The 144,179-nt window shown below is 43.1% G+C and overlaps 3 protein-coding genes across 6 annotated transcripts; 2 read left to right on the top strand and 1 right to left on the bottom strand.

The window, feature by feature from the left end:
* Positions 1-27,676: 27,676 nt before the first annotated feature.
* On the top strand, positions 27,677-37,175 carry IER3IP1 (immediate early response 3 interacting protein 1). Its single transcript, XM_074952334.1, has 3 exons — positions 27,677-27,818; positions 34,039-34,140; positions 35,711-37,175. Exons 1-3 carry the CDS (start codon positions 27,728-27,730, stop codon positions 35,764-35,766), a joined length of 249 nt encoding a protein of 82 aa, XP_074808435.1. The 5' UTR covers positions 27,677-27,727; the 3' UTR covers positions 35,767-37,175.
* A 7,234-nt stretch (positions 37,176-44,409) lies between these two features.
* On the top strand, positions 44,410-71,047 carry HDHD2 (haloacid dehalogenase like hydrolase domain containing 2). Of its 3 annotated transcripts, none has more exons than XM_074952331.1 (7): positions 44,410-44,521; positions 48,123-48,224; positions 53,037-53,245; positions 58,231-58,315; positions 64,716-64,932; positions 67,826-67,889; positions 68,258-71,046. In XM_074952331.1, the coding sequence occupies exons 2-7, from the start codon at positions 48,124-48,126 to the stop codon at positions 68,359-68,361; spliced, it is 780 nt and encodes a 259-aa protein (XP_074808432.1). In that variant the 5' UTR covers positions 44,410-44,521; position 48,123; the 3' UTR covers positions 68,362-71,046. The 3 variants fall into 3 exon arrangements, with proteins under 3 accessions (XP_074808432.1, XP_074808433.1, XP_074808434.1); XM_074952332.1 differs by having other exon boundaries at positions 44,421-44,453; positions 68,258-71,047; XM_074952333.1 differs by lacking the exon at positions 44,410-44,521 and adding an exon at positions 44,542-44,658 and having other exon boundaries at positions 68,258-71,047.
* A 5,218-nt stretch (positions 71,048-76,265) lies between these two features.
* On the bottom strand, positions 76,266-136,368 carry KATNAL2 (katanin catalytic subunit A1 like 2). Of its 2 annotated transcripts, none has more exons than XM_074952324.1 (16): positions 136,194-136,368; positions 117,390-117,460; positions 115,477-115,643; positions 113,457-113,499; positions 112,884-113,013; positions 110,528-110,626; positions 109,863-109,961; positions 108,832-108,909; positions 107,560-107,658; positions 106,943-107,006; positions 105,653-105,771; positions 99,086-99,177; positions 97,181-97,291; positions 78,992-79,154; positions 77,109-77,211; positions 76,266-76,746 (listed from the first exon to the last, which is right to left on the bottom strand). In XM_074952324.1, the coding sequence occupies exons 1-16, from the start codon at positions 136,242-136,244 to the stop codon at positions 76,607-76,609; spliced, it is 1,629 nt and encodes a 542-aa protein (XP_074808425.1). In that variant the 5' UTR covers positions 136,245-136,368; the 3' UTR covers positions 76,266-76,606. The 2 variants fall into 2 exon arrangements, with proteins under 2 accessions (XP_074808425.1, XP_074808426.1); XM_074952325.1 differs by having other exon boundaries at positions 113,457-113,496.
* Positions 136,369-144,179: the final 7,811 nt, after the last annotated feature.

Here is a 144,179-nt window from a genome sequence, read left to right as displayed (position 1 = left end):
TTGACAAACTTATATTAGCTTGCAGCATCCAGTGGGCATAACTGGACACTACAAGATGGAAGTTCCTAGGATTGTTTCTGGGACCGGAGATATTGGCTAGTGTCATTCGCTTGCAAGTATCTGAGAATAGCTTACATGGCAGAGGCTGTGCGTGAACAGCCCAGGAATGGGGGTTCTCACAGTAGAGCAGGGTAAGGCTGGCTCCCAGAGTCAAGGATTGGATAGGCCTAGCAGATCACCAGTCCAGATAAGACCAGAGGGAAATGTCACACCACCCTTAAAGATCTTTTCAGGTTTTGTTGTCCTTGTTCGGAAATCCAGTGAGTCATGCACAGACACTTTCAAAGTAACTATGTACCTAAGTACCTGCTCACATGCAGCTGTGATTAATACTTCCATTATAAAAAGCACATTATCTTATCTCAGTACTAACAGGGTTCAATCAGCAAAGGATTTATAATCTGTGGGAGTTTTGCATGAACAAGGGCTGGGTAAGGACTGCAGGATATGACCCAATTAATGGTCCTTTCTTCACAGGCGGGAAGTTAAAAGGCTGCTGGGATTTTTGTACAAGTCAGTGATCAAAATCCACTGGAGCTTATCACTTTTCAAGAAATTACTGCTGGGTCTTTCCAATTTCCAGTTTCCTAATGATTGTCAATTTCTCAATTCAAAATAAGAGCAGGTATGCCAGGAATCCAGATAGCAAGATGCTGGGAAAGCCCAGAGAAGAGTGGGAGCTGCTGTTGAGATTGCACAACCTCTGTTTTACTAAACATTAACAATTGTACACAACCAAACAATACATCAAATTAATTTAGTATTTTTATTTATTTTTACATTTATTTAAAGCTAACAAACCATATATAAAGGACTCAGATTCCACATTTCTTTTAATATCTAGTTTGTTCTCACATTTTATTCATGTGCTTTGTTATACTGCCAAGTGGCCCCCTTTGCTGTTTTTATAATTTCTTTTGATGGCTCATACTTGAAACATGGCTCAGGATTTGCCAGCTTCACTTGGATACTAGAGGACAGTGTCCCATCTAGTCCAAGGTTTGTCTGAATGGTGTCTTATTCTTTTGAACAAGACTGAAACTCTTTCTTCTCTTGCATTTGAGTGGGGTAAAACTAAGACAAGTCTGACAACCCTGGACAGTAATAGAAACTTTGAGAAGACCACGAGGGCTTTTGACATCGCTAAGAGATGCCCACACAGTGTCCATCCTGTATTGCACAGAAGTTTTATCTGTATCCGTTTGTAGTGCTCCCTCATCCCATAAACACTGAGGGATAGCTGATTTCTGAATCAACTGGTAATCAACTCCTCTTGCAGATTCTCTATTTCAGGTGGAGAGAGAGATTGAACGTGTGCTGATATCTGCCAACAAAGTACTCAATCTGTTCAAAAGTGCAGTTTTCTCTAATATCAAAGATCACAAATCCTGCCCTCTTTAACATTTCATCATTCAAAGGTAACTTCTCACATACAGACTTGGCTACAGTGGTATAGAATGTTCTGGCTGCACAAAAGAGCTTCCATTTTGCAAGAGGACTAATATCCTCTTGCTCTTCCAACTTCTGTACAACCTGTTTCGTGACCAAACCTACAAATACTGTTTGCTGTCTCCTTCAGTGCCTGAGGTAAAAATATTTTAAATCTTTATATATTTACTCAAAATGAGTGAGGTAAGCTTTGGAAGGTGTGTGAGAGTGAGATAGCATGCTAACGAGTGAATCTCACACCCAACAAGTGAGACTTGGCATGTCTGAGAACCCAGTTATAAGAGCATTGCTTTCCGAAGTAGAATCAAACAGTTGGAGTTACTCCTTGACTGAATACCACTATATTACTATAATCTTCTGTAACTTTTACTTTACTGTGTTCATCCATGTAGTTTTGTTTTATTTATGTCTGTCATAAATATAAAGGGAAGGGTAACCACCTTTCTGTATGCAGTGCTATAAAATCCCTCCTGGCCAGAAGCAAAATCCTTTCACCTGTAAATGGGTTAAGAAGCTAAGATAACCTCGCTGGCACCTGACCCAAAATGACGAATGAGGGGACAAGATACTTTCAAATCTGGAGGGGAGGGAACAAAGGGTTTCTCGGTCTATGGGATGCTTTTGCCGGGAACAGATCAGGAATGCAGCCTTACAACTCCTGTTAAGTTAGTCAGTAATCTAGCTAGAAATGTGTTAATTTCCTTTTCTTTAATGGCTGGTAAAATAAGCTGTGCTGAATGGAATGTATATTCCTGTTTTTGTGTCTTTTTGTAACTTAAGGTTTTGCCTAGAGGGATTCTCTGTGTTTTGAATCTGATTGCCCTATAAGGTATTTACCACCTGATTTTACTGAGATGATTCTTTTACCTTTTCTTTAATTAAAATTCTTCTTTTAAGAACCTGATTGATTTTTCATTGTTCTTAAGATCCAAGGGTTTGGGTCTGTGTTCACCTGTACAAATTGGTGAGGATTTTTATCAAACCTTCCCCAGGAAAGGGGGTGTAGGACTTGGGGGGATATTTTGGGGGAAGACATCTCCAAGTGGGCTCTTTCCCTGTTCTTTAACACGCTTGTTGGTGGCAGCATACGGTTCAAGGACAAGGCAAAGTTTGTACCTTGGGGAAGTTTTTAACCTAAGCTGGTAAAAATAAGCTTAGGGGGTCTTTCATGCAGGTCCCCACATCTGTACCCTAGAGTTCAGAGTGGGTAAGGAACCTTGTCAATAGGTATCATAATTCCTATGGCTGGAGTGCAGCTGGGACTGGACAGCCTCCTCTCCCCAAATGCTGCTGAGGTCCAGCAGCCCGGCATTGCTCCACGCGGGGGATCGCCTGGAGCGTGAAACAGGCATAATTACCTGGAAAGATGTGCTGAGACCACTGCATGCATCACCAAGCAAACAGGAAGGGGACTTTCAAAATTCCCAAGGAATTTAAGGGGTGGGGCTCACGATTGGTCACCTGAGGGCAGGGCAGTAGAGTTCAAACCGATGACCAGAGAGGCTAGAACAGGCATTGTGGGACACCTCCCGGAGGCCAATTGCAACACTGTAATTGACCAGGGTGTCTACGCGGGCACCACAGTGCTGTAGCCCCAGCGCAGAAAGCTGTACACCTCTCGTCAGAGTGGTTTTTTAGAGCACTGCAATGCACAGTTCCTGTGCGCTTAGTGGCTTGGCAGCGTGTGCACCTCAGGAGTTACACCCCAGAAAGCTGCTTTACTGCGCAGAAACTTGCCAGTGTAGACAAAGCCAGAGTTTCACTGAGAAGCTTTAGTGAACAAGTCCTTAGAGTGCTTCCATCATTTAAACAGCAACATGAGATTTGCCCAGAGGCAACATGGTGGGGGGGGGCGATGCGGGGTCATGCGTTCCCCCAGATTTGCTGCTTGTCTTGTACTGAGCATGCTCACACGGACTGGGCATACTCAGTAACACGGCTGAAGCAGGCTGCCCTCACACTGCCCCCTCACTGTCGGCAGACACAGATCGTCTCTCGGTTTGCCCAACAAATCTTTCTTGAATTTAAATTATAGGAAGTGCGTTTGCTCAATGCCAGAATACTTGCTGTAAACCAAAGCTTAGTATTTACTAAGCTTTCTTTCTCCTGACTGCTCAGCCACAGAACTGAAGTTAAATCCTGTTAGTTAACACATGGGAAAATGTACCTTTTTTCCTAGTGTGGACATGACCTAGGAATCCAGTCCTGCATTCATTACAGACCCAAAAATCCCACCAAATTCAGCTAGCTGTGGGTGTGCATGAAATGCAATACCAGGCCTCTAGGTGGAGTCTAGTTATTACCACATCCTTTCATATAAAGGAATGTGAAGGAAATTGCCCAACAATGGCCTGGCAGGCACATGGTGGCACAGTTGGGCTTGGAGCCTGGTACCTGTATCGCAAGCCAGGCCCTTAGCCCCAGGGCCACCTGCTGTCCCTGTGCACCCTGTCAGGCCCTGGCTGAGGGCACTGGCTGGCCTGGTTCTTGTGGCCTTGCTGGTACGGCTGGCTGGATTAAATCCCTCTGCTGTGGGGGGGGAGAACAGAGAGAGAATTGTGAGTAAAGAAAGTGTGTGATCCACCTCCGTATTTTATTGCTCTTCTATACGAGGCAAAGAGTAATATACCTTATCATAAACACTGATTAGCAGAGGCCAACAAAATCAGCAATCAATCCAGTCACATCTCATAGGATATTCTCATCTCCTCTGTCTGACAAAGTGAAGCCAACCAAAGAGCCGTCTACAACAACAAGGTAATTCAGAAATTTACAGAATTTCCTCGTGTTCTTTTCTAGTTACTAGTTTCCATGGTAAACTGATTTTCCTTTGAAACAAAGGGCCACCAGCCTGATCCAGAGCGGAGCCTCTCCAATTAATGTCAATGTTATAGTATGAAAAGAAAAGCTTCTTCAGTATGTGACTAGCAGACATTGTTCATATTGTGAGTTCAGTCAGAGGGACAGGTGATCATCAGCTCTCAGGATCAAGCCTTTAGTTCTTCTCTTCTTACTCACATAGGTATTTCCCAAAGGAGTCCAGGGACTTTCTCGTGTGAGTAAGGCAAGCGAGTTCTGGTCCAATGTTTCTTCCTTTAGGTACACACAAACCCCCCCTCCCAGTGAAGCCAATGGGAATAAGTGGTATGTCTGAGGGAAGAATTAGAAGACCAATCTGGTTAACTGTGCAAATGTGCTTTATGCTTTTCCTGTTCAATCTTTTTTAAAAAAAGGGGGAGGGGCTTTTTTCACTATCTTTCCCATGTTTTGTGGAATCTGGCTCATATCATACACAATATTTCAGTATGAACTGGGTTCTTTATTCCAGGTTTCAAACCTGGTATTGCATTTTATATAAATCTGAGAGAGGGTTGTTGTTTGGAAGTTGTGGTGTTTTTCTCCTGTGGGGTTTTATTTTCCTCAGTCACTTGTTTCTTCATATGCAACCTGTGGCGAATGGATTTTTCACAATAAATCTATTTTAACTTAAGTTTATTGTTGCAGAGATAATATTATTTAAAGTGCTACTTACATAACATTAGGTATAAGCTCTTCTGATACCTGATGACATACTGCAGTCATGCATCCGATGAAGTGAGCTGTAGCTCACGAAAGCTCATGCTCAAATAAACTGGTTAGTCTCTAAGGTGCCACAAGTACTCCTTTTCTTTTTTCTTAAAACACATTCTGTAATTCCACATCTCATTTATATTCTGAATAAGGGGCTGCATATATACTGGATGGAAACCAGTATATTAATAACACAAGGAAAAAGATATGTGTAAGACAGAAGCCCTGGGATCAGCGAATGTGGGGAAAATGGGTCTTTACAGCCGGAGGATTTAATGGAGGATCATACCTCAGTCTGACTTGGGAATTATTTTCTATTAACTCTTAGCTGGTGTTTTGTCAAATGTATTTTCCCAGTAACAAAATGTTATATTTAACCATACTTTGAGAGAGGGAGGGATGGTCCTGCAGGTAAGGTGTGGAATTGGGAGCAGGGAGATCAGGATTTAGTTCCAGACTCTACCACAGACTCCCAGTATGACCTTGGGCAAATCACTAATAGCTCTGTGCCTCAGTTTCCCCATCTGGAAAACAGGGGTAATAATGGTTCCCTACGTCACAGGGGTACTGTGACAGTAACTTCAATAATGCGTTTGAGCTTGTCATATCTTGGTGAGGGTTATGATAGCAAACAGATTAATTGGAAGAAATGGTATTTTGTTATTTGGGTGCAAAGCAAGAAATTGCACCTCATTATCTCCAATGTCTAATCATTCCCACTTCGAATCTCTCCAATGATGGCTGAGGCCTTGTCTACACTACAGAGTTTTGTCGACAAATGTTATGTTGACACTTCAAAAGCGCTATAATAAAAATCGGTATGGCATGTTCACACTTTCCCCCTCTGTCAACAGAGTGTGTCCACACTTGGGGCACTAGCATTGACCACGTGAGCAGTGAACTATGGGTACTAGCCCACAGTTCAGCTCGACACCTTCTGCCGCTAGGTCTTGTGGGAAGGTGGAGCAGATTATGGCACATCTTGGGACCAAGCTCAATGTCCCCTAATGCATTGCTTTCTGTCCCAGCATTCCATGGGCTTCTGGTTTTCTTTCGCGGTATTTTTCTATGACCCTTGTTTGCTGTGCACACCAGCATCTTTGTGAGAAGAGAGAGATCCCACACTGCTCTCCTATGCTCTGGTAACTGTCATTAAGACATTATGGATGTTAATCTCCAAGTTCCCAACTGAAGAAGACTCCCAGTTCCCTGACATGCTGTGTGATATGGATAGGAGCAACTTTAGATTGCTTTTGGCATTCACAGAACAGCTGCAGAGGGTGGACCATCTCGGGAAACAAGCACTGAATGGTGGGATCATATTGTCATGCAGGCGTGCGATGACGAACAGTGGCTACAGAACTTTTGGATGTGGAAAGCTACCTTCCTGGAGCTGTGTGCGGAGCTCACCCCAGCATTGTGGCACAAGGACACCAGAATGAGAGGTGCCCTATCGGTAGAGAAGCATGTGGCAATTGCTGTGTAGAAGCGGTAACTCCAGACTGCTACCAGTCAGTTGCAAATCAATTTGGAGTCAGAAAGTCAACCATTGGGGCTGCGTTAATTCAACTGCAAGGCAGTTCATCACATCCTGCTACAAAGGACCATAACTCTGGAAAAGGTGCGTGAAATAGTGGATGGCTTTGCAGAAACAGGTTTCCCTAACTATGGAGGGGCAATAGATGGCACACACGTTCCAATTTTGGCACCAGACCACCTTGCAATGGAGTACATCAATAGGAAGGAGTACTTCTCCATGGTGTTGCAGGCGCTTGTGGATCACTGTGAGTGTTTCACTGATATCAACGTGGGGTGATCCAAGAAGGTGCATAGAATCATAGAATATCAGGGTTGGAAGGGACCTCAGGAGGTCATCTAGTTCAAGCCCCTGCTCAAAGCAGGACCAGTCCCCAATTTTTGCCCCAGATCCCTAAATGCCCCCCCAGGATTGAACTCACAACCCTGAGTTTCGCAGGCCAATGCTCAAACCACTGAGCTATCCCGCCCATCCCCCCAGTACTAGCCTTCTTTGTTCCCCACCCAGAAAAGCAGACCCCTTGGAGACACCCAGGATCCAGCACCATGGGGTGTGGGGGATCTTGCCCCAAATTACTGCTTGCCCAAGTGCCCCAATCCCAGTGCCCAATATCCAGCGTCCCATTCTGCACTCCCACGTTCCAACACAAGGGGGAGCCAGCGCTCCTGGGATTGGTAAGCAGGTCAGAGGAATGGGTGAGTGACCTGAGACCAAACCCACAGATGGGCCTGAACAACCCCCCCGCCCCAGAGCTAGCCACCCTCCCGCAAAGAGACGGGGTCCCTTGATGCAGCAGCTGCTACAGGGTGGGTGGAACATGCCAGGAAGCAGCTTTGGGTGTTGCAGAGTCGTTGAATGGCCGTGAACATCCCCCGCAATCTGCAGCAGCCTCCCAGCTGCCTTAACCCTGGGTGGAATTGCTCAAGGCATCTCTGCTGTGCTGGAGAAAAACCTTTGTTTTATAGTGGGGTGGAGCGAACAGCTGGATTCTGCAGCCGCACCATGGCCAGGTCTCACCCCTCTCATTAAACATTTTTTGTCCTGTGTTTGCACAGCGCCTAGCACCACGGGGCCTGCTTCTATGACTAGGGCTCCCAGGTGCTAAGACATGATCAGTTTAAGGTAGGCTCAAGATTTAGGCTTTTCTCCAAGAGTTGGGGGTAATTTTTACTTGATCTCTTATTATGGAAGAGCCTGGCATGAAGTTTGGGGTGGGGGGTGCAAGCAGCAGGAGAGAATTTAGGCTGCACTGGGAGCTCAGACACAATAGCACAGACCCCAGCACCATTCTTGAAAGGGGATGGGGGGGTGGAAGAAATTGAGGTTCCTCTGAATACCCCCTCTGGAACCGCTTTTGCCCCTGTGTTTCATGCCATTGCTTGGATGGATGGCTCTGATCTGCCCTGATCCCCCAGCCAGGACCCCCCATCCCCGGTACACAGCCACCCCCCACTGGTGGGGTTTGTTACAAGGCGATGGATTCCTCTCCTCCCCCACCCCATCGCGTTCCTCTTGGTGTGGGGGGTCTGCGAGACTCAACTCCCCAGCCACAGCAGTGTCCTAAACCCTGATGGAGGATTAGCTCTGGGTGGCTCCCTGCAGCCTGTCTGTTGCCATCTGACACCCCCATGCCAGATCCTTTCTCTACGGCCAAGCACAGGGGGCTCGCCCCCGGACCAGTGCCGGCTGCGAGAGCGGTGCTCTGAGCCAGACACCTTGGGGGAAGTTCAGTCCCAGTCTCCCATACAATGGTTCCCCCCCCCCCCCGCCTCAGTATGGCTTTTGCCCCTCAGAGACCAATCTCTGCTGGTAAATTTTAGCTACTGCCAGCTGGAACCTGTACTTGGGTCCCCGCTGCTTCGCCACGTTCCCAGGCTTGGCTCAAGTCAGCAGCCTCCCGTGGGCTGGCCTGCTGGTAGCTAGACTGGGAGCTCTTTCGGGGCAGGGGCTGGCTGGCTGTGTTTGTACAGCGCCTAGCGCCACGGGACCCTGGCCTGTCTCCCACCCTCACAGCCCAGGGGAGGGTCTGTCCCCCTTCCCAAGCAATATATCCACCCACGGGCCCCTTCTCCCATTCAAGAGGCTGAGCCCACTTCCTAGGCACCAAAATGTGTGTGTATGTGTTGGAGGGGGATCAGGCTGGATCAGGGCACCTGGTAGGGACACCTCCATTGGGGGAGGGGGGGCTAGAGGTGATCCTGCTGGACTCCTGCTGGGAGCACCCATGGGCCATTGGCAGCTACAGCTGCTGAGGCAGGGGTGAGCATGGCTGCATATTGCATCACGCATCTTGCATATTGCATTGCACCTTCAGGAACACTGGCCTATATAGAAAGCGACAAGCAGAGACCTTCTTTCCAGATCAGAAAATTACAGTGGAGGATGTTGAAATGCCCATAGTGATCCTGGAAGACCCGGCGTACCCCTTATAGCTGTGGCTCATGAAATCTTACATGGGAAACCTGGACAGCAGTAAGGAGCGGTTCAACAACAAGCTGTGTAGATGCCGGATGACAGTAGAATGTGCCTTTGGCAGATTAAAGGTGCGCTGCCGATGCCTTTATGGCAGGTTAGACCTGAATGAGGATAATATTCCCATGGTCATAGCTGTACGTTGTATGGTGCATAATCTTTGTGAAGCTAAGGGTGAAAGGTCTGCTCAGGGGTGGAGTATAGCGGCAGACCACTTGGCTGCTTATTTTAAGAAGCCAGATACAAGGGCTATCAGAGGAGCTGAGGGGGGGGAAATTCCAATCAGGGAGGCTTTGAGGCAGCACTTTGAAAATGAGAACCAGTAATGTATATCTCTGTGATTGGCGCTGCAATGTTACATTACGTGTAGTTTTCCTAGGAAGCAATGGTGACAACTGGGGCCTTACATTCCAGTGAGCATATGATTAAACTGCCTGGGTATGTATTGGTAGTGCCTGCTATCTCTATTTGTAGGAAACAAATAAACATGAGTTACCATTCAAAAACTTTGTTTTTATTGCACAAGAAACAACTCACACACACACACAAAGATGCTTGGTGGGAAAGGAGGCACCTGGGAAGGACAGACTTTCAGAGCTGTGTGTAGGTCCAGCTACCATTTTGAAAGTTGTCCAAGAGGGTGCAGTGAAGGGGAAACCGAGAAGTCCCAGAAAGTGGAAAGACTGTGCAGGCGGAGTTGACGGGGGCATGAAAAAGAGTTCTGAATGTGCTTCAGGGGAGGGTGGACACAGATCTGCTCAGTCTGCAGCGTTATTCAGAACTTCAGCATCTGCGTTTGCTCCTCCATGACCTTAATCATCCACTCAGCAGCGTCCTTAACAAACTCCTGCTTTTCTTTTCTGTCCTGCCTTTTGGCTTCCCTCCACTCCTTGTGTTCCCTTTTCTCTGCATTGGAGAAGTGCAGTACCTCCCAGAACATGTCTTCTTTGCTCCGTCTTGGGCACTTTCTTATCTGGCGGAGACGCTCGGCCGGTGTGTGTGGGGTGTTTCTGAAGGCCACATCTGCCGAAGCACAAGGAACAATGCACAGAAGCATGATTGTTAAATTCACGCACAGCATTGAAACATTTCAGTAAAATACACCTTTCGTAACATAACAATTACTTTCTCATTGACCCTTGGCAAGTGCACATCTCTGCGAACACCCAAAGCATGGTGAGTGTTGGCTGGAGGGAGGGGCGCTGTACATGGGAAAAGAGCACTCTGCAAGGGTTGTGGTGCAGCTGACTAGGGAAAAAAATCTAAAATTCTCCCACACTTTTCCATAGGCGGGGGTCATTCTAGCAGACATCTCACTGCTGAGGGTAAGCAGGGAAGCGAGGGTCTAGGCGGGAAAGCATTTATAACCTGCCATGGTCACCTGGGAAGATGCAATGAGACCTCTCCACCAAGCCAACAGCAAATGGAATTTCAAAAATTCCTGAGGCTTCTAAGGGGGAGGGGCAGATGGTTGTTTATCTGGCTGCTGGGCAGTGGAGTTCAAACTGCTGACCAGAGCAGTCCGGATGGGCATTATGGGACACCTCCTGGAGGCCAATTAAAGTAATAAAATCAAGCGTGGTGTCTACACTGGCACTTTGTCGACAAAAATTTTCCACAAAAAGCTTTATGTCTCTCGTCAGGGTGGTTTTATTTTGTTGCCAAAACAGGGCTTTTGCCACCAAAAGTCACATTGCAGTGTGTCTACAAAACTTGCCTTTTGTCGACAAAACTTTGTAGTGTAGACAAGCCCTGAGATTGTTAAAGGAGTTAGGCATCAACCACGGGGAAGTTGACGAAAGAGATGGCCCTGTGTTAGGGTGATAGCCTAGGCCTCAAGAGAACAGGGTTCAATTCCCTTCTCTACCACAGACTTCCTGTGTGACTGTGGGCAAATCACATAGCCTCTTTGTGCCTCAGTTCCCCATCTGTAAAATGGGGATAGCAATACTTCCCTGTCACACATGGGTGTTATGAAGGTAAATATAAGGCTGGTGGTGTGTTCAGGTGCTATATAATTACCTAGGACAGATGGACTGAATTTCAACAATAGCGCATGGTCTGAATCTCCTGTTTGATTTTGTTTTGCAGCATGGCCAGTGATGGTGACAAGACACTTCATGGCACAATGGTTCTCAAGCATGCAGGTGCCTTACTTCTCTAAGCTGTTCTCATAAGAACTTTCAATTATTATTATGCATTAGTATTGCTCAAAGGCCCCAGTCACTATTTGTATAATGGGACCACTCGGTGCAGCAAAAATAAGTCCACTCAGAGGACTGCAGGCTGGGAATTTGCTGCTTTATTTAACTGCACCACAAAAGAGTGTGTGGCGGGGACACTCCCACTGACTAAAATGGGAAGTAAAGAAGGGGTGAACCATGGCTCCGTCCCATAATACATTGGGTAACCCAGTTAACCCTCTCATGACCACTTTACTACAAGTATCAGGGCTCCATTGAGTTAGATGTTGAACAAACACATAGACAGGCATGGTCTCTGCCCCCAAAGGGCTTGAAACTTAAATAGACAAAAGGGATACAATGTGTGGGCAGAGTAATTGGGGAGACAGGTACTCGGCACCTTAACCCCAGGTCTTTGGGGATTTTTTATGGGATGGGAAGAAGGGATTGTTGGAACGGGAGGAGTGGGGAACAGGATAAGGAAGAAGATAAGGGGGCCTGATTCAAAGCCCATTGAAGTAAATGGAAAGACACTCGATTTCAGTGAGCTTTGGATCAGGCCCAAGGAGGTTGAAGAGCTATGGTCCGTAGTGGCAGAAGAGGAGCAGGATGAAAGGGGTCCAACATCCAATGGCAATACAGCAAATATGGAGGGAAAGGGGAATTCAAGAGGCCAGTTGTCAGAGCTGAGTGAGTGATGACATCAGGAAGCTGCAACAGCTCTTCCCTGTGGAGAGAAGGGGAGAGTAGGTAACCAGCCCTGTACCCCAGCTCCCAGGCCCAGGAGGAGAGGCTCATGGAGATGACATATGCTGTGAGACCTCAACCATAGCTGGTGCTGGGTGGCTGCTCCTGGGGAAGGAGCCCCTAGGAAGCATGCCACCATCTGCTCACTGCAATTTCCTCCTATTTGCTGCTGTTGTACAAGGAGAGGCTGCTTGGTCCAGTGGGTTTTTACTTCTCTCAGTGACTAACCATCCTCTAAACAGAAGCACGTTTGGGTCTCTATGGTACCTTTCATACTCACAAAGAAATGAGTTAACAGTGAAGGGGGCTGATATTTAGACTGATAATCCAAGGCTGAAATTACCCAGTAACGCACATGTGAAGAGGCTGCCGGTCTAATGGTTAGAATATAATGTGGGGAGCTGGGTTCTACTCCCAGCTCTGCAACTGACTTTCTGTCTGACCCTGGGCAGGTCACTTCACTGCTCTGTGACAACTGTAAAACAGGTATTGAATTACTTATTTCAGTAGTGAAGTGTTAATGCATTAAGCTGTAAAGCACATTGAGATTTCGAATGAAAGGTGGCACAAATTGGCAAAGTATGCTTTTAAATGTCCGCCTTACCCTCTGAAATTATCAGCCCTTCAATCCATGGACTGTAATGTTGTTAAAATCCCAGCTCCACAATAAACTAGAGAATTGGCCATTTAAAATAATAAGTAATAATAATAAATTAATAATTAGTAATAAACGTAATCATCCTGGGACCATGACACAAAGGGCTGCACATTTTAAGGCTTTTGTTTGACTGCAAAACTCATCCATGCTTTTTATACTCTGCAAGGTCCTTCCAATGCAATTTATGAGATCATCATGGTGTCTATCAGTGGAAGTATGTTACTGTTGGCTGTGATTATTATTGCAGTGAAAGTTCTCAGAAAGTAAGTATTACCACTTTAGATGTGTATCCAGTCAGTGTTACTAAGGAAGTTTAAGGAAGCCAGTTAAAGCCAGTTATATCCTGCAGATATAAAATGCAATGCTCCACTATGCGCTGGGCAGAGGCAGGATTTGGGGAGCCCATGCTCAGAGTTTGCCAACACCCTGTAGTCTGTAGAGCATAACTTCATAGAGGCTCCTGTGTCCCCATGCAACAGTGTTTGAACAAACGCTGGTTGAAAAACTTTGTGTGCAAATTTTTCATTAAAATGAATTTTTTAATTGTTTTTATTTGTTTTTGTTTTCTCATTTTTGTTGAATTTTGTTCTCGGAAATGTATTGGGTTTTTATTGTTGAATAACAGAAAATTCCAAAAACAATTTTGTTGTATATAGCTGAAAATTTTGGGTGTTTTCAGGGTTTTTTTTAATTTTCTACGGACATGTTCATATATATATTTTAAAAGCTGTTTTCTTTCTAGAAAACAAAACAAAAAATCAATCCTTTAAACCAAAAACTTTGACCATCTTTAGGTTGGACAGGAGAGGGGTGGAGCAGTGGGTCTGTTATTATGCTATGAGGTAGAAAAATATAAGAGAAACAGCATTATTAATGGTCATGTCCAGAATCATATACAAGCCAGAGATGTCTCAAGCTTTCTTCCTTTCCTAAAATGTGTAGTTCACAGTTGCATGTTCTTATTCACTGAAGTTAGAAAATATTATGAATTAGCTTGTGGAAGTGTCCAAGCCCATCAAACTCAGACTTATCTGGTAGCTAATGTTTGTTTTGTTCTATTTTTATTGTTCCAGTCAAGGTAAATTTTGCTGTTCTTCCAACGATCCTAGTACAACTGAGGTGGTTCTGGCAAATGTTACAATGAAGCACAATAGTTGTGACACGATTTCATCAGTGGATTTTACTGGTCCTGCGTGTATAAACTACTTCTCAGAACAGGAAACTCTACCCAAGGAGCTTTCCCAGCTCTAAAAATAAATTGTCCAGTTGAGTGTTACCTTACTCGTCATCCACATCCTCTAGTACACCCCCTGACACCTCGCCAAAGCAATGATGACACCAAGGTTTCTCCCAGCAGCAAAGTTTTCATTTGGAGAGAAAAATGCCAAGAAAGCTCTGGGATATACATGACCAAAGTGAAGTCTGTTCGTTGCTTAACACAGGCCATCTTCATTTCCTTTGTCGTAAGGGGAAAATGGTGGGACATTGGAAAGTGAACCTGCAACATTCCAAGATTGAAAAATTCAGATTCTTTCCAGTGGTGAAGAGTGGGTTCCAACTTTCTTTGTGATATATATGTATGTATGTATAGTATCTCTGTCAATAGCTGTATAAATAAAGTATAAAAATATTATTGAAGGAAACCCAGGGATGGATCATTCCCTCCCCAAATGGAAATGCAAGCTCTCCTTTGCTGAACTGTCCCCCACTCTCTAGAGGTGTCTACTAGGGTTCAACTTGTCAAAGTGCTGCAGAGCTTTGGGATTTGGGGGCCTGGCTCCACTTTGTAGTATCAATTCCTGTAGAATTTCTGCACAGAATTCTGGCTTGGAGTTAATACAGTATTCGCTCTAGCTAATTAGCCGCCAGAGCTGCACCTGAGTTGCCACAGAGGGACCCAGCCAATGGCAGCAGGTCTTCTTCAGGACACCAGTACTACTGGAGGACAGGAAGAGGGCAGGAACTATGCAGATGTCTCCTGCACCTTAGATCTTGAAGATCACTTCCCTCTGGTCCCAGTCTGAAGGCCTTAGCTCCAGGTGGCAAATTCTGCCGTAGGGTGACCAGATGTCCCAATTTTTGGGTCTTTTTCTTATATAGGCTCCTATTACCCCCTACCCTCTGTCCCGATTTTTCACTTTTGCTGTCTGGTCACCCTATTCTGCCAAGATCTATTCCCTTCCCCCTTCAGCAAGATATTTCACAGGAAAATATGCAAGGGGAACTTTTCAAAATTTTCCTGCCCTCCCCAAAGGTTTCTCCTTCCTTCTGACTCTCCTGCATTATTCCCACACTTCTGAGCCACATTCTAAATCTCCTATGTATGGTTTCTCATTGACCATAGCTGGGCCAATCTGTTGTTGTGCTCTCAGGCATCAGCACCTCCATGCATTGCCTTAGTGCAGTCAGGCATTGCCAGACCATCTATTTTTTAAATCTTCTATCTGTCTGTATTTATGATTCTAATGAGATATGCTCTATGAATCTTTAAACTGATCCCTGTGACCTCCAGTGCACAAATAAACTATGCTCCCAATTAATAAAGTTTTGTCTGAGACGGTATGGACACCAGCTTGTTAAGGATGAAATATCCATGAGGTTTTCTCTATCCGGGAGGTAGTTACAAGGAGCTAGATTAATTCCTGAGCTGACACAGAGACTTTTGTGGTCAAGTGGGGCCCTTGGCCCAGGCTAAGGTAGTCCCATCTTGTGTTCCTGCCTCACTGGCTTCTCCGTGTGTCACTGCAGGGGTGCAGAATGCCACAGGCACGCACATCCCTTCCCACTATGGCCTGCTCTGGACTGCCTGCAACATGTACCCTGGGCCTGGGAAAGTGGGATCTTGAGGAGGTGGCACAGAGAACCTCTGCAGAAGTATTCGCACGAAGGGTCTTATCATGCCCAGTGGCTCCGTTGCACGAACACTCCTCAGGACCTTGAAGGCCCACGCGTACTCATGGAGAAAAGTATTAATTACTAATTGACAGCAGCTCGCCCTTCGTGTGGCTGTAACCATCAGCGTCAGTGACCATGGCATGCTCCTTTGTCTTTGACCATTTCCTTGGCTCGAATTCAATGTGTAGAACTGGTGACGCAGGGTACATTGCTTTCTCCAAGCTGGAGGCTTCATCCCCAGCATGGTCACCTCATGGAAGAAACTAACAAGACATTTTCAAATTGTGCATTTCCACACATCCCAGCCCCTGTGGAGATCAAGGTGGATAGTAACAAAGCCTAGGATTGGGTTACCTTTCCATGCCTTCATCCCCATGTTGGGAAGCCCCCATTTGGGGGCGTTGCTGTGGGCAGCCATTAGCTGGGGAGGCCCTCACAACATGGCTCCAGTGGAACCATTCTACCAGGAGGGCACTGGAGACCCAGAACTTGCACACAGGTGTAGGGCTTCCATAGTGAAATCCCCACACATTGTGGGAGATTTACAGGTTTGAGTGCAGACACATTGCCTGCCCCAAAAGGGCTAAGTCAAACCCTACATTAGATCACTATTGTGTTCCCTTTCTTTTTATTCCTAAGAAACTATGACCCAGATCCTCAAAGGTATTTTGGTGCCTAACTCTTATTGATTTCACTCAAAAGGGAGGTGAACTATGTCTGACTTAGTTTCTAAAGAGACTGGGGACATTCCAGCCCAGCAGCATGGCACACAAGATGCGGGGGACTCAGACACAGCTTAGGCTGTTTAAAAACTCAGCCATATTGCCCCCACACACAAACATACACTTGAGCCCATTCAAAATACTGCTGCTGGGATCATTTTCCGGGGTCATTGCTCTGAGCACATCTCTCCCGTCTTTGCATCTCCACTGCACCACACACAAACTTCTCGTCTTTGCCTTTAAGATCTTTCACATGCACCCAGCTGTATCTCTCAGATCTTCTGACTTTACTGAGCTTTCCTTGCCTTTGCTCTGGCAGTGATGGCAGTTTCAATCACCCCACCACTACCATCTGCTTTTCTCCCAAGCGCCTCTGTTCTTTCTCCCAGGCTGCCCACTATGCATGGGAAAAGCTCCCTGCCAAAATATGTAAAGCCAATTAGGACAGAAATAACAAATGTGATACCTAATCACAAAAGGGACATGATAACGAATTGACGTATATGATAACTGATATACTAACCTACAGGAAAAAGACACTCCAATGTTAGTAAGGTTAGGAAATACAAATAAGGAAAACGGGGGAAATCCCCTACTGAATATGCATCAAACATAGCAGTGTCAGCATAACATATTATACAAGTGGCATCCCAGCCTAGGGGCGGTAGGAGAGAGAGATGTGGTCCTTGGGAGGTGCCAGAATGACGGCCACTGGTGATGATGGGGAAGGTGATGGTGTTGAAGAAATGTTGGCTAACATTTCAGATTGTTCTCCGGGAGATGGTGTGAGTATATGGACGTGCAGATGTACATTCTGTAGTATCTCTATCTATCTTACTAAGTTGGGGTGTTTGTGACTGTGCTAAATGTACTAATAAACTATATTTGTAAATATAAAAGAATTCCTATAGTGTGAGTGTTGCAGCTGTGCACATCGGGGTTTCCAACTATATAATAATTTGAATAATACTGGGCCTGATCTTGGGGCAAGAACCTGGCAACCCTCAAAGTGATAACTGGGGATTCTTAAGTAATCAATATAATTAACACATAATCTAAAGATCAGGCAACAGAAGGATATATGACTCAACTCTTTCATCCTTGAACCTCCATGTCTACGTGACTTAATTCTTCAGTCATCTTTGATATTTTTCTGTTACGTCTGACTGCACTTTGACCTCTTGTGGTCACCCAGCTATTCTTGTAGCTTTCCCTTGCCAGTTATGCTATTGTGACGCATGTATATTATATACTTGACTCATTACAGTATGGTGTAATGAGCAAGCTCTTTGTAATGTTACTCAGTGTGCTTTCATAGAATCATAGAATATTAGGATTGGAAGAGATCTCAGGAGGTCATCTCGTCCAATCCCCTGCTCAAAGCAGGACCAACCCCAACTAAATCATCCCAGACAGGGCTTTGTCAAGCCGGGCCTTAAAAACCTCTAAGGATGGAGATTCCACCACTTCCCTAGGTAACCCATTCCAGTGCTTCACCACCCTCCTAGAGAAATAGTTTCTCCTAATACCCAACCTAGACCTCCCACACTGCAACTTGAGACCATTGTTCCTTGTTCTGTCATCTGCCACCACTGAGAACAGCCAAGCTCCATCCTCTTTGAAACCCCCCTTCAGGTAGTTGAAGGCTGCTGTCAAATCCCCTCTCACTCTTCTCTTCTGCAGACTAAATAAGCCCAGTTCCCTCAGCCTCTCCTCGTAAGTCATGTGGCCCAGCCCCCTAATAATTTTCGTTGTCCTCCCCTGGACTCTCTCCAATTTGTTCACATCTCTTCTGTAGTGGAGGGATCAAAACTGGACGCAATACTCCAGGTGTGGCCTCACCTGTACCGAAAAGAGGGGAATAATCACTTCCCTCGATCTGCTGGCAATGTTTCTACTAATACAGCCCAATATGCTGCTAGCCTTCTTGGCAACAAGGGGATATTGCTGACTCATATCAAGCTTCTCGTCCACTGTAATCCCCAGGTCCTTTTCTGCAGAACTGCTGCTTAACCACTCGGTCTCCAGCCTGTAGCGTGCATGGGATTCTTCCTTCCTAAGTGCAGGACTCTGCACTTATCCTTGTTGAACCTCATCAGATTTCTTTTGGCCCAATCCTCCAATTTGTCTAGGTCATTCTGGACCCTATCCCTACCCTCCAGTGTATCTACCTCTCCCCCCAGTTTAGTGTCATCTGCGAACTTGCTGAGGGTGCAATTAATCCCATCATCCAGATCATTAATAAAGATGTTGAACAAAACCGGCCCCAGAAACAACCCCAGGGGCACTCCACTTGATACTGGCTGCCAGCTGGACATCGAGCCATTGATCACTACCCGTTGAACCCGACAATCTAGGCAGCTTTCTATCCACCTTATAGTCCATTCATCCAATCCATACTTCTTTAACTTGCTGGCAAGAATACTGTGGGAGACCGTATAAAAAGCTTTGCTAAAGTCAAGATATATCACATCCACCGAGCCAGTTATCTCATCATAGAAAGCAATCAGGTTGGTCAGGCATGACTTGACCTTGGTGAATCCATGTTCATAGAATCATAGAATATCAGGGTTGGAATGGACCTCAGGAGAACATCTAGTCCAACACCCTGCTCAAAGCAGGACCAATCCCCAAATTTTGCCCCAGATCCCTAAATGGCCCCCTCAAGGATTGAGCTCACAGCCATGGGTTTAGCAGGCCAATGCTCAAACCACTGAGCTATCCCTTCCCTTGACTGTTCCTGATCACCTTCCTCTCCTCCTTTAATAGCACTATTTTAAAGCACACTAGGGAAGCTTTAGTGTACACCAACAAGGGTCTCCATGGGCCTATGAATGTGCAATACATTAGCGTGCGTTAGAAATCACACTCCTGTAGTCCACATTACTGCTCTGTGTAGACAAGCCTACAGATACAAGTAACCATTTCCAGTTCTTTTCCGGTGTTTACTACATAAACAATTTTGTATTGGGGGTGTTTTAACAATGTTTATCAGTTAAAATGTGAAATCAGAAGCCCTAAATATAATGGAATAAATTCTGATCTCTATTACACTTGTTAACTCCCATTGATTTTAACATCTCACCAGGTGTACTGAACACAAATACATTAAATACGCTGATGGGCTCAAATACTACAGTAATGGTGAGGGATTTATAGATACCTACGACTACAGTAATCGAGAAAATAATAGGGCTGTCAATGTGTCTGACATACTCAGTATTAAAATAAAAATAAAGTTTTTTCTAAGTGAGGTTTTCCTCATACATACATTTGGCAAAATATTGAAAATTCTGCATATTCCAAAACCCCATTAACTTCAGTGGGGAAAAGGCTGTGAAACTTTCACAATATGTACTGTATTTTTAACTTTATTACTAATGCAGTCCAATAGGTGTGACTAGCTAAGTGACAATAACAGCTTTAGCTAGTGAAACACAGTTAAGATGTTATCTGCAGTACAAAATGGAACCTGGTTCTTCCCACACATATCCCAATTTAACTCCATTGACTTAAGTGCAGTTACTCCTGATTTATGTTGGTGTCAGTGAGAGGAGAATCAGGCCTCAGGTTTGTAACTGTGGCCCTGATCCTGCACCATACCCTGCATCAGGGCAAAGATCCACTTGCAAGGGTCCGACTGTAGGATCAGATCCCAGGTTAGAGAACAAGCATTTTGGACGAGGTTCCCTGACAGGACCATACACCTCAGACGGACACTTTGCAGGCTGACTAGCTCTGGACTATAGAGTCTCTAAGCTTCACTGGCAAAGCAGATGTGGAAGAATCATGTCCATTAACAAAGTGTAGGTTTAAAGAAACAAAAAAGTGTTGGTTTTTTTACAGTATCTTTCCATTGACTGAAATGGGCTTTGGATCAGGGCAGAAAAGTTACCACAAATGTATAATAAATTCAGAGAGTCATAGAAAAATAGAAATGTAGGGCTGGAAGGGATCTCAAAGGGTCATCTAGTTCATCCTCCTGTGCTGAGGAAGGACCAAGTAAATTTAGAACATCCCTGACCGGTGTTTGTCCAACCTGTTCTTAAAAGCCTCCAATAATGGGGATTCCACAACCTCCTTTGGCAGCCTATTGCAGTACTTAACTATCCATACAATTAGAAAAAAATTCCTAATATCTAACCTAGTAGTAGGAGCCTAATAGTAGGAGCATTGCCAGAAGATCGAGGGAAGTGATTATTCCCCTCTTTTCGGTACAGGTGAGGCCACACCTGGAGTATTGCGTCCAGTTTTGATCCCTCCACTACAGAAGAGATGTGAGCAAACTGGAGAGAGTCCAGGGGAGGACAACGAAAATTATTAGGGGGCTGGGCCACATGACTTACGAGGAGAGGCTGAGGGAACTGGGCTTATTTAGTCTGCAGAAGAGAAGTGTGAAAGGGGATTTGACAGCAGCCTTCAACTACCTGAAGGGGGGTTCCAAAGAGGATAGACCTCTCTTCCAACCCTAATCTTCTATGATTCTGTGAACATAACTCTCCCATGCTGCAGATTGTACTGATTATTTCTAGTTCCACCTTCACAGACATGGAGAACAATTGATCACCACCATCTTCTTTATAACATCCTTTAACATTTTTGCAGACTGTTATCAGGTCTTCTTTAGGTATTATATCACAAATTCCAAACCTTCCCGTATCTCTGAGACAACATTTTTACAAATATTTGCCTTCAAACTTGGTCACTATTTGTTATACATATATAATGTTCAGAGAAGGTGATTGTCATAAAAGTATTTGAGAAAGAAACAAACTCAAAAAGCTGAGAGCACAAATGGATTAAGAGGCCGATCTCACTTCCAATAAAGTCAACAAAAAGACTTCTTTTGCATTCAGTAGGCTTTGAATCAGGCCCTAGGAGAGGATTAGATAGCACAGGTGTGAGAAGATACTTCTTAAGGAGTAATTAATTCATAAAATGGATGCTATCAAAGGACCCAATCCTGAAAGGTGCTGAATGCCTCCTGAAAGGTGCTAACACCATCAACACCCTCACGCCCAATGCACTGTATTCTGTAAACTTATGACACTACAGAATAACAAATGAACGAGGGCAAAGCTAAAATTATGGGAAAATATCAGGACTTCAAAATACTTCTCCAGCCGGAGTGGTAAGCCTTTGACATTTTTAAAGTAGTCTCTAACTCTCCTTTATGATGATTGACTACACTCTTCAGATGGTACCACAGAAATCTACTGTGATGAAAGGTAACATTCCCATTGAGTCAAAAATACGTTTTCCTCTTTAATGCAAGCAACTCTGTCTGGTTTTCTTTTCAACCACAGTAATGTGATGATTCAAAGATAAGACTTGTGTGGTTGTTAAGTTGCCATAATGGATTTTAGAAAGATGAAAATCATGTCAAATTTATGCAAGCTTTACAGCAGCTGCTCTGTGGAAATACATCTTAGTTATGGGGTAAAAATATCAAGCCATAACTTGTATTCTTATTTTTAAAAAATCTATTTTTTTAGTACCATACTTCACTGAGGTTAGTATTTATTTATAAATTGGGTTTCACAGGGATATTGCACAGGAAATGGTTCTTGTTGACAGTGGTTATTAGAAAATACCTGCTTTTTATCTGTATTTCATATTTATCTGTATTTTTTATCTGTTGTTACCAGGACGCTATAAGTTATAGCTGAATACAGAAGGCACTCCCATTCTAGACCACTTTATTCCAGCACCTGTAATTATATGAAAAATATTAATGACCCTTTTGGCTGAAATTTTTTCTGCCTAAAGTTGATTTTTTTTTTTTAAACTGGGAAGGTTGGCAAAATTCAGATTGGCTATTTTTTATTTACAGAAGCATGAGAAATGGCTATTTTTCATGCTTAAGAATATTCAGAAACTGTTGTTTTGTCTTGGATAACTAAAATTGTTTTGTTTTAAAATTTTAAACTTGCTGTTTTGTTTTAAAATTTTAAACTTGCGGTTCTAAAAAATATAGATGAAAAATAAAGAAGTTATATTTAAGGCCTCAGTCCTACAAACTTGCTTATGCTTACTCAATTGAGTAGTCCCATTCACTTCAATGAGGTTGTTAATGCGTACAATTAAACACATCCAAAAGTGTTTGCAGGAGCAGGGCGGAAATTTGGAAAGATGTTAGGCCATGTGACTGGAAAAACCCATGCTTAAAATTAAGCATGGATTTAAATCCCATTGACTTCAACAGGAATGAAGCACATGCTTAATTGTTTTTCTGAATTGGGATTATTTATGATCCTGGGCTTTAACTGGCAAACATTTGTATTACTGGTTTCTTTCTGCAACCCGTGCCTCGTCCCCCCCATTCCTCCCCTACAAATGTGACAAATGTTCCATTGTTAACAAAAAGAATTTACAGAAAGGAAAAATTAATAATATATGATATTCTACACTTGTAGACAAATGGTGATCTCTTTGTTTTCAGTTCCATCTGGCAATCAATTAATATTAAATGAATATCATGATTATTTAAATCCACAAAACTATACCTTGGACTAAAGTGCTGTACCAAAGACTGAGGTGTTTTCAGGAAATAAAGCTGAGGGAACTGATAAATAGCCTTTGTGGCTGGCACACAGCTTGAAAATTCAGTAAGTATCTATTGACCATACCTGTACTGGCTCCATCACTGTAGTAACTGATCACTTCACAACCATTAATGGATGTATCCTCACAATGTATCTGTAAGACAGGGAGGTACTTGCCTGCATTATATAGAGATGCAAGTGACTTGCCCATGATCACATAGAGAATCTTTGATGGGGAAAAGATTAGAACCCGTGCTGCCTGAGTCCCAGTCAAATATGTTAAGCACAAAACCACTATAGCTATCAAAGCAAAATGACTATAGCAACTATCAAAATGCAGTGATTATGCAAATCATTGTGCTCTGATTGGGTAATAAAAGCTATCAACCACTCAGACTTAAGGGGTTTGCATACTGTATGATTATTGAGAAATAAAAGTACTGTGATTATGCAAATCAGAACTCCTCAGCCAATAAGACTGAAGGATGCAAGAGAGAAAAATTTGTACATTTACACATCAATAACTATACAGTATCCCTGAGCACCAGTTAATATTATTTTTGTTATTTGTATTACAGTCGTGCCTAGAGGCCCCAATCTGTATAATATAAAATATAATTGTTTTATTTTGGAATCTATTAGAAATCTTGACTCCTGAGGACATTATATTTTGGATAGACAACAATGGGGATCTGAGTTGACTTTTTTATTTCCTACTAGTGCAAACGTTTAAATAAACAAAAATTAAAATTAAATAAATAAACCCACAGATATTATGCATCAAATTAAATGTAAATAGCATAATTACAATATTTAGCATGTATATAGTGTTTAATATGTTCAAAGGACTTCACTAAAATTAATTGATTAATACATGAACACTAATTAAGGCATTCTTTCTCTAACCAATTTAAGTGCACTCTAAGGCCCATTCTTGCATTCCTTGCACACCCAGAATTGCCACTGGCTACAACAGGATGTAAAAGGAATGCAGAATTTGTCCCCTGCTACCTTTATCCAGGTCTCTAGAACACGAGGCCTCATCAGGATGGTGCTGTGTGTCCAGCTTGCCCATAAGAACATAAGAACAGCCATGCTGGGTCAGACCAAAGGTTATCTAGCCCAGTATCCTGTCTTCCAACAGTGGCCAATATAGAGTGACCAGGCGTCCAGTTTTTGACTGCTACACCTGGTTGAAAAGGGTTCCTGGTGGCTCCGGTCAGCACCCCTCACTGGGCTGTTGACTGTCTAGTTGGTGGCGCTGTGCAGCAGGGCTGGCAGGCTCCCTGCTAGCCTTTGCGTCGCGCGGTTCCCGGGAAGCAGACGGCATGTCCCCCCTCCAGCTCCTATGCATAGGGGCAGTCTGGGGGCGCCGCACGCTGCCGCCACCCGAAGCACTGTCCCCACAGATGCCATTGGCCGGGAACCTGTGGACAGGGCAGCGCGCAGACCCACCTGGCCGCGGCTCCGCGTAGGAGCTGGAGAGGGGACATGCCGCTGCTTCCGGGAGCTGCTTGAGGTAGCTTCCCTGACCCCCTCCTGGGCCCCAAATCCTGCCCTGATCCCCCTCCTGCCCTCCAAACCCCTCAATCCCAGCCTGGAGCACCCTCCTGCACCCCAAACCCCTCATTCCCAGCTCCACCCCAGAGCCCGCACCCCCAGTCAGAGCCTTCACTCCCCCCCGCCGTGCCCCAACCCCCCTCCCCAGCCCAGAGCCCCCTCCCACCCTCTGAATCCCACAGTCCCAGCCCGGAGCACCCTCCTGCACCCCAAATCCCTCATCCCCAGTCCCACCCCAGAGCCCACACCCCAGCCGGAGCCCTCATTACCCCCCCACACCCCAACCCCCTGCCCCACCCCTGTTTCCCCCTCCAGCCCTCTGAACCCCTCAGTCCCAGCCCAGAGCACCCTCCTGCACCCCAAATCCCTCAGCTCCAGCCCCACCCCAGAGTCTGCATCCCCAGCCAGAGCCCTCACACAGCCCTGTGCCCCAACCCCCTGCACCAGCCCTGATTCCCCTCCTGCACTCCAAACCCCTCAGCCCCAGCCTGGAGCCCCCTTCTGCACCCCAAATCCCTCATCCCTGCCCCCCCCGATGGAGCCCTCATCCCCTCCCGCAACCCAACCCCCTGAGCCAGCCCAGTGAAAATGAGTGAGTGAGTGAGGGTGGGGAGAGTGAGTGACAGAGGGAGGAGGGGATGGGGTGAGTGGGGCCTGGGCCACAGAGGAGGGATGGGGAGGGGCAGGGGGCAGGGCAAGGGTGTTCGGTTTTGTGCCAGTAGAAAGTTGGCAACCCTAAGCCAATGCCAGGTACTTCAGAGGGAATGAACAGAACAGATAATCACCAAGTGATCCACACCCTGTCGCCCATTCCCAGCATCTAGCAAACAGAGGCTAGGGACACTTCAGAGAAGTGGTTCTCAACCAGTGGCCCATGGGCTGCTTGCGGCCCAATCAGCACGCAACCATGGGCAGTGCATGAACCGCTGGCTGCGGGAAGCTAGCCCCCCAGCCCTGCCCCTGCCACCTGAGGCGCCGCCCCTTCAGCCCGAGGACCTGCCGGAGCCCAGCTTCCCCCTCCACACCAGAGCTGTCCCCCCCACCGTGGCCACAGGCCCAGTCCTGCAGCTAGCCCCGCAGACCCAAAGGAGCGCCGGGAAGGCGTGCGGCTTGCGATCCCAGCCTCCCCAGCCCAGCGGGCGGAGGGAGGCGGGAAGGCAGGCAGCATGCGACCCCAGCCTCTCCAGCTCCGGAGCACAGGTTGCAGCGCGGGAGGCTGCCGCTGGACTCGGAGCTGGGAGAACTACTGGGAGCTGCAGCCACAAGCAGGGAGTGTCATGGCAGGGGGCGGGGTCCCCTGGCTGTTTGGGGAGACAATGCCTCCCCCTGCTTATGCCACCCACCGCCTATGCACACAACTGTAGCCCATGTGACATCCTCAGGGCCAGACAGGTAGTATATATATTTTGTGGATGTGGTCCACAAAACACACACAGAGCTGCATATGAGGCACAGAATGGTAACTAGATTGAGAACCACTGCTTCAGAGTATGGTTTTGCATCCTCCCCCATCCCAGCTAATAGCCATTGACGGACCTATGCTCCATGAATTTACATAGTTTTTTTTTAAACCCTGTTATAGTCTTGGCCTTTACATCACCTGGCAAGGAGTTCCACAGGTTGACTGTGTGTTGTGTGTGGAAATAATTCCCTTTGTTTGTTTTAAATCTGCTGCTTATTAATTTCTTTTGGTGACCCCTAGTTCTTGTGTTATGAGAAGGAGTAAATAACACTTCCTTATTTACTTTCTCCACACCAGTCATGATTATATAGACCTCTATCATATCCCCCCTTAATCGTCTCTTTCCCAAGCTGGAAAGTCCCAGTCTTACTAATCTCTCCTCATATGGAAGCTGTTCCATACCCCTAATAATTTTTATTGCCCTTTTCTGATCCTTTTCCAGTTCCGATATACCGTTTTTGAGATGGGGCGACCAGACATGCACACAGTATTCAAGATGTGGGTGTACTATGGATTTATATAGAAGCAATATATTATTTTCTGTCTTATTATCTATCCCTTTCCTAATGATTCCCAACATTCTGTTAGCACATTCGAGATTTTTAAGAGCAGGTTAGACAAACACCTGTGAGGGATGGTCTAGATAATACTTAGTCCTGCCATGCGTGCAGTGGACTGAACTAGATGACCTCTCGAGGTCCTTCAAGTCCTATGATTCTATGTCACAATGTTGGTATGTTGGTTAAATATATCTACTTACAGTGTATGTGAATCCTATATATGTAGCATATGTTTTAATATGAAAATTATGAGAATTACTGACTCATGCATAACAGCTAAAAATGGCATATTTGTATGTAGTCTTTGCAGAATTTGATTTTTAAAGACTTTCAACAGATATTGATGTTTATTTTTAAGCTTTTTATTTTATCAATTTAAATGTTCACAGTTGTGCAAAATTATAGGTTTTAAGTTTTTTTAAAATGTTTATCCATTTAAATTTTCACAGTTATGGAGGGATGTCAGACAATGGCGGGGGGTGGGGGTGGTAGAAAATAATTATTTAATGATAGTGGATGTTGAGATTCAAAACGTTAAAGCTTTAAAACCTTAAAACACAAACTGTCAACATCGCACATCAAAGTATACAAAGTAAACAGCCTTAAAACACGCGCGAACACGTTCTCAGACAGCATTTTTCTTACTTTGCCAAGCTGTACATTTTGATTATTATGGGTGGAAACATTTTTTCATGGGTTCGTGTCTGCGGTGAAATTGACAGTCAGTGACCCTGATCGGAATTTCTATGGACACTTGGGGAGAAAAGTAGGGGGGGGCTGCACCTTTTCATCCCACTGAAACACTAGCCTAACAGAAGAGTTTTTAGCAGGGAAAGAATGGGATTTGCTGGGACACAGGGGTGGTCCCCCCTGAAAGGGGTCTGCGGGCAGGTACGGTGCCGGCGGGGTACCGGAGCATTCCCATTGCGGTGGGCTACACCAGGGCGGCCCACGGGCTTCGCTGGGGTCACAGCGCGGGGAGCCCGACCGACCCAAGCCGGGACCCCACCCTGTGTGAAGGCGAGGAAAAGCCGCCCTGACAGACAGGCTCGGCAAATCGCTGCCTCCCTGCCAGGAGGGCGCCAGGCTCGGTTCGTCCCTCCTCAAGCATAGCGGGGCCTCTCCCCCGGAGCAACCTGGGTTTCTCCTGCCCCTCAGGCGGCGGCTCCCGCCCCTCAGCCCGGGGCGGGCCGGCCGGCGGCTCCCGCCCCCCGCGCGCTCCCCGCCCAGCCCTGCCACGTCCCGGCCCCGCCCCGGCGGCGGGCTGAGCGCGCGGGGAGGCCGCGGCGGGGGCGGCGGCGGCGGCCATGGCCTTCACCCTGTACTCGCTGCTGCAGGCCGCGCTGCTTGTCGTCAACGCCATCGCCGTGCTGCACGAGGAGCGCTTCCTCCGCAACGGTGAGGGGCCCGCACCCCGGCTCGCGGAGAAACCCCCCCCTCACCCGCCCCTCGGGGCGTGGGGTCGCTGCCTGCCCCCGGTGCCGGCGGGCGCCTCCCTTGGGTTGCCCCTGGGGACCGCGCCCAGGCCTGGGCTGCACGGGGGGGCCGGGGATCATTCCCTCCCCCAGCGGGCGCTCGGGCATCTCCGGGCCCTTCCGCCCCTACCAGCAGCGCCGGGCCGGGCCTTCTCCGGCCGTTGTTTAAGCGGGGTGAGGTGGCCGGACAGGTCCCGCCGGAGCCGGCGGTTCCCTTTCCCCGGGTCTTGCTGCCGGCGTCGGCCCGCCCTGCCCGCTCGCCGGGCGGGCCCGTCGGAGAGCGGGAAGGCGTGGGCCCGCTTGGAGGGGAGGGCACCGCACGGCACTGGGGCTCACCTGCGGGCGTGTCCGGGCTGGGAAATGCTGGTGTGGGTTACAGCCTGCAGGGCAGGTGTCGCTCTGCCGGTGCCAGCCTCTGCATAGGAGAGAGACACGGGGGTGGGGGTGGTGGAGGTGATCTCTCCTATTGGGCCGCTCTTACTGGATTGCAGAATTATGGCTACGATCGTGGACTTCCAGAGACCTCCCTGGCACTGGGGCACCGCAGCAGCCCAGCCACCGCCGGCAGCGGGGGACCCTCCCTAACGGAAAGCCCGCATCTGACCCACCACTGCTGCCGGTGCGGCCCCCCAAGTTGCCATGGGTGGCAGGGCACCCTGGAACTCTCCGGCCGCCAGCGGTGGCGGTTGGATCCGGAGCTCTCCAGCCGCTGCGGATGGTTGGAGAGCCCTGCCCCTCGCCCCGGGTCCCCGGCGGCAGGGGGACCCAGGGATCTCCAGCCGCCATGGATGGCTGAGGGATGCTGGAGCTCCCCAGCTCCCACGGGTGGTGGGGCCCCTGCAGCTCCCACCCCTGTAGGTGGTGGGGGATCTCCACCCAGCTCCCACCAGTGGCGTCAGAGGGACCTGGAGCTTGCCAGCAGCGGTGGTGGGGGGACCCTGGCAGCTACTTAGGGGGATCTCCCCCCAGCTGCTCAGCCACTGGGCAGAGGTGGGGGCCACAGCTCCCCGCCACTGGGGCAGGGTGCTGGATCCTCCTCCCTCTCCATTTTGTCAGGGATGCTTTTAGTAAAAGTCACAGACAGGTCACGGCTTCCGTGAATTTTTATTTTATTGCCCGTGACCTGTCCGTGACTTTTATTAAAAATATCCATGACAAAATCGTAGCTTTATGTATAATGCATTATAATGTGTGTTAACTAGTGCTGTGTCAGACTGGATCTAGCTCCCGGCACGTGTCTAGACTAAGAAAATAGGTCATATTTAAAAGCATATTAGTTACCATGCTCTGAATCATTAGTGTAGACAGGGTTTAACACCTTTAAAAATGTTAACTGGTCATGGTCAACTTTAGGGAAGGAATAACAGGTTTTTAACAGGATCTGTTGCCCTACTCTAGATGGGGCCATGATGTAAACACGGCCTGCTGTGTTTAAAGTTGTCAGATGGTATACCTGTGACCAGCTAATACAATTTTAAACACAGCAGACCTTGTCTACACTGAATGCTAAATTACATATAAACCAGTGTTTTAAAAAAATAAGCCCTAGTTGTAATTCATGCTAAGGAAACCTCTAGTACAAATGGAAAACCAAGACTGTAGTCCTCCTGGTTAAGGGATTTTATGCCCCCACACTCCCCAGTACTCAGTCTCCCTTGTTGAACAAAATATTACTGATAAATATTTTGACATCCTGTAATGTGTCACAGATTGAAGTGTCATTAGAGGAGGTTTTGGAATTAATTGATAAACTTAAGAGTAACAAGTCAACGGGACCAGATGGCATTCACCCAAGAGTTCTGAAAGAACTCAAATGTGAAATAGCGGAACTATTAACTATGGTTTGTAACCTGTCCTTTAAATCAGCTACTGTACCCAATGACTGGAAGATAGCTAATGTAATGCCAATATTTAAAAAGGGCTCTAGAGGTGATCCCGGCAATTACAGACGGGTAAGTCTAACGTCAGTACCAGGCAAATTAGTTGAAACAATAGTAAATAATAAAATTGTCAGTCACATAGAAGAACATAAATTGTTGGGCAAAAGCCAACATGGTTTCTGTAAAGAGAAATCATGTCTTACTAATCTATTAGAGTTCTTTGAAGGGGTCAACAAACATGTGAACAAGGGGGATCCAGTGGACATAGTGTACTTAGATTTCCAGAAAGCCTTTGACAAAGTCCCTCACCAAAGGCGCTTACGTAAATTAAGTTGTCATGGGATAAGAGGGAAGATCCTTTCATGGATTGAGAACAGGTTAAAAGACAGGGAACAAATTGTAGGAATAAATAGTAAATTTTCAGAATGGAGAGGGGTAACTAGTGGTGTTCCCCAAGGGTCAGTCCTAGGACCAATCCTATTCAATTTATTCATAAATGATCTGGAGAAAGGGGTAAACAGCGAGGTGGCAAAGTTTGCAGATGATACTAAACTGCTTAAGATAGTTAAGACCAAAGCAAACTGTGAAGAACTTCAAAAAGATCTCACAAAACTAAGTGATTGGGCAACAAAATGGCAAATGAAATTTAATGTGGATAAATGTAAAGTAATGCACATTGGGGAAAAAATAACCCCAACTATACATACAATATGATGGGGGCTAATTTAGCTACAGCTAATCAGGAAAGAGATCTTGGAGTCATCGTGGATAGTTCTCTGAAGACATCCATGCAGTGTGCAGCGGCAGTCAGAAAAGCAAACAGGATGTTAGGAATCATTAAAAAAGGAATAGAGAATAAGATGAAGAATATCTTATTGCCCTTATATAAATCCATGGTACGCCCACATCTTGAGTACTGCGTACAGATGTGGTCTCCTCATCTCAAAAAAGATATACTGGCATTAGAAAAGGTTCAGAGAAGGGCAACTAAAATGATTAGGGGTTTTGAACAGGTCCCATATGAGGAGAGAGTAAAGAGGCTAGGACTTTTCAGCTTGGAAAAGAGGAGACTAAGGGGGTATATGATAGAGGGATATAAAATCATGAGTGGTGTGGAGAAAGTGAATAAGGAAAAGTTATTTACTTGTTCCCATAATATAAGAACTAGGGGCCACCAAATGAAATTAATGGGCCACAGGTTTAAAACAAGTAAAAGGAAGTTCTTCTTCACACAGCGCACAGTCAACCTGTGGAACTCCTTGCCTGAGGAGGTTGTGAAGGCTAGGACTATAACAGGGTTTAAAAGAGAGCTAGATAAATTCATGGAGGTTAAGTCCATTAATGGCTATTAGCCAGGATGGGTAAGGAATGGTGTCCCTAGCCTCTGTTTGTCAGAGGGTGGAGATGGATGGCAGGAGAGAGATCACTTGATCATTACCTGTTAGGTTCACTCCCTCTGGGGCATCTGGCATTGGCCACTGTCGGCAGACAGGAAACTGGGCTGGATGGACCTTTGGTCTGACCCAGTATGGCCATTCTTATGTTCTTAATGTGAAAGCTTCAAATTATTCAAATTAAGGCACACAAGCCATAAAACCATCATGATACCTTTTATAGATATTAAAGGGATTTAATATGAAAGGTCTGGGAGGCATCATGAATCTACGCAACTTCAGATATATTACTACTTTGCATTTGGTCGTGTGATTGCCTCACATCATGCTCTTGTCTGAGTGATGGAGAGTGGAATGTGTGCAGGAGTCTTTTAGCCATGTATGATTATGAGTTGGTTTCTTCTATTAAATGGTCGGTAATATTGAAGTATCCAGCAAGCTAGGTAGTTTTGTTCGACTCCAGGAATGATTTGAAATTAAATGGTATATTTCTCTTAGATAAATTCTGAGATTCCTGAGGTGCTGGAATGTTGTGTGCAATAAACTTAGTTTATTTGATCTTCCAATTTCTCACCCAATCCAAAGGCCAGAGCCTCCATTCCTGCTATAGGTGGAATTCCTATTGAAATCTGTGGGAGTTCTCTGTACAGGGGATTTGTAGGATTGACACAATCCCTTGTAAGTATCTGGCAGCATTACTGATTCTGTAAATAATATGAAATGTAGCCTTTGTACTTTCAAACTGTTCATGTATCCAAGCATGTGTTTCTTATCACGTATTTGGGATAATAAAAGTATGTAACCATTACGAAGAATCCATTGTAAGTAGTTCCCAACCTTGGTGTGTTGGAGATGCACCTGCTGCACACTGTGTGTTTGATAGCATTGTTGTTTTTGTCGATTCTTTCTCCATCCCTCTTCTTGTCTCTCTTCTTTTATATTTATTTTTGCAATTTTGTGTTCATTTTTATTTTTGTTCCTAGTATCTTGCTCCCAGATCTCTCCTCAGTTTCTCTGCCTCGTTCTCTCCTTTGCCTCTCTGTAAAACCCAAGTCTCTAAATTGCAACTTAGATTTGTACTGTACTAGACAAAAGAGCATCCATCCCAAGCTTTGAACACCCTTGACAAACTTTTACCATACATCTCATAAAATAAATAGACTCCAGGAATTTGTTGGGTATAGCATTTCCCTGTGATGGGCCAAACTGGGATTGTTGGTAAGTATGCTGGTGGCTTCCCTTCTCTGCTCTTCCCCAGTGGATTCATGCGGGGGACACCATCGGTTGGGGCCACTTTGTGCTGTGCTGGGATCAGGGAATAAGCATTCTGAATAGGTTCTTGCTCAAAGAGAAGAATCCAGGCATAGCAATTTCCAGACTGGATCAGACCAGTTGTCTGTCTAGTCCAGTATCCTGACTGTGACAGTGAACAGACCAGATTTGTGACCCTTCTTATAAAGGAAGCCTCTTGTGGATAATTATGTAATAACCAGCCCCTAAAGGGAAAGTTTCTTCCAAACCCCCATCAGTGTTTGGTTTAGATCCTGAAGCATAAGGGGATTCCTTAGTAAGAAAAAAATCCTGTCCTTTCTAATTTAACTGTGGATCTTCTCATCTATATAGCTGTTTAATCCTTAAAAATAAATGAATAACTCTTGCTAAAACCTTGACCTTAAAGTTTTCTTGTGGCAGTGGGTTCCACAGGCTGTGATGTGTATTTTTAAATCCTTTTATAAGTTTTAAATTTGTTGCCTGTTAATTTTATTCAGTCACCCCTTGTTTTTGTATTGCAACCAGTTTACTTTCTTTTTGCAGTTGATTGTTTTGTGTACTTCGGAGGTGCCTCCTTTTATTTGTCTCCTCTCCAAACTAAAGAGACGCATTCTTTTCAAACTTTGTTCATATGGAAGTATTTCATACCTCAGTCATATGTCATGTCTCTAAACCCTCTCTTGTTTCTGCTGTATCTTTTTTCTTTGTGAGTGACTGATTCCAGGTCAGGGTATACCATTTATTTATATAATAGTATTATTATAGTTTCACTATTTTTTTCTGTTGCATTCTTTATATGTTCTAACACCTTCTTTGTTTTTTAAATACTACTGCATGTTGAGCAGGGGTTTTTATGATGCTATCCCCAATGATACATAGAACTTTTTCCTGAGTGGCTAGTTCATTTAGAATCCAGCAATATATAAGAGCAGTTCAAATTATTCCTTCCAATGGGCGCTGCCTTGCATTTGTCAACACTTAATTTAATCTGTCATTGTGCTATGCATATGTCTAACTCTGAGTCCCTCATGGACATTTGTAGTCCTGACTAACTTAGCCTTGTCCTCTGAAAATTTGGCTGTCTCGCTCTTCACCCTTTTCTCCAGTTCATTAATAAATATATTAAAAAACACCTTGCGGTACAAATATTCCTCCTCTTTGTTTTCTGTCTCCTAGCCAGTTGAGTCCTTAATAGGACTTCATCACTCACCCCATGATTACTCCGTTTCCTCAATAGTCTCTTGTGAGGTTTGTCAAAGGGTTGTTTTTTTTTGAAGTCCAAATACATTGTCAATCAGTTCTCCTTTATCCACTTCTGACACGCTCTGTGAATTGACATAGGTTAAATAGGCACACTTTTCCTCTACTATTATGTTCATTTAGGTGTTTTATCATTCTCTTTTCACTCCTTATTTCAACTGATTTACCTGGTCCCAAAGTAAGGCTTACTGGTCTGAAATCTGATTTCATCATCATGTTAGGACTTTACTAGTGGCTGAAAGTAATCTTTTTGCAAGATAGATCAATTTCTAAATTTGCTAATAATATACGTGTGTGATTTTTTTCAATATGGTTTAACAATCTTTGTGTTATACAGTTGGCTGGGGAACAGAGCAAGGGATTGGCGGATTTGGAGAAGAACCAGGAATTAAAGCACAGCTAATGAACCTTATTCGATCTGTGCGAACAGTCATGAGGGGTAAGATGAAAAGAACAGTTTAGTTAGGTACTTACTGTGTGTTTTTAATGAACCAGGCCAAGGCACCTGAATGAGGACTTTTGCCTCCTTAATACAGGCTTCATTTGACCCTTTTTCCATATTTACCATCAGACCTCACCCCCTGGCTATCGTTTTTACTCGTTATTTTCAATCAGTTCTCTCCGATCCTCTCCCTAAGCTGCTTGGTGAAAAATGCATAGATTATCCTTCTGATTCCCTCTTAAGAGGGAAGGTGCAGGTCACATGATTAATGGCCATGTGCGGCACCAAAGGCTTGATACAGCAGAAAATACCCACTGCCTTCCACGCCACGCAGGCTTGTAATGTTGGCTCTGCAGCAGGCCATCCTATCCATACGTGTGCTCAGCCTATCATAAAAGCAATTTCCCCCCCTTTTCTGTACCCCAAAACACAAAAAATCCTACAGTTCTGTAATGGAAAGCTGTGCAACTGCCTCGGGGAAAGAAGAGTTTATGTAATTTTTTTACCTTCCATACTTCATAAACTGTGACCATCCAACCACCCTTCATTGTGATAGCTGGAATTATTGTATCTCCATCCCCTGTATAAAATTAAACCTTAAAAAAGGGGTGTGGTAGGAGGAGCCCCAATTACTCACTGACTGCAAGAGCTGATCCCACCATGAGTTGGACTCTTTATTTCCTCCTTCTCCTCCCCTCTCTCCAGTTCTCTTCTCACCTTCCTCAGATCTGCTTTGGAAATGGGGCTTTGGGAATCAGGGGACCAATAGGCAACAAAAAGGGCTGTGTGACTGATTTAAACTCTTTCAATGACTTTTCAGTCATCAGGAAAACAAGCTGCCTGGCTGTTAGTGTCATGAGTTTTGCCTAAACAACGTATTTGGCAACAAGATGACATCAGCTAGTTCCTAGAAAGAGGGCCTTTGTAGAATTCTGGGCTAGTAAGGAGATACTTACTTCTCCAGATAGAAAGTAATCTATATCACTAGACAACAAAAGCCCTGGAAACATTTTGTAGGCCAGCATCCACCGAGATTGTGTTCTGCATGATCACACAGGAATCTTGATATTCCAAAATAGTAGCAGTGAGAATTAGCAATTCATCACTGACCTGACTCTCAATTCTTACTTAAAGCATCATAATTCAGTTGATTACAAAGTGTGAGTGGTGAGTGAAATCACAATAATTCCTAGCAGTCTTAAATGTAAGTGGGGCCTGGATGGTTCAGGAGAATGTTCAATGAAAATACAGGGCTCCTTCACTTCTAGTTTACTGATACATGTCCAATCCATGTTGATAGTAGCTAGAGGCTATCATCTGATGGCTGTTAGACAGCATACGTTAAATACAGCTTGTACTTCTGCTTCCTGTTTTGTTCTTTGTATCTTGGCTTGTTGGCCCCAGAACATTTCACAAACTCTCAGTTTGCATAACCAAATTAAATTTGAAAAAAGCAGTAACTAACTCCCTGTTTAATGGGTATTTTCCAGGCTCTCTGATTATATGCCATTCTGTGCCTGTCCAATGTAAAAAGAGAATGTCCATAATTTTTTTTCTTTTTTCACAGTGCCATTAATAGCCGTGAACTCTATTACAATTGTGTTGCTCTTGCTATTTGGTTGAAGACCATGTGTTGAAAATGAGTTTTTGGACATCTGAAGTGGAGAGGCCGCCCACCACCACTATGAGTTTATTGGATCCAACATGGCTTAGCTGTCAAACTTGACATTCAATTTAAAATAATAAAGACACAATTTCTATTTATCTTATTTCTTAATGTTCACTTGCAGTTTCATTACACAAGATAACGTGATCAATGCAACAATGCTGTAAATACATTGGACTGCAAAAAGTTTTACTGCTGATGGTTAATAGCGCCAACTGTTACAGTGTTGTAACTTATTGTAATGATTACAAAACAAATGTCTTGTGACTCAGGGTGAATTTCCTTCCAGTACACTTAAGTTTATTTTTATTTAAAAAATAAGTTGTAGAGTTTTCAGTTTCGTAGTTAGTAACACAGTATTATTAGAAAGCCACTTAATTTGACTATTAAGATGTTACAATTTCGGGAACAGATATTTTTTATTTTTTGGTGGATGGAAGAGGGTGAAATCCTTGCTCTGTCGAAGACAAGAGTTTGTCATGGCCAGGATTTCACTCATGGTATATATTTTCTCAGACCAATGACATTTAAGCTAATGGCAAACAAAGTGTTTTGAAAATATGTGCAATAGCTATGCAAAATCTAAACTGTATGTACCTAAGGCAAGGAAATGGAGTAACTGAGTGTTAAAATTTAGATTAGCAAGTGAAGTGCTCACTAGTATTTGTCATTGTTTTGTCAAGGACCTCTTAAAGTATTTGCTAACCATCGTGTAGTAAGTAGTATGTCTGCAGTGGTGATCTGGAGCAGTGTTTGTATTCTAAACGATTTTGGACAATATTGGAGGAAAATACTGCACCCTTTTTTTCAAGTGCAGTTTAGTTTAAAAAAAAAAAAACAACAAAACCCACACAACAGCAACAAACTTCAGACTCAGTTATGTTACATCTGGGTTGGTTTTTTGTAAATACTGTCTTATTCAAAGTGAAACACTGTAGTCCTTACTCAGGCAAAATTCCTAATTCAGTATAGATCTTGCCTGGATTAAGACTGCAGGATCAGGCCCATTGTTATGTAGTAGGTTTGAATTCAAGAAGACTGATTCTTGTGTACCTTTTTAGAGAAGCCAAACTTCTGTTTAGCTTTTCCCATTTGCTAGCATGTGACCCAAACTCTTTTAGCTTATTTTTAAACTGGGGAAGAAAAGAAGACTGGAAAAACCTGGCAATTATATTATTGTTTTAGAACTGTGTATTTTTAGTTTACCACCTCTTCTTCTGTCATTGACTCAAGATAAAATAATGTTTTTATACAAGGATAAATCTGCAAAACAGCATGTGAATGAGTTTGGTGATCTTCAGTTGCAGGATCTTACAGAAGCGGAGTTTATTTAGGAGAAAAAGATTTTTTTTTTTTTCCGGTTTTTAGTGAACATTTGTAAATAAATTTGAATGTCTAAACTTAAGCACTCTCTCTTTCATAACTCACTCTCCATAAAGTGGAAGGATCTCAAACCAACCTGTAGCCTGTTTTGGGTACTGGAAAAATATATATATATGCACTTACTTCTACCACCATTGAAATACAGTTTCCTCTGTGTGAGGGCAGTAGTCAATCCAATGCCAGCCTGGTGCACAATGGTAGGGGAATATAATGTTTGGCCAGAGTGGGATCAGTTCTTCCTGGAGTACCTTGGAAATTGCAGAATAGGGAGAATATCATTTTAAAGAGATCACCTGAGACCTTAAAAAAAATTACACAAATGTTTCAAGGTTTTTTGATTATTACACTAATTTTATACAAATATCTTCCTTCACTAATGTAAACTGGATGACACAGGTGGATGACAACAATGCAAGTCCCCTTACACAGCACTACCGCTCTGTCAGTTGTGGCTACTGCTTTTGCTGACCATAACAGGGAGCTCACGCAGAGTTGGTCAACTGAAATGTATATTTGGATCTTAATGTAGAGGTAAGTCATATTTTGGCCCTAAACAGGTTCCAAGTGTCACCTGCATATCACCATATATATGCTCTTTATTGACTCAGATTGTTACAACATGCTAGTTTTAATTAAAAGCAAAAAAAAAAAAAAAAAAATACAAGCTGCAGCAGTATTTAAGGTGAGGAGAAAGGAACTGCTTCCCCCACCCCCCCTAAAAAGTCCTTAATGCCTCTCACTCAAGGCATAGTTTCCAGTATGAGAGTAAACATTAACCTCAAAGTAGGTGATTAGATATCCTACAAGGAAAAAAACACAAAAGCAAGTGTGGCTACTTAAGAATGAAGTAAACTTCCTGTTATGTGGTTGAACTTATGCCAACTGAAGTCAATCAAAAGACTCCCGTTGATTTCAGTGGAGCTGAATGAGGCTCTTTGATCTTGGATTTTTTTTAAAAAACAGAGCATTTCCTCCTCCCTCTTCAGTTTCCTGATAAGAAATTGATCTTCCTGAAGTTTCATATGCATAATCTTATCCCACAATAGAGCTTTTCTGAAAAGTTAGGGAGTTTTGAAAATTCTGTTTACAAAGAGCAATGTTTAACTTAAACGTACACATTTATAAACACAGACCTGCTGCTGAGTACAGCTGGATGTTACAGCAACTGTTGGACTGAGCCAGAAATGGGGGTTCATTTTGGGGCTATGAAAGAAGGAAATTATTTAAGACAGGAAGATATAGATTCATAGATACTAAGGGCAGAAGGGACCATTATGATCATCTAGTCCGACCTGCACAACGCAGGCCACAGAATCTCACTCACCCACCCACTCCTGCAATAAACCTCTCACTGATGTCTGAGCTATTGAAGACCTCAAATCGTGGTTTAAAGACTTCAAGGAGCAGAGATCCTCCAGCAAGTGACCCGTGCCCCATGCTACAGAGGAAGGTGAAAAACCTCCAGGGCCTCTTCCAATCTGCCCTGGAGGAAAATTCCTTCCTGACCCCAAATATGGGGATCAGCTAAACTCTGAGCATATGGGCAAGATTCACCAGCCAGTTACCCGGGAAAGAATTTTCTGTAGTAACTCAGATCCCACCCCATCTAACATCCCATCACAGGCCATTGGGCCTATTTACCATGAACAGTTAAAGATCAATTAATTACCAAAATCATGTTATCCCATCATACCATCTCCTCCATAAACTTATCAAGTTTAATCTTAAAGCCAGATAGATCTCTTGCCCCCACTGCTTCCCTTGGAAGGCTATTCCAAAACTTCACTCCTCTGATGGTTAGAAACCTTCATCTAATTTAAAGTCTAAACTTCCCAATGACCAGTTTATATCCATTTGCTCTTGTGTCCACATTGGTACTGAGCTTAAATAATTCCTTTCCCTCTCTGGTATTTATCCCTCTGATATATTTATAGAGAGCAATCATATCTCCCCTAAACCTTCTTTTGGTTAGGCTAAACAAGCCAAGCTCCTTGAGTCTCCTTTCATAAGACAGGTTTTCCATTCCTCGGATCATCCTAGTAGCCCTTCTCTGTACCTGGTCCAGTTTGAATTCATCCTTCTTAAACATGGGAGACCAGAACTGCACACAGTATTCCAGGTGAGGTCTCACCAGTGCCTTGTATAACGGTACTAAAACCTCCTTATCCCTACTGGAAATACCTCGCCTGATGTATCCCAAGACCGCATTAGCCTTTTTCACGGCCATATCACATTGGCGGCTCATAGTCATCCTATAATCAACCAATACTCCAAGGTCCTTCTCCTCCTCCGTTACTTCTAATGGATGCGTCCCCAGCTTATAACTAAAATTAATAATTATTAATCCCTAAATGCATAACCTTATACTTCTCACTATTAAATTTCATCCTATTCCTATTACTCCAGTTTACAAGGTCATCCAAATCTTCCTGTATGATTTCCTGGTCTTTCTCTAAATTGGAAATACCTCCCAGCTTTGTATCAACCACAAACTTTATTAGCACACTCCCGCTTTTTGTGCCAAGGTCAGTAATAAAAAGATTAAATAAGATTGGTCCCAAAATTGATCCCTGAGGAACTCCACTGGTAACCTCCCTCCAGCCTGACAGTTCACCTTTCAGTAGGACCCGCTGTAGTCTCCCTTTTAACCAATTCCTTATCCACCTTTCAGTTTTCATATTGATCCCCATCTTTTCCAATGTAACTAATAATTCCCTATGTGGCACGGTATCAAACGCCTTACTGAAATCTAGGTAAATTAGATCCACTGCGTTTCCTTTGTCTAAAAAATCTGTTACTTTCTCAAAGAAGGAGATCAGGTTGGTTTGGCACGATCTACCTTTTGTAAAACCATGTTGTATTTTGTCCCATTTACCATTGACCTCAATGTCCTTAACTACTTTCTTCTTCAAAATTTTTTCCAAGACCTTGCATACTACAGATGTCAAACTAACAGGCCTGTAGTTACCCGGATCACGTTTTTTTCCCTTTCTTAAAAATAGGAACTATGGTAGCAATTCTCCAATCATACGGTACAACCCCTGAGTCTACAGATTCATTAAAAATTCTTGCCAATGGACTTGCAATTTCATGTGCCAATTCCTTTAATATTCTTGGATGAAGATTATCTGGGCCCCCCGATTTAGTCCCATTAAGCTGTTCGAGTTTCGCTTCTACCTCAGATACGGTAATATCTACCGCCATATCCTCATTCCCATTTGTCATGCTTCCATTATCCCTAAGATCCTCTTTAGCCTTATTAAAGACTGAGGCAAAGTATTTGTTTAGATATTGGGCCATGCCTAGATTATCCTTGACCTCCACTCCATCCTCAGTGTTTAGCGGTCCCACTTCTTCTTTCTTTGTTTTCTTCTTATTTATATGGCTATAGAACCTTTTACTATGGGTTTTAATTCCCTTTGCAAGGTCCAACTCTACTTGACTTTTAGCCTGTCTCACTTTATCCCTACATGTTCTGACCTCAATAAGGTCGCTTTCCTTGCTGATCCCTCCCATCATCCACTCCCTCTATGCTTTCTGCTTTTTTTTAATCACCTCTCTGAGATGCTTGCTCATCCAGCTTGGTCTACAACTTCTGCCTATGAATTTTTTCCTCTTTCTTGGGATGCAGGCTTCCGATAGTTTCTGCAGCTTTGATTTAAAGTAATCCCAGGCCTCCTCTGCCTTTAGATCCATAAATTCTTCAGTCCAATCCTCTTCCCTAACTAATTTCCTTAATTTTTGAAAGTCAGCCCTTTTGAAATCAAAAACCCTAGTTGCAGATTTATTTTTGTTAATCCTTCCGTTCAGTTTGAACTGAATTAGCTCATGATCACTTGAACCAAGATTGTCCCCTACAACCATTTCTTCTATGAGGTCCTCACGACTCACCAAAACCAAATCTAAAATGGCATCCCCTCTAGCCGGTTCAGCAACTACTTGATGAAGGAATCCATCAGCTGTCGCATCTAGGAAAATCTGAGCCCTATTATTATTACTAGCACTCGTCCTCCAATCTATATCTGGGAAGTTAAAGTCTCCCATGATCACGCAGTTTCCATTAGTATTTACTTCATTAAAAACATTAAAGAGGGCTCTATCCATATCCAAATTAGATCCTGGCGGTCTATAGCACACCCCAAGCACTATCCCAGGGGAGGCTCTAATAGTTTTCTTCCCTAATGTAATTTTTGCCCAGACGGACTCTGTCTTATCCATTCCATCGCTTCTTATTTCTTTACATTCTACCTCATCATTGATATACAATGCTACTCCACCACCTTTACCTTTATTTTGGTCTTTCCTAAACAGCACATACCCTTCAATACCTGTAATCCAGTCATGACTACTATTCCACAATGTTTCTGTTATCCCTATAATATCTGGTTTCACTTCCTGCACCAGTAGCTCTAGTTCCTCCATTTTGTTACCTAGGCTCCTCGCATTGGTGTACAAACATCTTAATTTTTGCTGTTTGGCCTCAATCACATTCTGTACCCTATTAGGCATGGTCATTCAACAGCCAGTATCACCTATTAGACTGGTATCCACACTGCCCTTCCTCCTTATATACATTCTCCTACCCACGGCTGTATCCTTTCTTACTTCGTTTTCTTCCCTCACAATGCTAAAATCCGGCGTGGAGATTACCTGGACATCTCCCAACCATCTCCCCCAAATTCCTAGTTTAAAGCTCTCTTAATCAGTTGTGCCAGCCTCCATCCTAGAAGTCTATTTCCTTCCCTACTCAGATGAAGTCCATCCCGAGAGAACTGTCCTTTGTCCATGAATGCCTCCCAGTGGCCATACATCCCAAAGCCCTCCTTATAGCACCACTGCCTAAGCCATCTGTTGATAGTCATAATCTTGTCACACCTTTGTTGCCCTTCTCTAGGAACAGGCAGAATCCCACTAAAGATCACCTGAGCCTCGATTTCCTTAAGCGTCTTCCCCAGCCTAGCATAGTCTCCCTTAATACTTTCCAGGGAGAATCTAGCTGTATCATTTGTTCCCACATGAAGGATAATTAGGGGATTTCTTTCTTTAGGATCCTTTTCAACCTCATGTCTACATCCCATATCTTAGCACCTGGAAGACAGCATACCCTTCTATTCTCTGGATCAGCTCTGGTTACAGGCCTGTCTATTTTTCTCAGTAAAGAGTCCCCGATCACATAGACCTGCCTTTTCTTGGTGACGGTGCTATTCTCCAGTCTATCCCCTGTTCCCTCTGGCTGCAAGTTCTTTCCATTCCTATTCTCCCTTGTAATCCTCTTCACCCCATCATGTATCCTCCTAGGGCTCATATTTGGTGTAGTCTCCATTGACTCTTCCCCTTTTCCTACAGGACTAGCTGCTCTTCTCTTATAGATGAACGGGTGGTGGGTTGGGAGGGATATAGACTTGGGTGCACATGAGGCCCAGTCTGAACTGAGGGGCTTTGGGGGAGGAAGGAGAAGGGAGGTTGTGGTGCAGACAAACAAGGTGGTATTGGAGGAAGTTGTAGCGTACTAAGTATATAAAAGGGGGTGGCAGGGTACTGGGAGGCATAAGGAATTATGGAAATAAGACATGGAAGGGGGTTCAAAAGAGTGGGGGTGGTTTGGCTGGGGTGTGTTGGGAGCCAGGATGAGACATGATGGAGGTATACATTAGGTATAACTATACTATGCACAACCACAAGGCTGCGGTGGTTTTGGCCATGTCATCAGGCTACTCAGTGGCAGAGGCACAAGGTAAGGCTTGGATTGGGTTCCACCTGCAGGGAAGAGAAAGCACAGAGGACAAAGAATGACGAACGGCGGGATGATTGAAAAGGATGCTGCCATCATGGAAACAACTTACAACAGAATCAAAGAAGACAGCAATGGGAAAATGGGTTGTCACTCCTGTGTCACTAGGCACAGGATATTTTAAGTACAGTATACAGATTTGAGCAACTCTACAGGAGGCCCGCTTTGATAGGCCTCGTAAGATCTATTGATGCAAAGATCCCCACTTGCGGATTTTACACGCCAACCCAATTTAAACTTCTGATGCTTATTCAAAAACCAAACCAAAGCACCAGGAGAATTGCTAAACTAAATACTTTGTTGAAGAGAATGCTGAAACTGTGTTTTAGAGGAGTTCAGCTAGCCCTGAAAAATAACCGTATGTAATATGGAACAGATTGTTATAATGGGGACAGTGCTTAATTGTTCTCCATGTCCACTGAGGGTAGGACAAGAAGCAATCAGTTTAGTTTGCAGCAAGGAAGAATTAGGTTGGATATTAGGAAAATCTAACTATACAGGTAGTTAAGCACTGGAACAGGTTATATAGGGAAATTGTGGAAGCCTTTAGAGTAACAGCCATGTTAGTCTGTATTCGCAAAAAGAAAAGGAGTACTTGTGGCACCTTAGAGACTAACCAATTTATTTGAGCATAAGCTTTCGTGAGCTACAGCTCACTTCATCGGATGTACTCCTTTTCTTTTTGTGGAAGCCTTGTTACTGAAGGTTTTTAAGAACAGATTAGACAAACATGCACCAGGCATGGTCTAGGTATACTTACCCTGTCTCAGTGTGGGGGACCAGACTCAATGACCTCTTGAGGTCCCTTCCAGCCCTACATTTCTATGATTAAAGTGCCCATGAAAATGGAGACTGCTATTTCCTGGGCAGACCCACCGAACATGTGAAAGCACAACAATCAACAGACAGCCGGGCCTGATGGAACCTGCTGTTCATATGGGCTTCACCATCATATGAGAATGCTCCTGGGCTGGCACAGTAGCCCTCCAAGGTGGGGCCTGTTGTCTCTTCACAATGCTATAGGAGAGTGCTCTAAAGGGTACAGCATGACCAGCTGTGACCTGTCATATTTGCAGACTGCCCTTAGCAATGCAGCCTGGCCTGCTGTCCCCTCTGTGGATTGCACCGCCTCTGGTGATGCAGACCATGCAGGGACCCATACCCTCCATAGGTTGCCCCCCACCTGAGACTGGCATTGGCAGAGCAGCACGCCAGCCTCACAACCAGGCTGCCCTTGGCCAGGCTGCCCTTCTGTATTCTGGGACGTGAGGCTGTCTCTCAAAGTGCCTGTCTGTAATACCAAATTCCATCGGGGGAGGCTGCATTTTTTTAATGCAGAAATATCACTCACGGAGTCACAAAACTGCAAGTTGCGAAAATATCTCCCACAGCTTTGGTCTTTGAAAAAACACAGGCGTTTGGGAAAGGCAGCCGCTCAGAGCCCGCGAGGACCCCATAGCGCAGGGACAGGTAGGTCCCGGGTGCAGCACGGTTCGTTCTCCCCTCCCACTGCTGGGCGGGTATTTGGCTGGAGTCAGGTGAGTTGGGCAGTTGTGTGGGAAGGGGGCTAAAATGGGGATACCCTGAGAAACCTGCCCTCCCCCACTCCCGAGAATGGACCGGTCCAAATCCCGCTGTCTCTACGGAGAAGGCGGGACCAACTGCATGATAAAGGGTGAGGAAGAGAGAGTCCCAGTCGCACCTCACACTCTCTGTGTGTCACCCCTCGCGGGAGAATGGACCCTCTGCGGTGAGAGGACGGTACCATTTCCATGGCGAGGAGGGGAGTCCCCAGTCCTCGCTCTGCCACATTTCACTTGGTGCATATGGGAGAGGCTGAGTCTCCATTGCTCTCCTGCCTTTCCTAGTATCAGGGGTGTCAGGCCTGAGAGTGGGGCACTGAGGGGGATGGGGTTTGTCAGCGTCCACCCTCTCGGGGGCGGGGCGTAACCACAGGCCCCGCCCAGGCTTCCTAGGGGTGACCTTGTCTCCTCCCATATAGAGCTTCCTGGAAGGCTTGATTTCCCACAATGCATGGGTGAGCCCTGTTGGGGGCCCCTTGGTCACACACCCCATGAGAGCTGCCTCTCATGTGACAGGTCCCGTAGTGGACAGTTATGGACTAACCTGCCCATAGCAGCACTTCCTTCCTCACCCCAGGTGGAGAGTGGGTGGCTCGTGCCCTGGAGCATGAGGATTCAACAACTCACTTCCTCTTCTTGGGTTTTATCTTCTATAATGTAACCATTGTCCACATAAGTTGACGTATGTGATCAGTGGTGACCCCCTGCAATTCCAGGAGAGAAAGGACATGTGGTGGGTGAAATAAATGCAGCTTAGAGTTTATTGTGCCATATGGTGTTTTAATTGCAGTACAGGATCATAGCTAGCATAATATACACTGGTATCAGAGGGTATTGTACTTTGCATAATCATTGCTGAAATATATGGGATAAAGTAGCTCATGTATTGACGTGATGCAGAACACTAGGGATCAAGTAAGGGACATCTTTTCAAATAAGGGGTATGTATTCAAAGTAATGATATATTGTTTTAATCATCTGCTTTATTTATGGCACTATACCATACATGTGTATCACAATGTACACTCCCTTATATGGTTATTACAAAATGTGGGCAGGAGAGCCCAGCTTACAGTATATTGATACACAATGTGGGATGTTAGGTAGCAAATAATGGAGGGTGGTCAGCCCAAAATGATAGTTCTGAATCACCCTAGAACTGTAGCTGACACTGTACAATATATTGAGTTCCTCATTGACAATATGCTGCAGTGATTGGTTGCATGTTTCATCCCCCTACTCTCTGTAATAAGATTGTCTTTAGAGAGGCAGAACATGAATAAGGTTCACAGGGTGGATGCTGAAAAGGGAGAGGGAAGGATGTCTCTCTCTACCGTTCTCCAGTCTATTACATTAAGCCACTTGCTGTATAAGTAAGTGAGCATTGATGCCTGGATTTCAAAGTACCATAGGATTGACTGGATTTATTCTTAAATCGCTCCACTTTTCAGCTACATTGAAAGGAGTTCTGTATATGACCAAGTTTGTTAATTATGGGGAAAGCTTGCTCTCTGAGAACAGCCTGAGTAAATGGGCTGCATACAGAGGAGTCAATAGGTATAGCGGTGAGGGGGTAAGGTATTCCCTCCCACCCATCAGGCCTTGGAGCTGCAGCATAGTCACTGTCTCAGCTGCTGCAGCTGTTCATATGAACACTACGTGCTTGCTATGCCGGCATGAGGTTTGGCTGGTGAATTCATGTAAGCAGGACTGGCTGATCTGCTTTTCTGTCCCCCCTCATCCCTTAAAACAGGGGTTCTCAAACTGGGGGTTGGGACCCCTCAGGAGGTCATGACTTTATTACATGGGGGGTCATGAGCTGTCAGCCTTCACCCCAAACTCTGCTTTGCATCCAGCATTTATAATGGTGTTACATTAAAAACACTTTTTAATATATTTATGGGGGGGTGGAGTCACACTCAGAGGCTTGCTGCATGAAAGGGGTCACTAGTACAAAAGTCTGAGAACCACTGCCTTAAAACTCCTGTGCTAGGGTTGAAAGGCCTCATGGAAAACAGCTCTGTGGCATTTAGGTAGTGTGAAGCCATGCTGGTTCCATTGCATTCAGGTACATTGGTGGCCTTAATTTGGGCCAGAAGATTTGACTCTTGGAGAAGGTGTTGAATTACCACCAGATGCCCTCTTTATAATGAAATTGCCAAATATCCCTCACTAGCTCTGCCAATATAGTCATTTATCAGCTTTTTACCATAGAAGTTCAGCCTTGTCCTTCATAGTATCAGACTAATTTTTAAGATATGCTTAAACTTCCTTGATACCATCTACCAGTATGAGTTGTAGAATTTCCCTAGTACCTTAGATATCAGGTTCATGACTGATTTGATTTCAGTTAAACATAAATGGTCCTTCATATGAATTGATAACAATGTTCTGATAAAAGATTTAAAATCTACTAAGGCAGGTACTCGTCACCTGGTTCAATACTCTGCCAAATTTCTTATGTACTGTGATCAAAACAGATCAACAGAAAATACTGATTAAAATCTAGAGACAGCAGACTGCCATTAGGCAATTGGGACAACTGGCTGAGCAAAGTTGTTCAAGGAGCAGCAGACACAGTTCAAAAGGGTATCAGAACTAGGGATATTTTAATGACTAGTACTAGTTTCTGCAGATGATTCTTCTTCCACCACATGTGACTTGCCGACAGGCCTGAAAAACAGAATCCTTGTTCCTCCACCCTTCTATGTACCCCTGGAATGCTGCTTTCTATTTTAGGCCGAGCATTCTGCACTTGTTTGTATGGCACAGAAGTGTTCTGATCTAAGATTTTGACTGTTGCCTCACAAAATGAGGGTCCTGACCCTGCTGGGTGCTGCGTACCCTCAGCTCTCATTGACTTCCCGATTGGCACGCTGTTTTTTGCCAGCTATCTTGGGACCCAGTCCTGTCAGGCTTCACTTGCTTTGTGGCTTGGCATGCTAGACAGGGTTTGGGACTAGGAATTAGACAACCTGGATTCTATTGTTGGCTCAGTCACTGATACACTGTCTGACCTTAGGCAAATCCCTTAGCCTGTTTGTGCTTGTGTTTCCCCATCTGCAAAATGGGAATAATACCCCTTTTTGTAAAACAGTTTGAGCGCTATAGAGTTGAAAGTGTTACATAATTGCTGAGTACTGTGTATTTTCATGTGAGTAATGCACTAAAGTCGGTGGGACTACTTAAATGAGCAAAGATTTGCAAGATGAGGCCTCCATCCAGCAATATCATACCTAAATATCTCCTTCCCTATGGTCTTAGTTGCTTAGAAAATTTTTAGTCGCTCAGATAAAAGCCCTTAAAAAAAAAAAAAAGCACCTGATTTCCATATATAGCGTCTTTAAGAAAATACCAACCCATCAATTATGTATTTTTTTTAAACACTGCTGTTCATTTCTCTATCTAAAGGGGCCCATTTAATACTATGAGTAATGTTCTGAGGAATACCAGGCTTGGCACAAATGAGACGCTTAACAGAGTTCCTCATTTTTATCGTCCATTGTCTCCTAACCAGTTTTTTGTTTCATTTATTTCTTTTCCCTGGGGAATGAAGGATGGCAGCTCGGCGCGTGCTGAAAGCAGTCTTGGTGGATCTCAGTGGCACACTTCACATTGAGGACTCAGCTGTGCCGGGCTCACAGGAAGCTCTTAAAAGGCAAGTTATCCCTCCCATGTTCCTCTGAAAGACAAAAATGCATGTAAGTGCTGTTTTTATACAGATACCTCATTAGCTGAATGGCTTTCCTGGAGCTTGTGCCTCATTCTCCTGATGTACATAAGCAAATATACACGTCGCCCTATTCCACTCTCAGTTACATTGGACTGACTCCATAGTAACTTCACTGAAGCCACTGGAGTTACAGTGGTATAAATTTAGAGTAACTGGGGGAAGATTTTGGCTCATAGGGTATTCTTTGGGGAGCCTACATTTAATTTGGCCTTTCTGCTTAGTTTTTGCTTCATTTTATTAACTCTCTTTTTTTTAAAACTTGTTCCGCGAAGCAAAAAGCCCAACTTTAGAGCACATTAATTTACCATGCTATGGAAATGTTCGATAATATAGCCCCTCTTTTCTGAGAATGTCAGAATGTTAATTAATCCTCCCAGCACTCCTAGTAGGTTGTGTCATTATCCCCAAGCACTCAGATGAGTGAGATATAAATACCTGTCTGTAAAATTGCGCTGTTCTTATAGCCATGTTGGTCCTAGGATATTAAAGAGACAAGATGGGTGAAGTAATATCTTTTATTGAACCAACTTCTGTTGGTGAAAGAGACAAGCTTGTGAGCAACACAGAGCTCTTCTTCAGGTCTTCTATTCAGGTGTATGCTCTCTATTCCTACATCAATGACCGGGAGGTAGGAAAGGAACCTAGGGGTCTTGTTGCCATCTGCTAACTGCTAAAGAATGCTTCCTCCTGGAAAACAGATCCTTTTCTTAACTTTGGTGGATTCTCCCCATATTTTATAGGATCAAATTGATTAAGAGATGACACCTTAAATGATGCAGAAGTAGTGACCTGAGTAGGGGGAAGACGTAAGGCCCTGATTCTGCAAGGACTTACACATATGCTTAACTTTATGCATAACTTTGTGAATAGTCCCATTGTTTTCAGTAGGATTACTTTTAAAGTGTAAGGTTAAGCACGGGTCTTTGCAGGGTCAGGGCCTATATATGTAACTGGTTTCCAAATTAGACACTTGTAGGGCTAAACCACTAGTTGGAGGGAAAACTCACATAGGGATCAGGAAACTCCTGAGTTTCTTTCTACTAACACTGGTGGAGACAATTGCCTCCTAAACCTGTAGAATGAAAAAGGAGTGAGAACCACTAATCCCCTGGAAATCCTGTGGCAACATGGGTCCTGGTTGGCCACTGCTCCATGCTGCATCTGTGCTCAGGGAAAACCTGTGGAAGATGATATCAAGGGGGTCAGTATTATCTTCCATGGGGAAATCCCTATAGATTGGAAGGGGGTGGGGGGTGCCATAGAGATCATCTAGGCTCCTCCCAGGTTCAGTGTACACCTCCAGATCTTCAATCCCTGAGAGGGAGAGTGTTGAAAGGGCTCGTGTGGGATAAGGAGATGGGGAGCTATTTTACCACACAGCCACTGCTTCTCTCCTACTTTCTGTACCATCTCCACCTGGTTTCTACTGGGATTTGCTCAGCCAGGTACTCTACTGGCCTGGGTCAGTGTGAGAAAGGGGGAGGTGGGAGGGGAAGATGATGTATTGCACCTATAAATCATATTCTAGTGCATGCCCTGCCTGTACCTGGGATAGCAGCCCTGTAAAGAAGGCCAGTCATTTTCACTGCAAAGAACAGCCAGATTTTTTTACTTGAGACTTAAAGAAATATCCCCAGGTAATTGCTCTTCCCAAAAGAAGCTGTAGCAATTGGAACGTGGCTCATTCTGTGAACAAGTGAGTAGATTCTGCTTGCCAGGATTACATCTTAGCACTGCAGGTGACATAGCAAAAACTCAATTTCAGCTTCAGCAGTAACTGTTGGACAAAACGGTGACCTCTCTAGCAGCCTATCACTGAATAAAATGTCGGCACATCCTTTGAGAGAGCAGGGCAGGTGAAATGGATCAGCAGCAGGCACCAGCAAATCTCCAGCGTTGACAAACTTTGTTCTTGTTTTCGCTGTGCTATATTGATGCCAGTGTTTGTTTCTGTAGCAACAAATGCGTAAAAGGATGGTGGGGGAGTAATTAAAAGAAAAATAAAGGAAACCCCATTAAAGCTGTCTCTTGGAATTATGTGATCATTCAGGAGCATGCACAGCCCTAACTCTGTGGTGATTGGTGTTTTTCAGTTGGGAAAAAAGGCAGCAGAAGCTAACAAAACTGCCAAACAGATAACACAGCTTCACCTAGCATGTATGGTGATGCACAATGCTCCAGCTGCCATGAAATTTGCTAGACATGTTGAGTTCAATATAGTAATTTAGCCACAAGGTGGTAAATGTTTTTAGTTAGGAATGCTGTCGTGTAGCTGATCCAAAATAAAGACTTTAAGTTTAAATAAAAGGGTTTTGAAGAACCTAAATACAGCGTGATCAGATGCAACCTTATACAAGTTATTCTTTTGTAGCTGCAAGGAGACTGAGTCTGAAATCACTGAATTTTCTCCTCCATTTTTATAGGTAGCGGGGGGCAGGGAAGAGGTGACCCCCCCATTGAAGTGGCTACAGGTTCTCTGGCCAGCAGATCACCCCTTCAGGGGTATTTGACTCTTTTTTTGAGGTGGGGATGGGGACCACAGAAGCAAATGCTAACGCAGCAGTAACTTGCACCAGGATGGGTGGAGTAGTGTGAGAACTATGCCAAGGTTCCTTCCTCATGCATATGTTGCCCCCTCTTCCCCCCAATGCACAGACTCCCCGGTCCAGAGCTGCAGCTTTAGATTCTGTAAGTTTGGAGTGGGAAGGGGCACAAATTGTGGAACTGGCACTTTCCTCTTCTTCATCCCCTGACCCAATCTGCTGGGTTCTGCTCCCCTCTACTCTTGGTAACGTTGGCTCATAGAAACATTTTTTTTATTAAGTTAAATAAAACGTGAACTGAAAATATTTCTCTTATTTGGGTTTTTAATGTTTCCTTGTATTGTTTGCAACACAGATGCTGTCAAGCTTTCTGGAGTGTCTCACAACTGCGAGTGCCAACCTCAGGGCAGACTGTTAAAAAGCAGGGCACAAACCCCAAATTTTGTTGTGAGTTCTATGCTTAGATTTCACCAACCAAGTATCAAGTGTGAACTCCTGTAGCACTATAACACCTAACCATGGAGTCACAGACAATCCCTGTCGCCATTCTGAGCTACGTTGCCACCTAGGCAAGCCTGCCTTTGTGTTAGATGGTCCCTTACACCAAAAATATTTAGGTCACTTCCAGTCCCAAAGGAGTAGTCACTTATCCCAGGTCAGTTGTACCTCAGATCTCAAACCAAAGGCAGTGCTTGTAGCCAATCCTATAATAAACTAACTGAAGATGTATTAACTAAGAAAAAGAAATTAGTTATTTACAACGTTAAAGCAGGTAAACATGCACACACTACTCCTGGGGGAATTCTGTGCCAAAAAATTAAAAATTCTGCACAATATTTTAAAATTCTGCATATCTTATTTGTCAAAATAACGCACTATAATTATGCCAATTTCAGTTATTTTGATAATTTATTTCAAGTATGTCTGCAACAATACAGACCAAAAAAGAAGATTCAGGAAATGATTTTTTGATAAATAGATTCCTTACTAGGCATATTCATACAGAATTTTGAGTAATAATTCATTTAAACTACAATACAGAAATGTATTTCCTGCATCCCTCAAAAGACATGCAAAGGCTTGGGGGAATCAGGCATAACGGAAGAGCTGAGGGAGAGGGAAGTAATTGCTGGGAAGAAGACTGGGTGTGAACCTGGAGGGTTGTTGAGTGTGGGTGGGAGAAGCATGGCGCATGTTTTTTGGAAGGGAGAATGTTAGGCAGTTGGGGAGCCCCCCTCTCATGCAGACCCTGGCTGACTCCTAGCCTCTCTCATTCAGTCAGGCTCATCTGTCCCTGTTCCCCATGTGTCCCTGCAACCCTATGTGTCCTTGCACCGCCCACTCAGCCACCTTCCCTCTCCCTCCCCCTGTCCCCATGTATCCCTGGACCCCTATGTGCACCCCCACTCAGCTCCCTCCCCCTCCTTCTGAGCCCATGTGGCCCTGCCCCCTCTCTCAGCCACCCCATCACCCATACCTATGTGGCCGGGCACCCCTTCTCAGCCACCCTCTCCCTCCATCCCCATGTGTCCCTGCCCCCTCACTCAGCCACCCCTGCTCCCCTATCCCTATGTGTCTCTGCACCCCTCCCCTCGTCCCCATGTGTCCCTGCACCCCCACTCCCATTCAGTTTCTGTCCTAGTCTTCCCCCCGCACTAGCTCTTCTGAATCCCAGTCTATGATCCCCCAGCAGCCCCATGTGCCCCACGCTGTCCGTCGCGTGCATCTCCCCTCCCCCCCCCCTCCCCCCCCCCCCGGCCCCACTTGTCTGCCAGCATCACAGATGCAATACTCTGGCCATGTGTAATGTTCCACTTTAGTGGCTGCTCCACATAGAGAATACTGTTGCTACTGGCACATTACTCCTTTAGCTCCAGTGGAAGAGGTTCTCTTCCTACTGAGGACCCTGACTGCTTTTGTTGGACAATGGGCCTTAAGTCTGATTATTGACCCAACTGATTGAAAAACAAAAAATAAACAAGCTAAATGGTCAGGAGTTCATCAGCTGTTTACAGTTCTTTTTGGCATCTGTAATCTAAGGTGCAGCAAGAGAAGGGGATTGTCTTTTCAGAGGTTGCTTATATACCGAGTATCCCTTTAAAATAGAAAGAAAATGAGTGAAAGTCGCATTAAAAATGTATGTTGTATGTAGCAAAATTCTCTAGTCAACTCAGATTTGCTTTCCCTGGATTAGATTACGCAATGCTCCAGTTGCCATTAGATTTGTGACCAACACAACCAAAGAGAGCAAGAGAGACCTTCTGGAGAGGCTGAAGACACTGGAATTTGACATTGCAGAAGATGAGATCTTCACATCTCTGACTGCGGCCAGAAACCTCCTGGAGCAAAAGCGGGTCCGGCCCCTGCTCCTGGTGGATGACAATGCTTTGCAAGATTTCAGAGGTAAGGTGGTGATCAGCTGAACTTGGGAGCAGCATTGGTGAGCCTTATTGAAATAGTATTAGCTGATGGAACTTTTACAATCATCTGTCCCATGTAAATAGGTGAGATCCCATCCCTGTCTTTTAAAATGTGAAGCTGAGATTCTCAGTCATTAAAGAGCCCCTAGCACTTATCAGAGGAGTAATTATCTCCAGTGTTAATTTGACCACCTGTCTATTTGGGTAAGTGCATTCCGCCTACTTAAACTCATCTATAGATTATTGTATCCCATTGATTTGCTTCTTGTTCTGTAGTGTTGCTGAGCCCTTAAAACAGTTGTTGTGTCCCCTCCAGAGTGCCCATTCCTTCTCGATTCAGATACATGACCATCTTTGTGCAGTGCTGTAAATTGACTGAATGGTACTTTCATGTGTCATTTGTGTCTGTTCACCTTGAGATGTCATCAGCCTCCGCTACCAGAGGCAGACTAGTATGGGTTTTTGTTTCAGAGCTGTTAAGGATTGGGGACAGTGTAGGATATGTGGGGTGGTAGTGGGAGAGGTGGTATGATAAGTCCTACATAGGGTGAAGGGCTGCTGTGCAATGTTCCCTTGCACAAATTCAGGTCCAAGATTGGACCTTTGGCCCCTATTCCATCCCGCTGTCTTCTGCCAAAAGGACAGGTGTGACCATACAGGGCCTGTAAGTAGTGCAGAGATTAAAATGAAAATAAGGATCACAGGTACCGACTTTCAGTTTCCCCCAGGGGTGCTCCACCCCTTTCCCCACGGCCCCACCCTTGTTCCGCCTCTTCCAGCCCATGCTCCGCCCCTCCCCTGAGGCTCCGCCCATTCCCCACCTGTTCCCGCTCCCTCCCCCAAGCGTGTCCCACCCTCGCTCCGCCTCTTCTCACCTCCGCTACTCCCCCTCCCCCGCAGTGCCTCCCGCCTGCCACCGAAGAGCTGATTGGCAGCGGATGGGAGGGGCGGGGAGAGGAGCTGATTGGCGGGTGGCTTGTGGATGCTGAGCACCCACTATTATTTTTCCGTGGATGCTGCAGCCCTGGAACACTCACGGAGTCAGCGCCTGTGATAAGGATGCAGGATTGTTAGTGCTCCAAGAAGTGTTCAGAGGACCCCACCTCTGGGGAATAAACTGACTAGTTTTATGAATTACTATAGGTACCCAGCTACAGTGTTGTAATGTGATTTTTGCTGATTTTAATTAAACTTCAGCGCCATGAACGGTGCTATATTCTGCATGCTTAATGGCCTGTTCGTGTAGGTTAGCAAAATCATCACAATTCATAAGCTACAACAATGATGAATGCTTGAGACCTGGACTGCTGTAGTCATCGGTAGGTGTGTGTTTCTTTACTTTAAAGAAAGTTAATTTTCAGAAACCTCCTGAAGTCAGAGTCTTTTGTTCATTTACAGATAAACTCTGATTATCTGTGTGTCTTGGGGCGGGGGGGGATGGGACAGCCAAAACCTTTGGATAAGCTGATAAAATGCCATTCCTCTATGCATTTCAGATTTGGAGGACAGTTAAACTAATTGGATCTGAAATTTGGATCATTGGGGTGTACTCTAGCTGTAAATGCCAACATGTTTTATCAAATGTGTGTACCAAAGTGTAGGGAAACTGAAGTTTCCTTGTAAGATTTTATAGGGACCTTGTCTATTCTGAGAATACTGATAGCAATTCTCCCCGTTCTTGGTCTGACACTGGTACAGTGCATTTTTTTACCACTGTATCTGGCCCTGCTTTGAGCAAGGTTAGACAACAGAGTAGAATACATGTATGCTAATATTTAAACTGTATTCTTAAATGTATTCACCTACATTTGGGTTATTGCTGATTATGTACTCTATGTATCAGATGCCTTTTTAAAAACAAACTCTGGGTTTGTGGATAATCTAAGCACTGTACCCAGATGTACAGACACTTCTCTCAACCTGTGTATTACATAATTTTTTTAACATTAGCTTTAATAAAAAAATTTAAATCTGTTTCAAAAAATGTCCTGCATTCATTTCTAGACCAGTGGTGGGAAGAACTGTTGAAAATTTTCAATGTAGACTCAACCAGAAAGCTACTGCAATGGATTTGATATTATCACGTATCAGCTTTGTGATTATCAAATGTAAAAACCTAAGGCATTTTACTGTCATTTATCATGAATTAATAAACATTTATTGGGTTACCATTAAGTCTTTATATTGAGAAAAATGAAAATATCCAGATTCTAAATTTACCAGATTTGCAAACAATCAGAATGTTAATATCCCTTAATTTTAACTCACAGGGTGACAAAGTTGTGGATCATTTGGTATTGTTTCCTCTCCCGCCCCCCTCCAAACACACATGCCAAAAATTTAAGTCCTAACAGGTTTATGATTTCAGTAGGTTCTTATCCTTTCATGCTAGGAGCTGGGAATTTTCTATCTAAATTTCATCCAACATTCTATTCAGTATTCTTCAGAAAAGTCTCAGTGGGCTATGGGCAGTGAAACTATAATCTATTCTTTCTTTTTTTTTTTAAATCAGATCCCTGTTGCTGGGGACAGCGTCTGTATCCATGCTCTCAACAATCCTTATCTAGGCCAGTATCTGCCGTTTGTTTCTAAATCGGTTTAGTCAAATCAGTGCCATTTCTGCGCATTGATTAGACTTAACGTGGACTGCACTGGTTATCTTGGGGTCTTTTCCATATGCAGAGTCACTCATGTATACTCTCAGTAGCATTCCTGAAACAATTAAGTAAAATGGAGAATGTTTTAAATTCCTGTTAGTAACTGCTGTTGGATTGTTCTTGGATAATTTTCCCCACATAAGATTGGTCACAGATGGATGAGTGAAATCCATTCTTTAGTTAATGGACCCCGATGATTTCAGAGAGTGTCTTAAATCTACATGGTGTCTCTGAATGCTACATTTTGTATTTGGCTCTCTGGGTTTGCTGAAAGATGTGCAGTATGAGACACAGGACCATAATCTGTTTCACTCCAGACCTGTTGAGGCACAGAAGTGCTAGTTATTCCAGCAAGGGTAGCAGTGCAAAAACGCCAGCATGTGCATGATGCTGCTGCTTGCCTCACCCTTGTGCTCCTGTCCCTACACTGGCTCCAACTCTACTTCCACTGCTGGTTCTGTGACTTGATCCTGTTGTGCAAAGGTATTAGTGGGCCACGTCCTAGCTACGTTAGAGATGACATCACAATCTGAGAACTGCCAAAAAAGTTGTGCTCTAGAACAATGTAGGACAAAGCATGTGAGAACTGGAGATAAGGTATTCTCAAGGGCACCTGGCTGTGTAACGAACTTGCAGAAGAGACTAAACCAAAGTGTGATGGCTTGTAGGTGTGACGGCCTGCAGGTCCTGCTGCAAAGCCTTCCTCTCTGGATAGAGCTTTTCCATCATAACCAGAATGACATTTACAACAACAGCAATCATGCCTGCCAAAAAGAAATCTCACCCCAAGCAGAACTTCCAGTAAACCAGAGGACAGCAAAACACTCACTGAAATTTACTATCCCAGTCTAATTAACGTGCAAAGCACCTGAAAACTAACCGTGTAAATTAAGTATTCAGAGATTTCTATTTCAGATGATGGCGATAAAAGTGAAGAATGTGTATGCTCTGTCCCTACACTAGTTAAATCTTTTAATATGTGTGGTTGGGTGGATCTGTCATCACAATTACTTATCTGGAGTTACATGCCTTGTGGAGAACAGCAGATTCCTGACACATCAACTCCTTTATCTGTTGTCAGCGCTGAAAGACATACATTAATCCATTTTATGTGCATGTACTTATGGATCTGAGGACTGAACTAAAAGTGTCTGTCAGGAAATGCTGACTTCTGTTGTCCAATGGCTAACTGTACTCACAGTCTACTTTTAAAATGAAAGGGCGTCAGTGTGTTTAAACCAAAGACGATAACACTTCTTGTGAAAACCAAAAATTAATGCTTGCCTCCATGTTCAACAGGAAAGTGTTAACCCCGAGTGTATCAATTAATGAATCCAATCTTATCTGCCTCTGGGATCTTCCATCAGTTGCTACTGATCTGTTTGCCCACTTTCCTCCTTACAGTGGTCCTTGTGGATTGTAATCAGCAAGGATCATGGAAGTTAGAACTGCTCCATGTTTCAGAGGGTTATAATTTCCTGTTCAGATTTCCTAGTTTGTGCATTTGTGCCGGAAGAGAGAAGCCATTCATTTTTTCATGCCTCTTCTTCTACAGGGCACTGGGAACAGTGCAATCTTTTTACCTTTTATTCATAGTGGTCACCATTAAAATGCCGCATGTGTCCCTATAGGTTCTACAAAGGACTGCTTCCTGAGATGCTGTAGTTTTCCCTTTATTCTTAGAATGGGAACTGTCAGTGGTAATTGGTCAATGTTGACTCTTTATTTAATGGCTTCTGCCGTTTGTAGATTAAGTATGGGCCAGATGGCCAGTCCCCCCCTCAGCTTCTAGAAGTCCTGGCACAGTGGAACTACTGTTGTGCTGCTGGGTGAAGGGATAAGATGAGAAGTAGCTGCATGCTAGGACTGCATACTCCCTGCAGTCATGCTGTGGTAAGTCTCTCTGGAGCACCTTGGAGGGAAGGAGGTTGTGGTTGCACTGGAGACACAGTTAGCATATGGATCCAGAAGTTTCTGATTCCCCTATTTAGGGAGCCTCTGTGGATCTTGTCTGCTAATACAGCCCTGGGCTGTAGAAGTGGAGTGTCCAGGCAGCCTTTCCACAAGCTATAGGGGTTGTAGGCAATGATTCCATTTCCCCTGCCAGTTCTTCTTAGCTGCCCTGCACAAAGCCCTTCTATTCTGACTTTGTATAGGAGGTCCAGGGAGGCATTTAACCACATGGAAGGCTGAACTTTTTTTGTTAGTTATAAACTAATTCGCTCACTGGTCATAAGACAAAAATTGTTGTTTACAAATGTTTTTAGAGTAAGTAAATCTGAGGGGTTGTGTTTTGGTTTTAATTTTCCAGGGATACCTACAAATGATCCCAATGCTGTGGTGGTAGGACTAGCTCCTGAGCACTTTAACTATCAGATGATGAATAAAGCATTTCGGTAAGTCGTGAGAAAATAAGAGCTACCTTACTGGCTCAGACCGTGGTCCATCTTGCCCAGTATCCTGTCTCCAACAGTGGCCTATACGAGAGCGTCAGGAGGAGTGTACAGAACAGGGCAGTCATGGAGTGATCCAACCTTGTCTTCCACTCCTGTCTTCAGATAACCAGAGGTTTAAAGTATTATGCATTATTTGTATTGTAGTAGCACCCAATACCCCAATCAGGATCTAACTGGTGCTTGGCTCTGTACAAACATATAAAAGACAGGCCCTGCCCTGAAGAGGTTACAGTCTAATTTACAACTAGACACAACCAGTGTGAGAAGTAATAGGCAGGAGGGGGAATAAGAGGTAACAGCAAGAACACTCGGTTACTTCGGTAAGGCTCAAAGTGTCTTTTTCCAGTGCCATAGGTGTAATGGGCTTGCTGGATCTGGAGGCTTAACTGCATATTTATCTTAAGGTGGTTTAACATGGAATTAAATGGGTTTCACAACCTGGAATTAAACTGTAGAACTATTGCCGCAGGATGTTGTAGCGGACAAGAAGTGAGCAAGATTCCAAAAGGGACTGGCCATTTGTTACAGGAATATCCAGAATTAATACATTTTGGAATCTTGAGATTCAGGATTTAAAACAACCTCTAATTGTTAGGGATTGGGAGACCTAATGTTGGTGGCAGATTTCCCCCGTCCAGCCCTCTTGCATCTGCCTAATGTGGGATTTCTTGCATCTTCCTCTGAAACATCTGCTGCTAGCCACAGGTGAAGACAGAATACTGGAAAAGCTGAGTCCTTGTGTCTGATCCAGTCTGGTTGTTCCTGTGCTCCACTGAGAAACAGTATTTAGTCTCTTTTGTCTCTAGGTTGCTGAAATGATAACATGGTTAAAACAAGTGACTACATTTGTGCCCGTTTCTCAGTGGCTTGTGCGGTGCCATTTTACCTACCCTTGTGCAATGCATTCAGCCACACACTGCTCTTCTACTAGTTTGGAGGCTTAGGATCCATTTAACTTGGACTTATTGTTGGTATTATTAGAAAACTGCTTGAGCTGTAAGAGACTGAACATGAGTCTTTTGCTCTCCCTACCTCTTAGTCACTGTGGGCTCCTGTCCTGCCCTGCTGTGAGGAACACAGAGGAGCACTGAAGAGTAAAATACATCGTAAATCCTGTGCTCCGAGAGGATGGGGATGTGCCCTGAATGACTGGCTCAATACTGAGGAAAACTTTGAGCAAACTTCATTCAGCTGTTGCGGGCTTTGTTTGTTTCTAAAGAAAGTGTGTAAATAATGGTTTCATTCTCTCTCTTGTACTGGCACCCATCAGCACAGTATCTGAGTGCCTTCTCTTAATGAGAGAGTTTGGGATTCACAGTGCTTATAACAACATACTGAGGACCACATAACCCAGGAGGTGGGATGCAAGGTTGGTGGGGCTAGATACTATATTCCCTATACACCAAAAGCTCCATCTGAAGAGATTGAACTTGTAAATACTTTTTTTTTTTAAATACATGTGGTTCTGAACTACTATCTAGAACAGAGGTGGGCAAATTATGGCCTGCGGGACCCTCCTGCCCGGCCCCTGAGCTCTTGGCCTGGGAGGCTAGACCCCGGCCCCTTCCCTACTGTTCCCCCTCCCCCGCAGCCTCAGCTCACTGCGCCGCCAGCGCAATGCTCTGGGTGGCGGGGCTGCGGGCCGCAGCCTGACCCGGTGCTCTGTGCTGCGTGGTGGCGTGGCTGGTTCCAGCTGGGCATTGCAGCTGCCTGTCCTGGTGCTCTGGGCGGCGTGGATGTAGCTCTGCCAGCCACCGGGGCTCCAGGCAGTGCGGTAAGGGGGCAGGGAGTAGCAGGGGTTGGATAGAGGGCAGAGGAGTTCGTGGTGGTGGTCATGGGGTGGGGGTGTGGATAGGGGGCGGGTTGGTCAGAGGGTGGGGAACAGGGGGGTTGAATGGGGGCAGGGGTCCCGGGGGGCCAGTCAGGAAGGAGAGGGGGGGTTGGATGGAGCAGCGGGGGCAGGGATCCAGGGGCGGTCAGGAGACGGGGGGGGGGGGGGGGGGATGGGGCAGGGGTCCCGGTGGGGCAGTCAGGAATGAGAGGAGGGGTTGGATGGAGCAGCGGGGGCAGTCAGGGGCTGGGATCCAGGGGCGGTCAGGGGATGAGGGGGGTGGATGGGGCAGGGGTCCTGGGGGCCTATTGGGAGGTGAGAAGCAGGGGGGGTCAGATAGGGGGCGGGGGCCAGGGTATGCCTGGCTGTTTGGGGAGGCACAGCCTTCCCTAATTGGCCTTCCATACAATTTCAGAAACCCGATGTGGCCCTCAGGCCAAAAAGTGCTATCTGATGACCTGATATGTCTGGAGGAATCAGTTGTTTGCTAGTTATTCGTTACTGTGGGTAAAATGTGCACAGTAAGATATTTTTTCCCTAAAGTTTCTCGCATCCCCCCCCAGAATACATTCTGGGGCGTGCCCCCAGTTTGAGAACCTCGGCTATAGGGTGAGATTCTTCCACCTAACTATTGAATGTAAGTATCTTTGTGCTTCTGCAATATTAAATTTTTCCGTGTCCCAATTGTCTGCTCCCACTGTGTGCAGATCTGGCTATAGCAGAGGTTTGCATGACCTGAAAGACATGGTCAGGTGAATACATCTGAAAACCTTGGTAAAGCTAATTGCACATATTGTTAAAGGTGTCTCATTCTCAATGTGCTCCCTAATAATGACTATGTCTACCCATGTGCCAGTGGCTAGAACTCCAAAATAAATAGGTAGATGTGAATTTACGCGGTTTAAACATGAGTTAAAACTGTGGATCTTCAATTGAGTTTCTGCCCCAAACAAGCTTCACGTCAGATTTCAGTGATGCATATCTGAGAAAGTAACACACGATTTTTACCCATAATGAGCAGACCAGTGATGAGTGCTTTGTTCTTGTTGAATCTGTTTTGGATTAAATTGATTCAGTGTGAGTTTTTTTTTAGTTTTTTTTACTTGTACTAATGAAATGGAGTGAAATATTATCGTTTTTATAATACTGCACGTGCCTGTGGCGCTTTGCAGACGCATATGAAGAGAGACTTGCTCCAGGAGGCATCTGCCTAACCTAGACCAGGATGGACTGATTTGAATCAAAGCGATTTAAATCGCCAATTTAATCATGATTTAAATCAGCAAGCAGAAAACCTTGATTTAAAGCATCGATTTGAATTGTGTTTTTCATTTGTACTTTTTAGTTATTTTCCGAAAGAAAGGTTTGTTTTTCACTGATAGGTAATCATTAAAACCTTTACACTGAATTTGGGTTTTTTTTGTTTGGTTGCTAATCAGGAGGATACACATTTTTAAGCAGTTGCATAGCTTAATGTACATTTGTTCAGATTCTTAATTTTTACATTTTTATTACGTTAGCAAATGGTGAATGGTACATTTCTTATTTACTAGATTATTACTTATTTTTACTTGTGACTTGTGTCAAGCTCTGTGTGGAAGTTCAAATTCAATTTAAAATGCACAAAAACAGCATTTACATTTTATTAAATAAAGCCACTTCCAATGTGCTGGATACCTAACCTTTTTGATAAACATTTTTTTCTTATCAAAATATGTTTTGCGTTTAAAACAAACTGATTTATTAAACCAAGGAAGAATGATCTGTAGTTAGTGAATTGAATAGTTTTTGGTCACCATGTCCTTCCAGATTTAAAATTAGTAGATCTCCTCCTCTCAAACCTAATTTTTATTCATAGACTGGAAAAGGAAACAAGTTTTCCTGCTTTTTCAATGCCCCATAGTTGTGTTTTTTCCCCACACTTTGAATGATCTAGTCACTGAACCGAACTTGTTGAATAAACTGAAATGAGGAAAATATTGGAACTGCTGGCAAAAGTTGGTTTAGCACTTCAACAGACTGGTTCTTGGTGCCTAGCCAGTGACCCAAACTATTAGAACTTACTTTAAAACTTGGCAGCAAACATGTGCTGCTTGTATTATATTTTTTATTTAATTTAAATGATTTTAATTGATTATAATAAGTTTAGGACTTAACAGGTCAACAATTTTAAATTTAATTTTAAATCTTTATTTTAAATAAGCCTGTATTTCATTTTAAATCGCATTTAAATAAAAAAAATCCAATTTTAAATTTAAAAAATCATTGCTATTTATTCACCCTGATTTAGACAGATCCAGTTCTTTGGGTAGAATTACAGCAGAGTGTCAGACAGAGATTAGCGTTGAAAGAATGTGAAGGGTCAATAGGAGGTTGCTCTGCACTCTGGATTTTTCTGGAAGGCTTCTATGCAAGATAAATGGGACTAAAAAGACAAAAAGTCCTCCTTTCCCAGTCCAAGGAAACTGTCAAAGGGTCCCCACTGATTGTTTTCCACTGTACTGGTTACATTTCTACCCCTTGTGATAAAGACTTGGAATTGGCTGTGGTATGTGAAGAGTTTTCTGTCCAATCAAACAGGAAGCACTCAATGATCATTACCTCAGCTTTTATAGATACAATCTACAGGGCTTTTACTGCAGTGAAACTAAGACTTGTGAGAGGATTGTAACACCTGAGCAGTGCTTGGTAGTACCAGGACCCTTCCTTCAGCTAAGCAATTAAGCAGGTTTTCCAGTGCTACTGATTATGCTTTCAATGTTTATGGAGCTGCTGTGTCCATTGTAGAGAAGAACTATGATATAGGTGACGGCAAAATGTAAACAAAGAATCTGATTGTGAGGGGGCGGAGCTCCCTTAACTTCTAGGACAGTCACACCCAATATTAGTTTAAGGAAACCTTCTTAACTGCTGACTCCCCAAATTACAAACATTCATGTTTAATTTATTATTATTTTGTGTTGCACTGATTCCTAGAGCTCCCCATGGGGGCCCTGTTGTGGTAGGCATTGTACACACACAAAAAAAGGACAGATGGTCCCTGCTCCAGGGAACTTACACGTATGAGACAACAGGTGGATACAAAAAGCATGTGCTGGAGCACAAGGTAACCGTGAGATTATGATGATTGCTGTAGTAAGCAGTAGTATTCAAAATACTATTCCATTCATGTTTATCTGGATCTTTCCAGACAATGCTGTGCTAGTGGGAGCTTTCTTCCAGGCTTCTGAGGGTTGTTTTGGCAGGAATAATGAAAAACTCCTTTCATTCTTGCTTGCAGAAACCCCAGGTAGAGTTTTAAATTTTACACTGATCCTACAGCATGTGTTGCTGGAGAATTGGAATAATAAAAATGGAGCTAAGGAAATGTGAGAACAGCCTAAATTTGTGGGGGGAGGAAATAGCTCCTGCTCTCCCAAAACATTTCTACATCCACTTTCTGAAACCCCCAGCAACTGTGGACAGCTGAGAGCTTCAATGGAAGGATTTCCACTCATTAGTCTCTCATTATTCTAATCGGTGGTGTTAAGCAAGTGTTGATCAGACATTTTGACTAATCCTCCGTTCTGAATTTTTCTCTTCCTATAACAAGGAGACTGTATACAACTTTGTTCCTAAAATGTAACTTCTGATAGCAGCAGCGGTGTCAAGAATCAAACAGCTACTTCAGTGTTCAGTAGTGTGTGTATGTATGTGTGTGATGTGTAGGCCTGTGGACATGCTGATCTTTCATTGTAACTAGTGCATGTCTTTATATTTTAACATGCTTTTTTTTCTTACATCCATTTTGGATGTTTTGTGCCTGGAGTTCGTCCTGGCCCCCATTGAAACTTGGGCATGCTGGAATTGGAATGTGGGAGTTGAACTGTGCAGACAGACATTGTGTGTAGTTGGAAGATGTACAGGCAGTACCAAGATTTGCTCTGCTGAGTAATCTGTATTGCAGAATTCCTATGCAGAGTAATTTTGGAAGCACTGAAATATTAATCCACCCAGCGAAGGCTTTGGAAGATTAGCAGGAAATTAAATGTGTGCAGCCATCAAAATCACAAGCACTATCTACAGTTAATATCTAATAAAATATTTACAAGGATAAATCAAATGAGTTCTTACTTCAGCCATAGACAAGGGAAAGTGACTTTGAGGTTCTGTTAGATAAAGGAATTAATTCCATCACTGAGTGAACAGAAATATATACCTATCTTTTGAAAAAATCTTCTCTGGCTCTTGCAGTCCTTTTAAGACAGTGGCTTCATTAGGTTTTTTTTATTAGCTGGTTCTGATGACTGGAAGGAGAAGGGAAGTAACTTTATTTATGTAACTGGCTCAGTAAAACAGTAGTCTAATTCTAAACCCCGCTACAGTTTGGGGCTCGATCCTGTTTCCATTAAAGCTAGTGGGAGTTCTTGGCATTTATATCACTGGAAGCAGGATCAGGCCCACAGTAGCACCTATCAGTGAATCCAAGGCAAAACATGTTTTTTTTCCCCTCTTCCCTTGGCTCTCTAGGTTGATCATGGATGGTGCCCCTCTTATAGCTATACACAAAGCTAGATATTATAAGAGGAAAGATGGCTTAGCTCTGGGCCCTGGACCTTTCGTAACTGGACTGGAATATGCTACAGATACCAAAGCAACAGTGGTGGGGAAACCAGAGTCAACCTTCTTTCTAGAAGCCTTATCGGGGACTGGCTGCAAGCCGGAGGAGACCGTTATGATTGGCGATGTAAGTGTAACGGCTGAGTAAGTGCATTATCATCTACCTACCTAGGTGGCCCCCATCTCCATGGTATGTGAGCACTTTGAGGAGTATATCCTTCCAGCACCCTTGTGAGATAAGAAAATGTTAGAATCATAGAAATGTAGGGCTGGAAAGGACCTCAAAAAGTCATCAAGTTCATCCCCCTGCGCTGAGGCAGGACCGAGTAAACCCAGACCATCCTTGACAGGTGTTTGTCCAACATGTTCTTAAAAATCTCCAATGATGGGGATTCCACAAAGTTCCTTAAGCCTAGTCCAGAGCTTAACTACCCTTTAAGTTTTTCCTAATATCTAACCTAAATCTCCCTTGCTGCCCATTATTTCTTGTCCTACCTTCAGTGGACATGGAGAACAATTGATCACCATCCTCTTTATAACACTTAACATAGCTGAAGACCGTTATCAGATCCCCCCATTGTCAACCCCATTTTAGAGTGAGAGAACTGAGACACAGAAACACTTAAGGCCTAATCCAAAACCCATTTAATCAATCCCATAACCTCACTGAGCTTGCCCAAGCTCACACAGAGTCTGTAGCCAGGAATAGAAACCACCCCTCCTGAGTTCCAGCTCAGTGCCTTAACTATAGGACTATTCTTCCTCTGTACAGCTATGCCACAGATTGCCAGCTCCAAATAAGCATTTCCATGATCCTGCACCTATCTCAGATAACTAATTAAAAAAAAAAAAAAGTTAAAATATTTACCCAAAACAAGGAAAATAGTAGCCCTTTTAAAGGGACACTGCCAACTTACTCGCTTATTATGAGGGAACAAGTTTCCTCAGCTCTGTTACTAAGACCAGGTAATTACAACAACAAATTTTTAAAATCCCAAACCTTGTTCTTACAAAATATACACTTGGGCCAGATTGGAGTTGAGTTCCTTTAAAGACCATCACTCTTGAATGTTTGGCTCCTGAATACTCTACTAAAGGTGAGGTTGAAACATTCCATGTTTAAAAAAGTAATTACCTTAAGTTTGTTACAGAGCTGTAGTAACCAAACATTGCATATCGTCAGGAGAAAACTGGGGCCTGATTCTGCAAATAACTGCCCACGGGAACTCTACCTCCAGCCCAGGATGCCGTTGAGTTCAGCAGGTCTCTCTGCAGGAATAAGGGTCTATGAATAATGGATCCTTCTTCAGGATCAGACCTTTACGTTGTAATAGACGTTAATTCAGAGTGATTGATTAATGTTTCAAAATGGCTTTCATCTTGCATTATGTTATGGGCAGGGCTGGTAGCACCACCTGTTAAGGTTGTCCAACACTTACCATTAAAAGACCCTGTTTTCAATTGTTTATAACTTTGCCAAGATTGGGCTAGAATTTTCCATGCTGGGTGTTGCCTCAGGCTGATTTTTGGGGGGAAAACTTCAGCTAAAACGGTTCAGCTGTTTCTGAGAATGACATAGGGAAAATACATGGCTTTCCCTCAAGTTAAAAAATTCTGGTGACCTTTTCTTTGAACCGTGCTAGCACCCCATCCTTTGCAGCAGGAACTTGAAATTTGGCAGATGGGTGGCCTCTGAGTCGAGTATGTGCCTTTTGCTGTCCCTGTAAAAATCTGCCCAAATTTGGGGGACAGTTATCATTAAGATTCTGTCCGCTCTGAGAAGGCTCAAGCCTTTCACAGCTGCTAGCACTGACCAGATTTTTTATGTGCCATCCCCCCCGCATGACTGAGCATGTTCCCTCCAGCAGAAAAACCAGACTTTCCCTGTAATGGCTGTTCCCAGCTCCTCTGGGCCTGGGTGGGCTAAGGCAGCAGAACTGAGAGTAGTGAGCCTGTCTCTCTTTTGCTTTCAATGATTTGTTGCTGGCGCCAACGCTGCATGGAGGAGGAAGCCATATGATTTTAATACAGAGGGGACTAAAGCCAGGTCACAGAGTGGATTGGGACAAGGAGTCAGATGAGATGCAGGTGTGGGGAGAAAGTGGGACTGGCTGGGTAAAGAGACTAGGAATGGAATTGGGACAAGAAGCCTGAGTGCAGAGTGGGAGAAAGAAGCAGGCATGGGGAAGTGGCAGGACTGAGCCAAAGACAGACTGGAATGGACAGAGCAGCAGGGGTCAAGGCTGGGAGAAACTGGCAGAAGAATCTGTGCCCACTAGAGCACGCTCCCTTCCAGAGCCTGAACAGAACCCAAGATTTCCATGTCAACGTTCTTCTGTCAGCAAATGTCTGTGACACCCACTGGCAGAGTATGTCTCATCCCCCCTCTAGTGCGGGTCCACGTAGAGGATGACAAACTGTTCTCTGTTAGATCAAGTGGCAGAGGTCTGTGCGGTGAATCTAAAGGTTCCAGCTCTGCTGATGACCCATGTGGGTGTCAATATGATGCTACATGATGGAATTTGGATTTTTTCAGTTTCTTTTTTTAAAAAGTTAAGTACATTGGAAGAACAGTATTAATGTTGCAAAGTCAAGCACTCCGGCAGCCTGAATTCTGGCATTTCCTATGTTTTGAGTGCACCTGAAGATGCAGAAAGGCTCACAGGCATCTAGTGGGACTTCCAAAAGTGCCTAACTCCCACTGATCTTGATGTTTCAGAAACCCCACTAGGCAACGCTCTGCATCTTTAGGTGCATAAATACTTTTTAAAAGCTGGTCCTTAATGTTTAGAGTATTTAAACCATATTAGTTTTAGCTTAAATCTTGCAGTTCTGTCTCAAGCAAATCTCCCACATGGGCAAAATTCTCACTGAAGTTACGTAAGTGCTAATTTCAGGATATGGCCCATTATTGTTTTGATTAGACTGGGTCGTCGCATGGTGGTGAGCACCACAGAATGCCCATAAACAAATTGTTTCTGTAACTCTAGATTAACCTTGTTTCCTCTTCTGTCTGCCAGGATTGCAGGGATGATGTCGGTGGAGCCCAGAATGCTGGCATGCTAGGTATTTTAGTAAAGACTGGTAAGTACTGTATGGATTTTGACATCTTGTGATACATTTGTTTACTGCAATAGAGCCGTGTTGGAACAACAACTCCAGCACAAATCTGAACAAATGCAAAACTGGGTCTGGGTTTTGGTCAAACTGCCCCGGAGAGGAATCTCAATTGAGTCTTAAATGAATCTCAGCCTAACGCTGTGAAGACCATCGGTGATGCATTAGGTCAAGGAGAATGCCAAGTGGGTATCCCTTTTATGGTGCCTTGTTGTTCATGAAGTACAAGTGATAGGAGCATCAGATAAAATCTCTCCTAGCTACAGGGAAGACTTCAGGCTGGCAGGGCAGCTAAAGCAGCTTTTAAAAAGCACCTTTTTGTTCTTTTATTTCAGGTAAATATCGAGCAGCAGATGAAGACAAAATTAATCCAGCTCCTTACCTAACCTGTGAGAGCTTCCCACAAGCAGTAGACCATATCCTACAGCATCTGCTATGAGAGAAGCATTTAGTTTGGAGAACCTTGACTCTGTTTTGACATTGTTGCCTCCCTTCCTCCTCACAAAATAAAACTCAGCGCACAGTGTGTGCATCACACCTGCAATCAGGCAATGAACACGTCTCACTGCAGAGCACTGAAAGGAAATGATACTGATGTGCAACCCCGTGGCAAATCATTGGTAAACTCTCTTACTTAGCTGAAGATGGAACACACAAAGTGGAAAAGTAGGTCTCCCAAGTATTCATCAGGTCAGGTGGCAGGTGGAGGGAAACCAACCAGCAGATGAAACAATTTGCTTTCTTGTATTATGTAGGGAAAGGAGGGAAGTTCACACAGAGTCTTTGTTTTTGACTGTTTAGGAAGTAACTGTTTAAAAAGCCCATCTGAAATGTGCCAAGTTAGTTAAACTATAAAACCCATGAGAAATGTGCCAAGATAATAAACATCAACAAAGCATAACAGCCATTTTTAGCCTAAATGATAACAGCTTTGTTGGTTCTCATATGCTTGTTTTAGTTATCATGTGTCTTCTCTCTGCTGTGATCTGACTAATTTAAATGTAGAGATGGTACACATTAGGAATATCTTACAACTTAAGATATTACCATTATTAATAGCAGTGACTGCTGATTTCTCTCCCTCTGTTCAAACATGTAACAATTGTTTTTTCAAGTTTTATGTAAAATTCAAACAATCAATATTTTACAGATGTTTTAATTAGATGCTGTTATTAACAGGAATGGTGCAGAAACAAAAATCTGGTCCTTAATGGCTTTATAGGCCATGAATTTTTGAAGTTAGACTTCAGCAGGGTCCTATTAACTCTACAGTTGCAAGATTTTATTTTTTTTTCTTTCTAATGCTATGCGAAAAATCCTTCAAAACCCATGGGACCGATTCAGGCTTTTAAGCACTTGGATAATACAGCTGTAAAATGAAATCTCACTCTGTAGCATGCATTTTTCTTCCTGCATGTGTTAAATCCACCAAAATGAACTAACTTTGTAATGATGGTAAATGGCTTTCCTGGTCCATTTGCAAGCTGTAATAATCAAGTCCTTTCCAGTTGTTTTACAGTGCTCCTGAGTGTTAAGTTATTAGACTGTAATTGTACATCATTGTAGTACTCACCTTATTGAAAATATAGCTTTGTGTTAATAAGCCACACTGCTTCTTGTTAAGAAAAAATAGAATGAATATATAGCAGGCGCTATCTAAAGGAAAGAAGGTTTATCTGTAATCTCTGTGGGTGGTTACATTTCACATGGAGCAAATTTCTGCAAATGACAGAAGGGGAAGCATGAATGTATGTGTGGGCTGTGCAAGCTGTGTATGGGGCATGCAAGAAATAATGGAAGCTCTTTGGCTTTGAGGCTGTCTGTTTGGTCTGTGTTTGGCAAGGCCCAGCAAAATGGGATCCTGGTCCATGAGTGGGCTCCTAGGTGCTACTGCTATACAAATAAGCAACAATAAGTGAATGTCCAGTGCTTAAAAAAATACAGTGCACAACCTTCCTCCGTCCTTCCCCACCAGGACTTGAGGATTTGAAATTACTCTTGCAAACGTGGTTGAATTTAGTAACTCCAACCTAACCTCCCCCATCCTCTTTCCAAAATCCTGTGAAAGTCAAAAGCTATGTAAGATAATGGAGCCCTTCCTTGGGCAGCCAGAAGGAGCTACCTCCCTTACCCAGCTAACTAATACACAGAGTGCTGAGTAAATTCCCTCAGCCAACCAATCCCTGTATAGCACTGGGACAAATATAAGCCAACAAACGCTCAATGATGTTATGTGCCATGTAAGTGTGATCCAAATACAGAGGTGGTGTGAGGAGGAGGACAGACAATAGTGAGCAGAAGGAAAGAAAATGCTGTGTTTGGAAGATTTTCTAAGCGAGTATTTGGAAGATGTACCTGAGGCAGGAGTAAGGCGGAATTGTTCGCCTGAGAGGGAGGTAGGTGTGGGTATGTTGTAGCAGATCATGGGACATTTATACATATGGGCAACTACACCTGAGACCACAAAAGGGGCATCTGGAAAAGATTAACAGGGAAGGGGCATCTACTGCTAGTAAAGCAGTGAGGTTTAGAGGAGGGATATAAAAGGATTGAGACCTTTAAGAAGTAGTTCATTAGAAAAATATGGTTCCTAAAAGGGAATGCAGTCATTTAAAGGGCACAGGGCAGTGGTTTAGCTTCAAGTTACTTTCCCATTTTCAGAATAGGAGGAAAGGTCTCCACATTCAGATCTTGGATTTCATACCCTACTCCAATACAAAGACCTGTTTAGCTCCCACTTTGGCTGTGCAATAGTAGTTAGCTACTCAAACAGCATTTCAAGGCTGTGCTCATGAATGACACTGCAGTTCCACATCTCCAAACTCCTATCCTTCACCTTTCCCACTCAAAGACCTTGACCAGCTCACACTCACTATTGCCACTTGCATGTCTGTGCCCTTCCTGATGTTTGCCTAGTCCCTCCTCCAAACCATCCAGGACTCTGCAGCAAAAATCATCCGGTGCTGTTGCCTCCTGGATCAAATTCAAGCCCCTTGTTTTGACTTTCAAGGCCCTTTTGGCCCCTTATCTCCTTCTCCTCTTCACTGGCCTCTTTGCTTAGTCCAAGTCCCTCCCTCCTTGACTGTATTCTGTGTCCTTTCTCCCCCATGCTGCCGTGCCCTCGTTCATGCAATCCCCTGTGACCAGAGTCCTGTTTGCCAAATCTTCACTGTCATTAAATCTGTGCAAAACTTGTTTCTATGGTCCTGGACAGATTATTTTTTAAAAACATAGTCAATAGGTCCACCTCTGAAGACGTGCTGTAGCATCTCTGGCAATCACATAATCCTTTCATCTTCACCCTCATCCTCCTCTTCCTGTGGTGGCATCCCCTTCTGTTGTGACTTAACTTGGACTCTGGGTAGTTACTCCATTAGGCTCTGGGCCCCTAAATGGGTACATGTGAAGGCTACAAAGGCAGCATTATTCTGTGGCCATATTAGCCATAAGCTCTCCTCGGGGGTCAGCGGCAGAAGTAACATGCATTGGGGTGGGTACCTTGTGGCTAAGAACTGATTGGGTTATATATGGGGGGAGGGGGCTGGCTGTGCTAAGATATGCAGGCCATGCTCCCTAGTCTCACATGGAGAACCTGTGGAAGGGGAACTCCATGGGTTGGAACTCCCTATCTAATTGTGGCTTTTCATAGAATCATAGGACTGGAAGGGACATTGGGAGGTCATCTAGTCCAGACCCCTGCACTCAAGGCAGGACTAAGTATTATCTAGACCATCCCTGACAGGTGTTTGTCTAACCTGCTCTTAAAAATTTCCAATGATGGAGATTCCACAACCTCTCTAGGCAATTTGTTCCAGTGCTTAACCACCCTGACAGGCAGTTTTTCCTAATGTCCAACCTAAACTTCCCTTGCTGCAATTTAAGCCCATTGCTTCTTGTCCTAGCCTCAGAGGTTACGAAGACCAATTCTTCTCCCTCCTCCTTGTAGCAACCTTTTATATACTTGAAAACTGTTATGTCCCCTCTCAGTCTTCTCTTTTCCAGACTAAACATACCCAATTTTTTCAGTCTTCCCTCATAGGTCATGTTTTCTAGACCTCTAATAATTTTTGTGGCTCTTCTCTGGAATTTCTCCAGTTTGATCACATCTTTCCTGAAATGTGGTGCCCAAAACTGGACACAATACTCCAAGTTAAGGCCTAATCAGCGCAGAGTACAGCAGAAGAATTACTTCTCGTGTCTTGCTTTCAACACTCCTCTTAATACATCCCAGAATGTTTGCTTTTTTTGCAACAGTGGTACGCTGTTGACTCATATTTAGCTTGTGGTCCACTATGACCCCCCCAGATACCTTTCTACAGTACTCCTTCCTAGGCAGTCATTTCCTATTTTGTGTATGTGCAACTGATTGTTCCTTCCGAAGTGGAGTACTTTGCATTTGTCCTTATTGAATTTCATCCTATTTACTTCAGACCATTTCTGCAGTTTGTCCAGATCATTTTGAATTTTAATCCTATCCTCCAAAGGACTTGCAACACCTCCCAGCTTGGTATCATCTGCAAACTTTATCAGTGTACTCTGTACACCAGGGATTGGCGACCTGTGGCTCCGGAGTCACATGCGGCTCTTTGGCTGCCCCCTTGCGGGCAGCTGTTTTTTGAGGGGGTGTGAGGTGTAGGCTCTGGCCAGGAGGCGCTTATCACAGGCGGCTCCCGGCTGGTGGTGCAGCAGGTTTCAGGCAGGCTGCTTGCCTTCCCTGGCCCCATGCTGCTCCTGGAAGTGGCTGGCTGCTGGCACATCTTTGCGCGCCCCTTGGGGGGAGAGGGGCAGCAGGGTCTCCATGTGCTGCCCAGGTCCACAAGCACCGCCCCTGCAGCTCCCAGCTAATGGAAGCTGTGAGGATGGTCCTGGGGGTGGGAGCAGTGTGCGGAGCTGCCTCCTCCCTGCCAGGGGCATGCAGAGACATACAGCAGCCAGCCACTTCTGGCGTGGGGCCAGGGCAGGCAGGCCGCCTGAGCCATGCTGCGCTGCCCGCTGGGAGCCGTCTGTGGTAAGTGCCTCCCGGCCAGAGCCTGCACCTCACACCCCCTCCCGCACCCCAACTCTCTGCCCCAGGTCAGAACCCCTTCCTGCACCCAAACTTCCTCCCAGACCCCGTACCCTCTCCTGCACCCCAATCTGCTGCCCCAGCCCGGAGCCCCCTTCTGTTTATATTCAAATGGCTCATTACCAAGGCAACTATTGTCTACCAATAAAACTCTTGGAATTTCTTGTGAAAAGGAAGCGGCTGTGCTCTGTCTTTATTAGTATGTTCTAATTGCCAACAGTTTGAAAAAGTCTGAAGTCAGAAATAAAACAGATCTGATAAATACCTTCAATCAAAAAGAGAAAGAAGACGAACATCAAGAATTTCAAAATTATTGGACTGAGTCTTACCTTTTTATAGCGAGTTCAGCCAGACTCCCGTTGTGCTATCCAACAATCTATCCAACTATCCAAACAATCTATCCAAACTATCCAGCAATAAGAAATCAAACCTAGAAAGACATTTTGAAAAGAAACCTTGGACGTTTGCTGAACCCTATCCAGCTGGTGATAAAAAGCAGTAGAGGCGCTCCGACGCAAAGAGGAGCAAACAAGATGTATGTTTGCTATATGGATGAAGGCGCCAAGCGGAACCGCTACTGCTAGTTTCGTGGCAGCTCAAGAAATCGTCAAACGAGGGAAGCCATTCACAGATGGAGAATAGGTGAAAGAATGTTTCATTAAAACATCTGAGCACCGCTTCGACTATTTTAAAAACAAAGATGAAGTAGTTTAGAAAATTTGAGAAATGCCATTATCTGCAAAGACTGTAAAGGACAGAACTATTAAGATGGCCACAGACGTAACCAGCCAGCAGATTACTGATGTTAGATCAGCACCAGATTTTTCTATTGCCTGCAATGAGACATGCGACATGGATGATGTTGCTCAGGTTGCCTTACTTGGCAAATACATTAATGATCAAGGTCCTCAAGAGTTGATTGTGTTATTGTCGCTCAAAGGACAAACTCGGGGCGAAGATATTGCATCTGCTGTCACTGAATGTCTGAAACAAATATATTGACATCAACAGAATAATTTCTATTGCTACAGATGGAGCACCGAGCATGAAGGGGACACACAAAGGTTTTGTTACTTTACTTAAAAAAAGTATGGAGCATGACGTAATTTCATTTCACTGCAAAATCCACCAGGAGGTGCTGTGTGCACAAACTTTTCCAGAGGAAATCTCAAAAGGACTGGGAATGGTCATGCAGATTGTTAAAATAATGGCAAGCGCTCTCAATTATTGGCAGTTTTGCGAGCTTCTTCGAGAAGTTAACAGCCAATATTCTGATTTTTCTTGTGTATAACAAGGTAAGATGGCTTTCCAGAGGTGCAGTCCTGGTGAGGTTTGCGTCATGTCTTGAGGAAATTAGGGTGTTCCTCCAAGAAAAGGGCCTTAAATATACAGCGCTAACGGATCCTCACTGGCTGCAGAAATTCAGTTTTATGGTGGATTTAACTTCTCACTTAAACATGTTGAATCGGAAGCTACAGGGAAAAGGAAATACTGCAATTTTGCTTTTGGAAGAAGTTCTTTCATTTGAACGAAAGCTGTCTTTGTAAGGGACATTGAGATGGGCATGTTAGTGCATTTCCCAATAGTGAAGCAATACAAACAACCAAATGACTGTGATATTGACATTAGGTTCCTTGCAGAAACAGTCATCAAAATGCAAGCTGCATTTGCTGATCAATTTCACGAGTTCAGCCGTGAAACCAATTTCACGAGTTCAGAGTTTGTCATTTCTGTTGAAACCGCCTGAAGCTGACAGTTCTGCATTGAATTTTTCAGCATTTGCGGGAATCAATTGAGTGTAATTTGAACTTGAATTAGTGGACTCGCAAGACAAGGATTTATGGAATTCAAAATTGAAAGATCTTGTCACTGAACTTGAAAATCTGGAAGGCAGAAATCCACCCTGAGACTACAACACAAGTGGTCTGAAATGGATGACCTAAAACGGCAAGACCAGATTATATTCGACGTTTGGAATTGTCTACTGGATATGTACAGTCAGCTGAAGAAATATGCATTTGGGCTTCTCTCAATCTTTGGTTCAACGTACTTCTGTGAACAAGTGTTCTCCAACGTGAATTTCATCAAAAACAAACTGAGGAGCCAACTGCAAGATGTTAATCTTGACTCCTGTTTGAAAATGAAAATCACGCCATATTCACCGAACATTGAGCAACTCTCTAAAGATGTCCAACAGCAGAAGTCGCATTAAAAGTATTGATGAGTAGTAATAACTTTAATATGTTCAATTATTATTAGTTGATAAATTCTAACTCTACAAGTCGTTTTGCATGTGATGCAGCTCTCAAAATATTTTGGTCAAAGACAAAAACAAAAAAATGGCTCCTCTTCTTTGGAAGGTTGCCGACCCCTGCTCTATACCATTATCTAAATCATTGATGAAGATATTGAACAGAACCGGACCCAGAACTGATCCCTGCAGGACCTCACTCGTTATACCCTTCCAGCATGACTGTGAACCACTGATAATTACTCTCTGGGAATGGTTTTCCAACAAGTTTTGCACCCACCTTATAGTAGCTTTGCGATGAAAGAATTTTGCCTCAGTTGCCTAGGATGCCTTATTAAGCTTTAAACTGAAAATCTAATAAATAAGAAGCAACAGACCATAAAATTCTTCACCCTCCTTATAAAAGTGGTGCTAGCTTCACAAATATTCCTAACCCCGTACATCACCTCAGCTGTCATCCACTTACACTTCCTCTTCAGCACGTGCATCTTGTGCAACACCTAAAAAATCCTGGCTTCTAAAGATACCAGTTAGCAGTTTATGATCATCAAAAAAGAAAGAAAAGGAAGGAAGAAAGGCTATTAGAATAAATGCTTTGTTTCACTGGAGCTCGGCTACATGTGCTAATAAGTAAGTAATAAGTAATTTAAATTAGGCTCTGATTCCTCAACAAGTAACATACTGGTGAGCACTACAGCACCCTATTAAAAGCAAATGACATTGATGCTAGTTGGGTAAAAACTAACCCAAAACCAAATTGAATGGGATGGATAAAACACATCAAAACATCGATACATGAACAAATTATATCCCAGACCAAAACTTTACCAAGTTGACCATGACTACCAGGCAATAATAAGATGCTGAATTTAATCCCAGATGGGGATTAAAAAAAAGTCACATATGCTTCATTGGCAATCACACAAGTCCTTCCTAGTAAATGCCAGACTGGTTGTGATCCACTAGTTTGAGTACCATGAGCCACTAATCTTCTCGTTATTCCTGACGTAAGCTTTCTACTCTTGCTCCTCTCCCCCTAAGAAGTGAAAATCATTTGTAATGAATGAAGATTGTGCAAGACTGGTCAATTTATAAGGTTTTATGCATAAAATTAGTGCTAGAATCTTCATTGCATATTCACTGTAGACATTAATTTTCCATAAAGAATATCAATTTCTAATTGTCATTGAACATGGTAAATTAAAAATGCAGATTTTGAAGTACAGATTCTCTTATTCAGTTTTCTGAAGAAAAAAAATTAATAATTCCTTTTCCATCATAGTTCAGTCCCTCTATCTGTAGCTGAACCCCAATCACAGATGCCGTTTTGGATAGTGGGTATCTTTGATTTCAAAGTCTAAAGCTATTTCAAACAGATTCAAAATCTCTCTGCCAGGCTGTGTACTTCTGACTTAAATTCTTTGCTGAGGGCTTGGTGTGAGCGATCACATCCAGGAAATCTGCTGTGGTGACCGTGTCCAGTCGGAGTTTGGGTAAATTACTGCTATCTGGAGAGAGAAAATTGACCAAATGCTGAAAGTGAATGAGATGCTGATCAGTGCTAAGAGATGCTCTCTTTAAGCCAGTGCATAATGCAACATACTTAACGGTTAATACACTAAACACAAGATTGGACATAGCAGGAGAGAAAATGGTTCTTATTGTGTTCAGTGCACAGCAAATGACAGCTTCAAGAGATGACCTGAGTTTTGGAAATGTTGGCTTAATTAGGTTTTTACAAACATACAGTTTAAAACTTTTCTAAGCAAATAAGAGAGCTCCACCTACTGGTACGTGAATATATAATGCCTAGTGTTACGACGACAGATCAGCATTTCTCACATAGGATTCTCTATGAGAGCTATTGTACCTGGCTGATGATTTTCAAGAGCATTGAAGATTTTCCTCACTGGCCGCATAGCTGCTTCCTTGCAGACCAATTTAACGTCAGAGCCAGAGTATCCTTCTGTCTCCTAATACAAGATCGCAATTCACAGGATTATGAATTATTGCATGTGATGGATGTATACACTCTCATGTTACTTCATTGTTGGTTTGAATGCAGAGTTGCTGTATGCAGGTGTTAGCAAATCAGGCATTTGTTTTTTCAAGGACAGTTTTCTGCAGGTAAAATAAAATCTTCATCTCTCTGTGTCTGTTTCCCACCCTGTCTGTCTTATCTATTTTGATTGTAAACTCATTGTGGACCCAATCCAAAGCCCACTGCAGTCAATGGGAGCCTTTTCACTGGCTTTAATGGGCTCTAGATTATGCTCTATGTTTCTGTCCAGTGCCTAGTACAATGCGCCTCTAGGCACTACTGTGATACAAGCACTACCAATGGGACTGATTTTCAACATTAGGGCTGCTCTGCAAAAAACCTGCGCCCAAATAACTGTTTTGCTTTCCATCTTTTGCAAATCTGAATGTGGATACTCTTATTTTGGGTTAAGAGCATCTTAATCTGAAATAAAGAGTGTCCACACACAAAAATAACAAGTGTGAAATAAAAGGAATTTTGGTGCCAGTTTGTATGTAGACAAGTCTTTAGGCATGCACAACCGCACATCTCCTTCAGTGCACGTCTACTTTCCACACACACATATACATTGTAAAAGCACACATCTGATATTTGTGTGCACCCTATGCACTCAACTGGCAAAGCATGTGCCCAAATAACCAATTGGCACAGGCATAAAGGAACGGATGTATACAAATGTGTGTTAGCAAATGCTTGCCATTAACTTAAAAATCCTGGCCCTGTGTAATCATCTTTAAATGAAAACCCAACCATCCTGAGAGCATAGCATGGCAGAGCTTGTACCAAGCTGTACATAATGAGGTTCTAGTTCCAGCCCGTGATTCAGCTGATAATCATGCCACATTTGGATAAGAACGGGGCTAGCTGTAACACAGGTAGCACTGTTCTGTCCAGCGTGGACAGGGCCAAAGGCTCACAAGAATCGACAGCTGGTTCTACAACCTTATGTTTGCAGTTCTAGTGCATTGTATTTGTTAAATATTAAGCATTATGTTTCAATTTCATAGACAGAATATTTTTGAAATAGAAACTGAAATATGCTGTATGTCTCTATGAACAGAACTAAACCATGGTCAGCTGAGCAAGTATTAGCTATTCTCAGCAGAGTTTATGGGTGACGACAGCCTGAATTCAGGCTCTGTAAGGAAAATATCTGAGCTCTTGGAGACTGATGCCCTGGTGAGCCTTTTCACTTTATTGATGCTCCTTCATACTGCACTAGATCCATGACAAATTCTTCCTACTCAGCAGAGTGCTGTACCATGCTCATCTCTGATATAAACCAAAAGACCCTACTGTGGTGTTAGGAAGGGCCGGAGGTATACAGTTATTGTAATTTTTTTCTGTGTTTACATCTGAAACAGTGAAAAGTTGACCCAATACTGGCATCAAAATACATCTCTGACTTCCAAGTTGAGTCATGCGAAATTGGTGATTTCACCTACTGAGACAAGTTCAATACCTCCAGCTCTCACTGATGTCCCCTTGTAGGAAGAGTCCCTAAGCCTCCCATCATTCACCTTCATAATTTGAGCTTTATTCCCTTTCACCCGGCTACCATGTTTATAGATGCTACTTGTAGCATGTATAGTTCACATCTGTTTCAATGAGAGCAGAATCAGGCTCACCACATTCCCACAGTTCCCTTGCTGAAAGACTTCAGGAGTCTGAGTTACCAGTGGTGAATTGCACGCACTTCGCTGTCTTCTCACCTGACCTAGCAAGCTGTACTCCAGCTCCGTTCTCAGCTCCACTCCTCTACTGTTGCTCACAGGGGGCAGCCAGTGCTGAATCATAGCCTGTCGTGCCTCTTTATTTGGGAGGTCAACCAAAATCCTCTTCTCCAGCCGTCGCAACATGGCATAATCTAATTCCCTAAAGAAGAAGAAAATGGGGCTAAGTCTTCTCAGCAAGGTTGTGTGTTTGTACAGATGCTGGACTTCTGAAAACTAAGCTGCTTGTTGTGGGAAGCCACTTTGCATTTTCAAAGCTACTGGTGATCCTTTCAACCTGGTTATAAAATAGTAATTCATCATCACCACCCCATATTGTTACCAGTTAACTCTATCTGTGTGGTTCCTGATTCTTGATCTAGGGACCTGGAATATGGAGTCAAGAGTTGTAGGTTCTTTTCCTGGTTCTGCTACTAGTTCTCTGTCTGGCCTTGAGCAAGTCACTTCACCTCTCTATGCTTTGGTTCACCCGTTTTGTAAAATGGGGACACTACAACTCATCTCTCAGGCATGTTGTGAGGATTAATTAATTGCTCAGAGATCTTCAAATGAAAGGTGCAATAAATGCAAAAACTAGATTATAAACCCTTCGGGGCACATGCCATTTTTTTTAATGTGTTTGCACCTATCACAAAAAGGTCCTGGTTCATGACTAGGGCTCCTAGGTGCTATGGGAATACAAATAAATAGTAATAATATTCCCCACAGGGCTGAGCATCCTTAGTAAAAGCTGCAGAGAATAGGCAAACCATTGAAAGAGAAAGGTGCCAAGGTGCTGAAAACACTAGTAGTCTCAGATTATTAAAGATGATTTGCAAAGAAAAAGACAAAAATTGATATGTGCCCCATATTTGTATTTTTGCTTCTTTGTGATGCATAAAGGCGGCCTGAAAGAGTTTTTTAGTCTTAAAATATTTTATTTTCTTTCTGCTTCTTTTTTCCTAAAAAATATTAATACTGTCAAGTCTTGGTTATCCTGGAGGATTCCTTGGAAGTCTCATGTATCCTGTGTGTGAGGTTTTCTCAGCCCTTAAGCCAAAGTCTGGGGGTGTTAATCTATTTTAAAAGACCTCTTTTCTCCTAACTGTTTTTCAAGCTTTTGAGCTTAAGTATTAACAAAAATAACCTGTCTAAATAAAAATCAATTCACATCTCAGTTAATCAGGTGTCATGTGCATATAATAATAAACCTACAAGTTCTCCAATCTTCTACTGCGTACTCCATTCCTGTAGAATTCAGGTGTTCATTTTAAAACATTTTCTAGTCCTTATGATTGCAACGAAAACCTTTTAAGTGTGAAATTGACTTAGAGGTACCTTGTTCAGTGCAAACAGCCAGACAGACTGAGTGAAACAAAAGCACTGTGAATAACTGCACATTCCTGACTCTGAACCCTAATTATAGCAACCTATATCACCACACCATACCATGCTTATCATTTTAGCAGAGACAGCAAGCTATTCCAGGATATTGGTGGAATTTGGGATTGTAGGCAGGGCTTAAACAAAGCACCATGAGTTTGCTCTTCCCTTTCTGACTCCTAGGGTGAAATCGTTGCCCCATGGAAGTAATAAGAATTTTGCCATTGACTTCAATGGAACCAGGGTCCCTTCACTGCATGTAAGATTAATACATTCATGCTAATAGCAGAATTTGGCCCTTGGGGAGCAGTGTAAATGGGATGCTATGGAATTTTGCACTGATGTCTAGGGCACTATGTATGGAAAACACCCAGTTAAGTTACTGTGAGCTCAAAATGCTTATCTACAACAGACTTTTGACCTAACAGTGAATCCTACTTCTATCACTGTGGGAGATTGCTCATGTAATTTGTTTAATAATAAATAGCATTTCCCACTGATAAAGATTTATTTAAGGCTGTCAAGCAATTAAAAAAATTAATCGCAATTAATTGCTCTATTAAAAATAGAATACCATTTATTTTAATATTTTTGGATGTTTTCTACATTTTCAAATATATTGATTTCAATTACAACACATTGTAAATAAGAAGCAGGCAGCGTTATGTCCCATACATGTAAACAAACTTGTTTGTCTTAGCGATTGGCGGAACAAGAAGTAGGACTGAGTGTACTTATAGGCTCTAAAGTTTAACATTGTTACATAACTGCACTCAAAAACAAAACAAATCTACTTTTATAAGTTGTACTTTCACGATAAAGAGATTGCACTACAGTACTTGTATGAGGTGAACTGATAAAATACTATTTCTTTTGTATATCATTTTTACAGTGCAAATATTTGTAATCAAAAATAATATGAAGTGAGCAGTGTACACTTTGTATTCTGTGTTGTAATTGAAATAAATATATTTGAAAATGTAGAAAAATATCCAAAAATATTTAATAAATTTCAATTGGTATTGTATTGTTTAACAGTGCGATTAAAACTGCGATTAATTTTTTAAAATTGCGATTAGTTTTTTTGAGTTAATTGCGTGAGTTAACTGCAATTAATCAACAGCCCTAATTTTTTTTTAAACAGGTGCCTAAATTAAGCTCCTATATCTACATTTAAGTGCTTTAACAAGTGTTCAAAAATACTTAGCACTCAACAGCTCCCACTGAAGTCACCGGGAGCAGTAGTACTCAGCACCTTAGAAAGAACCGATCAGGTTCACGAGTGTTGTTAGATGTGCTTGCAGGCAAAGACTGAGTAAACACAGATTGAAAAAAAATACCCAGCCAATTCAGATCTTAAAGAAGAGCTGGGAAATTCATTCAAATACACTGGAGCACCTCTTCTCGAGGCCTGATAAATAAATAAGAGAACTTTAAAATCAATGCATATTTTTATTGAGACTTGTTGCCAGTTTGAGTTATATTTATTGTATATGACTAACAGTGAGCCAACAGATAACTAGGCTTTAAGTGGTGCCTAGGCCTTGCATATTTTTTTTGCTCAAGGGTGAATTTCACCCACCTCAAGGACTTTTTTGGAACAGACACCAAAGCAGAAAGAGAAATCTTGTGTCTCCTCCCCACCCGCCCATACCAATGCATTGCCTCACAAGGGAAGTACTTTGCATAGAAATCCATTTTAAATTCCTAGCCAACTCACATTTAATTCTCTCTTACTCGGACATGTCTGTCTGACCAGCATAAGGGGTTTACGTCACCTACCTCAAGCTGAGTTTATCTGAGAAATGTTTATGAAACAAAGAAAGGAGCCACATATGCTGGGATGCCTCCTTAGCCGGGTGCTTTCTCATGTTGTGACTTAGTTTTGGAAAGTCAACGGTCCACATCTAGCCTGAGGAAGCAGAGCTGTGGACGCTAGAAATCCTGTTGGTGCAGATCCTCAGCTGGTATAAGTTATCATAGCTCTACTGAATACAATTTACACCAGGTGGGGATCCGCCCCTTGACCTGCAATGACAGTCCTTTAGCCTGGCTACATCTAGGTTCTCAAGTAAATGCCTAGCGTCCAAGCCTGCATTTAGGATAAGTCTTCACTGCAGAATTAACTCAGGTTCTTATTTGGGTGTTGCTCCTAACCCCTCTCCACACGGGCAAATCTCTCAGCTGTGTGAGGTGGTGCTTTCACCCATGCTAGCTGGCCCAGCAAGCTAAAGCCCGATTGCCACTTTCACTTTGGACTGGTAACATTTTGTGGTGGGGCAGATATCCCCTGCCCAGTCAACAAGAGGTTAAAGAACTCCTGGGGTCACAATCAGCCCCAACCCCTGCTGCACCTGTGCAGCTTGTCAGGCCTGGGGGAGGGCCCTTCAAAGGGAGGAACTCAGGCCAGTGCAGGAGGCAGTCTGAAAGAAGCAGACCTAGAGCACTGCCAGCCTGAGCCCTCTGAGATCAGACACGCTGCCATATGCCCTCATGTTTGAAATCCACATAGGGACCATCCCTCAAAGAAGAACGATCTTTCTTCATGTTTGGAATGTGTTATGTCCCCTGGATTGGGTGGAATTGCTAAGAGAGCCAGCCAGAGGGCCAGCCCCAGAGCTAGACCAGGGGCCTGCTGTTGCCGAGGGAATGATGGATGAGGTCAGTAAGGTGCCTGCGTTCATCCCCAGGGGGTGATGTTCAGACATAACCTTTGACATGCCCACTTTGCAGTGAGGATGCAGGCCAAACCACCGGACTGCCAATGGTCCTATAATTTCCCCCGTGTGTCCCGAAGAAAAGACAAGTTCTGAATTCTCCCACAATTCAGTGGGAAAGAATCGTAAAGCGCCTCAGCTTACTGCATCACAGAGAACCATTGGATATGCCCCCAGACGTCCCAGTGACGCACACTGAGGGCATGAGTTGCAGCACCAAGCAGGGCACAGTAACTCAGGTATGGCTGGTCTCACCTGGACGAGGCTAACCTGGATGTTCGGACCAGGTTGCTGATCACCAGTTATTTCTGCAGAGAAGCCACACCCACAGAGTCTCAAAATACGTTCCACAGTCTGTGCAGAACAGTTGGCTGACAGCAGAACATCTAGCCACAGCATTTCCAACTAGACTCAGGGTATGTCTACACTATGAAATTAGGTTGAATTTATAGAAGTCGATTTTTTAGAAAGCAATTTTATACAGTCGATAGCGCATTAGTGTGGACACACACACAAAGTGCATTAAGTTGGCAGAGTGTGTCCACAGTACCGAGGCTAGTGTCGACTTTCGGAGCGTTGCACTGTGGGTAGCTATCCCACAGTTCCCACAGTCTCCGCCGCCCATTGGAATTCTGGGTTAAGCTCCCAATGTCTGATGGGGCAAAAACATTGCTGCGGGTGGTTTTGGGTACACGTCATCAGTCGCCCCTCCCTCCGTGAAAGCAACGGCATACAATCATTTTGTGCCCTTTTTCCGTGCGGGCGCCATACTGCTTTCAGCAGCAGGTGCAGTAGGTCTGCAAACCATTGTCGTTATCCACTGCTTCCGCTGCAACTCTGCTCTCATGCTCTCCTGATACTATGAATCCACCTCGCAGGTCCTCTATATGACCGTCATCATCTACCGCTTCTGCTGGCACTCTGCTCTCCTGGTGGTCTCGCAGGGCTGCTTCCGCTGCAACTCTGCTCAGCTGCTCGTCTCGCCATACCACGGCGAGCGTGCAGCCCGCTCAGCTGTTGTGTCCTGGCAGCAGACGGTGCAGTAGGTCTGCAAAACTGGTCATCCAACCACCGCTTCCCCTGCAACTCTGCTCTCCTGCAGACGCCATACCATGGCAAGCATGGAGCCCGTGGCAGTTATGAGCATTGTAAACACCTCGCACCTTATCATGCAGTATATGCAGAACCAGAACCTGCAGGTGAGGAGGCAATGGCAGCACGGTGACGAGAGTGATGAGGACATGGACACAGACTTCTCTGAAAGCACAGGCCCTGGCAATTTGGCCATCCTGGTGGCAATGGGGCAGGCTCATGCTGTGGAACGCCGATTCTGGGCCCGTGAAACAAGCACTGACTGGTGGAACCACATAGTGTTGCAGGTCTGGGATGATTCCCAGTGGCTGCGAAACTTTCGCATGCGTAAGGACACTTTCATGGAACTTGGTGACTTGCTTTCCCCTGCCCTGAAGCGCAAGAATACCAAGATGAGAGCAGCCCTCACAGTTCACAAGCGAGTGGCAATAGCCCTCTGGAAGCTTGCAATGCCAGACAGCTACCAGTCAGTCGGGAATCAATTTGGAGTGGGCAAATCTACTGTGGGGGCTGGTGTGATCCAAGTAGCCAATGCAATCACTGAGCTGCTGCTATCAAGGGTAGTGACTCTGGGAAATGTGCAGGTCATAGTGGATGGCTTTGCTGCAATGGGATTCTCTAACTGTGGTGGGGCGATAGATGGAACGCATATCCTTATCTTGGGACTGGACCACCCAGGCAGCCAGTACATAAACCAAAAGGGGTACTTTTCAGTGGTGCTGCAGGCACTGGTGGATCACAAGGGATGTTTCACCAACATCAACGTGGGATGGCCAGGAAAGGTACATGACGCTCGCATCTTCAGGAACTCTGGTCTGTATGAACAGCTGCAGCAAGGGACTTACTTTCCAGACCAGAAAATAACTGTTGGGGATGTTGAAATGCCTATAGTTATCCTTGGGGACCCAGCCTACCCCTTAATGCTCATGGCTCATACACAGGCACCCTGGACAGTAGTCAGAAGCCATTCAACTATAGGCTGAGCAAGTGCAGAATGGTGGTAGAACGTGCATTTGGACATCTAAAAGTGCACTGGTGCAGTTTACTGACTCAGTTAGACCGCAGCGAAACCAATATTCCCACTGTTATTACTGCTTGCTGTGTGCTCTACAATATCTGTGAGAGTAAGGGAGAAAACATTTATGGTGGGGTGGGAAGTTGAGGCAAATCGCCTGGCCACTGATTACGTGCAGCCAGACATCAGGGCAGTTAGAAAAGCACAGCAGGGCGTGCTGCACATCAGAGAAGCTTTGAAAACCAGTTTCATGGCTGACAAGGCTACGGTGTGACAGTTCTGTTTGTTTCTCCTTGATGAAAACCCGGCCACTTGGTTCACTCTACTTCCCTGTAAGCCAACCACCCTCCCCTCCCCCCTTCAATCACCACTTGCAGAGGCAATAAAGTCATTGTTATTTCAAATTAATGCATTCTTTATTAATTCGTCACACAAATAGGGGGATAACTACCAAGGCAGCCCAGGAGGGGTGGGGAAGGACAATGCCACACTGCACTTCAAAACTTATTGAATGCCAGTCTTCTGTTGCTTGGGCAGTCCTTTGGTGGGGAGTGGCTGGGTGTCCGGAGGCCCCCTGCGTTCTTGGGCATCTGGGTGAGGAGACTATGGAACTTGGGGAGGAGGGCGGTTGGTTACACAGGGGCTGCAGTGGCAGTCTGTGCCTTTCCTACATCTCAACCATACGCCGGAGCATATCAGTTTGATCCTCCAGTAGCCTCAGCATTGCATCCTGCCTCCTCTCATCGTGCTGCCACCACCTTTCCTCTTCATCCTGCCACCTCTCCTGTTGCTCCCGCCACCTGTCCTTGCGTTCATTTTGTGCTTTCCTGGACTCTCCCATTGTCTGCCTTCACTCATTCTGCTGGGCTCTTTCAGTTTGGGTGGACTGCATGAGCTCAGAGAACATTTCGTCGCGAGTGCGTTTTTTTCGCCTTCTTATCTGCGCCAGCCTCTGGGACGGAGATGCTGGTGGCAGCATTGAAACATTTGCAGCTGCGGGAGGAAGAAAAGGGAGAGTAAAAGGCCATTTAAAATGAAGGGCTGATGTTTTCAGGTTAACATGTAGCAGAAACCCAACTAACCCCCCCCGCAATTCTCTGGGATGATTGCTTCACACCCCCCCACCACCACCGCATGGCTAACAGCGGGGATGATTTCTTTTCAGCCACAAGCAAACAGCCCAGCAGGAATGGCCACTTCTGAATGTCCCCTTAATAAAATTCCCCTATTTCAACCAGGTGACCACGAATGATATCACTCTCCTGAGGATAACAGAGAGAGATAAAGAAAAGATGTTGCTTGAATGCCAGCAAACACTGGGACCACACGCTGCCTTGCTTTCTTATGCAATGATTCCAGACCACGTGCTACTGGCCTGCCGTGGTAGTGTCCTACCATGGAGGATGCAATAAGGCTGCCCTCCCCAGAAACATTTTGCAAAGACTTTGGGAGTACCTCCAGGAGAGCTTCATTGAGATGTCCCTGGAGGATTTCCGCTCCATCCCCAGACATGTTAACAGACTTTTCCAGTAGCTGTAGTGGCCGCGAATGCATCCCAAGTCTTCAGGGCAAATCATTAAACATGCTTGCTTTTAAACCGTGAATTATATTTATAAAGGTACACTCACCAGAGGTGCCTTCTTTGCCTTCAAGGTCAGGGAGCCCGGGTTGGGAGGGTGCTCTCTCCAAGGTGATAAACAGTTCCTGGCTGTCGGGGAGAATGGTGTCTCTGCTTGCCCGGTATGCTCTATCATCTTCCTTGTCCCCAAAATCCGCATCCCTGTTGTGTGAGACTCCGTTGCTGGAGTCCACGTACAGGTGTGGGGTAGTTGTAGGGGCACCCCCTAGAATTGCGTGCAGCTCATCATAGAAGCGGCATTTCTGGGGCTCTGACCCCGAGCGGGCGTTTGCCTCTTGGGTTTTTTGGTAGGCTTGCTTGAGCTCCTTAAGTTTCACACGGCACTGCTGTGGGTCCCTGTGATAGCCTCTGTCCTTCATACCCTTGGAGATTTTTTTCAAATATTTTGGCATTTCGTCTTTTGCAACGGAGTTCTGATAGCATGGATTCATCTCCTCATAAAACAATCAGATCCGGTACCTCCCATTTGGTCCATGCTGGAGCTCTTTTGCGATTCTGGGACTCCATGGTCTTCTCTGCTGATGAGCTCTGCGTGGTCACGCCACGGTGGCCAAACAGGAAATGAAATTCAAAAGTTTCCGGGGCTTTTCCTGTCTACCTGGCCAGTGCATCTGAGTTGAGAGTGCTGTCCAGAGTGGTCACAATGGAGCACTGTCAGATAGTTCCTGGAGGCCAATACCATCGAATTGCGTCCACACTAACCCAAATTTGACCTGGCAATGTCGATTTCAGTGCTAATCTCCCTCATCGGGGAGTACAGAAATCGATTTTAAGAGCCCATTAAGTCGACAAAAATGGCTTTGTTGTGTGGATGGGTGCAGGGTTAAATCGATCTAACGCTGCTAAATTCGACCTAAACTTATAGCGTAGACCAGGGCTTAGTGATATTCCCATACTTGACAAGATTTAAGGATAACAAGGAGCAACCCCTAAAGTGACATTGCAGGGGCTGAATTGCTTGTAACATATCCAGACTCAGAATCAAAACTATAAAACACTAGGCAAACATCCACATGGCCTCAGAACTCTATGTGTTCCCTCCTTTTCAGATGTGAAAAATACCACATACCCTTCTCATATCAAGGCTGATATTCAACTGGTGGGTTTCACTCGAGCTGACCTGCTTTTTAAATGCAGCAGGAGACTGAGAAGGGAACAAGCCAGTGCCATCCCCTGCAAAATTTTTGTCTGGCTTGGAATGTTTCTTAGTAAGAAGGAAGCCAGGTGCTGGAAACCCAGGTGCTTACATTTTCAGTGGGTACCAAGTAAAGTCAGTTACAGTCAATGACTCTAAGCCGTCCCCTTTTCTGTTTACTGCTACCTCCATGTTCTCTCCCCAACCCTTCCATGCCCACAATTCAAATGAAGTGTCCTCAGCTTTTTAAATACAATATGTATAGATATCCTAAGCCATTGCTCTTGCAGCCAAGGGGCAGCCAGATTCTCTGCAAATCCTTTGGGATCTACTAAGTTTAGAAGCTGTGTTTGTATTTCCCTTGAGATAATTCTGAGCAACAAATTTAACCTTAATTGTAAGATCAACTGTGAGAAAGCTTATCAAGTGTCACAATAACCAATGACAAATCTTTGTGGGAAAAGACGCAGAAGAGAGACAGAGACACAGTTCAAACAAAAAGGCATACTGATATAACTCAAGGATTATGTTAAGATCATGCCTGGTAAATGAGACTTATGGGACCAGAAATCAATGGACCAGAACTGGTGTTAGAAATTAGGCCTAATTGATGGACTAAATAATGATGGGATGGGCTATTCTGCCCATCACTCCCCTTTTCAGTCTCTTTTTGAGGACCTTTGGAGGGGAAAGGCTGGCTGTGATGCTGGCTGACTGAAAGATGGAGAAAGAGCAAGCTGCTGCTACCACCACCACCTCCTAAGACCTCAGGCCTTCATCGTCCTAATCTGAGAGATGGCCTGATCAGACCCAGCCAGAGAGAGGGTGCCATATGACACTGCAACCTCTGCATCCTCTGGCTAAATCCCAGTTACCAGGGGGCATATAAGTTTGTCACATCCCTCTCCATGTGTGTCCTCTTCCTTCCCCACCTTATATCTCTTTCTTATCACTTGCCTTTTTCCTTCTCTCTAATAAGAGTGCAGCTGAGCTGGCCAAAACCATGTATTTTGCAACACTGCTGTAAGCCTGTGACCAGAAAGGGGAGGCTAAATGCAATGCCTAAAAAAACCTGATGCTGCTACAAGTTTGCCAGATCTCAGAGTGGCTGATCAGACTGTGTGCTGTGCCTGTGTTTCTCAGCAGTGAGTTTGCAAATGAGAATCAACACCAGAGACAGAAGCTACATTTTCTTTCTTCTTCTGCACGTGTCTCTTTTGCCTTCTAGGAAATGGGACCAGGATTTAACAACTGCTCTAGCCCCCTCAACAAAATTCTTCTCTTTACCCCAAACAGGACAGTTATGACCATCTAAAAGACTGGTAAACATCTTGGTTTCCTTCTACAAATTCTCTTCAGCTAAAAGGCACAGGAGATGTTTTTGAAATGAAAGCCTGACAATCATTTACATTTTAAGTACTTCAACTGTTTTTCCTTTTCTGTATCTCTAATCTTACATATTGCATCTTTAACAAAAGGTTTTAAAGGATTTTTAATGGTGTGGTTGCAAGCTGAGGTCTCTGTATACCAACCCTCCCCCTCCCCACATCCACGAAACTTGTTATACAACTGTTTAAAGTTGGACAGAGTTGTGTTAACACCTTTGACTCAGTGGGGCCTTTATTCCATCTAAATACATACAACGCTTCTTATTGAGGAGAGCACGAGCTGGGGATTGCTTAAGGGAAAAACAGAACCCTCTGCCCATAGTTTTTTCCCCCCACAGGAGGATATGATATGGTGCTTGGTTAATAATAGTAATGTCGCAAAAGCAGCGCTCTGTGGAGTACTAGCTCCTACTGCGCTTACTGGTAGTATTCCCACTGGTTTGGGAAGGGAATGCAACAAAGAGTAAGGGTTCTCCATCCTGCCCAAACACAGTTCCAGGGCTGTGAAGTCCTGACCATGCGGGGCTGGCTTGAGGTGTTTCTGGGGAGAGACAGCACCTGCTTTGTTGGTGCGGCACACCCATATCTGCACCCGTATCTTTTCTGCCTGGTTTGACTTTTATTTGCTTCCATCTATCTCTTAGAGCAGAAAGGAGCTTAGGGCCCTGCAATCTACTGAAGACAAGGACCTTATTAGCAGAGGGTAATTCTGGGCCTCACTTAGATTCTGTGGTCTAGCTGTCCTTGACCCCATCTTTGTCAGCACACTTATGGAAGAGAAAGTACTTCTCAATGTACCATTAGTACTTTGACTTCTTCCCTCAGAGTTGTTTGTTAATCAATGCTATGTCCCCGCACCTACATTTTGACCATTGCCTGGGTGGGAAGGGCAAATAATCCTATTCTATGCTAGTAAATTAAACTAATCAATGAGTTAGGAAAGACTTCAAAAAGGTACTGGGGGGAAAACAGCATAGTTAAGGATCACTTTATCTTTTAGTTAACAAAGCCTTAATTTTATTTAATTATGTTTAATCATTTCAACAAGTAACTTGTCAATAAACCACACTGCTTTGTGATGAGTAACAGGAAGCCAGGCTGGGCAGCAAGGAGGGATTGCTGAATGGAATGGAAAGATCAATAAGCTTTATAACAAATACTGCAATGTAGATAAGAGTGCATAAAGCGCTTTGTTTTGACTTCTTTTCCATTCAACTAAGAGCATCTTGGTATTAATTTTTCATCGGATCAACAACCATCCAAAATAAACAAATCTTTTAAAATCTAGTTCAGTACAAGGCTGAAAAAGTGGGGAATAAAAAAATATTTAAAATAACAACACTTAGGGCTGTATCCTAATTTTTGTGAGACACACAGTATAACTTGGTATTAGCCAGGTATCTCCTGCACTACAAATCCCAAGAGCAAATTAGGACAAGAGCTCAGGATACTGTCCCAAAGGGAAGAGCTGCTGCTGAATTAAACTCCTCCCCTCAACAGAGACAACCGTAGTCTATTAGGCTGAGCATGGGGCTGTGACTCAGGAAACCTAGCTTCTACTCCTAACTCTGCAACTGACTCTGTATGACCTTGGGCAAGTAACAATCTTTCTGTGCTTCAGTCACCTCCAGCTGTAAAGTGGGAGATAAGGGTAACTCCCTCTTCCAAAGCCATTTTACCCACCTTTGTGATCAACAGCTCACCAAACAGCACTACAAAAGTACAAATCATTGTCATCAGCCTTCTTCACCACCACCAAATCTGGTACATATATGTAGGTCAAATACATGAAATAAATACAACTCACTAAATGCACTGCTGGGTAATACATTCTTTAATTACATAACTAAGGGAAAACAACGGACATACAAGAGCTAATGAATAATACTTGACACTTATATAATGCTTTAACTCTTCAAGGCCTTCTCCACACCTCAACTAATTTACCGTGTGTATGTGTGCAGCATCACCTGTTTAACATGTGATGTGGCTAGTATTATCTATAGATTTGTTGGGTGGGGGGGCAGGGAAGGGAAGGGGACACAGATGTGCTGATTGACTTCCCAAAGTTACAGAAGAAGTCAATATGATAATTGGGATTAGTACTCGGCCATTCCTGGTTCCACAAACCTTCCCCCTCAGTTTATAAAAATAAGTATGAATCCAAAGAAAATGAGCAAGAACAATGCTCCAATTCCTTCCAAATATACTACTTCCTGTTTGCCCTATTGTACTACTTTGTTCCCATTATTTCCACTCCATCTCCCTTCTACACTCCACTACCTCCTTGGGCCAAAAGCCCAATTCACATGCAAAACTATTCGTATATAAATTCAGCCCTGTGGTCTTACACTAGGACTGAACATAGCCCAACGAGTATTTAAGAAAAATAAAAAAAGACCAGTATACACGGTGCGAGTGTGAGCAGGTAACACGGATTTCAATGGAGTTTTACCTACTTAAAGCAGGTTTCTAAATTAAATTTATTCATATTTTCAGAAGTCTCCATCTAGTGCTCTAGGCCCAGTTCTTCCCTCCTTTGTACCCATGCAAGCCAGTGAGATTACACCCAGGTTGCTTGGGTGTAATGGAGGGCAAAATCTGATCAGTATTTAGAGGTGTTTAAAAATTCTGAAATGAAATTCTAAAACTTCAAAAGGCAAGACTTTCAAAACTGGGGGACAGATCTGAGAAAACATCAGCTCCCAAAATAAGTTGCCAAGTTTTCACAAGATTTCAGTCCTCTGATTGCTGAGTGCTTTTGCAGACCTGGCTGCTGAGATTTTTTGAAAATCTGGCCCTGGGTGCCTAGAGTTATAGGGTGAAATCCTGGCCCCACTAAAGTCAGTGAGAACTTTGCCACTGACTTCAATGGAACCAGATTTCACACAGACTTTTAAAATCCTTATTTATGTCCCAGTCCTCCAAACATCTATACATGAGTAACTTGACACACAAGTAGTCCCACTGAAAATGTCTTGGTATTTTATTTAATCTTTTAGAATAGTGTAATTTCTTGAAATTTCAGGGTTTTCTGCTTGAAATTAGGACTATTTCAGATGAAAGTGCCTGTAGTCTTTTTTTAATATATACTGAAAAATTCAAATATTTCCAATTCCAAGTTTCTAAATCTACTTTGAACGTACACTAATTTTGGAATCAAAATGGGCAATTTTGAATTGTATGTTTTTAAATGTGAAAGTGGTCACTTGTACAAACTTTGTATCATTTCTGGATTGTGAAGTGGTCCAAAACTAAATGCTGAAATAGTCAAAACTGTATTGTCACTTTAGCACAGCTATTCTCATAACGAGATTATAAATCACATACAAAGATCAGATGCATATGATGATCTTTTTGTCTAGAAAACACACTGAGGGAGGTCAGTCTCACGATTGCCTCAACAGAGGCCTGTAAAGTCCAGATCTTCAGGCATCCTGCTGTCTCTAGACTCCATCTTACAGCTGTGATGGGTTCGGCCGCAGCGATCACCTTGGGACTGTCACCTGATGTGCTGAAATTACCTTTGAGCCAGTTTTCCCTGCCAGTTTGGGACTCCAGAACCCTGCCTTGTTGAGCCAGACATGCCAGCCTGCTGCAACACAGACCCAGGGTCTGGGCCATGCTCCCGAAGTTGCAGACTTAACTAAAAACAGCTCAGCAGATTACCTGTCTCCAGCACCCAGATCCCAATGGGATCCAAACCCTAAATAAATCCGTTTTACTCTGTATAAAGCTTATACAGGGTAAATTTGTAAATTGTTCACCCTCTATAACACTGATAAAGAGATATGCACAGCTGTTTGCTCCCCCAGGTATTAATAACTTTCTCTGGGTTTGTTAATAAACAAAAGTGATTTTATAAAGTATAAAAAGTAGGATTTAAGTGGTTTCAAGTAACAGCCGCCAGAACAAAGTAAGTCACAAAGCAAAATAAAACAAAAACACGCAAGACTAAGCCTAGTAAATTAAGAAGCTGATTACAGGTAATATCTCACCCTCAAAGATACTCCAATAAGCTTCTTTCACAGTCTAGACTCCTTCCTAGTCTGGGCCCAATCCTTTCCCCTGGTCCAGTCTTTGTTAAATCCAGCAGACATCTCAGGTGGTAAGCAGAGATTCTGTCATGACTGGCAGCCCTCTTTGTCCAGCTCCACCCCGTTTTATAGCTTTGGCATAAGGCGGGAATCTTTTGTCTGTGCTTGTCCCCACCCCCACCTCATCAATGGAAAAGTACAAAGATTAAGCTGGATTCCAATATCATGTGACATGGTCACATGTCACTGTAAGACCCCTAGTCTCCATTCTTCCTGGGTTGGCCCACATGCACACAGGAAGGCTTGCAGGTAAATAAACCATTTACAACCAATTGTCCTAGACAATGGGAGCCATCAAGATTCTAAACCACCATTAATGGCCCACACTTTGCATAATTGCAATAGGACCTCTGAGTTATAGTTCATATTTCTAGCTTCAGATACAAGAATGATACATGCGTACAAATAGGAGGAATATATTCAGTAGTTTATAACCTGTTACGATACTTTACAAGAGGCCTTTTGCATAAAGCAATTCCAGTTACATCATATTCACACTCATAAGCATATTTCCATAAAACAGATGGTGTGCAACATCACAACGGCTTCTGACAGTCTCAACTAGTGTGCATAGGCATGAAGACTTGACTTTTCTAAAGAGACTGAACATCCTTTAATATTGTACTGCTGCATGAAGCTTAGCTACCTCAAGGACTACTTCAGCAATTGAGCATGAAAAGGAATTATGGGTTGTTCAAGGCTTTTTTTTTTTTTTTAAAAAGGGTAGTGATGCTGTAATAAATTACCATTTTTATAGTGCATTACTTATGAACCACATAGGGAGAAATGGGCTATTAATATATTAACCATTCACCTCAAAAGATAATTATTTGCATGTGCAATAGCTACTTATCGAAGTATTTTCTTAAACAATTGGATATTAGTGGTTTTAGACTGGAATTAATCCTGTTCTGATCTATTTTTCTTGTATGTATTGTAATACAAAACAGGCCAGATTCTGCACTGATTTAAATCTACAGGATTGCCCAAACAGTAAGTCAGCACAGAATGTGCCATAATAAGTATTGCAATTAAATGCATAAAAGGCAGATGATGGTTTTGATTTTGATTTTTATTGTGCAAGTAACCACAGAATCACCAACCATTATATATAAGGATGAAAAGAGAATGCAGAGACCTTTGTGTTAATTGATTTGTTCATTTTATCATTTAACACTCACAGAAGGTGCTGTTATGAGGTTGAAGTTGTCTATTTATTCCACAGCAGGTAAAACATGCAGGATAAAATCTTCAAGAGCACTTAAGTGACTTAAATTCCTAAGTCCCACTGAGTTTCAATCAGATTTAAGCTTCTAAGTGCCTACGTCACTTATGAAAACTGGACAGGCACGTAAGTAATTTAGGTGCATTTGAAAACTCTACCTGCCTCAATCCTGACTTGGGGAAACCACTTATAGGTTAAGAGGGGAGTTCACTCTCTGTGGCCACTGTGTCCTTGGCCTTTCTGATGAAAGTGCCTACAAAGGGATCAATTAGTTCCAACTCTGGTGGGGAATAAAGTATTAGTGAAAACTTTCCAAGAGGCTATAAAATGGGTCATGATAGAGATGATGTAAAACACAGATTTGTACAAGTGAATTAAATTATGCATTGTAATTTAAGGCTTTTTCACATTCATTTGAATGAAAGCAGTTGTAGATACATTGACCGCAGTTGTTCAGACAAACCGTATGCTGCAGTATAAATGACAACTCACCAGTCATAGACCAAGGATCTCCAGTCACAGAATGAGGCTCTTCCAACAAATGCCCCTAGGGTGTCCTTGTGAAAATCAGCCAGAGAACCACCAATCAAAATAAAAAACCCAGCAACAAAACATGTGGTTCTTGTGGGTGTGGAGCCCTCACTCATCTTGAGCCACTTTCAGATGGCATCATTATGTGGTTGTCACAATGCATAGCTAAGTAAGTGCTACAGAAATGGATGTGCTTGTCAGTCAGATTTTGTGCGCTGCCACTGTTATGTAAAACTGAAGAGTCATTGATTAATACAGAGACTTTTCTGTGAACATCTGTTGAGTAGAAACAGAAGCTTTTTGTTTGGCCGAGGGGTCCTCAACTTTTTCGTACTGTGTGCTATAGTTTAATACAGATGGTCTTGCCCTTCCCTTTCATTCATGACCCCATGGATCACCTCTCCTTCAATTCATGATCACATATCAACTACAGCACTTGCTCAAAGGGGAAAGTAATGCTAGGGAAGTATTCAATATATCTGCCATCTTTTAAATTCATTTTAGTAGTAGGAAATAAAGGAGAAACCAACACCATGTGATCTGCCAGCTCTCTGAAAACCTCCAGCAAGTGCTTCACAGACCACAATTTGAGAACCACTGGTCTAGTGCATGGCTACAACAGCTTTCTCCCTGCATCCACTTCTATCATTAGACTTGGCATATAAAGCAATACAGATAAACTAAATTCTGCAGGAAAACTATATTGGTATTCACAACTATGAAAAATATTGTACTGAACTGGGTAGGATGTACACGTGCTGAGTAGAATCAGAACAGTTCAACTATACATCATCTCTTTCTCTTTGGCTGAGGCCAGATCAGTCCTCTTCTGCTTATATGACCTGAAGCAACCCAATTCACGCTAAATGCATTAGGGGGCACAGGACTGGGGAAAATACTACCTCTGCTTCCATTTTCCCCATGTCTTCACTGGGAAGCTACAAAAGAGACCTTATATAGGTGCACCACAGAAATTGGGATCATGATGTCTGGGTGCAGGAAGATGTATGGAGTTAGGAATCAGCCACTTTCTGTGGCACTGTTCCCCAGCTTGTCCTGAATGTATCCCATTAGGAATTGATGCTGCTTCCTAGACCATAGATGCTATGGTGATGGGCACAATATAAGAACACAGAGACACACTCCTGCATTGGCAGCTACTGCACAACTGCAGAGGACTTAGCAAAGGGCATCACATTTCCCCTGCTGAAGTCATGCTGCTAGGGGAAAGCAGCACCCTCCTTAGCTATTTCCTGTCGCCATGCATCTCTTCCCTGCTGAACCCCACTCTATTCCCCACAAGGGCTTTCCCAGCTGCATGGATGATTTCTTAAAAAATCCATCTTGCTGAGTTTCCTACCCTCTACCCTCATATCACAGGTTTTTCTGAAAGAAAGGATCTTCTAGCTCCATAGCATTTCACTTATTCTCTCCCTCTGCTATTCCTTCTGAACTCTAGATGTTTTAGGATACATTTTGTATGAAAGACACTAAATGATGCTATATTGTATTTTCCATTAACAAACCATTTATTCTTCTAGATCTAAATGAAATTAAAGAAACTGAAGGGTTTTATCCCCCAACTTTTAAAAGTCACATATTAATATCAATAAAATCCAACCTATTTATAGAGTATCTTTCTAAGCACTGGATGTTTTAAGCACCTTACAGTTCTATGCTGAAGCCCTTCTTAGCTTAAACATAGTAAATAACTTGGGTATAAAGTCAAATACTCCATTTTAAATATTAGCAGCTGGTCACACCAGCATATGTCCACTTGATTATGGATTATTCTCATGTGGCACAAATAGCAAGAATTGTAGAATTTAAAAGTGAAAGCTCCAAATTAATCTTTAAATGCTTTAACCAAATATCAAGGCTTTTTCTGCAAGAGTCTAAATAAAATCTTTATCTGTGCTTAGAGGCTCATGCAAATGTATTCAAAATGTACTCTCTGGATCTCTTACCATGGCAGATTGGAAGCTGCTAAAACAAATACAAGATCATCTGATCGGGCCAAGCCATCCATCTGCACCAATAATTCTGTTTTCATCCGCCGACTTCCTTCGTGTTCACCGCTATCAAGATTCAGAGAAATGTTGTTTGCTCAGTGCTTTAATGCAATCACCTTTATTAAGACACAGCAGCTGACCCATAGTCACAGTTTTGTCCCAGTTCAAAGCATGATTAAGTACTCTTAGCTAACATCCAAGCATTAAGTCAGGCTTCCTGATGATTACTTAAAAGTACTCATTTCAGTGCATTACCCTGGAGTAAATCCACTATTAATGGAGTAAAAGAAAAACATATATTTTGTTTTATCTTTGCATAAAGATTAATACAAAATAATGAGTAAATACCAGAGTTGGTATTTAGAGGGAAATGTTGCTAAGCCTTGGGTTAGCATTATGTAGGAGAACTTATAGAGAGGTAAAGGTTGCAGTTAACATACTAACATTGTTGATGTATTCAGTGCAACTAGTATAAAGCGGAAGAGTTTGTGAGAGAATTTAAATGGGCACAGAAAGACATTTACTACTGAATTTAATACATTTCATGTCTTTTTTGTTTGCTCCCAAGAAAACAGACCATGAAGAACTGAAACAGTAAAAGCCAAACATTCTTCTTTCTTTGAGACAGAGGATTAGGAATCCCACCTAAGAAAAGATGAGGTTTAAGGGCTTGTTCCTGCAATGTGCTAAGAACTCTGGCCTCAATACAGTCAAACATTTTAGCAAGTGCTTAAGTGCTTTGCTGGATTGAGGCCTCTGATCCAAAGTGCTAAGCACCTTGCAAGATCAAGCCCTAAGAAAGCCTAGCGTGTATGCTCTGCAGTTCAGGTCTTATTTCTGTAAAGTGTCATCTTGACATATTGTGCTGTATCAATATTTAATAAAATAACCTCATTATTGGATATGTATCCCACTTCGATCTATCACTCACTGGAGTCAGGGAGAGTTATAAAAAAGTATGAGTGCAAAAGCTGGCCTATACTTTATAGCCACTAATTGGCAGTGATTTTACGAGTTGCATCTTTATACTACAGTGTACTGTATACATTCTTTATGAGCACATATAAACACCTGGACATGGTATGCAAAGCATCTAGAAACCTCTGTAAAGGGCACCCTATGCATATGCTGTAATAAAAACAACATCTATAAATCGTTTTTGCCCCCAATCCCATCAGTTTTCTCAAATTTTAACTGTGTGTATTGTCACGGATGGCAGTATTAATGTTGCTTCATTCTTGCTGCTACAAACCCCGTCCATGCCTTAGTAACTTCTTTACACAGTGATGCAACTGCCTCCTCTCTGTCCTTACTGTCTCTCACCCCCAACTAGTCCATCCAAAAGGTTGCAGTCAAAGGTCATCTCATTCTCCTCTGTGAATCCTGTCACTGTTTCCTCCAGTCCAAGCTTCTTATTTTAAAAGACACTCATAACTGTATTCTTGTACCCCTAGCCCACTCATATTCTTCCTGGGCCAACATATCCCAGTTAATCCCACTCTGCTCATCATGTGTTCTTCTGTACCATCCCTTATTCCGATATCTATGGATTTATAGTGGATTATTGTTGGAATTATTCAGGCATGAGCCTTGCAGGTTAAAAATGGGCTTAAAGAAAATTATTTTTAAAAAATTAAATCTAAAACAAAATGATTACAGTTAAAATACAACTCAAAATAGTTATTCTGTCAATAGGATCTAAATTATAGGTCTTTCTATGGGCCCAATCATGCTTCTATTGAAGTTCACAGAGTAGGTGCAGGCCTTATTTGAACTAATGGTAACAGGCTCAATGCACTAGTAAGTGTTGATTTTTAAAAGAACTATTTTGAAGCTATCGCCAGCTAAATTGTCAATTACCCAGGATGATTGCCTCTCTGACTCATTACCGACTCCAGCTCGTCCAAGAAAATTGTGGAGGGAGCATGATATCGGGCAAGTTCGAATAACACCTGTTCAAAGAAAAGAATCCACAAAACAGAATTAACAACTGCGGCAAGCAAAAAGGTGATAAGGGCCATTGATACAAAAGCTAAATAATGATACAAATTAGTGCACACATCACAAAAACCTTTTTTGGGGGAAGAATGGAATAAATGTTCCGACTTGTTAGAGGATCCCAGAGTCCTTCCTTAATTCTGAAAGGTTTATAAAAGGAGAGATCAAGAACACACACACACACACACAATCCTGTCTTTACATTTAAATCTTTCCGTGTACTTGGCTAGGATTTAGAGGGAGAATAATGGGATATAAGAAAAGGATTCCATCGAAGGATTCTGGGGAAATCCTAAATTGTTACCAGAAATTAAATATTTTTCTTCTTCTATTGCTGCTCCATTTGTTTTTCCCCCCTCAAATCCTTATTTTAAAAAAACAAATAAAAAAAAATTCCAGAGACGAAAAAAACCAATATTCTCCTCAGGAAAAATAAAAGAATTTATTCTGATTAAGAGAACATTATTCTAATCAACAGAATGTTGTTGGTTTCTTTCACTGGAATTTTTGTGATTTTTTTTAAAAATAAGAATTTGAGAAAAAAACAAATGGAGCAACAATAAAAGAAGAAAAATATGTGCCTGTCCCTAATGCTCAATTTCTTGTCGGAATTCTAAATTGCTGTAATTAATCTGCCTCTGCATTTCCTGTTTTTGTTACCCCATGACTGTGTTAGGGCTACTGGCAAATAAAAGTCCCTACAATCTTTAGCCTAAATTAAAGTGCCACAAGCAACTGTAGTGATGGCTGTGATACTTCCCAGGGGTACCCAGGGTTGTAAGGCACCTAGCTACGACATGCCCTTAGCATGAGGAAGTTTTGCCTGTGCCTGCTATGGATCAGCACGACTCCATCATCCTCTGGAAACATGAGCACTACCTTTCAGGCCTCCCTCTCCACATGCAGGTTAGCGAAAGGCACACACAAACTGCCCCCAGTCCTCCGAGCATCCCTCTGGAGTCACCAGTCCCTGATCTACTGAACAGTCACTAAAGTCTGAGATTCTCTATTCCCAAAGAAACAGCACACCAGCTTATTAGATGCCTCGAAGGATCACCACTCTGTTTAACATACAGTATTTATATATATATTTATAGTGAAAACAAGAATAAGTTTATCATCAAAGAACAGAGATTCAAGTGATAGAGTGAGAATATTGGAAACAAATGGTTACATATAAAACATAAGAACGGTCACACTGGGTCAGACCAATGGTCCATCTAGCCAGTATCCCGTCTTCCGACAGTGGACAATGCAGGTGCTTCAGAGGGAATGAACAGAACAGGTAATCATCAAGTGATCCATCCCCTGTTGCCCGTTCCCACCTTCTGGCAAACAGAGGCTGACAAAATCATAACATTCTTCTAGAGCATAAACTAAACTCACAAGACATTCCTCAGTCTCCTATAGAATAACTTACCCCAGTCCTTTTCCTAGCATTATCAGACAGGAAGGCTGAGATCCCCTTTCATAAGATCAAGACTGCTGGCAGATTGTCTTCACAGTCTGAAGCGTGCTAAGGCACCTCTCTGCACCCCCAGATAGACCATACCAGACCTGGGGTTCCAAAGGGGAGGGATCTAGACTGTTCTCAGATGACAGAACAAGGAATAATGGTCTCAAGTTGCAATGGGGGAGGTTTAGGTTGGATATTAGGAAAAACTTTCACTAGGAGGGTGGTGAAGCACTGGAATGGGTTACCTAGAGAGGTGGTGGAATCGCCTTCCTTAGAGATTTTCAAGGTCAAGCTTGACAAAGCCCTGGCTGGGATGATTTAAGTTGGGGATTGGTCCTGCTTTGAGCAGGGGATTGGACTAGATGACCCCGAGGTCCCTCCCAACCCTGATATTCTATGAAAACAGGTTGTCCCCCATTCCTGTGGTTTACCTCTTCCTGTTAGTTTCCTTCTGAAGCCTCCACAAGCTCTTTGTTAGCATTTGACTCAATATGCTAATAGACTTCTATTTTAAGATACACAATAAGCCGTGGTCCACCAGGGAGATAAGTGTGTCTCACCTCCTGTCAGAAGTTTTTCTCAAGGCATGCTACCTTAGAGCAGTGGCTCTCAACTTTTCCAGACTACTGTACCCTTTTCAAGAGTCTGATTTGTCTTGTGTACCCCAAGTTTCACCTTACTTAAAAGCTTACAAAATCAGATATAAAAATACAAAAGTGTCACAGCACACTATTACTGAAAAATTGCTTACTTTCTCAATTATAAAATACATCAACTTGGAATATAAATATTGTACCTACATTTCATTATATAGTATAGAGAGCAATATAAATAAATCACTTTCTATTAAATTTTAGTTTGTACTGACTTCGCTAGTGCTTTTTATTAGGGCTGTCGATTAATCACAGTTAACTCACGTGATTAACTCCAAAAACTTAAACACAATTAATCGCAGTTTTAATTGCGCTGTTAAACAATAGAATACCAATTGAAATTTATTAAATATTTAGTATGTTTTTCTACATTTTCAAATATTTGATTTCAATTTACAACACATAATACAAAGTGCACAGTGCTCACTTTATATTATTTTTATTACAAATATTAGCAATGTAAAAATGATAAACAAAAGAAATAGTATCAGAGAGGTAGCTGTGTTAGTCTGGATCTGTAGAAGTGGGTATTCACATATGAAAACTTATGCTCCAATACCTCTGTTAGTCGATAAAGGTGCCACAGGACTCTTTGCTGCTTTTACAAAAGAAATAGTATTTTTCAATTTACCTCATACAAGTACTATAGTGCAGTCTCTTTCGTGAAAGTGCAACTTACAAATGTAGATTTTTTTTGTTACATAACTGCACTCAAAAACAAAACAATGTTAAAAACTTTAGTGCCTACAAGTCCACTCAGTCCTACTTCTTGTTCAGCCAATCACTAAGACAAACAAATTTGTTTACATTTACAGGAGATAATGCTGCCTGCTTCTTATTTACTGTGATGGGTTGGACCCCTTGGGAAGTCACCTGATGTGCTGAGATACCACTGAGTCTACCTGTTCTTCCAGCATGGACCCCCTTTAACCTGTCTTGCTGAGCCAGGTTCTTAAAACCTCCTCTAACACACACACAGGCAGGGCCACACCCAGCTGCAGATCAGCTCCGGGAAGATTCAGTTTAAGGGACTTGCTCCAGCACTCAGACGTCCACCTCCTTTGGAGTGCAGACCCAAAGATATATTATGAAATTTGCTTCTTCCCTCAATGTGGAGGAGGGTGTACACAACTTCTCGCCCCCACCCCCCAGTTAGAAATCACATAAACTGGGTTATATTGTAAACCAGAAATAAATTTATTAACTATAACAGGTGTATTTTAAGTAGTTAAGGAGGTAGCAGACAGAACAAGGCAGATTACTAAGAAAATAAAAAGAGCATGCAAACTAAGCTCAATACACTGAAGAAACGGGTTACATGCAAGTTCTCACCTAAATGTGGTTCTAATAATCTTCACAGGCCAGACGCCCTTCCAGCCTGGGTTCAGTTCTTTTCCCCCAGTTCAGGCTTAGATGTTTCCAGCAGTCATCTTGGGTGGAATAGCAGGGGAGAACTGATGACCTGGATTGCCCCATTCCCCACCCTTTAATAGGATTTGCATAAAGCAGGAGTCCTGTGTTTCCTAGTTTGACCCCCCTTAGCTTCTTGTGGAAAAGAATTCAAGATGGGTTCCAGTCTCAGGTGACATGGTTACATGCCTCTGTAGGGCCCTTGTAGCCATTTTTCACAGGCTAACCCACATGTTCACAGGAAGACTAAGCTCTTTTACAGTCCATTGTCATTGTTGATGGGCCATCCACCCTGTCTGGCTTTTCCACTGTGGTACCTGAAGTGTTAGCAGTGGGCGTCACCCAAAGTAGCATAGCTGAACACAGATACATAGATAATATTCCGAATTTCAGATACAGAAGTTATACATACACACATACAAAGAAGAACATAAGAACGGCCATATTGGGTCAGACCAAAGGTCCATCACGCCCAGTATCCTGTCCTCCGACAGTGGCCAATAGCAGGTACCCCAAAGGGAATGAACAGACAGGTTATCATCAAGTGATCCATGCCCTGTCACCCAATCCCAACTTCTGGCAAACAGAGGCTAGAGACACCATTCCTGCCCATCCTGGCTAATCGCCATTGATGGACCTATTTTCCATGAATCTATCTACTCCCTTTTGAACCCTGTTATAGTATTGGCCTTTACAACACCCTCTGGCAAGGAGTTCCAGAGGTTGATAGTGCATTGCGTGAAAAAGTACTTTGTGTTTATTTTAAACCTGCTACTTATTAATTTCATTTGGTGGCCCCTTGTTCTTGTATTATGAGAAGGAGTAAATAACAGTAAATAGGATAATCGCATTCAGTAAATCATAACCTTTCCAATGATATCTCACATGATCCATTTGCATGAAGTATATCTCATTTATGTCATATTCATATCATAAGCATATTTTCATAAAGAACATGGAATGACACGTCACAACAATGTCACCTGAAAATGAGAACAGGTGTTCACATGGCACTGTTGTAGCTGGCACTACAAGGTATTTACGTGCCAGATATGCTAAACATTCATATGTGCCTTCATGCTTTGGACACCGTTCCAGAGGACATGCTTCTATACCAATGACGCTCGTTAAAAAAATAATGTATTAATTAAATTTGTGGTTGAACTCCTTGCGGGAGAATTGTATGTCTCCTGCTCTGTTTTAACTGCATTCTGCCATACATTTCGTGTTATGGCAATGGCGGATGATGACCCAGCACATGTTGTTTGTTTTAAGAACACTTTCAAAGTAGATTTGACAAAATGCAAAGAAGGTACCAATGTGATATTTCTAAAGATAGTATAGCACTCGACCCCAGGTTTAAGAATATGAAGTGTCTTCCAAAATCTGAGCGGGACAAGGTGTGGAGCATGTTTTCAGAAGTCTTAAAAGAGCACCACTCCAATGCAGAAACTACAGAACCTGAATCACCAGAAAAGAAAATCAACCTTTTGTTGGTGAAATCTGACTCAGATGATGAAAATGAACGTGCGTCAGTCTGCACTGCTTTGGATCGTTGTCCAGCAGAACCCATCATCGGCATGGAAGCATGTATTTTGGAATGGTGGGTGAAGCATGAAGGCACATATGAATCTTTACCGCACCTGGCACGTAAATATCTTGCAACGCTAGCTACAACAGTGCTATGCGAACACCTGTTCTCCCTTGTTTGTTTGAGAGATTGGCTGAACAAGAAGTAGGACTGAGTGGACTTGTAGGCTGTAAAGTTTTACATTGTTTTATTTATGAGTGCAGTTATTTTTTGCACATAATTCTACATTTGTAAGTTCAACTTCTATGATAAAGAGATTGCACTACAGTACTTGTATTAGGTTTATGGAAAAATACTATTTCTTTTTTACAGTGCAAATATTTGTAATAAAAAATAAATATAAAATGAGCACTGTACACTTTGTACACTGAAATCAATACACTTGAAAATGTAGAAAACATCCAAAAATATTTAAATAAATGGTATTCTATTATTATTTAACAGAGCGACAAATCGTGATTAAATTTTTTTCATTGCGCAATTAATTGTAATTAATTTTTTTAATTGTTTGACAGCCCTACTTTTTATGTAGCCTGTTGTAAAATTAGGCAAATATCTAGATGAGTTGATGTTCCCCCGGAAGACCTCTGTGTACCCCCAAGGGTACACGTAGCCCTGACTGAGAACCACTGCCTTAGAATGACCTGCCTTTAACTATAAGGTCTAGAGAACATATTTTTCAGCATATACACAACTCCTCACATATTTTCTTTACATACAACTCACCGTGAGTATGATGACCAGTGTGACACAGGCTTTCAGTACATACCTTACATGACCCCTTTTGATGAACCCAGGGTACCTCTGTGCCCTATGCCAGCTGGCATCAAGAGGTCTTTGGGTCACAGTGGCAGAGTCTGGAAGAGACCACGACAGCTGCCATTCCCAGAGGGAGCTCCTCATCTGATCGCAATCAGAAAGGAATTGAAACCCAAACGTTGTAGAGGTGGGGTGCATTGAGGACTTACTGTCAGTAGATCTCAAAATTTAGTATGCCTGCCTGGGATCCAATATGTCAAAAATCTTTGAGTGGTAGGGGATATCTGATTCACATTACATTACAGAGCTGAAATGCACCCACAAATCCAGCCAATACAATAACTTCATAAAAGTAATATTATTTCCATTTGACAGAAGGGGAAATTGGAGCACAGAATGAAATCACTTGCCCAAGATTTCAGAGGGTATCAATATCAGAGGAACCACTCAGCATTTCCTGGTTCCCAGTTCAGTGCTCAATCCACTAAAAAACACCTGTTCTCCAGTTAGTCACATGACAGCTATTAGAGTACAATGTAAATGAAGATAACAATTCTCACCCGGACAAGTTTTTCTGAATCACCCCTCCATTTGCTGACAATAGTGGACGCTGAAATGTTGAAGAAAGTTGTATTGCATTCAGTGGCAACGGCCTTAGCAAGCAGAGTCTTTCCAGTACCTATCAGCAACAGGGATGAGGAAATTCACTCTGAGTAAATAAAATGTAAATATAGGAATAACTCCCTTCATCATCTTACTAGTCAGAAAATGAACACTGACAGGACGAGTGGAAATGCAATTAGAACTATTTGGAGAAAAGCAGGTAATACAGGACTTCAAGTCACAGCACCACTGACAAATACATTCAAACCGTTTCTGAGGTACTATATTGAAATGATCAGAGCACCTCAATGGGCTGTATTGAGGCAAATAAATAAAAGAACATACAAGACCGGACCCAATGTTATTTCACTGGGGGCAGGTAGCAGCTTGTCTAACACACTAATAGTTCTACAGACTCCCCAGATGCTATCATGTTATGTCTACACTAAAAACACTAGTGTAGACACTTGCTACAGCAATGGGAGGAGTTCTCCTGTCACTGTAGTTAATTAATCTCCCTGAGAGACGATAGCTCTAGAAAGAATTTTTCCATAGACCTAGCTATCTATACCAGGGGTCAGGTCAGCATAACGGTCTCTCTCAGGGCTGTGGATTTTGCATGCTGATGAAAGTTTTCAGTGTAGACCAGCCATCAGTGTCTAGGCAACTTTCCAGTGGTGCCTTGGAGGGTGACAGAGATAGTGTGGAGAGCAGTCTAGACAGTGAGAGCATTTGGAGAGACTGCAGAAGTGTTAGTGTGTGGGACAGCCTCCATCTTTGCTAGGAGACCAACACCATTTTCAAAATTAACTCCTAAATGAAGAAGAGGGGGAGCTGATACATTTTTCCAGGAAGGGATAGTCCAAGCCAAATGTATATCTCTTCGAAGGTCAGTCCCAGCCAAATTTGTACTACTGGCAACTATGGCAAATGGAGCAACAATATGGAATTGACATGCCCTCCGAAGCACATGACTGCTCTGATTACACTTGGAGCCAAGAATGTTGGTTGGAGGGAAGATTTAGGTGTAGAAATATCCTAGAGTTGTGGGAACTCTGGATGTGGCAAGAGGTACTGTAGACTGAAGGGCTAATCTCCATGACACCAAGTAAATTTGTTAGATTCGTATATTGGAGCAAATCAGCATGAAGCTCTTAAAATGCATTTTTAATTAATCTGTTTGGATATGAACAAAAATAGCAATATATATAGCTACACCTATATTTATAGTATAAACTTGTACCTACCTGGAGGTCCATATAATAATAATCCTTTCCAAGGGGAGAGAATCCCGGTAAACAGCTGTGGATACTGTAGAAACAAAAGAGCAATTCATGGATTAAAAATATAAAATCTGAGTCAAAATGCTGGTTTTTTGCAACAATCTTGTACATGGAGGAAATCTAGCAAACTAGAAGAGAGGAAAAATAAAAGAATTACATAATAGATTTTACCATACAAAATGCTACATTTAACCACATGAAATCTATTTTAAATGTATTTTTCATGTTTTTATTTTGTATAAATGGATATAGGTTGCTATTCTTTTCAGTAATTCATTTTCCTATAGCATGATGTGTCTGGCAGCTTTTCTTTAGGCAAAATTCCCACACTAAGCACTAACAGAGTGGGCTTTTTCTATCCAGCATACTGCGGAGCATTTGTTTATGAAAAGTTACATGGCATTGTCAACTTAAATTCCATTTGCTGACTAGGAACTACGTTCAGAAAAGGACAGATACAGTCAGAACGATGGGTCAGCACTCTACAAGAAAAATTTTAACTAGCTGATGATATTCTGACCATGATAATGTATAGAAATGGTGTCCAATATTGGTTTTCTCAAAGCTATTTAGAGCCTTACCCTTATAGGATACACCACTGCTTCCTTGACTAACCGCTTGGCTGCGTCAAGTCCAATAATGTCATCCCACTTTATGTTTGGATTATGAAGATAAATGTCCTGTAATGCACAGTTGATCTTTTTTAGAAAAAAAAAAAAAAGTTTTCGTGTACAAATATAATAAACTCTCAAGTAGCAAAACAGCCTACTTATTCCAGGATGTGAAGTAATAGTGATATAGGTTTCAGAGTAGCAGCTGTGTTAGTCTGTATCCACAAAAAGAACAGGAGTACTTGCGGCACCTTAGAGACTAACAAATTTATAAGAGCATAAGCTTTCGTGGGCTACAGCAAAGTGATGCAAACTGTTTAATTTACAGTATAGGCTCGTAACTGTTAGCTCACAAAAGGGAAGCACTGGACACACACAATAATAATTCCCAGAAAAACCACTATTTATGGCTGGCTCTCATTGAAGCCAATGGAGGTTAGACATTGGCTTTAAGGGGAGCACAGTAATGGCCATAGTGGATCAGACCAATGATCCATCTCCTCAACAGTGACTGATATCAGATAATTCACAGCAAGGTGCAATATACTCCTTAATGGATAATTGTGGAATAATCTACCCGGGGAGAACATTCTATATAATAATTAGTCTATGCCCTGAAGAATTCATTCAGATAATTTCATTCAGTTTGTCAAATTATCTAATCCATTTAAATCCTACTAAGATCTTGGCCTCAATAATATTTTGTGGCAGTACGTTCCACAGATGAATTTTTGCATAGAAAGAAAAATCACATCCTTAATATAATTTGTTGGGGATTTAATTGGGACCACATTGCTGAATCAGGGTCTTAATCCATGTCACTGACTTCTTCAGCCATCTTGGTAATATATTAAAAGGTTTTCCTAACAGCTGACTAGTGTACAGTTTCGAAAGTAAGGACATAGGGAAACGCAATGCTGGTCTTGTCAGTACAACTCCAATAGCATGGAGTAGTCAGTATATCCCCTAGCCCCATAAGGAAGAGCGTTCTAAATTATTTGTGTGTGTTCTAGGCCAGGAAAAAATATCTTTTCTAATGTCATTATATGCAAGAAAGGGAAAACACATTGGGTCTAATTTATCATTGATGTCATTTTAATGGAGATACACCAGGAAAAAAAAACTGGCCTGGTACCTTCAAGAATTAGCATTATCCTTACCAACAAAAAGAAACCAACAGCATTCTCAGACACCTACAGTAACCATACTCTCTAAATGACTGAAATGAAGATCCAATCTTACTCTGCTTACAACCGTTGCAAGTTCTCTCATCTCACCACTCATGCCAATAAAAGCACTCAGAGGTTTCAACAATCGTTCCTAAAAAGACAGCAGTAAGTGGGTGTCAACAATTTATTTCAGTAAATTTTTAATACAAATTATAAAGCAGTTTCAAAACAGTAACACATTCAGGTAAAATGGTAAAGGTACGAATAACAACAATTACATTGAAATAAGACATATTTGAGATGCCCCCATAGCTCTTCACTATAAGGGTAAGCCATTATAGGAGATCTCCCTAAGTCCTAATGGGTGAACTTATGACTCAGGGCTGGATTCTGCCAACCTTACTCACAGCAAGTAGCTTCCTTACTCCTCAAATAGTTCTATTTATCTCAGCATAAGGATGGCAGAACCTGACCCGCAGGGATTAAGGCCCTTCAGGAATATAAGCGACTGTTATCACACCTTCTCATGTGCTGTTTTAAAGGATGATGTTCCTTTCAAGTATAACAGGCAGCCCCATACAGTTTAGCACTGGGTGAGAAGGGGTGATTTTGCTGGTTGCTTTGGCTTGTAGTAGGCAGCGGTAGCCTTGACCGAAAACCTCTACCCCAAAGATTTTAGCGTCCTGGGGAAAGGCTAAAATACAGTGACTTCAGTATCTTGACATAAATTTGGAGACAGAAGAAACTGCTGGCTGAAACTTGAACACACAGGGAAATAGTCTGTCCCTACTGAAGTCAGGGGCAAGGATTTCACCCAGATCTGTTTTGTGGAGCTCTGAAAATTGTGCTACATTTGTGAATTATAAAATGTGATTTGTATTTGCCAGAAACATCCCTGTTCGGGGAGTACATAAATGTCAACAGATTAGAGTAGTGTTAGTGTCCATTCATTGCTTTTTCAGCAAGGACATAAGCAACTCCAGAAGTTCAAACCATTGGGACCATGTCAATTATGGTATTTTATTTTACTGTTCCCCGTTGCATAGTTCAGTGCATAGTTACTTCTAAAGTTAATTTTGTTAGATGGAAATAATAATTCCTTACTGAAGGATCTGGATCACAGTTAAGGCTGTTTGAGGCTATTTCATTTGATGCTCCTTTGATAGCATCTTGGATCATCCCACGGAAGTCAATTATTTGGCCCTGAAGGGGGGGAAAAAAAAAGAGTGATGTAATAGGCTTTATCTGAGTCTACATTAGATAGATCTAAAGTATCTGAGTCTACATTTAAAACTTCATGAATTACAGAGTACAAAGCAAGCTTAACAGGATGACAGCTCTCCAATGACAAAAGGCAACAGGCCAAATTCTGCCCAAGAAGTCAATGGAAGCAGTGGGGGAAGAACCCAGGTGTCTTAACTCTCAGTGTTGTGCTTTAACTACAAAACCATCTGTCTACCACTTTCAAGCAGCAGAAAAAAAATTATACATTCAGTTTCTGTTTTTACCATTAGGAGTTGGACTTTTCTATCCTATTTCTACATTGTTCCTTAGTTCTATGCAGAGTACACTAACTATGCCAAATAATGGGCTAAGGATAAAAGTCCACCAGCAGATACTTAGGAGCCCTCAGACAGCCACACAGAAGAAGTATTTTATGTAAACGTACAGAAGAGTCATATCAAACCTTCGTGTACAACTTCTCTGCTTTTCTTCATATACATTCCCATAATGTAGACGTGTTTTGTGCATAGAAAGTTTCTACTGACCCTTCTTGGGTGAGTGCTTTCTCCTCCACCACCTCTGTTGATTGCGGACACATTTAAACCAAAATCAGCTCGCTCCCGAGTAACTGTATTGTCATTCTCCTAAAGAAAAATCAGTTTTAGAAAAAACAATTCTTTCCAACCAGATGAGTGTTAGACTTCACTGTAGTTCTTCACACATGCCCAGATGGTAAGATTTTTCAGCTGAACTTTTATATTCCACTGAACTCATACCAATAATGCCTGATGTTAGTATGTAACATTATTATGTGCGCCTTTAGGTCTCAATCTGGCTAGCTGCTGAAAGCAATTCAGAGCCACAACTCTAGCACTCAACATTCATTTGTTTCCTCTGCAGACAGTTTTCTATATAGTATAGAGAAATCGGCATAGTGCTCAGTAATGAGGAGAAACCTCTATGAGCACCATGAATGGAGCACTAGGGTACAGAAGGGATAACAGATATGACTGGAAGAGGAGGTAGAGAATGAGCAATGCATCTGTTTAAATGCAAATGATGGGCCATTTTAGGATTTTAAGTTACTTCAACATCTATCCATGACTAGTGGCTGCTGCTGTGTACTAAATTGCTGCACTTACAAAAAAGTGACAGCAGGGTCAGGCATGAGATCCAGCCCCTAACACAGAAACGTGTCCAAGGATTTTAAGAAAACAATCTCCGGCACCTACTCAATGCCTCAAGAATCATGCTAGGCTAGCTCACCTCGGCTTACTTCACCTTAACACATAGTTAATTGCAAAGCATCATGTTCAGCAGCCCTGCCAGAATTGACCCCAAAGAGCAAAAGACCACAGTGACAAATTACATTTACAAACTCAAACGTGTTAGACTGAGTTGTGTGAATGTGTTTATGACTGAGACTGGACATCTTATTTGACCTTCTACGGTCTGTAATCTTCCTCATCTCTAGCACTATGGGACTAATCCTTAAGCCCACAGAAATTAATGGAAAGATACCTGTCAACTTCGTTTGCTGATGGATTAGGTCCCATGTGAGATGTTCTTTTCCTCCATTTCCAACCTGTGCCTTTTTCCCCACTACCATCTTACACAGATAGCATCTCCCACTGGACTCCTGTGTTGTTATAGTTACATAAGTAGTAAAGCTCTTTACTCACAAACCTCTAAATGTTTTCTCAGCCTCTTATTGACTATATCATAAGAACGGCCATACTGGGTCAGATCAAAGGTCCATCTAGCCCAGTATCCTGTCTTCCGACAGTGGCCAATGCCAGGTGCCCCAGAGGGAATGAACAGAACAGGTAATCATCAAGTGATCCATCTCCTGTCACCCATTCCCAACTTCTGGCAAACAGAGGCTAGGGACACCATCCCTGCCCATCCTGGATAATAGCCATTGATGGATCTATCCTCCATGAATTTGTCTAGTTCTTTTTTGAAACCTGTTATAGTCTTGGCCTTCACAACATTCTCTGGCGAGTTCCACAGGTTGACTGTCCATTGTGTGAAAAGATACTTCCTTTTGTTTGTTTTAAACCTGCTGCCTATTCATTTCATTTGGTGACCCCTAGTTTTTGTGTTATGAGAAGGAGTAAATAAGGGCCTGTCTACACTTACCGAGGGATCAATGCGCGGTGATCGATGCATTGGTGGTCGATTTAGCGGGTCTAGTGAAGACCTGCTAAATCGACAGCAGATTGCTCTGCCGTCGACTCCTGTGCTCCACCTGAACGAGAAGCGCCAGGGGAGTTGATGAGAGAGCGTCTCCCATGGACATAGTGTTGTGTGAACCCTGCGGTAAGTAGATCTAAGTATGTCGACTTCAGCTACGTTATTCATGTAGCTGAAGTTGCTTAACATAGATCGATCTCCCCCTGTACCGCAGACTAAGCCTAACATTTCTTTATTTACTTTCACCACACCAGTCATGATTTTAATGACCTCTATCCTATTCCCCCTTAGTAGTCTCTTTCCCAGGATGAAAAGTCCCAGTCTTTTTAATCTCTTCTCATACGGCAGCCGTTCATATGCCTAATCATTTTTGTTGCCCTTTTCTGAACCTTTCCCAAGTCCAATATATATTTTTTGAGATGAGGCGACCACATCTGCACACAGTATTCAAGATGTGGGCGTACCATGGATTTATATTGAGTCAATATACTATTTTCGGTCTTATTATCTATCCCTTTCTTAATGATTCCCAACATTCTATTCATTTTTTTGACTGCTGCTGCACATTGAGTGGATGTTTTCAGAGAACTATCCACAGTGACTCCAAAATCTCTTTCTTGAGTGGTAACCGCTAATTTAGACCCCATCATGGTCCAAAATAAAATAAATTCCAATTGCAATGTAACATGGTCAACACATTTGAACCTGTTTGGGGCTGTCCTTGCTAGATGGTTTAGGCTCTGTTGTCGTCCCAGATGAGGTTTTTGATAATGGTCGCTGCATAGTTTGATGCTGGTTGATCCTAGGAAGATTATGAGAAGAGCTACTTGCTGTCCTAGGATACAAAAAGCCTTTCAGGATGTAATTTAACATCTCATTTTGTTTCCAGCATACCTCACAATACAGAAGGATTAATGGTGGGATTTTCCAGAAAGTACACCGTTGGTCTAACTTTAGTCCCACTGAAGTCAATGAATTGAGGTCAATGCTGAATGCTTTTAAAAATCCCACCCTAACCCTTTATATGTGATAATGGAGGGGATATTTCAGAGACTTTAGCAGTCTATGAATCAGGTTGAAAAATTAAAAAAGTCTTACCTAAAATTTTAGGTAGCTTTTTAAAAGAAAATGAAATTCCACCATTTAGTTTCCAGTGTGCTCACTGGTATGTTAGTTTAGCACTTCCAAGGTATCAGAGCATTTGTGTAACAGTACCATGTTTTACTCTTAAGGGGAAATCTTCTGTCCAGTGCCCAGCCCAAACGACTTTTCCCTTACCTTCTTGGTTTTCCTCCATTTCTTGGTTGCTGTTTATTTTCTGCTGCGGCAAAAATAAATATTGAAATTAGAAATAAATAAGAGTGGGATGCCATGGTCAAGGAAGAAAGAAAATTTCATCCTATTTTTTTTTTAAAAACATTTTTGAGTGAACCTAGTGCTTGTGAAAGTTGTGAGGTTATGAAGCTCAGAAACTAAAGTCACCTATAAAGCAGGTACAACATTGGCAGTAACAGAGTAAACCTGCCAAAGTGCCTCAATCCTGATATGACTAGTGGAGAAAGTAGTTCAGGCTTATTAAATCTTGAGTTCCATTCAGTCTTTGGACTCTCTCCTGAGACTACAAACAAGGTGCCAATCAACACTGGTTACTGTGATATGGACCTTTCTTTACTGGGAACTGGATTGAGCCCACTAAACTCATTTAACATACAGCATGGAATAGCCATTGGACAATAATAACTTTTACCCATTGTCAAAGTAGGACAGATTTAAGGTCGCAACCAGTAACACTTAAGAGTCCATCCTTAGGACTAAGGTGCTGTCTCACACCATTTTAATCACTGCCTTAAAGCTGCCATCCTGCAACATGCCATCACAACACAAATGTCACAACCTGATGATGTGCTATCAACCCACAAGCTATTTCAGGCACTCTTAGAAAATAAGATTTACACACACACACACATCCCCAGAACGTGAGGTCACTCAAAAGCCTAAATTAGAACCAGTGACCCAGAGATGAAAGGTTCTGTACCCCATTAGCAATCTCCTCGCTGTTCTGAGGCCCTTCTCCTCCTAGTATCTATAGATAGAATATTCTGAGGGACAGATTCTGATACTCCTCAAGGCACTGATTTGGGGACTGAGGCATTACTCAGTCTGAGTGAGGGAATCACAATCTGGCTGTAAATATGATCTAACAAATGCTCTGCAATAGGACCCATTATCCTTGATTTGCAATTAATTCCATCATTTATACATTGTAGGACTGACCTTTTTAAAACGGAGTCCAAAACTAGACCCTGTTTGTAAATCTTTCTCACATGCACACACTACTTGCTTCCAGCCACTCCTGATCTTTTACATATTGACATTCACAATTATGACTGGTGGGTTTTAAAAGCATTTAATCCATGCAAGCATTATTATTTTTATATGCTTCAGTAGTGTCCCATTTACCTGGGATCTTCAAACTTCCTAATAAGCTTTTGAAGCAACTGAAACTGCTTGGAGATATTCTCTGCTCACTCATCCCCTTCTCTATCAACCAACGCTCTCCATAACTTTGCCTCTGCTTGTATTGTTGTTGCCTTCTGTAACCCACTTACTCCTTATGTTGAACACAAGTTCAAGAACACTCAAGATCTCATGGTCCGATCTCAATATGTCTGTTCTGAGTTGCCTCATACAGTATTGCCTTTGCTTGTGCCTCTGGAGTACACGTCTTTTGGAGCAAGGACCTGTTATTTGCTTGGTACATACCATTTATTGTAAAGCATTGTGCTACATTAAATTTAATAATAAATAATAATAATGGTGGGAATAAACTTTGAAGAATGGTCTTAGATGACCTCTAGGCTACAATCTTCCCCTTTAGTTATTCATTTTGTATTTGAAAATAAAATCAGAAGTAGAGCATTCTTAATATTGTTACCCAAAGAGGACAAAATGAGAAAATATCTATATAATATTTTGCACTTAGATATTATTTTTTTACCTGTAGATCTCAAAATTGTTTTAAAAAGATGGATAAACAGCATCATACCCATTCACACAGATAGGAAAAGTGAAGCACACAGAAGTGAGAAACAGAGAAGGAAACAGACCCCTGGTCTCCCGAATCCCAATCCCACATTCTAACCACTAGACCTTTAGCGCTATAATTATTTGGGGACAGAGGAAACAACATTAAATAAGGATAAGTCTGAGAAGTGTCGGGTATTTTAGTGCACACATATTTTTAAAATGATGAGAAACAGAAGTTGGAAAGCTTTCTTTTTGGAACACAGTCACGTACCAGTGTCTAGGGCCTTTTTGGTAATTTTAGGATATTTCTGGAATTTTACATAGTAATAGCTTTCATATTCCATCAAAATAGTCTCAAGATCAATGTTGTCACAAACTTCAAAGCGGCGTAAAGCTAATTTGGTTTCTTGTTCCAAAGCATTTGCAGCATCAACATACCTGGTCATTTCAAAAGAGCAAAGAACGTAAAACTGAATGTCATTATTTTATAAAATTCTTTAAGAGAAATAGCATACAAGGAAACATGTTATAGTACAAACTGTGGCAACCCTACATAACTAATAACCAGTAACAATTATAAGCACTTTTCGTTCACAGGCCTCAAAGTGCTTCCCAAAAGTTCAATATAAGATCACATTGCAAGTTAGTAACAGAGCTGTGACTAGAACCCAATTCTGTTGACATCCAGAATTGAATCCTATCCACCTATCCATCCTGCCTCATTATTATTAGTTTATATCAATTAATTAAAAAAAAAAAAAAAAGAATAACCAGTGTAGTACATTTGGCCCTTTATCTTCAAACCATTGTGCAAATATTATCCAATTAATCCTCATAATGCCTCTGAGAGACTTGTCTGCATTTTACTGATGGGGAAACAGAGAGAGGACCAGATTCTGATGTCAGTTACATCAGTGTAAACCTAGAATAACATTATTTGAATAAATTCCTAGCTACATAAGATTCACACTGTTGTAACTGAGATCAGAATCAGGCCTGCAGAGATGAAGGGGTAAATATTCAAAACGGCTGTGTCCCGGGCTGGCAAATTTGTACTTTCCCTTTTGCACCTATAAAATCAAATCCAGGTGCAAATCGTACAACCTATACTTATTACCTCATTTCAATGCAAATCATAGAATTAAAAGCTGAAGAACCAAGATTTCCACCTAAATTCAAATACAAATGTAAAAATGCAGGGGGGCAATTTTTTGCAACTGCAAATTATACCAGAAAAAGGAAGGCCAGCGCTTTTGAAAATTTTACTCAGTTGCTTGTTCAAAGTCATACAATAAATTGATGAAAGTCAGGATAATCCTGATTCTCAGTCCCAAATTTACTCCATTAATATAATTACACTTTCATACAAAATATATTTATATGCTTTTAAAACTATATATGTACGTCCTTCTGTGTTACTGTACCTTCCATTAAAAGTAATGGAAATTGTGCCTGTGCGCAACAAGTCACACGCTACAAACCAACTACAGAATTTGGCAGCTCAATGCTGATATACCTGATGTAAGCCCACCCTCAGCCTCCTCTGTTGTCCTTGTCCACTAAGCAAAACAACAGACATTTTTACTTCCTCAGATAGCATTTTTATTTGCCCCAGATTTCTGTGAAATAGGATTATTTTGTTCTTGGGCTGTTTAAAACTCTCTTATTTTTGTTTACACATATTTAAGTCCAGCATCTCATGAACATTTGGGAGAAGAGATGTCTTGGTTAAAAATTCAGTTAAGATGTGAAAGTTCACAATTCTCACTTCCTGAGCCCACAAGAAACTCTCCAGCAAAACCAAAAGACCTAACTTGATATTCCTAGTATTAATAGTAAACGCAAGGAGGAAGCTTTTTTAAAAACCTTTCAGATCTTTGTTACACATCATAAAGGGCACAACCCCAATTTAAAAAAAAAACAACCTTTACAGATGATTGCAAAAAATTTCTAAGTAGCACCAGATATAAGCTTTTTATTTTTATTCCACACATTGAAATAAAATGAATTTAAAAGTAAAATATTCATGTTATATGCTAGTATTAGACACACTGCAGAGCAATTTAATTAGCAGAGCAGGCCTTCCATTGCATCCACTATAGGGCAGAAGTGAACATCATCATGAAAGGCCAGAAACATACCCAAATATACAACTGTAGTATATTTTTTGTTTAGATAACATACCCTTCCTCTGTTAAATAATGCAAAATTAGAATGAGAAGATTTTTTCTACGAGCTTCTGTCCGCATCTCGTCCTGTGAAGGAAGATAGAATTCTAGATCAAATGTCATGATCAGATTCTATTTATAGCTACAAACAGCATCGAAATGTAGTCTGTCCAAATAAATCCAATTAAATAAAGACAACAGTACGTAAGAACTATAAAACAGCTTGCAGTCAAAAAACAGAAGTAAAATGGTTTTCCACTGTAATTTTTTTTAACACCATCAGGTATCCGGGATGGATAAAAGCTTTTTCATAGAAACAATTAGTTTGAATTAGAAATTCCTTTTACTGTTTGTATTTTTGTGAAATTCTGGGGTTTATCTGGGCCAGTACAGGGATTGGTTACCATCTGGTAACCTTGGGTGTCTTGTGGTTGTGCAACTTTCATCCAGAGCTCTAACCCTAACAGATTACCCCCAGCACACAAGCCTCAACCTGGCTTTGCCCAACCTGGTTACTCCTTGAAGGCTGACTTTGGTACGATTCCAGCCCCGAATTCATCCCAAACTCATCCTACAGCAGGGACCAGCCCCTCTCACTGGACCCTCACAGAATAAATGTTAGGTTCACTACCTTTACAGAGACAGTCAATCACTCCAACCTGTTAGCTTCCTAGAAGCACACACTTCTCTGAACTTTTATAGCACTGATGATTTATAATGAAAGCAAAACAAGTTTATTAGCAAAAGAACATGGATTAAGTGATACCAAGTAAAGGGGATAAAAGGTAGAAATGGTTAAAAGCAAATAAAAGTGAAAACACGCATCCAAAAAGACTAAAAAAAAAAAAAAAAAAAAAAATCTAGCATGATACAGCCTTTGTTCAAGATGGTTTCTCTCACCCACTGCAGGGCTGGAAACTAGGACCACAGGTGTTTGGGACTGCCGATGCCTCCACATCACCACTGGAGGTTAAGGCTGGGCTCCCATGGGAGGATCATGAAACTCTGGAAATACCACCCAGAAGGACCTGAGTGGCAGCCCCTCACAGCCCACTGATTGGTTGGTACCAGTGCTTAAACCAGGAGGCCATGAAGGGGAGCCATCTGAGCAACAGCATAGACTGCATGCCTGTTTCTGCTCCAGACCCTGCTTCCGATAGACCCTAGATTCCAGCTTTTGACCCTGATTTCACCTCAACTTTGCTCTTCAATTGCTGTCCGTAACCTGGTGCCTGGCCCCAATTTTCTGGTAACCTGACCCTGTCACCTGACACTTGATTCTCAGTTTGCTGTCTGACCTGCCTTGAAGTTTGACCTCCCAGTAACCTGACCTTGCCTGCCTACTGACGCCTGAACCTTGGTCTGTCCTCTGGCCTGTCTTAGACTCTGACCTCTCTGTACATGACTTGGCCTGACTCCTGTTCTGACCAATAAGTTTGTCCTTGTTGTGTCAGTTTGCTCAGACTACCTTTGGTCCCCCCCCCAAAGCCATCCATCCCCTCCACAGATGATGGAGGGGACAAGCCGCCCTCCAACCAAGAGCACCCTGATGGCCTGGGACCCATATGACCAAGCTACCTGTCTGCAGCCCCATGCTACACAGCGTGCACTTGAACCACAACTCAGTGCAAATAACTAAGCCGGTCGCAGGCTCCCGTGGCGCTGCTCACTGCTGAAGCACAGACCCTGCGTGAGCAGCTCGTATGCTCCCAGGGAGAAGCAGTGACACTACATGTCCAAACAGACCATGCATCACCTGAACCAGCCCCTATGGTGCTACTGTCCAAACGGTTGAACAAGAATTGTCAGAAATACTGGGATTTCCTGAACCAACGCAGGCTGTATTTCCTGCTCTGCCCGAGCACACCCCGCAGAGCAAACTAAGGTGGGGCTAGTAGTTAGCCCGCTCTCTGGTGAAATGCTCGATTGGGCCTGTCACCAGTTGGAGCAGACCAACCCTGTGCTCTCCTACTGGGACGCTTTCCTGTAAGCCTTTGCAACCATCTCTGAAGGCCCGCATCACATCCACTCTGCAAAGGCTGCCCTCCGGAAGCTTCTTGAATGGCAATGGCCAGTCACCACCTCCATCACCCACTTCCAAAAGCTTGTGGTAGATGTTGAATGGAATGAGGCAGCCTAACCTTACCAGTTCTAATTAGGGCTCAATGATGAGGTCAAAGATGAGTCCTGAACCCATGCAGGTCAACCTGGGTTACTGACATCTGACCCCGGAGTAGAGAGAGCATCGATGACAGCTGAACCTTTGTTTTTACTGTGGGGGACTAGGACATGCTCTTGCCTCCTGCCCAGCTCGGAAGAACTCAGGAAATGGATCAGCCCAGGGCCAGCAGAGGGGGTGAAGCCTGGGCACCACTAGAGATCAATGCTACAGAAACATGCCCCTGCCCTCAAGTAGAACCTGACCTGGAAACCATGGTGTTGCCCCACATTTCTAATTCCTACTGCAGTTGCATGTCTTGTGGCATGTGCAGCAGATTCCCTCCCCGCCCCCAAAACTAGCAATGACAGACTCCAGGGCTGCTGCAACTTTATAGATTTTGAGGCAGCCAAACCCTCCAGATTCCCCCTTCAGCTGAAACCCACACAGTACCTGGTGGAGAGGACTGATGGATCGCCCCTATCTTCGGGACTGGGGACTCAAGAGACCATCGCGTTAGAGGTCGTAATGGAAGAACACTAAGAAACAATGTGCTTTGATGTGACCAGCTCTCCATTCTTCCTGATAATTCTTGGCATTCCTTGGTTGAATTGGCAGGACTCATGTATGTCTGGGTGGTGGTGGAACATTAGCTTCCCTTCTGAATACTGTCAGAAAGCATGCTTCCAATGAAGCAACATACCCCCAACTGAACTGCACCCAGGGCCCCAGAACAGGAGGAGACCATCAGAAGTGAAACCCTGGAAAGTGGGGGCTGGCCAGACAGGAGCGGCTCCAGGCCAGAACCTCAGCCTCCCTGACAAGTACTGTGACTTCCTGGATGTGTTTGAGAAGAAAAATGCAGACTCACTAATCCCATACAGACCACCAGCCCTGGGCAAAGGTGCCCTACGAATGAACATACTCCATGTCTAAACCAGAGCTCGAAGCGCTACATGGATATACCCAGGAAAAGCTCGCCAAGGGCTTCATTGGCGATCCAACATTCCAGTGGGGCACTCTTTGTGAAGGAGGACAACAGGTCACTACACCGCTACGTGGACTATTGTGCATTGAACAGAGTGATTATTCATAACCAATACCCATTGCTCCTCATTCTGGAACTTCTGGACTGCCTGAGACCTGCCAGGATATTCATGAAACTAGATCTTCAGGAAGCATAAAATTTAGTGTGCATAAGGCCTGAGGATGAATGGAAGACCGTTTTTCATACCCAATATGGGCACCTGGAATACTTGGTGATGCCATTTGGCTTAACTAGAGCTTCTGCAACATTTCATAAATGATGTGTTTAGGGATATCCTGGATCGGTACATGATCATCTACTTCGACAATATTCTGGTGTTTTTCAAGAACTTGCAGCGCTACCACCATGTTCCGTCTGTTCTGGGAACATTAGCAATGAAGAACAAAGCCCCCTGGTTTGTACGCCAAACTGGAAAAGCACACCTTCGACCGGCCCATCATTGCATTTTTGGAGTACATCATTTCCCCAGAGTGAATCCTGATGGATCCACAGACTTTACTGTGGAACTCCCAGCATCTGATGGCCAAACATTTGTGGACTTCCTGATCCAAATGGCCCACTTCATCCCCTGCAACCGGCTATGCTCTGCTGAGACTACCACCCACCTCCTACTGCAAAATGTGGTATGGCTCCATGGGTTTACTGACCGCATAATTTCTGACCAAAGCTCACAGTTCACCTCTTGCTTCTGGCATGAAGGATTTAGGCCAGGGGTGGGCAAACTACAACCTGTGGGCCGCGTCCACCCCGTCAGACCTTTCTATCTGGCCCTCAAGCTTCCACCTGGGAGTGGGCTCAGGGGCCTGCCCTGCTCAACCCACCCAGCACTCCAGCTGGGGAGTGGGGTTGAGGGCTTAGAATCATAGAATATCAGGGTTGGAAGGGACCTCAGGAGGTCATCAAAGCAGGACCAATCCCCAACTAAATCATCCCAGCCAGGGCTTTGTCAAGCCTGACCTTAAAAACTTCTAAGGAAGGAGATTCCACCACCTCCCTAGGTAATGCATTCCAGTGTTTCACCACCCTCCTAGTGAAAAAGTTTTTCCTTATATCCAACCTAAACCTCCTCCACTGCAACTGAGACCATTACTCCTTTTTCTGTCATCTGCTACCACTGAGAACAGTCTAGAGCCATCCTCTTTGGAACCCCTTTTCAGGTAGTTGAAAGCAGCTATCAGATCCCCCCTCATTCTTCTCTTCCGCAGACTAAACAATCCCAGTTCCCCCAGCCTCTCCTCATAAGTCATGTGTTCCAGTCCCCTAATCATTTTTGTTGCCCTCCGCTGGACTCTTTCCAATTTTTCCACATCCTTCTTGTAATGTGGGGCCCAAAACTGGACACAGTACTCCAGATGAGGCCTCACCAATGTCGAATAGAGGGGAACGATCACGTCCCTCGATCTGCTGGCAATGCCCCTACTTATACATCCCAAAATGCCATTGGCCTTCTTGGCAACAAGGGCACACTGTTGACTCATATCCAGCTTCTCGTCCACTGTAACCCCTAGGTCCTTTTCTGCAGAACTGCTGCCGAGCCATTCGGTCCCTAGTCTGTAGCAGTGCATGGGATTCTTCCGTCCTAAGTGCAGGACTCTGCACTTGTCCTTGTTGAACCTCAGATTTCTTTTGGCCCAATCCTCTAATTTGTCTAGGGCCCTCTGTATCCTATCCCTACCCTCCAGCGCATCTACCTCTCCTTCCAGTTTAGTGTCATCTGCAACTTGCTGAGGGTGCAATCCACACCATCCTCCAGATCATTTATGAAGATATTGAACAAAACTGGCCCCAGGACCAACCCTTGGGGTACTCCACTTGATACCGGCTGCCAACTAGATATGGAGCCATTGATCACTACCCGTTGAACCTGACAATCTAGCCAATTTTCTATCCACCTCATAGTCTATTTATCCAGCCCATACTTCTTTAACTTGCTGACAAGAATACTGTGGGAGACAGTGTCAAAAGCTTTGCTAAAGTCAAGGAACAACACGTCACTGCTTTCCCCTCATCCACAGAGCCAGCTATGTCGCCATAGAAGGCAATTAGATTAGTCAGGCACGACTTGCCCCGCTCCACCCACCCAGTGCTCCCCCAACCCCCAACTCACAATTCCTGGATGAGCACCATCTTCCCACATGCAGAGTCACACTGCACAGGTGCGACCAGCACCGCTTATCCAGACTTCACGGAGTTGTTTCTGGAATCGGAACCCCATCCCTCCGCGCCCAATCCCCAAAGCGCCAGCCTCCTCGCACCAGCCTCTGCCCAAAACTGGCCAATGATCAAGGCCAGCCACATTGCAGGATACTGCCCCTAAACAAGTCCAATTAGGAACCACAATCTCCTTCATTGACCAATCCCTGAGGCATTGCTCCTCCGAGAGACTCTCCTCATCAGCCAATCACCGCTGCCCGGACCTTCCCAGTCTCCTACAGCCGCATCCTCAAGACTCTCAAAACCACCCAGGGGCCGCACCCATCCCAGCTAGGGTGCCTCCGCTTGCGGCAGTGCCTGGTACAGCCACTTTGGTGTCACTGCTGGCAGAGCCCCTAGAAGTCCCCGGTACCGTTCCTGTAGAGCCCTTCCCCCGTGCCACACCCCATGACTCCCCCTCCCCGCACCTCCGTAATTTCATGAGCATTCATGGCCTGCCATACAATTTCCATACCCAGATATGGCCCTCAGGCCAAAAAGTTTGCCCACCCCAATTTAGGCTATGGACATCCACACATCTACCTGCACTGCATACCACCCCCAAACGCATGGACAAACTGAACGGATGAACCAAGTACTGGAGCAGTATTTGAAATGCTTTATAAATTAAGATCAAGACAACTGGTCCATGATCCTGCCATATCCAAATTTTTCTTACAGCACCAGCAACCATGCCTCCACAGGTCAGAGCCCCTTCTTTGCTAATTATGGATTCTACCTCCCTTTCCAGCTGCTGCTACCGACTGGGACCAATAGATTCACCTCATTGAGGAAGAGCTCAAAAACCACTTAAATTAAGAAGTGAAGGCCTATAAGAGGCATGTGACCATCAGCAACAACAAGCTCCAGTATTTACTGTATGCCAGGTGTGGCTCGCCGCCAAACACCTCCAGACCAGGTGACCCTCCCACAAATTGGACCACCAGTTCCTTGGACCCTTCCCAATATGACAGCAGATTAACCTGGTGTCATGTTCCAGGATGCAATCCAGACCAGTGAGGGGTTGTGTCACCTCCTGCCCCTCAACCTTGGGTTTCTCACAATGCTTTGCTGTTGTAGCGCTAAATCTGGACCTCTCACAAACAGCCTACCAGCATTCCCTGAGTGTCTGTGTATAGCTACATCTCTAGTCCAGCAACTCTGACCCCACCAGGCTCTCAGCAACACACCAGCCACACTCTGGCTTCCAGCAGCCTTAGTTACTACCTGCAGGGTGAGCCCAACACACTCCAAATCCCAAATTTCCCCCCAAACCTGTCTTCTGCACTGTCCAGGATGTCCATGGCCCCTGTAAGGGGTCAATATGCAACAATCTGCTACCTTAATTGGAGTTACCAAACTGTTCAGTTTAAACACAACACTGGATTACTTTTGATTACAAAATAAAACAAGTTTATTTAACTACAAACAGACTTTAAATGAATACAAGTATCAGAAAAGGTTACAAGAGACATAAAGATAAAGTATTTCTAGAAGCTAACAGTTAAACTAGACTTGGTTCAAGGTAAAATCCTTACCACATGCTCCCAGAAACATTGCTGACCAAATTCTGTGATCGTGTCCCCGCCCAAAGTCAAAAGGTTGGTTCCTTTGTCATCTTAGATGAAAGAAAGAGAGGAAGGGAGAGAAAGAAAAGATAGATAGAAATAACCTAGGGTGTTTTTGACCCTCACTTTTATAAGTCCAGTTACCCTTTGACATGCATTCTCCTAAGGATTACCCCTAGATAAAGTTCCTTCCCACTGTGAGGGTGGAGACATGAAGTCTTGTGGTGAAAGAAGTTTCATGCTGTTATTTGCTAAAGTGCAGATCAATCTGTTCCTACCCCCCCCCCCCGCTTTGTTGCCAAAGAATTGCCACTTGACAGGTGATGGCCAATCAACTATGACACCTGACTAGAGGTGTTAGCTTGTCCTTTGTCTCTGAGGAACCAGTTTACTCCCTCTTGCTGTCCCGAGGATCCTGATTACCTCAGTTTACATATAAGTAGTAAACACAAATTTCTGTGTTTAAGATAGACCTATTTAACAACTTCTGCCTAGTTGGGGCTACATGGGTTTAAACGTGCTATCATCATACAAGGGCATTCAGAACTTTACATATAATGTTGCTACATGCATTTCACCATTATAGTATTGACTAGTGAGTTATTAATTTTCAAATAATACCTCACAAGGCATATTTTGTACAAAGATTATTACAATAATGGGTAGGGTGTGAATACAGGAGTACATTCAGTCACAGCTGGTCACCTTCAGGCTCTAGCTTCCCCAGTCTCTCAAAATACACTCAGTTTTCCATGTTTTCCTTCTGAAATCCTACACTGAGCACACCTTCCCTAACTGAACTACACCGCTGCCTCCATCAGTTGAAATCCAGGTCACAAGGAATACCAAATACATGTCATCCTTGATTCCTGACAGACACATGGCCATTTGTACTATCTGGTGGACTGGGAAGGCTACAGCTGCAAAGAGCACACTTGGGAGTTTGTCTCCCATGACCACATCCCTGACCTGGTGGAAGAATTCCCTAAGGCTCACCCAGACAAGCCTTCGGCACCAGCCCAAAAAGGGGGATGATGAAAGAACCTGCAGGGCTGGACCCTGGGACAAAAGGGGTTCTGGGCTGCTGATACCTCTGCATCACCACTGAAGGTTTAGGGCGAGCTCCCATGGGAGGACCCAGTGAGATTAGGCTCAGCAGGAAGTACTGCCCAGCATGACCAAAGTGGTGGCTCCTCACAGCCCACTGATTGATCAGTACCAGTACTTAAACCAGGAAGCCACGAACACCACAGAATGCTTGCCTGGCTCTGCTCCAGACCCTGCTTCCAATAGACCCTAGATTCCAGCTTCTGACCCTGGTTTGTCCTCAGCTTTGCTCTTCGATTGCCATCTGTAACTAACTTCATGCCTGACCCTGCCCACCTCCTGATACCTGGCTCTCAGATTGCCATCTGGCCTGTATCGGACTCTGTCCTCCCAGTAACCTGACCCTGCCTCCCTCTTAATGCCTGAACCTCTGTCTGCCCTCTGACCTATCTTGGACTCTGACCTCTGGGTGCCTGACTCCCAACTTCTGCTCTGACCACTAGGTATGACCACCCTTGTTCTGGCTGTAAAACAGTCTTCTTTCCAGCTTTTACTGGCCAGCCTGGCTAGGACTCATCATGAAGATCAACTCAGTTGGTTCCTTTGTCTCCTAAGATGAAAGATAAAGATGGGAGTCATATCACCAAAGGGCTGTCTTTGTCTTACAAAACACGAAGGCCTTCTGTGGATTCAGTCTCCTGCGTCTCTCTGGGGTGCAGGAGTCATGTTAATTCTGTCCCTGGAGTTCAGGATCAGGATAACCCCAGCTGCTTTAGGTCAAAGCTTTTGTTTACTCCTAATATGTAAACTGAGGTAAACTCACATTCCTTTGTCTAGGACAGACGTGTTTATGACCTTTCCCTGGGCCAGGCTCTGTGGTCTTAAACATGTTCTAGTAACATCATACATAGGGAATTCGTAACTTCACCTATAATGTTAACACATGCATTTTACAAGGATATTAATAAAGTGTATTAGCTTTTATGTGATACCTCACAAGACATATTTTGTATAATTATTGCAGCAGTGAGAATACAAAGGTGCCTAGGGTCACAACTTTGTATTGGAAGGACTAGCTTACTCGGTCATGCAAGAAATTGCTTCTTAAGAAAATTAACCATTTTGAACCACTGCAAGACCAGACAACTCTTAAAGCAGAGTGACCAAAGTAAGGTTTCCCCTTAACTCGGGCAGGGAGTCAGTTCCATATTTACATATGTTCCTCAGCACAGATTCATATGAAAGTCCTGAATAGTATTAATACTTCACAATAAATATTTAAATGGTCCTGCTTATCCTAAAGTGCACTACAAAATATTTACATACATAATCACTCATTTGCAGCTACTTCTGTGTGAAGGAGCACTACACAGCATATTGTATAATGCACGCTAGCAAGAGGGGAAAGTTCGGCAAAGACACTCACGTTTTCCTTCTGATGAGATGTGTCAGAAGGTCTTCAGTGCCCACACAGACCAAATATGCTCTCAGTTTTTAAGATCTTACTGGAAAAAAATATAAACTGTAGGGAATGTATCTTAGAAAGAAGAGGTTGGCCAATCTATCTGGGATTTGAACCTGGAGCTACAGGAAGATCAGATATTTCTAAACCCAGACTTAGGCAATTAAGTTAGTAGCACCAGTTTCCACTAAAGTTTGGAAGGCATCTAAATGTGAACAGTATAACTCTGGCTCCCATTTGGTTAAAAAATAAATGTTATATTTATTTAACATCAATATATAATTTGTTGAACAAGTGATCCTACTTAGTATTTTTTGAATGCAGTGAAATCTGCCCTAAAGGATCACCCAAGGGCTTGCTTGTCTAATAGAGTCTGATCTTTAAGGACTTAATTTTCAAAGATGGGACTTCCTGCTGTGTGTAAACAATTGCATGTGTCTGATCTGCATGTGCAAATGCCACTTATGCACATACAAAACTGGTGTGAATAGCTAGACAAATGAATAGCTAGACTCTTAACTGGACATTGTGTGAACTGAAGTGGTATTTACTAGGGCTGTCGATTAATCGCTGTTAACTCACGCAATTCAAAAAAATTAATCATGATTAATCACACTGTTAAACAATAGAATGCCAATTGAAATTCATTAAATATTTTTGGATGTTTTTCTACATTTTCAAATATATACATTTACATTTCAATTACACAGACTACAAAGTGTGCAGTGCTTGATTTATATTAATTTTTATTACAAATATTTTCACTGTAAAATGATAAACAAAAGAAATAGTATTTTTCAATTCACCTCATACTAGTACTGTAGTACAATCTTTTTACCATTAAAGTGCAACTTACAAATGTTGTTTTTGAGTGCAGTTATGTAACACAAAAACTACAACAATGTAAAACTTTTGAACCTACAAGTCCACTCAGTCCTACTTCTTGTTCAGCCAATTGCTCAAACAAGGTTGTTTACATTTGCAAGAGAGAACGCTGCCCGCTTTTTGTTTACAATATCACCTGAAAGTGAGAACAGGCGTTCGCATGGCACTGTTGTAGCCGGTGTCGCAAGATATTTATGTGCCAGATTTGCTGAAGATTCATATGCCTCTTCATGCTTTGGCCACCGTTCCAGAGAACATGCTTCCATGCTGATGATGCTTGTTAAAAAAATATTGCGTTAATTAAATTTGTGACTGAACTCCTCGGTGGAGAATTGCATGTCTCCTGCTCTGTTTTACCCGCATTCTGCCACATATTTCATGTTATAGCAGTCTCGGATGATGACCCAGCACAGGTTGTTCGTTTTAAGAACACTTTCACTGCAAATTTGACAAAACGCAAAGATACCAATGTGAAATTTCTAAAGATAGCTACAGCACTCAACCCAAGATTTAAGAATCTGAAGTGCCTTCCAAAATCTGAGAGGGATGAGGTGTAGAGCATGCTTTCAGAAGTCTTAAAAGAGCACCATTCGGATGCAGAAACTACAGAATCCAAACCACCAAAAAAGAAAATCAACCTTCTGCTGGTGGCATTTGACTCAGCTGATTAAAATGAACATGCGTTGGTCTGCACTGCTTTGGATCATTATCGAGCAGAACTCGTCAGCATGGATGCATGTCCTCTGGAATGGTGGTTGAAGCATGAAGGTACATATCAATCTTTAGCACATCTGGCACGTAAATACCTTGGGACGCTGGCTACAACAGTACTATGGAAATGCCTGTTCTCACTTTCAGGTGACATTGAAAACATAAAGTGGGCAGCATTATCTCCTGCAAATGTAAACAAACTTGTTTGTCTGAGCGATTGGCTGAACAAGAAGGAAGAGTGAGTGGACTTCCAGGCTCTAAAGTTTTACATTGTTTTATTTTTGAATGCAGGTTTTTTTTGGTACATAATTCTACATTTGTAAGTTCAACTTTCATGATAAAGAGATTGCATTACAGTACTTGTATTTGGTGAATTGAAAAATACCATTTCTTTTGTTTTTTACAGTGCAAATATTTGTAATAAAAATAAATAAAAGTGAGCACTGTACACTTCGTATTCTGTGTTGTAATTGAAATCAATATATTTGAAAATGTAGAAAACATCCAAAAATATTTAAATAAGTGGTACTCAATTATTGTTTAACAGTGTGATTAATCGCAATTAATTTTTTTTGTAAATCGCTTGACAGCCCTAGTAGTTCCACATGGAAATTAGGTTTGTGTAAATGTTAATCTTTGATATCAGGTACAAAATTTGAACCAACTGTATACAAAACCTGGGGATATGTGGAAGTATTCACTTCAGATGGGGCTGTATTTACTATTAGAGGCGATTCTCAATGCAGGTTTCACTGTATAACATTTACTATAAATAAAATACCAGTGCTACAAAGCCTTAGGGACCAATCCCCCCCTTGTTCCTTAAAAGGCAAAAGGACACGATAAAACCATGACTTCTAGCACATTGCCACATTGTTCCCCCAGGAGGTGGGCCCTGTGGCAGAATGGATCTGGAAGAGGAAGTATCCAGCCAAAGTGGTAGAGAATAAATCTGCAGGAGATAAACCCACAAATCCTTGACCTATCCACGCTAGAACCTGCCCCATGCGTCCTTTAGTGCCAAAGCACTAATTCCTGCTGCATCTGTCCATTTGGAGTTCACAGACAAGCCACAGAGTTACCACTGTTCATAACAACTACTTATGATTTATCATTTTACGTCCTAATAGACATCAAAAAGGAATATGTATGTAGAAGGATAGTTCCCCTTTGTCTCCTGGATCTGTGCACTATCATAGCAACAACAGAAAGAAGAAAGGTACCAAAATGTGGTTTTGGGTGGTGTAACATAGTGCATAACCAGCCTTCCTCTCCTTGGTCAGATTAGAACTATTCCACTCCCCTCTACACTCTGCAGCATGGAGGGTGCCATATGCCTGTAGCAGGAAGAGAGCCTGAGACATTAGCCCAGATAAAAGGGCTTAAGTAGTGGTCAAAGCTTTGCTAATATAAAGCAAAGTCAGCAAGGTTGTAAAAGCAGGAGTCATGCTCTGCCTGTGTACATGCTCACAGAGCCTGGCAAGAACAGGACTGGTATTGCAAAAAACACACACATTCCTAAGAAAGGCTAGGCACAGCAAACTCACGCAAACACATTCCAGAAGGATGGTACAAGAACATCCCATACCAGGTATGTTATAAACACGCCCCCCAAAAAATAAAAGGAACACACTCTTAAAGATGAGGTCAGGATGACAATATAATGGATACAGATGTTTTGATCGAACCAGCATGTACAAGGTAACGAGTGGTAACAATCCACATCAGGGGGCAGTAACTAACCACGTCAGAGGGGCAATACATAACTTGTTTGTATTGGTCTATAAAATGGAGTCTCAGAGGGAATGTCTTTGGTCAGCCAACGGGGAATGGAAAGTCCCGCCATTCACTGAGCTGCGTCCATTGTCATGGGCATACATGTGCTAGTGTAACTCTAGACATTGATCTGGGGAGCTAAGACCATGCTTTGTCGACAATAAACCTGGCTGGGTGCCTTTGTACCTTAACGGACACTGTGGTCATTGAGCAATTCGCTCGAGGTCTGCTGTGTCAGCTACCTGCAGAGAGCTGGGATGCCACACAGAGAGAGAACACACATGCAGCCAAACATCTAACGACAATGCCATTCACCTTCTGACTTATGTATTTGAGATAATATGGCAGTTACCAGCTTTAAAATAAAGTGACTATCCCTCTGTTTGTTCCAGAAGGCTTTTATTAATCTGTAGAAAAACTGGGAGGCAAGGGAGGGGGTCATCACAGCTATCATATATTTTCCCTTGGAAGTTTGATTTAAGTGCAGAGCCATCTAGTGGAAAAGAGGGAAACATTTTTACATGAAATTTTCCCAGGATTTGAAAATTGTTTCTCATTTTACTTAAGTCATGGTGTATAAGCTTAATTTCAGATTTCTAAAGGGAGAAAGATGAGGCAGTTCAAGAAAGAGGCATTAAATTACAATCCAAGCTCTAACACTCCCTACTTCTGTTGCCTTGGGAAAGTTACAACTCCCTCTGCCTTAGTTTCCCTGTCCTTATTACAAGTACAATAATACTTTCCTATCTCCAAGTGGCAGTGTGAAGATTAATATTTTATAAAGCACTCTGAGGATGAAAAGGGCAGATTATTATTATTAAGTTCTAGTCTGGGATAATTTGCTTGTACAATCACAAGTGCATTGGCAGGGATGCTGAAAGAAGACGGATTAACTTTGTGGCATGTTCTCAGCAAATAAAAACAAACTTTGGCACAGGTGGGATGAGGGATTCTCTCACAGATAGTGTTTTGAAAATAATCTTAAAATCGGGGCCCTTTTACAATTCATCCTAGAAGACTTGTCTTTCTGTAATTACAGTTTGAGGGGTGGGAAAGGGGTTGGAGTTATTACTACTGAAGATGCCGGGGGTGGGAGGGATTGTGGTGCCCCCCACCCCCTTATATCCATTAGCCCAATGGTAGAGCACTTACCCAGGCTGTAGGAGACTCCGGTTCAAATCTCCACTCTATCTGACCCTAGGGCTCCCACCTCCCAGGAGAGTGCATTAACCACAGAGCTGTAGGGTATTCTGGGGGGATTTGTCTCAATCTCTCCTGCTGAAGTGGTTCCACTTGATAGAAACATTTAAATATTCACTGAGCCAGAGACAGCATGAACGACTCTACAACCTAGTGGTTAGCACATTCACACTGGAGACCTAAGTTCACTGCCCATTCCTGTGATGGCACCACCTTCTCCGCTGTGTCTTGTGCGGCGCGCGATCTGGTAGGCATGCTCTAAGGCTGTTTAAAGTACTGTTGCTCCCACTGTTGATAGCGATGGTAGGCCTTTTTGCCAAAAATTTCCCCATGAAGAAGCCTCCTAAAAATGAAAGGGTAGTTTAGTCTCCATGGCCCATTCATTGTCTGTCTTCTGGTGAAACTGACACTAAGAGTGCGACCTGTGATGGTTAATTTTGTGGTGTAGAAACCTGTCCACTGAGAAATCAGCTAAGGGCTTGTCTACACAAACAATTAATTTTTCAAGCTGGGTTGTGCATCTACCCAGCACTAGCCTGCTGTGGAGCAACTGTCCATGTGGACCCTCCTGAGGCACATTAACAGTCCATTAATGTTCTCTGACCTAGTCCCATTTCAACGAGGACTAGATCAAAGCGCATTAATGAACTATTAATGCATGTCAGCAGGGTCCTCACAGACAATCCACAACAGGGAAGTGAGGCATAGATTCACCCCGCCCCAGCTTTCTACAAAACTAAATGTTTGTGTAACAAGCCCTAAGACTACCGAATCATCTCACATAGGCCACCAATGAGCCAATCAGATGATAGCAACTTTCATTCACAATCAACCGAGGTTGGATCGGAACCAAAAATATAGAGATGTAAGCCTCTGATCCCAATCCTGTGACATGCTGATGAGCCCCACTGAAGTCAAGAGGAGTTGGAGCCATTGAAAACCTTACAGGATGGATCTTCTATTGCATAACAAATCTAATGAACCACTGAGTCACCCCACCCGGTATATTCCATACTAGCAGACAGCCTGAAAGCAAACTTTGACAAACTATCATCACACCAAGGACTTCAGCTCTGGTTAGCAAGGAAGTGGTAAAATCTAATACATATGTGAAAGAAAAGGAGCACTTACAAGTAAAAAGTTATTTAAAATTCAGTTTAGCTTCATAGTGATTTAGCCTTGCTGTTTAATTAGTATTTAGAATGGCATGTTGTTTATAGTCATTGGTATTTCAATAGATGTTTAAGTGTTTAAAGTTTAATAAGCTCCTATTCTTATAAGAACAAAAAATGTGCGTAATTACATTTTCAATTACTATAGAGAATTTTTTGGGTCCATGCAATTAATAAAAGCTTAAGGCACTTAAACATGATCTTGTTTTAAAAGCTAAATAGTTGAGCACTTCGCTAATTAGCTCCAACACTTAGTGTTTTTTTCTAAATTAACAAAATAAAAATGTCATGTATTCGTTTCTTTGTAGCTGTTAAAGACACATGAGTTTGTAAACCAGTTTACTTTTAAAACTGAACTGTTCCCATATTTAATTCCAAATCTTTTTTTTTTTTTTTTTTTTTTTTAAAAAAGGTACAGGTTATGGGTCAAATTAGTTTCTGGTGTAGCTCCACTGATTTCAGGGACTCCACATACACCAGGGATTAATTTAACTATAATTCTTCGTTATGATTTGATCCTAATTTTCTACATTATAATGTATATTACATATAAAAAATTAGAAGTACTTGTTGCAAAGTACTTCACTCAAAAGACAGAAAATCCCAGATATACACTTGCCCTTGACACTTTAATTCTGTGTCTGTGTGCATCCAACCTATGCACGGGTCTGGTGGATAAGGCACGGGTATGGTGAAAAAAATAGTACGTGATCTTGTAATTAAAGATTGTATCATAATGCATATACACAAAAGGACCTGAATTAAAGTCGCATGGACAACCATAAACCTGACATTTCATAATTTTCTAGTCCTTGACTTTCTAAATAAGACAAATAACTTTATTGTACCAGTCTATTTGTATAATGGTATAATTTCCAGCTCAGGTAGAGGTACACATGCTAGTTTTCATCATGCTAGAGCACTAAAAATGGCAGCGTTGCTGTGGACAAGCTGCCTGATTATTTACCGAGGAAGAGACTGTACCTGGCTGGCTATCCCATGCCACCACCTATACTACCGCAGCTATACTGCTATTTTTAGCACTCTACTTTGATCAAAGCTAGCTCATGTACATCTACCAGAGATGGAAATTACACCTCCAGATGCAGGGTACCTTTCATTAGCTAGTAGCAGGACAAAGCTGTTATCCCAGAGGCAGGACAGGCCACTGAGGACATACACTGGGTCCACAGGTGGAGCTAATCCTTGCCTGGCTCCTTTTCTGTTCTCTCCCCAGAGGGGTAGGGGGATCCTATCCCATATAGTGTCTCAAGAGCAGGGGAGGAAGAGAGGGGGAAGCTTGGCCCAGTTCTCTCCTTGCCCTGACAGGTATGAATGAGGCTGTAGCATAGAAGTTGAATCAAATATTCAATTGATTAAAAAATTATATTAAAGCTAACGTTAAATATATATATGTAATACATAGGCTGGGAAAAGAGTGTCTGTACATCTGGGTATAGTGCTTAGATTATCCACAAACATAGTTTTTAAAAGTCATATAATACATAAAGAACATGATCAGCAACAGCCCAAATTTAGTTGAATAGATTTAACAATACTGTTTAGATATTAGAATCAGATTACTCGAGTACATCACTCATGAAAAGCTGTACAGAGATTTGGTTGTGGAAAGCAAAATATACCAATGAGTGGGGATTGTCTCTCAGTAATTGAGAATTAGGTTGGTTGTCCATTTAGAAAATACAATCCATGAGGAAAGTATCTGTTACTTTCTTGACTGTGCTTCTTATCAGCGCTCCAGCTCATTGTATCAAATATTCGATTGATTATTATATTAAAGAACAGATTTAAAAAATTTATTTTAGCCAGCAGGTGGAGCTAAAGGGACAGGTTAAGGAATACAGTCTACTGAACTAGCTCTTACTGCACCGTCAAGAGCAAATAAAGAAGAAGGATGTCAAATATGCTGGACCACCTCAATTCAAGGCTTTAAAGTAAGTAAAGTCTTTAAAATAAAAAAAAAAATTGTATGTTTTGGTCAATATTTTAAGGTAGTTGTGATTTTAATTATTTTATAGAATTGCAAACATTTGCCATTGATTTTTTTTTAATGCCATTCCTAGGGATGCAAGAAACCACAAAAATCTGCAGAGGAAGATAAATGGAAAGAATTGCAGTCCAGAAATCTGAGCACAGGAGTGGGAAACAGGAACTCAGGACTGCTCTAAGTGTTCTGCAATTTTTTGCTGCCCAGGATGGAGAACATTTTCAGCACAAACACACACACACACACACACACACACACAGGATGATTAAAAGAACAACAACAACTCGGCCAATAAATAAATACATACCCCAACCAACACTGCCCAAGCAAAACAAAAATAAAACCCCCAAACCGACCCGGTGCACAGGAAACAAGCAAAACCCAAAAGAAAAGGATGGTGAAGCACCCCAGAAGTTGGCACCCAAAGCAATCATCCTGCCCGCCGACCCCTAAGGCTGGCCCTGTAGGAACACCTTTGGTCAAGTCTCTGAGAGACAGATTTTCAAAGGTATTTAGACACCTTAAATTAATTCAGAATTAAAATTCAAAATAAAATGATCTGGACAAACTGGAGAAATGGTCTGAAGTAAATCGGATGGAATTTAATAAGGACAAATGCAAAGTACTCCACTTAGGAAGGAATAATCACCTGCACACATACAAAATGGGAAATGACTGTCTAGGCAGGACTACTGCAGAAAGGGATCTGGAGGTCCTAGTTGATCACAAGCTAAATCTGAGTCAACAGTGTAACGCTGCTGCAGCAAAAAAAAGCAAACATCCTTCTGGGATATTTTAGCAGGAGCGTTGTAAGCAAGACACAAGAAGTAATTCTTCCGCTCTACTCCGCGCTGATTAGGCCTCAACTGAGGTATTGTGTCTAGTTCTGGGTGCCACATTTCAGAAAAGATGGGGACAAATTGGAGAAAGTCCAGAGAAGAGCAACAAAAACGATTAAAGCTCTAGAAAATGTGACCTATGAGGGAAGATTGAAAAAATTGGGTTTGTTCAGTCTGGAGAAGAACACACTGAGAAGGGACACCATAACAGTTTTCAAGTACATAAAAGGTTGTTACAAGGAGGAGGGAGAAAAATTGTTCTCAAACGTTAAGGACAGGACAAGAAGCAACAGGCTTAAATTGCAGCAAGGGCAGTTTAGGTTGGACATTAGGAAAAGCTTCCTAAGCCCGGGAATAAATTGCCTAGGGGGAGGTTATGGACTCTCCATCATTGGGGATTTTTAAGAGCAGGTTGGACAAACACCTGCCAGGGAGGGTCTAGATAATTCTTAGCCCTGCTGTGAGCGCAGGGGACTGGGCTAGGTGACCTCTCCAGGTCCCTTCCAGTCCAGTGAGTCTAAAGATAGAGAGAGGTGCCTCGTGGAATAATTTTCAAAAGCTCCTAGAAAAGGACAACCGGGAGCAAGGAGCGCAGAACGCCCAGCGCCTGCGCACTGACTGAACCCTCCCTCTCCGCGGAGCCCTCCTCCTGCCGGCAGGGTAGTCCCTCTTGCCCATGCGCAGTAATGGCGCCCGCAGCCGCCCGGTCTCCATAGTAACGGAGAAGCGCAGCGGCCTCTCTCCAGCACTCACCGCCTCCTTGGCCTGGTAGGCGGTCTTCAGCGTCTGGTAGGAAAGCTCCATGGGTGCGGGCTTTGCGGGGGAAGACCCACCTCGCTCACCGCACCGGCAGGAGGGTATAACCGGCTCGGAGACTTGGGGCAGGCACCCCACAGCGTCTCATCCACCCACCACACAGGGGGAGGGGCTGTCTGAGGAACTAGCTAATCAGCGGGCTCTGTCCGCAGCCCTAAGCCATCAGAGCCCCGGGAGGTGGAGACTGTCTATCTAAGTGTCCAATCAAAAGACGGGGCTGCTTAACGAACTGCCCAATCGCCATATAGGGAGCAGGGCCCGCCTGTGAAACTGTCCAATCACCACATAGGGCAGTGGCGAGGCCCCCCCCCTTTTTTTTAAACTCCTGAGCCAGTAAGCACGTGGTAGCGTGCTGAGAGCGTGGGTCGCGCTCCCTGCCCCCGCTGTTAAGGCGGGCGCCACCCCCCACCGTTAGCTCCTCGGCCTAGGCCCACTGTGAGCAGTAGAAGACACTCGTCGATACGTACCCACTCTGCCATTAGCTTCCCTCTCCTTGCCATAGGCGTATTGTGACCGGCACAGAACAACTGTCTATACATGCCCACCCTGCCATGAGTTCACCTTTGCCCAGGGCGCATGCTGAGCAGTGTAGGACCCCTGTCAACATGTTCCCACCCTGCTGTTAGCTCCCCTTATGGCAGGGCATGTTCTGAGGGCTAGGGAACACATCTCAGAAGGTGTTTCCCCCATGTTTCCATCCTCTGTCCATAGCAGGGTATATTCAGAAGGATATGGGATATCTCGGAGCATGCCCACCCTTACAAACCATGACTTGCACCTGATAAACCAGCTGTTGTTTGCCATCTGAGGAGGTGTGGAGCCAGAATGTTTAGTGGGTCCGGGAGGCATTTCGGATGGGAGGTAATATGTGGGGATGTGGTTGAGAAAGGTAGGAGTTTGTCAGAGGATAATATGAGGGATATAAATGGGGGGTGATGGGAGTGTGCCCCGATAGATGATACCTAGGGGGCACAGCAGCTGAATTGGTTTAGGACAGTGCAAGTAGGGATGACATGTAGCTGTCCAAAGATAATTGACCTTGGTGGGTGTGGATGCACTGAACCAACTGAATTTAAAACAAGTTCAATACAACTGGTGGCTTAATTAAAAATGACGGGTTTCAGAGTAGCAGCCATGTTAGTCTGTATTCGCAAAAAGAAAATGAGTACTTGTGGCTCCTTAGAGACTAACAAATTTATTTGAGCATAAGCTTTTGTGAGCTACAGCTCACTTCATCAAATGTTTCAAGTCGCTAGCATAGACAAGGTCCTGATGGTAAAGCCAATCCTAAATCTTTACTTTGCATCAGGTAAGACTGCTGCTTGGTAATTTAAAATCAAAACCACTATTTATAGAAAGACCTGGAGTTCTACTCACTGAATGCAGATTCTGAAACAATGACAGGAATTTCCAACAACTTTTAAAAAAGAAATCTTCAAAATACATTGTAACTATACCCATACTAAAAGCTATAGGTAAGATTGCAAAATGGTTTCAGTTATCCCGTTTCCATTAGATTCTGAAAAGTTTTCCTTTTGGGATGAAACTGCTCATATTTGGTCTCAGGCTAAAGGTTGGTTTTGTTTGTTCAGTAAGAGGTTAAAAAACTATATTCTCTTCCCATTAAAAAACATGAATCATGATTTTTTTATTATTAGCCAGAACTACAGCAAAAACTCCTAGAGTGTGAAAATTGCATGTATAAAATAGTACCTACTCAATAGTGCCTTTGCAAGTTGTAGAAAACAATGTTTGAAAAAGAATAAGATACCATATAGGCAACTAAGAAGAAATGTTTGAGTAGCAGCCATGTTAGTCTGTATTTGCAAAAAGAAAAGGAGTACTTGTGGCACCTTAGAGACTAACAAATTTATTTGAGCATAAGCTTTGGTAAGCAACAGCTCACTTCATTGGACGCATGCTCAAATAAATTTGTTAGTCTCTAAGGTGCCACAAGTACTCCTTTTTAGGAAGAAATGGGCATTTAAGGCTGGCTTGTTGAGCAGGCTTGTTTGCTTCTTTGTAATATCACTGCATATTTTCTCTCCACCCAGCTAGACAGATGTAGGGCTGCTAATAGGATTAAACTATATAAGATTGAGAATAGACTGCTAAGTGGTTTCAAAGCCCCTCTCCAAAAAACAAACCTTGACAACTGGGATAGGAAAAATTTCAGGAGTGAAAGTATTGTGGCTCTAGCAATTTTTATTTGGTTTTGGTGTATCTGTACGCTACAAATTCTGATGGTTTTTAAAGGCCCTGATCCTTTAAGCACATGAATAGTCCCATTTACTCTAATGGAACTGTATGGTTGCTTAAAGTAAAACACACATGTAAATATTTACAGGAGTGGGGCATACATTTCTTTCCCCTTCCATCATGAGACTAGGAGTCTCAGTGAAAATTAATATATTGCTATCCCTTTAATTCAGCCTACCAGAAAATATCTCCAATCAAGCAAACATGGGAACTCAACATTGCTCTCATTTCACACTAATGGGATGCGAGCCTGGAAGCATAATTGGAATCCCATGAATACTAACATTATACATAGGAATTTCTCTTTAAGAATGATGAAAATAAAAAAACCGAGCACAGCAGGTAAAAGGTAACAAAACTTACTCCGCTGCAACATTAAGGTTGTAAAGTTGAAATCAATACAGAAGTTAACATTAACGTGGTCCACATTGCACACCATGTATATTTTATTGTCTAAATCTAGTAAATAGGTATGCATTAAACTACACACTTAGCAGGAATGAAAATACATTGCAATGTAACTGAGTTAATATTCCTGGAGGAACCTTAACTTCTACATTTCCTTATTTTTCATTTTAGCTCTGAAGCCATAACCATTACTTTGCATTAAAATATTTTTTTGCATTTAATATAGCTTGCTCAATATATGTTTTAGATATGGTATTAGAACTAAGCCTATCCTTCCTCTTAACTCACCAAGTAAAAGCCTGTTTGTAAAGAAGCCAAAGCTAATGAGTGGTGTTTTGTAATTGGTGTATTGATCATGTCATGTCTATGCATGCATGTTAAAATTCCATCTTATAAATTTTGTTCCTTTAATGGTCAAAAATGGACTGCCACTAGAGCTGTTTGCTATTCCATTTGGTCCCCAGCAGGTGTATCTTCTTGGTGCAGAGACCATGCATCTTGGTGTGCCTCACTGGTGTGGTGTTTGGCATACTCCTAAGGGAGCTCAATGGTCGGGGTGGGGATGGGGTGATGGCTGCAAGAGAGTAAACATACTTTTCAAGGGGTGGGATAGCTCAGCGGTTTGAGCATTGGCCTGCTAAACCCAAGGTTGTGAGTTCAATCCTTGAGGGGGCCATTTAGGAATCTGGGGCAAAAATTGGAGATTGGCCCTGCTTTGAGCAGGGGGTTGGACTAGATGACCTCCTGAGGTCCCTTCCAACCCTGATATTCTATGATTCCATGAAAGTCTGTGCTTGATTTCAGTGGTTCCAGATCAACCCCAACACCTAGTGGTTCAGGATCCATGGAACCATGCAATAATGAAATATGGCATTCCATACAGCTAGGACTATCCTTAGGCTGCTTTCCTGGGATGGGAGAAGGGGGAATGCCCTGGTGTACTGGGCAGTATATTCCAATAGTATTGTGGTCCATGCACGGACAGCAGGACAAATAATGGGTGCATCCATGACCTGGAAACTGTGTTGATGTGACTGCTCACCATTAAAGCGCATGGTTGGCAGAATGGCATTGCACTCTCCTTGCTCACTATGGGCTGCTGTCAATACTTACATCTTGCACATGCCCAGTGGGTCACAGTACTAGCTCTCCCTCCCGATGAAAGACATCCCAGGCCTAGTGGAGCTAGCTACCTGTAGGTATTTTGGCAGCTAGTTGCTCTGGCACTTGGGAGTTAGGCACCTACGCGCTTTTGAAAATCCCACCGAGAGTCTACCTGCATCTTTAGGTGCTTTTGAAAATCTGGTCCTAATGCTCTCATGGAGGGAAGAACCATGAATAAATCATTAACAAAAAACTCTGCAAACTCACACACACACATAGCAAGTGAGGCTATTTCCTATGCTGTAAAATGTTTATAAAAACTCAAACCCCTATCTTGCAACTGGTTCTGCATGAGCTAGTCCCGCAGGCTCAGGGTTGCAGTGGGCAATTTAGTGGTTTACAAGGAAGTGGGCAATCAGGTAATCCAGGCCCTAAATCTAGGGTGGGTAGAGGGGAAAAACATACCAAACCATTTAATAGAAATATTTAAATTAATTTAATAATGATTAAACAATGTATTCCTTGACATTAAACATTCTCCTGTTGTGTTTGCAACCAGTACTTTGGAGCACTGTGCTAGTATATGCGAATAGGAAAGTAAAACAGGGCACACTTCTTTTTCAAAGCTAATCAAAGGACAAAAAGTAAGTAGTGAAGAGAATTTAGATTAACTTTCATTTTAAGCTGTTACTATTAGTACTATAACCAAGGAAGCATTGCTTTAACCGGATAACATGCCTTTAGAACTATATGGATTATTTTTATCAGCTGGTACAACAGATACAGGGTTGAGTTATACTGCTGCCTTCCATTTCTAAGCTTTGTTGTGCCAATCATCAGGCCTACAGGTCATTTCAGGAATAATGCGTAATGGGTGTCTTTCCAACAAAAATTAAGTTTTCTTCAGCTATAGGTAACGGAAAAATAAGGTTTACAACAGGCAGAGCACAAACTGAAACTATAGACAGTAGGCCTGATTCTCCACGAGGCTTGTGTAGTTGTTAACACCTGTGTAAAGAGGGTGTTAAATGCTACTAAATTAGAATTCTCCTCTCACTTTCATTGGAGTAAATATGTTACACTCTCTTTGCACAAGTGTAACAAGACAATGAATCTGACTCAGAACTTGCAGCTTAAAGGTTAAACATCGTGAACCCCATTCAGCCCTTACTTGTTTCAGCCTCAAAACACAGCCTATCCCTGCTGCTAGTTTGTATTCATCATCCATATACCTGCTACAAGTAAGGCTAAAGAACATAGGAATTTGTTGGGGTGTAATGCTAATAATTTGTTAGATGGCTGTGAGCAGCTGTGGCGTTTCTAACTGCCTGGCCCAGGGTTTAAACCCTGGCTTGCAGGCACCACCTAGGCTTTACTCATGCTATCAATATTTTGTTAGGCAACAAAGCTATACGAGAGTCAGTATTCACCAGCATGCATGGCAAATGACCTTGAAAAGATTATTATTAAGCTAATGATGTATTTCTCCATTAACAAGCCTATCCCTATGAGGGGAGAGAGCAGTCTACTTCTAGAGGATTAGCTCCCCAGTTTGAGCAGTGTTTGCATAGAAAACCCTGCAGTTCTGGCATCCTACTAGTAAGATGTACTGAGGGGCTGCTTTCCTGATGGCTACTTCACAGCAAGGCAAGGTGTCTGCTCCACAGATAGCTGCCCCCTCATCCAGCTCTGTGCCTTTCACTACAAAACAAGAGAGGGCAGAAGGAGGAAGTGTGGGAGATGCTCCTGGGGCAGGGGCTTCCAAGAGGCTGAGGAGAAGGAGGCGGTGGAAGAAGCTGCCAAGAAAAGTCACAGTTGAGGTAAGCATGTTTAAAGCTTAGATGAGGGGTTGGATCATGGGGGGGGGCTGAAGTCCTAGTAGGCTGCTGGGGGTGACAAAGGCTGAGGGTGGCTGAATATCTGATGGCTGGGGTATGCCTTTTTATGTGGGGAAGCTGAAAGGCAGGGGTTTGTCTGTATGCACAAGGGGTAGTTTGAAATTCTTTGGGGATGCTGAAGGGCTGATGCACTAGGAAGGGAAGGGGGACATCTCCCCCATTTGAGTGTAATTTTCTACTTCTGGGGGATGTCCCCCAATGCAACGAATTGAAAGATAGCCCCGGGGTAGGAAGAAAATGGGGCAAGATCCTGAGTGAAAGGAAGAATGTGAGGGGGTGGGTCCCTGAGAAGGTGGGAAGCAGGAAATGAGGAGGAAAGGGGGATGGCAGCTTTGGGGAAGGAAAAAGGGGAGATAGGGAGGAAGAGGATGGAAGGGGGAGAACACTTGTGAAAAGAAGAGAGTGGGACCTGGGGAGGGAAAGAACATTGCAGGAGGTGGTAAATTGGGAAGTCTTTGAAGAAAGGGAATAGAAAGGGCTGGGGAAGAAGACTGGAGAACAGAGGTGAGAGGGAGGAAGGGTTGAAAAGAAGAGTTAACAAGAGGGAAATGGAGTCAAAAGAAAAGTGGGAGACAGCAGACGGAAAGCAAGGTAGACTAACTTTATTTCTTATTGTCTTATAACATGTTAGATGTCAAAACATTCCAAAAACAGTCTGCTTGCTTATATAGGTCACCTGACATTGGGAAATGTGATTCTATAGGTTGCTGGGTGGATAGATGTGGCTGTGAATTGGAAGAGGATAGAGAAGCCTGGCATCCCTCTGTGTGAGGGAGAAAATATCATGCTTTGGTGTCTCTATGTCTCTGATTCTGTCTTGAATATGTTTCCATATGCAGCTGAAGGGAGAAATATGAGGTGCATTGTAGGGAATGGCAGGGAGGGTCTAACATAAGAATGGCCATATTCGGTGAGGTCAGTGGTCCATCTAGCCCAGTGGTTCCCAAACTTTAACAACCTGTGAACCCCTTTCACTAAAATGTCAAGTCTTGTGAACACCCTCCTAAAAATGAATATTTCCAGGAATTTTCTTCTTTACCTGAGTATAAATTATAAAAGCAGTGATCTTGGAAATATAAAATTTGCTTTTATGACATTTATTAATTATTTATCATTACAGTATTTTATTACATTATGAAAATGGCAACACTCTTCCAAGATCTCCCTTTCGTAGCTTGTATCACTTTGAATAAGCCTGTTATAAGACCAGGCTCCTATGTTTCATCAAGGAGTATCAGATATGAAACAGCATGAAGGTACTTAAGAAGCCAACTCAAAGAGTTCCTCCTACACAAGCATTCGGGTCTTGAGCAGTCAAGGCAAATAACGCATATTACAACAAAGCTTAAAGTTGTTCTTCATAATTAATTTTAAAAACCATACTAATTGCCCATTTAATTTGAAAAACAGCAAAAAATATCCATCTCCCTTTCCATTTCTTATAAGGAGTCTTGAAGTTTAAATCTCCTCAGTGTGATAGATATTCTTGCTTTGATCTGCTTAGCTCTTGGAAGTCCAGGGGCTCTGGGCTGCTGACCCCGGGCTGCCCGGGGTCCCTAGGGACAGCTCTGTCCATCATTAGGGAATTTTTCCCCGAGAACCCCTGTAACAGTTTGCAAATCCCAGTTTGGGAACCACTGATCTAGCCCAATATGCTGTACTCTGACAGTAACCAGTGCCCGATGCTTCAGAGGGAATGAACAGAACAGGGCAATTATCAAGTGATCCTTCCCCTCTCGTCCAGTCCCAGCTTCTGGCAGTCCGAGGTTTAGGGACACCCAGATCATGGGATTGCATCCCTGACTATCTTGGCTAATAGTCAGTGATGGACCTAACCTCCATGAATAAGATCTGGTTTGGTTGGTTGGGCTGCATGATGTGTGTGTAATGGTCTAACTGAACCTAACTTTTTGCACTAGAACTTATTCTAGTACAGAATTTCAGATGCTACATGGGTTTATTTAGTTTACTATCTTGAATTTTTGAGCCAGATTATGGTAGGTTGTACAGAAGGGATGGGACAAGGTCACCAGGAGCCTTCCTTCCCCTAGGCTAGCTGCAATGGGCTCGTCTTTGCTAAATAAGTAAATGAATGACTAAATCAGGTTGTGTTATGATAATCTTGAAGAGTTGTGACAACTTTGTTAAACATGAGTTTACAGTCAGTAGGCAGGACAAGTCATACCTAATCATGGTTTAACCTTGATGGAACCATGAGGTCCATCTGCAACAGCTGACATGGTGCTAAACACAA

The sequence above is a fragment of the Natator depressus genome, chromosome 5, assembly GCF_965152275.1.
Source record: "Natator depressus isolate rNatDep1 chromosome 5, rNatDep2.hap1, whole genome shotgun sequence".
NCBI classification, from domain to species: domain Eukaryota; kingdom Metazoa; phylum Chordata; order Testudines; family Cheloniidae; genus Natator; species Natator depressus.
Note: the sequence above shows the minus strand (reverse complement) of the source record. Positions and strands in the feature narration are given on the sequence as shown.

What these genes read in the sequence shown, in the direction of transcription:
- IER3IP1 (XM_074952334.1), top strand. Translation starts at nt 27,728, where the DNA reads ATGGCCTTCACCCTGTACTCGCTGCTGCAGGCCGCGCTGCTTGTCGTC. An exon ending in GGAGCGCTTCCTCCGCAACG is followed by an intron (nt 27,819 to 34,038) that starts GTGAGGGGCCCG and finishes TGTGTTATACAG; the next exon opens with TTGGCTGGGGAACAGAGCAA. An exon ending in TGTGCGAACAGTCATGAGGG is followed by an intron (nt 34,141 to 35,710) that starts GTAAGATGAAAA and finishes CTTTTTTCACAG; the next exon opens with TGCCATTAATAGCCGTGAAC.
- KATNAL2 (XM_074952324.1), bottom strand. Translation starts at nt 136,244, where the DNA reads ATGGAGCTTTCCTACCAGACGCTGAAGACCGCCTACCAGGCCAAGGAG. An exon ending in GCAAGGACAGCCCCAAACAG is followed by an intron (nt 110,627 to 112,883) that starts GTTCAAATGTGT and finishes ATTTTTCTTTAG; the next exon opens with GAGAATGACAATACAGTTAC. An exon ending in CAGAGAGGCAATCATCCTGG is followed by an intron (nt 97,292 to 99,085) that starts GTAATTGACAAT and finishes GAATCTTGATAG; the next exon opens with CGGTGAACACGAAGGAAGTC.
- HDHD2 (XM_074952332.1), top strand. Translation starts at nt 48,124, where the DNA reads ATGGCAGCTCGGCGCGTGCTGAAAGCAGTCTTGGTGGATCTCAGTGGC. An exon ending in ATGATGAATAAAGCATTTCG is followed by an intron (nt 58,316 to 64,715) that starts GTAAGTCGTGAG and finishes TTGGCTCTCTAG; the next exon opens with GTTGATCATGGATGGTGCCC. An exon ending in AGACCGTTATGATTGGCGAT is followed by an intron (nt 64,933 to 67,825) that starts GTAAGTGTAACG and finishes TCTGTCTGCCAG; the next exon opens with GATTGCAGGGATGATGTCGG.